Here is a 144,179-nt window from a genome sequence, read left to right on the forward strand (position 1 = left end):
TGACCTGATATCTGCTATCTGTCACCCCACTGGGATCCCACCTCTTGTGTAAGTTCTATCAGTGCTCCATTTCCTGGCAACTGGGTCTTTCCAAGTGACAGTGGGCTTGGCAGCAGGAATATCACATCCAATGTTCTCAATAGTGTTGACCAGAGTGTTGTCTGCCCTGATTAAACACATGTGCAGCTACATTGTTTTTCCCCAAGTGGAGGATTTGGCAACAGTGAAGGCTGACTTCTATGCAATGGGACATATCCCCAATTGAAATGGCTTGATTGATGGAACTCATATTGCATTTGTGCCCCACTCACAGTGAACCGGTGTACCGAAATCGTAAGAGTTTTCACTCCATGAATGTACAGATGGTGTGCTTTGCACACCATTCTCCCATGTCAATGCTAAGAGTCCTGGGTTGGTGCATGATGCCTTTATCCTAACGAATAGCAGCATCCCAAATGTGATGGCCCAACTACAGAGGCACAGGGTGTGCTAATAAGTGAGCCCTTGTTCCCACCCAGTAGGTGTTGGTGTGTGGGTATGGTGTGGGACATATGGGATAGTGTGCGGCTAAATGTTGTCCCTCGATATTTACAGGTGACTCTGGTTACCCCAACCTATCATGGCTACTGGCCTTGTGAGGAATGCCAGGACAAGGGCAGAAGAAAGTTACAATGAGGCACATGGGCAAACAAGAAGGATCATCAAAAGAACCTTTGGCCTCCTGAAGGCTAGGTTCAGGTGCCTCCATCTAACATGTGGATACCTGTGCTACACACCCAAGAAGGTCTGCCAGATAATTGTGGCATGCTGCATGTTCCACAACCTTTCCTTGAGACGCTATGTGCCTTTTCTGCAGGAGGAGGAGGCTGGAGATTGCCGTTTGGCAGCAGTGGACCCTGTGGATAGTGAGAATGAGGGGCAGAGGATGAGGATAAGGACAACAGAACAGCAGTGATACAACAATACTTCCAATGACACACAGGTAAGACAGTGTTACTTCACATTTCATAGTCGATAATTTGTATATCTTTGGCACTGGCATGCAGTTATTTGCCACTTCTATGCCCACTTACTGTACCCTTTGGCAATTCATTTTACAGATGTTGGTGCCCCACCATCTCTCCTGGTGTGATCACTGCAGCCAAATACAGGTCTTTCCTATGTGCACAATTACTGTGGAGTTGAATTGCAATGTTTGAACATGGTTAAGCGACCACATACTTTAAATTTGTAACATACTCCATACTTTTTTTTTTTTTCCAAGGGTGTTTATTGAAGTGCTAAGAAGAAAAGGGGCAAGTGTAAGGGAATGGGGTGATGATGGAGGAAAGACCAGGGTATTGTGCCAGTCTATTTGTAGCACAGGTGCATTGTCCAAGGGGACATAGCAAGGGGAGCAATGGCAGTTCGAGGTGGACAGAGTGACTGAGTGGGGCACAAAGGTGACAACCAGGAGAGTCTCATTTCCTGGCAGGGGTCTTGGCAACAGTCTCTGGCTTCTGCCTGGATCGCAGGGAACATTTGTGGGGTGGTTCTCCTTCTGCAGGGGGAGGGGTGCTGGTGGCCTGTGAGTCCTGTGGCGGGGCCTCCTGTCCACTAGCGGCAACAGAGGTAGAAGGCAGTTCAGATGTCTGGCTAGTGGCAGGGGCCCGCTGTTGGAGACTGCCTCCCTCATAATGTTGGCCATGTCTGCCAGCACCCCTGCAATGGAGACCAGGGTGGTGTTGATGGCCTGCAAGTCCTTCCTGATCCTCTGGTACTGTCCCTCCTGCAGCCGCCTTTCTCCTGAACATTGTCCAGGATTTGGCCCATCCTGTCCTGGGAATGTTGGTAGGCTCCCAGGATCTCGGTGAGTGCCTCCTGGAGAGTCGGTTCCCTTGGCCTGACCTCCCCCTGGCGCACAGCACTCCTCCCAGTTTCCCTGTTGTCCTGTGCATCTGTCCCCTGAACCGTGTGCTCACTGCCACTTACCCCAGATCCCTGATTGTCTTAGGTATGAGGTGTGCCCTGGGGTCCCTGTAGAGGTGGACACACTGCTGATTGACTTGTCCCGGGGTAGGTACACTGGGTGGGTGCTGTGGTTGTGTCTCCAGATAGGGGAGGTTCCGTGGTGGTGTGTGACTGTGCCTGGTTAACCGACTGTCCAGAGGTCCCTGATGGGCCAGGTTAGTCATCCAGATTCAGGTGACCAGACCTGCGGTCATCACTGTGGGCCTCTTCAGTTGCGGGACTGGATAGTGCTGGCACCTCTTCTCCAGTGACATTGGCTGGGACACCTGTGGGGATGTATATGAAGTGTTATTGTTTTTTGTGTGTGACATATTGTGCATCTTTGGTTGTTTTTGCCCTGGCAGCTTTCACTTGTGAAAGTTGGTATGTTGTGGGCTGGCTGATTCTCTCTAGTGTGCATGCTTTGGTGACAGGTGTTCATGCAGGGCTGAGTGATGTCCATGCATTGGTAGTGCATGCAGGGCTTGGTATTGGAAACAGTGGGATGTGATGGTGGGGTCTGTGGGAAGTGGTGGAGTGATGGGAGTGAGGGTGGGGGTATGTGATGGCATGCAGGTAGGGGGTAGTAGTAGTATAGAGTTGACTTACCAGAGTCCAGTCCTCCTCCTACTCTGGCCAGGCCCTCAGGATGCATGATTGCCAAGACTTGCTCCTCCCATGTTGTTAGTTGTGGGTGAGGAAGTGGGGGTCCACCGCCAGTCCTCTGTCCAGCGAGTTGGTGTGTCTTGCTGCAATGGAACGTACCTTCCCCCAGTAGGTCGTTCCACCTCTTCCTGATGTCATTCCTAGTTCTTGGGTGCTGTCCCACGGCGTCGACCCTGTCCACGATTCTCTGCCATAGCTCCATCTTCCTAGCTATAGATATCTGCTGCACATGTGCTCCAAATAGCTGAGGCTCGACCCTGATGATTTCCTCCACCATGAACCTTAGCTCCTCCTTTGAGAATAGGGGGTGTCTTTGTGGTGCCATGGTTGTTGTGTAATGTGTGTAGGTGAGGGTGTGTAGGGTAATGTTTTGGGTAGCGTGATGTGGGGTGCGTGAGTGGTGTATAGGTGTGAGTGGTATGTGGCTCTGGTTGTGTGAGTGGTCTTGCTGTCTCTCTCTGGATGAAATTATTTGTAGTCGTAAAGGGTGCTGTGGGTAATGTGGGTGGGTGTTTTATAGTAGTTTGGGTGTGTGGTATGTGTATGGGTGTCAGGTGTGTGTTATTTAAATTGACCAATGTAATGTTGTGTTATATGTATCTGTGTATTTTGAGTGCAGCGGTATGTACCGCCAATGGTTACCGTGGTGATTCGTGGGTCACAATGTGATGGGTGTTCTGTTGGCGTAACGGTGTGGGTTTTGATACCACCAGTTTATCACTGACCTTTGGTGTGGCAGACTTGTGTCTGTGGCTGAACAATGACGGATTGGTGTGCGTGTGTCATAATATGGTGAACGGATATCCGCCCGCCGCAGCAGTATGTTGGCGGAAGTCATCATGGTGGTAAGTAGGATTTACTGCCAATGTCAGAATGAGGGCCTATATCTTTGGCACTGTTTGACAAATCTTAGAGAAATATTCTAAAAAAAAGTGTCACAGTGATTCTTGTTGCGTGTGTAAAGTTTTAGTGTGGTCCGTCAAGCAGGAGCTGAGAAAAACAGGTCTAAAAAAAGGTTGCATTTCCCATGTTAATTTCCATAGGATATTTTAGACACAACAACAGGCCGAACCACTGGATAGAATCAAACCAAATTTGGCAGAAATAAAACTGTCAATACGCAGATCACGCTTTTGCTTATTTGGAGTAAATTTGTTCAGTAGTTTTTGAGAAATTTAGGGAAATTCAAATTAGTATATCTCTGGCCACAAAGTATATGCAAATAAAGATGAGCTCGTGCAGAGAAATGCACAACTCTGAATGGCTGCCATCACTTCAAACCAGGAAGTGTTGACAGCCATCTTGGAACTCGTCTTGAGCTGAGTCCCAGAAAAAAGTAAAAATAAAAAGGGCCAGGGTAGGGACACCCGGACCCCTTAGAACTGGTTGGGAGGGGGTCCCAGAAGGAACCCCTCAGAGCAAAAAAACATTTTTTTTAATCTTTTTTTTGCGGCAAATTCACAATATTCACAAGTTATAGTTCCCATAGGGTGCAAGTTTTAGTTACTTGAAAGAACTCTAACTATAACCGCCAATTACTATGGTTTGGTACAAATAAATTCAGAACCTAACTATAACGTCCCTATAACCTTTGTTTTCTTCAGTGAATACACACATATATATATATATATATATATAAAAATATATATATATAGACCTTCTTTAAACTCCACTCGCACCACTATAAATATTTCATCACAAATAGTTTGTTGGTAGCCTTTTGTGAAAACCCCTTTCAACTTAGACACTGTTAGAAATGGTCTCCAGGTGGCAGTGGTTTGCACCCTGTTGAAGTAGGGACCCTCACTCTAGTCAGGGTAATGGAGCCACACGGCTAAGATAACCCCTGCTTACCCCTTGGTAGCCTGCCTCAAGCAGTCAGGCTTATCTCAGAGGCAATGTGTAAAGTATTTGTACACACACACACACACACACAGTAACACAGTGAAAACACCACAAAGTACTCCACACAAGTTTAGGAAGATAGCCAATATTTAGCTGAGTAAAACAAGACCTAAATGCCAAAAATCCAACACACATAAGCAAAGATCCTAAGTTTCAAATATTAAATCTCAATATAGCGTTTAGAAATACAATAGCTCCAACTGGGACTATCACAAAGTCTTGATGGAGTCGTTCCCAACAGTCCAACGCCACTCACAAGGGAGTGTGGGCTGGTCACGGAGTGGTACGGACCCCAGGTACAGTAACTTTGGAAACAAAGAAACAAAGATGTTGCATGGAGTTGGGTAGGTGGGGTGTTGCTGGAGTGAGTGCAGCGTTGGTTCCTCACTGTCACCGGGGAGGTGAGGTGTCAGTTCCTCACTGTGAGGTAGGGGAAGTGAGGTGTTGGTTCCATACGGTTGCAGGGCAGGTGACGCAGCATCGGTGGTGAAGCGTCGGTTCCTTATGACAAGGTGGGGTGGATGGATCCAGAAGGCCAAGACACGAGGCGTTAAATTTGTGGTGTTGCAATCACACAGTGTGGCCACACGGGCTGTGGTGGAGTCCGTGACACGCCACTCAGGACTCACATTGTGGTGGTACTTCGGCAGTGCTTTGGTGGTGCTGGGTCAGCAGCATCAGTGTCCGTCATTGCATTCAGCGCGGGACCATGGCTTCAGTGCAGGCAGCGACATGGAGTTGGACAGCGGCACCGGTTACAAAGTCGCTCAGGAGTCAATGTACTTTGTTTCTTCTTGGTTGCACCAGAACTCACTCTAAAGGGCCCAGGAATTAGATTTGGCACCACTTGGCAAGTCAGGACTCCCATCAAGACAGCCAAGGTGCTGGCAGATGAAGTCTTTGATGTTCCCGAGACTTCTTAAAAGGAGGTAAGCTCAGTGCAAGCCTTGGAGAACCTTTGGAAGTAGGATGTTACAAGCAAAGTCCAGTAATTTCACTCCCAGGACCGAAGCAGCAAGCAGCAGTCCAATAAAACAATGCAGAGGTCCAGTAGTATACCCATTTCTGCCTTTGAAGCAAGCAAACTTCAAAGAAAAGTCTTTGTAGTGCACAAGACCCTGCATTTCCTGCCATAGCCCCAGACACACTCCATGGACTTGGAGACTGCTTTGAGTAAGGACAGGCACAGCCCTCTTCAGGTACAAGTGTCAGAGCCTCTCACCACTGTAGCTCAGGAAGACCCATCAGGCTATCCAGGGCACACCTCAGCTCCCTTTGTGTGACTGTCTAGAGTGAATTCACAAACAGTCCAATTGCCATCCTGATCCAGATGTGTATTGCACAGACAGGCAGAGGCACAGAATGGTTAAGCAAGAAAATGCCTACTTTCTAAAAGTGGCATTTTCAAACTAACAATTCAAAAAACAACTTCACCAAAAGATGTATTTTTAAATTGTGAGTTCAGAGACCCCAAACTCCAAATCTCTATCTGCTCCCAATAGGAAATGATATTTCAAGGCATTCCCCATGTTACCCTATGGGGACGATAGGCCTTGAAATAGTGAAAACAGAATGTAATAGTATTTCATTATAGGGACATGGGAAACACACCATCCTTTTAAATACACTGCACCCTGAGGCTGACTTGGTCCTATCTTAGGGGTGACTTACATGTAGTAAAAGGGAAGGTTTGGGCCTGGCAAGTGGGTTTAAAACTGCACACACAGGCACTGTAATGGCAGGCCTCGGACATATATGCAGGTCTGCTCGCATGGGTGGCACAATCAGTGCTGCAGGCCCACTAGTAGCATTTGATTTACAGGCCCTGGGCACACCTGGTGCACTATACAAGGGACTTACTGGTAAATTGAATATGCCAATCATGGATAAATCAATCATCAATACCATTTAGACAGCGAGCACTGGCACTTCAGAACTGGTTAGCAGTGTTAAAGTGCCCAGAATTCTAAAGTCAGCAAAAATAAATTCAGCACAGGATGAAAAACAGGAGGTCAGAAGAAAAATGTTTGTGGGGAACCCTGCAAAAAGAGCCATTTCCAACAGACAACCTAACATGATACCTTCTTTTAGAAAAGGTTTCTTTACTTTGATGGTGAACCGATTGCTGTACATGGTCCTCAAAGCCGCTAAAGAATTTTGCAGTGTTACAGCTACTGGCAGTGTTTTGATGGCTCTTTTGTAGCTGGCATTATAAACATCTATAAATGTCTGTAGAACGTCCACATAATGGTATGTGTTATAAGCCATGAAATATCTCCACATCTTAGATTTTAAAATTCTGTCAAAACGTTCTATCATCGCACCTTTGACCTCCATGAGAGTTATAAAATGATGGATCGAGTGCTATTTTAATAATTTCTGAAATGTTTTTAAAAAAATTATTTTCCTTTATCTGTCTGCAGTTTCGGAAGGGTTCTGCCTTTGCTGAATATGGCTTTAAACACTGCTGTGATGCTAGTTCCCGTCTTACCACGAAGCACTTCTGCAAAGGCGTACTTGGATATTACATCTATGACTGTTAATACGTATTGTCCTCTGTTATTGTGTCTGGATCGATCTTGAACACGGGTGATGTCTGCCTCCCATTGATAATCTATTAGTGCATTAACTAAAGTTGGCCTCTGGTTGTAACGCTTCCTAGCGGGCTTATAGAGCAAATATGCCTCTTCCCCCGACAGCCACTCCTTCAACAGCTTTCTATTTACCGGCTCTTTCACAACTAGTGGCATTCCAAACAAAGCTTCTGCACTTCCAAAACTACAGATGCTGCTTTTATCATAATAAATTTTCCTTAACACATCATCAGCCACGTTATCAGCCCCTGTAGTCCGTGAAATTAAAGACATGTGTTTCGTGACAGGTCATTTTTTAAAAAAGAAAGAATGTGCTGAGCACCAAAACACTTTCATAATTTACAGCATATTGAAGCAAGTATTGTGAATGTTGTTGCAGAAAATGAGTTTATTCATTGTATACACATATTATGACATATATTACAGACGTCACTTGAGTGAAGGGCAAAACGTTGTCGCAGAGTCACAAGTTTTGATATTTTTACAGCTGCAAAGTCAACAGTTCTAAATAGGACCTCTCCATCGGCCCTCCTATAACTTTGTAGACATACGATGTTGGTGGCATTCAGAAGATCATAAAATTCACCATCATACAGTACATAACCTTTATTATGGGAATAATAAAGGTTAGAAAATCAAAGGTGATTTTCAAGCCTGCTGTAGTATTAAGCCCCACATATGGTACTTGTACAGGTACCTATTTTCATCCACCACAGGTACCATGCTCTGACACACCAGCCGGCTATACACTTAAAACTATCACACTTTGGTGTCTCTGGTGGAACACAGACCTGCAAAGAACACAGAATTGTGGATGTATTTTGGCTATTCTTTTTTAGGCAACGTTTGTATCAATGCTACTGTGCATATGTATCTAGACCATAGAAAAGTGTCAGCCTGCAGACTGTCATTCTGTAATTTGTCCTAGAAGTATGCACATTATGATGCCCCAATAATGAAGTCTCAAACTTTTCAAAATAGCTTTTGAGAGACTAAAGAGCCTCTCGACTGCCTATTTCAAAAATATACATCACACACACATTTTTCAACAGCTGTTTTGACCATCTTTCTAAAAAATTTTGAGCACTGCCCTTGAATTTGCTCAAGGTTTGTGAGTGCCTCGCACATGCATTGAATCTCTCTCAATGTACTCGACAAGACCATGAACATATCTGGATAGACATGTTTTCCACCAGTCAAATGATACAGCAGTTTTAGCAGATTATGGGCCTCATTTTGACATTGCCGGCAAATGGCACCTAAAGCCACGGCGAGGGCCGCCAACATACCATCGCCGTGGCTACCGACCGTCCATGGAATTATGACCGTAGACAGAATTCCGCCAGAAGGCTGGTTGAATTCCGGCTACGGTCATGGCGGCGGAGGGCAGTAAGGTGGCGCTGCTTCCAGCAGCAGCGCCACGCCAGAAAAACACCGCCTACCTTATCATATTCCATGATACGGCCTGGCGGTGTTTTGCTGGCGGATGCTGCTCCTGGCAGCAGCTCCGTGTCTCGTTGCTTGCCGGAGGACCCCCTGCAAGCAGGTAAGTCGGGTACTCCGACAGGAGAGGGGGTGGAGGCTGGTGTGTGTGTGTGGGTGTGTGACTGTGTTTGAATGCGTGCATGGGTGTGTAATGCGTGTGTGCATGTACATGCATGTTGTGTTGTGTGATTGCGTGTGTGCCTGGATGTATGTTCGTGAGTGTTGCTGTGAGTGTGTATGAATGTATGCATGGGTGAATGTGTGTATGGGTGTGTATGTATGTGCGTGTATGTGTGAATATGTGGGGAAGGGGGAGGGGAGGGGAGAACTCTGGGGAGTGGAGGCCCTATCAGTGCCAGGGAAGGAATTCCCTGGCACTGATAGTGCATAACGCCATGGTTTCTGTGGCCGTACAGAAACCACGGAAACCATGGCGGTGGGTGGGATCAAAATGCCATGGGTCACCTAGTGATGGCCACCGGGCTGGAGACTGTAGTCTCCAGCCTGGCGGTCATTACCGCTGTGGCGGTCGATGTGCTAACTTGGCGGTCTGGCTTTGGCCAAACTGTCAATGTCATTATAGTGGAGGTATGTACCGCCAGTCTGTTGGCGGTAATACCTCCACTATTACACTGACCGCCGGGGCCCTAATGACCCCCTATATACTTTGTGAGGGTCTAACAAAAAACATATATGGAGGATAGTTCTTGACATGTACTTGGCATGTGGACATTCGTGAGGATCCTGATTCAGGTCATTGATTTTATGGCCATGACAAAGTGTATAAAACTCATGTTTGTGCACAGGGAGTTTCTTGTATTCCCTACAGCAAATTGAGGAGTACTCTTCTACATACCTACCTAGTCACATGGTTTTCAGGGAGCCTTGGTTTTCAACGTGCCTGGGCATGCTGCAGCACCCATAAGCAGGGGTGCAATGAGCCTGGATATGTTTATACACCAAAAGGTGCCAGGTGCCTCTTTATCACACCCTAATCACATGATCTTCAGGGATTGGGGGTCAGCTGACTAAGGAGATGTCACAACCAGGGTCACGTGCTCTTCTGACATCACTTCCCGGGTGCGACCCCAGGGGCCCAGACGTCCCACCCATAAAGTGACATGATTTCTGGGTGGGATAAAAGTCACTGTGAGTCTGATGGAAGATATCATTATATCTTACTGAAGTCCCTGTGCCTGACATTTGAAGGTCACACCATTACGTATAATTCTGCCTGAAAGAAAATAAATAGCACAAGATTTGCTATTATTATACCTGTGAGGATGGCCCAGTGACTAGAATGCCTGCACCTGACTAATGTGATGATCTGAAAGTCAAGAGTTTGAATTCTTCTGATGCTGGTAAATTGAGTTCCCTTAATTGGGTAACAATAACATTTGTTATTTATACTGCTTAGAAATGGCAGAAGTGCTACATAAAATAAAATGTCTTATAGATCAGAATGATCAAATATGATGCTGTTTTGTTTTATTTTTTGACATATAATTTCATGGCCTAATAATGTGCAAAAGAACAATAATCAGCTCATTGCATCAGGCACTGCATTTCTTGCTGCACAAATATTTGTCTTTTGCGCATCAAGTGTATCAGCACACAATTTCCTATAAGGCACAGGTAAAATTTACTGATGCATAAAAAATAACCCTTTTAGTGATCCTTCAAAAACTGAAATATTCCATAAGTTCCCCTTGAGCACACTTGTAAAATCTGATTGATAACTATTTTCTTTTAGAACTCATGTTGTAAAAAGCACAGTTTGGTCCAATTTCTATCCATATTGTCATGAATGAGAAGTAAACTTCACTCGCATCCCCTGGAAAGAGTTCGACTTTCCTATTCATTGTAACATATGGGTGGTATCTATGACTCAACTGCAAACTGAATCACTTCTAGGCACTCCCAATTCTGGCAGATAAAGAAACAAGGCACATGGAGTTTCGTTGACTTGCTTAAGATCACATACTTTGATTAATGGTGATTCAAAATGAAGTCTCCTGCACATTATAACTGCTAAGCAACCTAGGCAATACCTCGTTCAAATGTGACAGTATTCCTTTACCAGTGGCACATGTGTGCACCACACCAGGTAGAACAGTGTTCTATAAAAATGTAATGATGACAGTTGAGTGTAGATTTAGGGGCATATTTATACTTTTTGACGCAAAATTGTGCCGATGCAGTTTTGCGTCAAAAAGTTTAACGCCGGCTAACACTATTTCCTTGCGCCATCTGGGCGTCAAATTTATACTTTGACACTCGGGGGCACAAACCACTGGTTAGAGTCATTTTTTTTACTCAAACCAATGCGCCATGTCGTAAAGAAAAACAACGTTAATGTGGTGGAAAATGACTTTAATCCCGTTTACGACGTTGCAAACCGGATACGCGCCATTGTTCGCCGCAATAGCGTCAAAAAGCAGCGCAAACACAGCAAAATGTGCAAAGGAGCCTCAAAATGGATCCCAGAAGCCATGAGAGACCCCAGGAAGATGACAACCGACCAGGAACCAGACAGGAGGACCCACACAAGACCCAGGAGAGGGAGAAGAAAAGGAAGTGTTGGTTCAGTGCAGAGGAGCATGAAATACTTGTGAAAGAGGTGACGGAACACCAGCATCAACTTTTTGTCAACTCTAAATTGCCAATTGGTAGGAGAGAGGCAATTTGGCAACAAATTGTCGATAAGATCAACAGTGTGGCAGAAGTACAGAGAACAGTCACTGAGTGCAAGAAATGCTGGCATGACTGCAAGCGCAGGGCCAAGGAAAAAATGGCAAGTAACAGGAAGGCAGCATTGCAGACTGGAGGTGGGAGTCCAGCACCGCAGGAGGCCATAGACCACATAGAAGAGATGGTGGCAGCCATCATCCCAGAGCAGATCATCACAGGGATTCAAGGACAGGACAGCGCAGACTACCAGGAAACAACATGGATGCAGGGTAAGTGGCATGGGGAACAAAAATGCCTAATTGTTAACTGCAAGCGGGGGGACATACCTACTACACAATACATGTCAGCCATGATAACCAGGTAGTTGAAAGGGCAAAGGGCACGGCACGGGTGCGTGGGCTGTGCAGGGGAAACCTGGGGCACAGCAAAACACTACACCAACAACTTTTTGCATGGGGGTACTCTGCCATGCCAAGGCTGTTGGGAAGGCAAAGCCAGTCCAGGAGGGTAGGGTACAATGTAAAAGTGGCCTGCTGTCACACGACAGTTGGTATTGTCGCTACAAGAACTAGGGCTCAATTTCCAGTCTCAGGCCATATCCGCAAGTGGTATTTACCAATGACAACAGTTGCCACTACCACCTCTGCTGCGTGTGCAGGTGAAGTAGCTAATGGCAGTACATGACCATGGATCAAACACACCTAAATTAGAGGGTTCAGGATGACAACATTATCAATCCCCTGTAATTAATAAAAATGTGCAAATCCTGTCAAATGCTCATGTCTGTAGGCGCTACAAACACCAGGACATGTAACAGATTACCTTCACCCGTAAGAGTACCCGGTAGCACAAGTCCATGCCAAATGGGCACTTATATCCTAGGTCCTGTGCTTGTTAACATGCCAGTCTTGCAACAGCTGCTCACATGCACTGTTTTCCAACCCACTGTCTACCTTGACACTATGCTCTGTGATTGTCTCTCACTACCTCATTGGCAATTCATGTTCCTCTGCACTGTATGACACTTCACCCCAGCATGTACAATGACATGTCCCATTGCATCTGTGTAGTATCACAATAGAAGGCATCACACTAATGGACTCACAATCCTGCACTATATAAATATTGCACTACAGCACTTTAAAATAAATAGCACTTACACACCCACTTTGTCTCTGTGTAATGTGATACATCAACCGTGTAGGAGATTCGTGATGTATGTCACATGTCAATGGCCATAGAATGTCAATACAACTGCCTTGAAAGATTGTGGGCTGATAACTATGCACTGGGGTCTGGATTGTATCATCATCTGTGCTTCCTGAGAATTCTTTCTGAAGTAAATAGAAAAGTAACAGTATAATGCTGTGTTGGACTGAAAACATCTGCTCAAGGTATCTTTAAGCAGAAAATCAATGTGTTCAAAATTCCTTTCGAGACAATCTTTATGTATGTGACATCTGACTATAAACTTTCCTCACACACACACCAGACAGCAGGAATGAATGTGTACGAGTGTATGGACAAATATGTAACCTGGGAGTACAATGTAAGAAATGATAGGTGTGAGTTATGTATACAATACTACATAAGATTATACCATCACTCACCTTATCAGGGTTCACATGAACATCGGGCTGCAGGCAGATGTACCACAGTGGCCAAGATTCCAAATCAGGTCTCAAACGATGACAGATTGAAAACACACATCCAAACTTCACAAAACATTGGGAACCATAGTAATCTTGAGTGGTGGGTGCAATGGATGGCAGGTGCATAGAGAAGTAGCTCTGGTGTAGCTGCCATTGTGACAGCTCATTTGGAATTGGGAATAACCATGTCAATAATGGGATTTGGGTGCAGGATGGAACACAAATGCAAATACTAAATTGACACTGTTCACCCATTCCAAGACCCTGATCCCCAAGTATATGACATTTACTGTAAAGCAGTACCTAAATATTTAACAGTAAAAAAGGATGCTAAAACTAGAGGAAACACCTTAACTAACCTAACCTATCCTAACTACACATTACCCACAACTGGCCCTAACTACCCTAATGTAAACTTACTTATCACATTTAACTAAACACTCTAAACTTCAACCCCCACCACCTTATATGACAGGACAAATGTAGGACAACATATACTAACCTAAACACATAGGGCCTCATTATGACCCTGGCGGGCGGCGGAGGCCGCCCGCCAGGATGCCGCCCTCCATAATACCGCTCCGCGGTCAGAAGACCGCGGAGGGTATTATGAGTTTTTCCCTGGGCTGGCGGGCGGTCTCCAAAAGACCGCCCGCCAGCCCAGGGAAAAACTCCCTTCCCACGAGGATGCCGGCTCGTAATCGAGCCGGCGGAGTGGGAAGGTGCGACGGGTGCTACTGCACCCGTCGCGTATTTCACTGTCTGCTATGCAGACAGTGAAATACTAGCGGGGCCCTCTTACGGGGGCCCCTGCAGTGCCCATGCCATTGGCATGGGCACTGCAGGGGCCCCCAGGGGCCCCACGACAATCCTTACCGCCATCCTGTTCCTGGCGGGCGAGCCGCCAGGAACAGGATGGCGGTAAGGATTGTCAGAATCCCCTCGGCGGCGCTGCGAGCTGCGCCGCCTTGGAGGATTCTTAGGGGCAGTGGAAAACCGGCGGGAGACCGCCGGTTTTCCCGTTCTGACCACGGCCAAAGCGCCGCGGTCAGAATGCCCAAGGGAGCACCGCCGGCCTGTCGGCGGTGCTCCCGCCCCCGTTGGCCCTGGCGGTTCTCTACCGCCAGGGTCATAATGAGGCCCATACTATCTTATCCTAAACAAATATATATTTTTTTAGTATTTTTTTTATATTTCTTTTGTATTTTTTTAATTTTTTAGACACATAGGTGGTCATTCCAACCCTGGCGGTCGGCGTGAAAGCAGCGGCTAAACCGCCAACAGGCTGGCGGCAAAAATAATGGCATTCCGACCGTGGCGCTAACCGCCAACAAAGGCCGCCACTTTAACACACCGACCACCACGGCGGAACCAAAAAACAGCGCGCCGGTCACCGCCAACAGACAGGCGGGAGTCAATGTACCGCCCACAGTATCACAACCCACTAATCCGCCACCTTTTCCGGGGCGGTAGCACCGCAGATAAAAACACGGCGGAAACCGCTATACCGAAGGGAAAACACTCACCTCAATACAGTAGTATGAACGCCGGCGCAGAAGACAACAGTGAGTACTGCACCTACGACACAGGGGAGGGGGGAGGCAAAACATTATGGGGACACACATACGCGACACACCCACCCTCACCCACTACAACACACACATCAATGCATAGCAAAAAATCACAGCTACACCCCCCAAATCCCCTGGAAGAATGCAAAGACAAAAGGAATTAGTTTGAAACATTTGCATATATCAAAAAACTACCTATTTAAATATTTACACCAAAACACAATAATAAATACAGTAATGTACAAGTCTGAGCATTGTAGCAGGCATTGTCCGTTGACCACTCGGGCCAAATCACATGGGCAAAGCCCACACAGGATACCTGAATCCAACGGAGAGAACACTGTAGGGGCATCAGATGGCAAAACTACAGGCACCTCAGGGGGAAGGAAGGGGGAGCACCTCAGCCGGATGAGTGCACGACGCCAGATCCACGAGGGGCCTCCATGGCCACTGTTCAATCCTGGGGAGTGCAAAGCCACAGTCTCACAAGTCTTTACAGTGGGTGGGCTGCCCACTGCTCAATCCTGGGGAGTGCAAAGCCACAGTCTCACAAGTCTATACAGTGGGTGGTCTGCCCACTGTTCAATCCTGGGGAGTGCAAAGCCACAGTCTCTCAAGTCGATGACAGTCTCCACTGGTTCTGGAGGGGGCCTGGTGCCCAGAGTGCCTCATCCTGTGCAGGACAGAGGTAGTGGATGCCTTCTTCCACTGGTTCTGGAGGGGGCCTGCTGCCCAGAGTGCTTCATCCTGTGCAGGACAGAGGTAGTGGATGCATGTCTCCACTGCTTCTGGAGGGGGCCTGGTGCCCAGAGTGCTTCGTGCAGGCCTGCCCGACACAGATGCGGCCCAGCCCCTGCCGCTCATGGGCCAGCGGTGCTTGAGACGGCGGTGCCCGGTTCAGCGGTGCTTGAGTTGGAGGGCCCAGTTCAGCGGTGCTTGAGATGAAGGGCCCAGTTCAGAGGTGCTTGAGTTGGAGGGCCCAGTTCAGCGGTGCTTGAGTTGGAGGGCCCAGTTCAGCGGTGCTTGAGATGAAGGGCCCAGTTCAGCGGTGCTTGAGTTGGAGGGCCCAGTTCAGCAGTGCTTGAGATGGAGAGCCCAGTTCAGCGGTGCTTGAGTTGGAGGGCCCAGTTCAGCGGTGCATGAGACAGCGGTGCCCGGTTCAGCGGTGCTTGTGATGGAGAGCCCAGTTCAGCGGTGCTTGAGTTGGAGGGCCCAGTTCAGCGGTGCTTGAGTTGGAAGGCCCAGTTCAGCGGTGCTTGAGATGGAGAGCCCAGTTCAGTGGTGCTTGAGACGGCGGTGCCCGGTTCAGCGGTGCTTGAGATGGAGAGCCCAGTTCAGCGGTGCTTGAGACGGCGGTGCCCGGTTCAGCGGTGCTTGAGTTGGAGGGCCCAGTTCAGCGGTGCTTGAGACGGCGGTGCCCGGTTCAGCAGTGCTTGAGTTGGAGGGCCCGGTTCAGCGGTGCTTGAGTTGGAGGGCCCAGTTCAGCGGTGCTTGAGATGAAGGGCCCAGTTCAGCGGTGCTTGAGATGGAGAGCCCAGTTCAGCGGTGCTTGAGACGGCGGTGCCCGGTTCAGCGGTGCTTGAGATGAAGGGGCCGGTTCAACGGTGCTTGAGATGGAGAGCCCAGTTCAGCGGTGCTTGAGACGGCGGTGCCCGGTATAGCGGTGCTTGAGTTGGAGGGCCCAGTTCAGCGGTGCTTGAGTTGGAGGGCCCAGTTCAGCGGTGCTTGAGTTGGAGGGCCCAGTTCAGCGGTGCTTGAGATGGAGAGCCCAGTTCAGCGGTGCTTGAGACGGCGGTGCCCGGTTCAGCGGTGCTTGAGATGGAGAGCCCAGTTCAGCGGTGCTTGAGATGGCGGTGCCCGGTTCAGCGGTGCTTGAGTTGGAGGGCCCGGTTCAGCGGTGCTTGAGTTGGAGGGCCCAGTTCAGCGGTGCTTGAGATGAAGGGCCCAGTTCAGCGGTGCTTGAGTTGGAGGGCCCAGTTCAGCGGTGCATGAGACGGCGGTGCCCGGTTCAGCGGTGCTTGAGATGGAGAGCCCAGTTCAGCGGTGCTTGAGACGGCGGTGCCCGGTTCAGTGGTGCTTGAGAAGAAGGGGCCGGTTCAGCGGTGCTTGACATGAAGGGCCCAGTTCAGCGGTGCTTGAGATGGAAGTGGGCAGGTCAGCGGCCCCGGCCATGGCGAGGTGTTCATTTCCCACCTGACTTGTGGCTGGTGGTGTCCTCCTGGGCAGCTGGGCCGGGCCTGTTTGTGGGGTCCTGCCCACATGGGATGGGGCTGGTGGGCCACTCCTGGGCAGCTGGGCTGATGGCGGTGGTGTCGGCCGTGCTGCCCTTCCCAGCCTTCCCAGTTCGCCTGTGGCCCTTCCCCACCTTGCCCGGTGTGGCAGCTGTCTCCACACTCCCTGGCGGAGGCCTGGTCGGGGTTTTGGTGCCTGATGTCATCTGCCTCTGCCGCCGGCCACTGCCTATCTTCGGGTGTTTCTCCGGGGGTGGGCTGGCCGTGCCTTGGCTCCGGACCAAACTGGCTGCCCTGGTGGGTGGGGCACTCCACTGTCCCTGGCAGACCTTGATGGCAGGGCCCGGTTTTGTGGGGGCTGAGGTGCTCAATCGAGTCATATGACATGGACGGGGTGGGGGAGTTGGTGGGAAGAGGTTGAGTTTCGACAGGAAGAACATTTTGGGAGCAGTGGGATGGGTAGGTGTAGTGGTTATGGGAGTGGAGGAAGAGGTAGTGGTTGTAGGAGGTGTACGTTTTGTGGTTTTGGGTGCTGGTGTTTGGGCTGGAGGCTGTCGTGAGGTGGATGGCTGTTGGGTGGGTGGCTGCCTGCGTTTGTGTATGTTGGGAGGGGGCGTCACAGACACACTGGGAGAGGACACAGGGGACGTGTAAATGGCAGTGGGGGTGGTGACTGCACGTGTGCGGGGTGTTCTGGTGTCTGTGCTGCTGAGGGACGTAGTGGCTGAAGATGGTGTGCATGCAGGTGTGAATGTAGAGGTGACAGGGAGGGAGGAGGGAGACGTGGAGGAGGGGGACACAGTGGAGGCAGTGGCTGTTGCTATGTCTGCATGGGTATGATGCTTGTATGACTGCCTGTGGGATGTGTGGTGCTTATGTCTGGCTGAGCCCCCCTTGGGTGTTGAGGTGTGTGCAGGCTGGTCTGATGGTGTCCCTGGTATAGGCAGAGGTACAGGTGATAGGGAATGGGTGGAGGAAGTTGGAGGGGGGAGGCTAGACACAGGGACAATGGCTGCCATCAGTGCTGAGGCCAGAGTCTGGAAGGATCGCAGAAGGGCCGTCTGACCAGAATGAATGCCCTCCAGGTATGCATTGCTCTGGTGCACTTCCCTTTCTACACCCTGGATGGCATTCAAAATGGTAGACTGTCCAACAGTGAGCGTCCTCAGGAGGTCAATGACCTCCTCACGGAGGGCAGCAGGGGTGACTGGGGCAGGGCCTGAGGTGCCTCGGGCGAAGGAGATGCCCAACTTCCTGGGTGTGCAGGCACGGAACAAACGCTGAGGGGCTGCTGGGAGGGCGGTGCTGGTGCGAGGGGTGGCGGCTGTACCTGATGTTGGGGTGGCCACAGATGTTGCCGCCACCACAAGGGAGCTCCCTTCAGAGGATGAGTCGGTGTCACTGTTGTCGGCCCGAGTCCCCGCTGTGGAGCCCCCCTCGCCCTCCGTCCCACTGGTGAACTCAGACTCCGTGGTGTGGCCCTCCATGGCCATGTGGGATGCAGCTCCTTCGTGCTTCGGTGCCACTTCTCCTCCGCCTGATGATGCTAATGCACACATGAACAAGAAGACCACAAAAAAGGGGGGGGGGGACAAAATAAAGACATGTTGAGTGCATGCATTGGCGACACCGTTGGCGGACAGGACAGACACAGAAGCCCCCTGCACTACGCCGCGCACTTGGGGTCGACTACTCAATCCTTGGGACATGGCCTACAAGCCTATGGACGACATCTGCACACATAGATGACACAGGGCCATGATCTCCTGTACTTGGCACCCTACAGAGGTGGGGGGCGGGGGCACAGGGCCATGCCTTACGGAGGGGCCTAGCCTACAGAATTCGCCCTGGCCTAGGGAGACCCACAGCCCTCCTCACCCACCCAGACACCTCCACTGCGCGCAAAGTCAGCAGAATGAGAGTGTACTCACCCCCTTGTGTCTGCTGTGATGCCCTCACGTGCCCATCCAATTCGGGGTAGGCCACCGCCAGGATCCGAGACATCAGGGGGGTCAAAGTCTGACTGGCACCCCTCCCACGTTGGGAAGCCATCCCCAGCTGAGCCTCCGCAGTCTTCCTGCTCCAGCGGCGGATGTCCTCCCATCTCTTCCGGCAGTGGGTGCCCCGTCTGCGGTGGACCCCCAGGTTCCGGACGTCCTACATCCCAACACCAAGCCCTAAATGACACAACAAAGCATGGACACCCCTCATGCCCACTGCACATACCCATAACACCCCCCCAACCATCATCACACAAGCCCCCACACAGGAATGCTAGCACTGGGGTACACGCTCACCCACCTATTGCACACCATGACACACACAGATGCAATAATCATGCTTTTACACCCCTGCAGGACCACTACCTAACGTCACCAGACAGGAGGGTCCAGACATCTGTACCCCACCCACAGAAGAGGCCCAGGGTGATGACAGCATCTCTGGCCAACTGAATCGAGATGACCAGCCCGGACCATCGTGGGCCTTGGGACAGTCGGTTCCCCTCGCACAGGCACAGCCCAACACAGACCTTTCACTCTCTGGAAACACCAGCACAGCACCCACCCAGCGGGCCCATACCTCCGTACCCAGGACACATCAATCAGCTGTGTGTCCACCACTACAGGGAACCCAGGATAACCCACCACCCCAACAACAACAGGGACCTGGGGGCAGTGGTAGTGGGCACACGGTCCAGGGGACGGAGGTACAGGAACACAGGGGAACTGGGAGGGCTTCTGTGCGACAGGGGGCAGACAGGCCAAGGGAACCCACTCTCCACAAGGCCCTCTCCTCCATCATGGGAGCATACCACCACTCACAGGAGACGATGGCTACGGTCCTGGCCAAGTTTCAGGAGACCCAGCGGCTTCAGGAGGAACAGTATTTGGGGTTCAGGGAGGAACTCAGAACCATCAGCTCCGCCCTGGGCACCATCGTAGGGGTGCTGAAGGACATACAGAACACCATGAGGGACACTGTGGCACTCCAAGGGGCCCCTGACACTAGCATGGACGATGAACTGCCCATCACCTCCGCCGGCGCTAGTGGACAGGACACCCCGCCACAGGACCACCACACCAGCACCCCACCCCCTGCAGGCGGAGAACCACCCCGCAAGCGGTCCCTGAGATCTAGGAACAGGACAGAGCACGATGGCAAGACCCCCGCCAAGAAATGAGACCACCCTGATTCTCATCCCACTGTCCCACTTTTTAACCCTGTTCATATTGGAACTGCCCCAGCTCCACTTCCTATGCCCATATGGGCAGTGCACCTGTGAGACTAATAGACTGGACTCTGCCATGGACATTCCTCCACTATCACCCCTCACCATTTTACCACCCCCTCCAATATTCAGCACTTCAATAAACACCCTTGAAGCACAAAACAATCTGGAGTCAGTCTGTGATTTTTAAAATGTGTATTAGCTATGACAGTGACAAAATCCGTTCTCAAATGTAATGTTAACATACCTATGTCACACTTCACAAGTCCATGAAGAATGCAAGCAGATGACACACGTTGGTAACAACACCTGTGAAACCGTAATGGAAATGTACAACTCAGTTACCAAATACTGCTTGAAATTGACAGACAGGATAGAGGTAGAAGTGTGAAAGTACTTGTAGTAGGCAAGAAAGTGTTCTCACCTGTGTGTCACTGGAAATATTGCTGGATGACTGAGTCCCTGTTGTCAATGTCTTCTTCCTCTGCTTCCTCCTCATCACTGTCCACAGGCTCCACAGCTGCCACAACACCGTCATCTGGACCATCCTCCTGCAGAAAAAGCACCTGGCGTCGCAAAGCAAGATTGTGAAGCATACAGCAGGCGATGATGATCTGGCACACCTTCCTTGGTGAGTAGAATAGGGAACCACCTGTCATATGGAGGCACCTGAACCTGGCCTTCAGGAGGCCGAATGTGCGTTCGATCACCCTCCTAGTCCGCCCATGGGCCTCATTGTAGCGTTCCTCTGCCCTGGTCCTGGGATTCCTCACTGGGGTCAGTAGCCATGACAGGTTGGGGTAACCAGAGTCCCCTAATAGCCACACACGGTGCCTCTGGAGTTGACCCATCACATAAGGGATGCTGCTATTCCGCAGGATGTAGGCGTCATGCACTGAGCCAGGGAACATAGCATTTCCTTGGGAGATGTACTGGTCTGTCAAACATACCATCTGTACATTCATGGAATGATAACTCTTCCGGTTCCTGTACACCTGTTCACTCCTGTGGGGGGGGACCAAAGCCACATGGGTCCCATCAATGGCACCTATGATGTTAGGGATATGTCCAAGGGCATAGAAGTCACCTTTAACAGTAGCCAAATCCTCCACCTGAGGGAAAACGATGTAGCTCCTCATGTGTTTCAGCAGGGCAGAAAACACTCTGGACAACACGTTGGAAAACATAGGCTAGGACATCCCTGATGCCATGGCCACTGTTGTTTGAAATGACCCACTTGCTAGGAAATGGAGCACTGATAGCACCTGCACTTGAGGGGGGATCCCTGTGGGATGGCGGATAGCTGACATCAGGTCAGGCTCCAACTGGGTACACAGTTCCTGGATTGTGGCACGGTCAAACCTGTAGGTGATGATTAAATGTCGCTCCTCCATTGTCAACAGGTCCACCAGCGGTCGGTACACCGGAGGATTCCGCCATCTCCTCACATGTCCCAGCTGACGGTGCTGTATGTGTGTTGAGTCCAGGCCTAGGTATTTGTGACGCAGTTGAAAATGAAGCCATGTGGGCCCCTGAAATGGTGGCTGCCTGACCTCTAAACTGGGACAATGGGATGTGAGGTAACTGCGCTGGCATTGTACACCGTCGCGGTAGGCAGTCGAAGACCGCTGCGCAATGCTGCATTGGTTAACATTGGACCCTATGGGTCCCAGGAGCCAATGATGAAGTGCGCCGGTGGTGATGATATGCACCGCCGCGGATGTCACCGCCATTTTCTATCTGTTGAATCACTCGATACCTGATCTTCAACAGGAGAGGACCTATACTGCAAGTGCTGCTGTGACCTCGGTCTGGAAGAGACAATGGCTTGTGCGTCTGGGGAAAGGGCCCCTGCCTTCACTGCACAGGAGTTGGAGAAGCTCGTGGACGGGGTCCTCCCCCAGTACACGCTACTCTACGGTCCTCCAGACCAACAGGTGAGTACACAGGGAGCAAGTTGTATGGGCTATGCCTGGGTGGAGAGGGCTGGTTGTAAGAAAGAAGGGGGCAGAGTTCTACGAGCATGAAGGACTGTGAATGCAGGGATGTGGGCCACTCACTTTGACGGTGCCGTTGGTAATGACTTCTCTTCTCCCCCTGTACATGTTATGTAGGTCAGCGCCCACCAGAAGAAGGATATTTAGCGTGCCATCGCCAAGGACGTCCGGACCCTGGGGGTCCACCAGAGATGGAGCACCCACTGCCGTAAAAGATGGGAGGACATTCGCCGCTGGAGCAAGAAGACAGCGGAGGCTCAGCTGGGGATGGCCTCCCAACGTGGGAGGGTTGCCTGTCGCTCCATGACCCCCCTGATGTTCCGGATCCTGGCGGTGGCCTACCCTGAGTTGGATGGACGCTTGAGGGCATCACAGCAGACACAAGGGGGTGAGTAAAACATCATTCAGCGGACTTTGCGCGCAGTGAAGCTGTCTGGGTGGGGGAGGACGGCTGTGGGTTTCCCTAGGCCAGGGCGAGTTCCGTAGGCTAGGCCCCTCCGTAATGCAGGCCTTGTGGCACTCCACCCCACCTCTGTAGAGTAGCAAGTACAGGTATACATGCCCCTGTGTCATCTATGTGTGCTGATGTCCACCATAGCCATGTAGGCCATATCCCAGGAACTGCATCAGTAGAGCCCAACAGCGCGGCGTAGTGCAGGGGGCTGCTGTGTCTGTATTGTCTGCCAACGGTAGCGGTAAGCCATGCACTCAACCTGTCTTTCTTCTGTCATCCCCCCCCACTTTTTGTGCTCTCCCTGTTCTTTTGTGCATCAGCATCATCAGGCGGAGGTACAGTGGCACCGGAGCACGAGGGAGCTGCATCCCACATGGCCATGGAGGGCCACACCACGGACTCTGAATACACAAGTGGGACGGAGGGCGAGGGGAGCTCCACGGCGGGGACAGGATCAGCAACCAGCGATACGGACTCGTCCTCCGATGGGAGCTCCCTTGTGATGGCGGCAACATCTGTGCCCCTCACTTCTACAGGTACAGCCACCACCCCCCCTACCAGCACCGCTCTCCCAGCAGCCCCTCAGCCTTCGCCCCATGCCCGCTCACCCAGGAGGGTGGGCATCACCTTTGCCCCAGGCACCTCAGCCCCTGCCCCGTCACCTCTGCTGCCCTCAGTGAGGAGGCCATTGACCTCCTCAGGTCACTCACTGTTGGGCAGTCTACCATTGTGAATGCCATCCAGGGTGTAGAAAGGGAGTTTCAACACAGTAATGCATTCCTGGAGGGCATTCATTCTGGTCAGGCTGCCCTTCATCGAACCCTGCAATCTCTGGCCTCAGCACTGATGGCAGCCATTGTCCCTGTCTCTAGCCTCCCCCCTCCAACTTCCTCCACCCAGACCCAATCCCCTGTACCCCAGCCTATCCCAAGCACACCATCAGACCAGCCTGCACACACGTCAACACACAAGGGAAGCTCAGGCAAACATAAGCACCACACATCCCACGTCTCCCTCCTCCCTCCCAGTGTCGTCTACACTCTCACCTGCATGCACTACCACTACAGCCACTAGATCCCGCACCGGCACACCCACCACCACACCCCGCTAACCTGCACTCACCACCCCCACTGCCATTTACACGTCTCCTGTGTCCTCTCCCAGTGTGTCTGTGATGCCCCCTCCCAAAGTACACAAACACGGGCACTCACCCACCCAACATCCATCCACCTCACGACAGCCTCCAGCGCATGCACCTGCACCCAAATCAACAAAAGTTACACCTCCTACAACCACCTCCTCTTCCTCCACTCCCAGACTCCTTCCAGCTACCCAGTGTTCATCAGAAACTTTGCCTGAGCAACCTTGACCTCTTTCCTACCACTCCCCCCTCCAATTCATAGGTCCCGTACTAGCACCTCAGCCAAAAAATCTCCGGTACCAGTGGTGCCTGTTAGAGGTATGTGGAGTTCACCGGGCACCAGGGCAGCCAGTGTGACACGGAGCCACAGCACACCCAGTCCCCCCCCTGTGAAGCACTAGAAGTTGGACATTGCCGGACGGGATAGGGGGAAGACTCCAGCCGGCAAAGCCGCTCACAAGGGTCCCGGGGGGACTATCCACTCAGCTGTGACTCCTCCCAAGGTGGGGAAGGGGCAGAAGAAAGCGCCAAAGTCTGGGAAGAGCAGCACGGCGGAGAAGCCCGCCATCATCCTGCTGCCCAGGAGGCCACCGCCAGCCCCATCATCACTGGCCAGGAGGCCACCGCCAGAGTCAGTGCCCAGGAGGGCAGTCCCATTGTCAGTGGCCAGGAGGCCACCGCCAGAGTCAGTGCCCAGGAGGGCAGCCCCATCGTCACTGGCCAGGAGGCCACCGCCAGAGTCAGTGACCAGAAGGGCAGCCCGATAGTCACTGGCCAGGAGGCCACCGCCAGAGTCAGTGCCCAGGAGGGCAGTCCCATCGTCACTGGCCAGGAGGCCACCGCCAGAGTCAGTGTCCAGGAGGGCAGCCCGATCGTCACTGGCCAGGAGGCCACCGCCAGAGTCAGTGCCCAGGAGGGCAGTCCCATCGTCACTGGCCAGGAGGCCACTGCCAGAGTCAGTGCCCAGGAGGGCCCCGGCAACCACAGCCCCGCTGGGCAATGAGGGATCGCCATGGCAAACACCGCTGCACAGGTCAGAGACAGCAAAGTCAACCACCGCTATACAGGGCAAGCACCGCTGAACAGGGCAAAGACCGCATGGCAAGCACCGCTGAACAGGTCAGAGACAGCAAAGTCAAGCACTGCTGAACAGGGCAAAGACCGCCATGGCAAGCACCGCTGAACAGGGCACAGACTGCCATGGCAAGCACCGCTGAACTGGTCAAAGACAGCAAAGTCAAGCACCGCTGAACAGGGCAAAGACCGTCATCGAAAGCACAGCTGAACAGGTCAGAGACAGCAAAGTCAAGCACCGCTGAACAGGGCAAAGACCGTCATGGCAAGCACCGCTGAACAGGGAAAGCACCGCTGAACAGGTCAAAGACCGCCATGGCAAGCACCGCTGAACAGGGCAAGCACCGCCAACTCAAGCACCGCTAGCCAATGTGCGGCAGGGGCAGTGACGGAACTGGGACCGTCATGGAGAGAGTGATGCACTCTGGGCACCAGTCCCCCTCCAGAACCAGTGGAGAACAGCATCCACTCCGTCTGTCCTTAACAGGATGAAGCACTCTGGGCACCAGTCCCCCTCCAGAACCAGTGGAGACTGTTATCGACTTGAAAGACTGTGGCTTTGCACTCCCCAGGATTGAACAGTGGGCAACCCACCCACTGTAGAGACTTGAGAGACTGTGGCTTTGCACTCCCCAGGATTGAACAGTGGGCAAGCCACCCACTGTAGAGACTTATGAGACTGTGGCTTTGCATTCCCCAGGATACATCAATGGGCATGGAGCCCCCTCGTGGATCTGGAGTGGTGCACTCATCTGGCTGAGGTGTCCCCCATTCCCTTCCCCCTGAGGTGCCTGTTGTATTTCTATCTGATGCCCCAGCAGTGTTCTCTCCGTTTTGCTCAGGTATCGTGTGTGGGCCTCGCCAATGCATTTTGGGCCCAGTGGTCCTCGGACATTGAATGGTGCATTAAGTGCACTACTAATAGTGATGTATATTTTGCTGAATGTGTATATATATCTGTATATATTTGGTTACTGTATTTTGATATATTACAATGGTTGCACTCATTTCCTTTTGTCTTTGCATTCTTCCAGGGGTTTGGGGGTTGTTACTGTAATGTTTGGATATGCATTGGTGTGTGTGTTGTAGTGGGTGAGGGTTTGGGTGGGGGTGGGGGTGTGCGTGTGTGTGTCCCTGACTTTTGCCTCCCCCCCCATGTCATAGGTTCAGTACTCACCGTTGTCTTCGGCGGCGGCATGATGATGATCGTACAGGAGCAGGAAGACTATCGCAGGGAATATTTGGAGTTCCGGCTCCATGGCGTCCTCGTTCCTCGTGGAGTGTGTAGAGGTGAGCGTTTTCCCATTGAAATGGCTGAATCCGCCGTGTTTTTATCCACGGTGAATCCGCCCCGGAAAAGGTGGTGGATTGGTAGGTTGTGATACTGTGGGCGGTACTTTGTCTCCCGTCTGTCTGTTGGCGGTGACCGCCGTGCTGTTTAACACTCCGACTGCCACGGCGGTACAGACAAAGTGGCTGTCTTTGTTGGCAGTTTCCGCCACGGTCATCCTTTTTTTTCTGCCGGCATGTTTGCGGTCTTACCGCCGCTTTAACACCGTCCGCCAGGGTTGTAATGACCCCCTAAGCCCCCAAACTCCCTAAATATAAGAACCAGAAAAGAGGAGTGAGGGGGAGGGAATCATGGCTGAGGGTCACAAAGTCACAAGTTTGCCCTCCGCAGGATCTTCTTTATCCCACGCAATTTCCTGCTATTGCGGGCACCTCCTGCTGAAGCCTGTCCATCCTGCGCAACATCCGTTGCATGTCACGTCTTATCTGTTGGAATTCTGCATTGTCTATCACTGCAGCAGGGGTTGTCTGTGTGCCACTAGTGGATGGTTGTGCTGGTGCCGGTGCTGTGCTTGGAGGCGGAGGTGCAGGAGCTGCTGCCTGTGGGCCTGGAGCTGATGAGGTAGAGGGACCTGCAACAGTGGCTGCCATCCTTTGTGCAACTGTCATTGGAGCCGTTGTGCTGGTGGTGGTGGCTGTTGTGGGCAAGGATGGCCCCCCTTGGGCCAATGCCCTCCAGACCCCTGTGGCTTTCTAATGGCGATAACGCTGTGCCATGTTGTGGAACCCAAACTCCACATTTAGAATTTGGCGGTAACGCATCACCCGCCTCTGGAATTCCCTGATCTGATTGGCATTCATGTTGGCAGCTGTAAAAATAGAGAAAGCCAAACATAAGTGACATCATTGTGTGATACATCGACTGATGATATTTTAACAGTTCCTCAAAATTAGCTTAAACAGTCCAAATCACAGTACAGATCATAGATTGTCCCTGAGGAATTACATTCCAACGCAGCCTACACATCTCCTATCTACCAGCACAGCAACGCTCAAAAAGGTGTGTACCTACTTAAATGATCTGGGAATCATTGTTCTGTCATTAGTCACATAACAAATGCTGCAAGTACTCCACATGTGACAGCCCAACTAATGACTATCTTCTGGATGACAATCAAGCCCCACAAGATCTGTGATTTGTAAATGCAATTGCCAAGACGGTATGCAGTTGCAAATCATGAGGGGGTATCCTAGGTTGGAACAAAGGAATGTTGGAATTACATGTCTGTCTTCTACACTGGGATCCTCACACCTAGGTACACATATTTCATAATCCTAACCCTGTGCCTCAGGGGGTGATGGACATGCAACTCATACTTTCAAACATCAAGGACAGCCGGCTGGAAGCTTTGGACAGCTGTCCATGGGTTTAGTCAGTCCACCACAGGTAAGGAGGGCTGCCAACTAGGATAGACTCAAACTTTGGACAATCACATCCACATTTATGTTCCTAATTGCGGATAATTGTCAACATCATTTGATCTCACTAATACCTTTCTAAAAACAAGCACATAGATGCAAGCAGCTATCTGGGCTTGAGCTGCATGCACACCTATGACATTCTACTCAAGTGCCACATAAAAGTGGCACAACATGTGGAGCTAGATGCTGCTAGGAGGTCAAACAAACAGTCCTACATGTTCATTTGTTAACAGGGAAGCTCAAGTCTGTGGGTAATACTTCAGCACCACTGGTCTGTGTGAATCAGAGTATGACTTGCTGACTAAATCATGAACATGGCTACCTCCAAATTTTTCATTGGCATAAATGTGGCAACAAATATCACCCTGTTCACCTGCCCATGCCCACAGCGCAGCACTAGAATCCCAAAATATGACTCTCCGCCACTGATTGTCCATCTCTAAAATGGGACAAAATGTCAAACTCCATTCAAGTCACATTTCAGATCATGTGCCTACACATCATACCTTGGTATGTGTCCAACACACAGGAGTCAATCACACAACAGCTGCAAACACAACACAGAACTAACATATCAGCACTGACTGGATATGTCTGGGTCTGCAAATTGAGCCACTTCTCCAATTATGTAGGGGGCTGGTCCACCTGTAAAACATTTTATGATAGAGCAGCACCTCAGGCATGTAGACACCCCAACAGACATACCACTGCAAACATGTATTGACCCTGTCACTCCAATGAGTGATAAACACACATATACACACATGCTCTGACCCAAACAATCATGTTGTGATACACATGATTACTCAATTTTGTGCAGACTTATTTATAGAGGGTACTCCATTTCTTCATTTGTTGTTATGAGAGACATGCAAAGCCACATTCCTGGTGCACTGCAATACAGTTCACTCAGGTATTGTGGCTTGTGCATCAAGGGACAATCAGTTACTGTGTGATGCTCATGTGGGTTGAGTTTAGCTCATGAATTATTGTGCTTTCTATGGTCCATTACATGTGGGCCTGGGTTGTCTGTAGGTTACGTATGCCACATTGGCAGTGTACCCAGAGCCATATATGCCCCCATGACACCATGATGGCAGGGATCCTGAGTGTTCCTTGATGACAATGTTACGCTAAACATGTATTGGCCATTTATCTAAATCAAAACAACAAACAAATATATGCTGACAGTGTCTCATTTGATCATCCGTGACAGAATGCATGGGCACAGGTGTCGTCATTGCACCTGAAATGTGTTACTCAGGGCCCTGTGTACCTGTATCAGGTATTGTAAATCACAGTTAGCCACATTCATCATCTTACATTTGCTAAGTTGGGTGATCAGTGGTTATACAACAAACTGACACTGTCCCCTAATTGAAACATAGCAAATGTCCTACTGTGGCTATCTTGATGAGGTAGGTCTTAATTTGTATGCACCTTGGGAATGGCAGCAGTCACAGGAATGCTGGCCGGCTGATCTTAGCATACCCCCATGTCTGTGATAGCCTTCATACTGAGAAGTTAACAATTGTACATATGCTGCACTAGATCAGCCGGGGTGTACTAAACGTAAACTAGCAAACTATTTTGTCACTTTAAATGTATGATGGAAGCAGTCAGGGGTCCCTTGCACAACATCATGCAAATAAATAATTTGTGACCATGCATTCACCAAGTTCAGGGATCCCATGATGACCCATTAACTTATGAAAATTGCTTGGCTATAAAGTGACACAGATGGCAAATGCATCAGTTCTGTACCAGCAATTGTGCCCAAGACAAATTAAAACACACAGGAACAATGAACATAGGGCCAGATATTCTTTTTTTTTTAAATGTGTAGCATTTGCTTCATGTTTTTACGCTACAGCTATGGAAAGTAGCACCAAACATTTAGATAGTATCCAGTGTGCATTACTTTGGCATCCATAATTAATTTAAATGCTGCACAAAGCAAGTCAAAGTATCAGCCTAAGATATTACCAGAGGTTAGGAAGAACTTTGTACGTATGGCCATGAATACAGTTCAGACATGTATTCCAAATAATTGGGGACTACATTCATTCCTTGCTTTAGCATGTGAAATACATCTCATTCCTGGTACACTCACAGGCCATGAATAAAACATATGTTTGAGCCGCATTACCATCATCTATTGACGTCAAAGCAGCATTAATTTACAAGATCAAGTTGTGTTTTGTATGTTTGTGCAGCTTTTGCGTCAACAAATGACGGTAATGTGTAGCAAATATTGTATAAATCAGGGCAACTGTACATTTAACTTGCATTCCACCTGTCTACAATCATTGCATGCAGCATGTCAACAAATCTGCTACTGTCACAACAGAGCATTTAAATGTGCACATTAGTCTGATTTGTATTCACCAACAGGGCCACCAATCAGCACACCCAGGTGGTCCAGCAGGTCTTGCTCTCTGGCCACAAGGTCAGCCCAGCGATGTTTGAGTTGGTGGTCGCTGCGCTGGCTGTTGAATACTCTCTTCAGATGGAACAGCACCTTGGACCACCTGAGCCTCCTCGCCTCGGTGTGATACCCCTGTACCACCCTGCCACCAGCCTCTAACATCATAAGGAGGAAGTAGCACACCAGCCAAATGAAAGCACCAAGCTCCTCCTCACCCTTTCTCCCCAGAAGTGGCCTTCCCAACATGACAAAAATAATAGGGATAGGAAAGGGAAAATAGGAAAATACAGGGAAAGAAGGTAGGAAAATGAAACTTAAAGAACTCACAAACAGCCCAACCATACCCCAACTAACAATACCCACTACACACTCCCAACAGTACAAAGACAAAATTAGACACAAAAAATGACAAAAACACACTTACGCTGATTTACTGAGACAATTGGCTTTGGGCTTTGTGCTCCAAGAAGGTGTTGTAGAACAAGAAGGATGTATTGCAGAACATCGAGCGTACAAGCTATAGTACAAGCTACAGTACAGGTGGCAGAGGAAAGAGGAGGAGGAGTGGAGGAGTGGAGCTGGAGGAGGAGGATTGAAGGGTGAAAAGAAAGAAAGAAAGAGAAGAGAAGAATGAGGATTAGAAGTTCTGGAGAAGGAGGTGGCGGATTCCGGAGAGACTGGAGAAGGAGAGCAGGATACGAGTGCAGGACTCTAAATCAAGGTAAGAGGTAGAGGGGGGTGTCTCACCCTCACCCCTCGTCCCTCATCCCCCTGGGTACTTGGCTGTCTGGTTGCAGGTTTCTCCAGTCCTGGCCCCAGCCCCAGCCCGCCCCATCTGCCTGCCTGCCTGCCTCATACCTTCTCATGCCTCCTCATTTTCACCTCTTACCGACCTCCATTGACTCTCACTGCCTCGTAAGAGACCTGTAGGAGGCTTAAAGGTATTTTTCTCCTTTCTTGACTTCCATTGACTTCCTTTGACTTACAGGAGATATAAAGGATAACATAGTCATTGCGACTGTTGTTTGGCTTGGCTGCTGCTACTGCCGCTACTGTTGCTGCTGCTGCCTTGAAGCCCTGAGCCGAAAGCCTACAGCAGGGGGTGCAGTCCAGGAGTGTCGAGAGCTAGGAGGATTGGAGGTTGAGTTGTGTTGACCTCTCCACTTATGCCCTCCTTGGTCCTGTCTCCCTAATTTTCCTTGATGTCATTGTGATTTGGTGGTATTCTCCAGCTATCTTCAACACTGCTTATATAAGAGACTGTGGGGTGCCTAGGACCACTTCGCAGTGAGAGTGTGATCAAAAGAACAGGATCAACAGAATGACATCAAAGCATACAAGAAGGAGTAGGTCCTTCCTTAATTGAGCATGTAAAAAAACTGAGAAACAAGGGGGTACAACAATTAAATATAAAAAGTCTGAATTCTATTCTACCATTCCTTTCGAAGGATCCTGGTGAGAAAATAATGGTTACGGCAGGAAATACATCTGGTATTATTAACAAATCTTTTCAAGGTCCTGCTCAGAGCAGGGATCTGAATGCTCTGAGGGGTGAGGGCACTATCATCATGGAGGGGTCTGTTGGTTTTACTGTCGCCCCTCCCACAAGTGGGTCAAACCAGGTCAAAGTTACTGATTTCACACTCCCTGATATAGATCCGGATGAGGTGCTTGGTGGCATATTAGGTCCGTCGACTACACCAACAAGGCCCGTAGAAGAACATTCTAATATCGAATCCCCCATGCTAAAACTATTTAGTAGTACCTCTTCGGATCACTTTCTCTCTGACTTAACTCCATCAGATACTCCGGATCTAGTGTGTCCATCTGTCCGATTCTCTTAAATGCCTTGAAGAATTTTAACTTCTATCCTGGAACTTTTGGAGAAAACTGTAAAAAAACTCAGACCATACTCAAGACATTCTGGTCTCTATTTTAAAAGTCTTACTAGCAAATCAAAACATGAGTCATTCCTCTACAAAGCTGACTCTGGCAACTAAACAAGAAACATTTAAGAGCTTAGGCCTGATCTCAAATGGTATTAGCCTGCAGTTTCCAAGTGTTGAGGCCTGGAAGATCGCAGGTGATAAACCCTCTCACTCTGATAGAGGAACTCAAGCAGGAAAACCACAGGTGGTCGAGGGAGCCACTACTACAGTAATTCAGGCCTCTGTAGAGAATGAGATATACTCCTTGGGCAATTTTTTCACTAATACGAACTCATTTCTTAATACTTCTCCAATGGCTCATGCTGCCCAGATGAAGGAAGCTGTCCCTAGTACCAGCGCAGCACCATTTCCAATTTTTCTTCCTAAAGATCATCCACCCATAAAGCAGGCGGATCAAACGTTAACCAATATGGGTCTGGTCAGCAGAATACCAAACATAAGAGGGAAAAAGACTGGAAAGAAAAGAAACCGGAGAATCCTAAAAAAAAGAAAGGAAGGTTAAGTTTGAAGAAAGAGAAAAGGGGGAATATACGGACATCGTGGAACAGGTCCCCCTGTAGAAGAACTCTCAGAATAAGACTGAGGGTGCATGTATAGTTGTACAATCCCAAGTCCAGGTTCAGATGGATGAAACAGTGATACCAGTGATTTCACGTGCTAGATTGGATTCTACTATCATGCTCCACCCTGATCTTGTCCACCCCGTGATCAAGTAAATTCATCCTGGATTAAGTACCCTGAATGTGGGAGGAACATTCAGAGGGGATAATGTCCTTAATGGGCTGACGGACTTACCTGACTTTCTGGAGTTCTTGGCTATATTTGACCCAAATGAATGTTTAAATTGGTCGTTCCTATTATCATGTTTTTTGGAAATAGATGAGCTCAATTTAATTGAAAGTACTGATACTGTGAGGGTCTTTCTTGACCACAGTATGGGCAGGAGTAAGGCAAAGGTTTTTTTTTTTCTCCAAAACTATTGTGAAATTAATCTTGGCTAATTGTGCCCAACTACAATGCAGGGGTATAGATGTCATCCCAGTCCGGGAGAAGACAATGTATTCTGGTGGGCCATCTAAGACTCACGGATCAGATTCTACTAACTCAGTCATGAATTGGGGGGGAAAATCTTCTCTTACCTCAGGAGAAAGTGTGCAAGTTTTCTTACACCAAGGTATTAGGGTAGTGAACGTTGTGAAAGGGCCTAAACTACAGGGCTATGGTACCACTCAAGAAAATTGGAATTGGTTAGCGGGGGCGCTGAGTAGACCTAAACCTAGGGATAATTTGAAGCAGCCATGTTGCTAGCACTGGCCCTTCCTTGGTCTCCTGGAATGTTGCAGGTCTAGGGAAGGATCACTGTAAATTACAAGGCTTATGTTCAATTATGATAGATTTGATTTGCATCCAAGAAACCTTGTGCTTAAAAGAGTTCACCTGTCCGGGTTAAACGGTTTTAAGCAAAAAGGCATTCCCTTCAAAAAAAGGGCATGCTAAAGGGGGCATGCTTTTAAGTGACAGATATAATTGGGAATATGTCAGCTTCCCTGAATCTACAAATTTTTATCAAATAGTACGAGTACAAGTTAGGGGGGCGAAGGGTGGGAAAAATACCGCTAACAATTGTAAATGCATACATCCCCCTGAAAAGGAATGGGATACTATATTACAACAACTCCTTTTACAAATTCGTGCTATAAGTAATCCCATTAATCTAATTGTAATGGGGGACTTGTAAAGTTTCAAATACTATGCTTTGTTCCTTTAGCAATTTAGATAGGGAAAAAGCGCTGAATGTTTCCTCCTAGAATTAGGACAGATAAAAGAGGTATTTTGTTTTTAAAAGGTCTAAGGGCTTTTGGCTGTATAATTCTTAATGGACGTTTTAATATGGATTCACCTGCAGCCCCCACCCATAAATCATTCAAGAATAAGTCCATTATAGATTACATCTGTGCATCGTACAACTTAGCTCAAAGAGTCTAGGACATGGCTGTATTAGATACTCTATACAGTGATCATAAAATCTTAAGGCTCACTCTAAGTTTGAAGGTAGGGGCTTCCGATTCGTGGTCTATAAAAGGCGTAAACATAAGTATTAATGGAAAAACAGGAGAATGTCCTGGATAACAGCAAAAATGCTATTGGTTAAGCCTTTATTGGAGAACATCATGGGAAATTTGAAGGTGTGGGGAAAGATGTTTTAATCCAACTTTCCAACTTAATAAAGCATATTACTTCACGTAAGCAGCCCGAGCGTAATATAATAAGAGTGGAAAAAGCTCAGCTTCCTATTCTGAACTTTAATAGAGCAATAAATAAGCTAGTACGGCGATAATTAGAATACAAGTCTAAGGAATTGAATAGGGAATTAACAAAACTAAAGAGAAGAAGATCACAGTTGCAACTGACAATTCGGAAAAAAAGAAGAGGACCATAATTGGGTGGTACTGAGGGAAGTAGCTCTAAAGAGAAATCCCAGATCATTCTGGGCTATTATTTCAAAGGGGTGCGGAAACAGTAAATCCTTAGCTGCCGCTCCCAATAGCAGAGTAAGATTGGAAGTTGTATATACAAGAGCTTTATGCTGAAAATCAGGGCGTTGATCGAGGGAGAACGGAGACAGTAATAAACAGAGGTGGAGAAATGGGTAACACAGGGGCGCCAACAGTGGCAGAAATAGAAGGGATCATAACATCAATGCGATCTTCAGGTGTTATGGGCCGACGAGATTCCAATGACCCTAATTAAAAGGGAGCCTTTGCTTTGGGCAAAACTACTACAACCAGTTTTTGGCTCCAGTTATGCCCATGGTAAAATTCCAGAATCATGGAAGGGTAGTATAATCCTTCCTTTACATAAAAAGGGAGATAGATCAATACAGTTAAATTATAGACAGATCGCCCTATTAGATGCAACAGGAAAGATATTTGCGAAAAGTATCCTCTTGCAACTGAATGATTGGGTGGAGGAAAATGGTATTTTGACCAGTGGAACAGGCAGGCTTTAGAAAGGCCCATCATACTTTAGACAATATCTTGATTATGCAAACTCTAATTGATAAATATGTTCAGACTAGGGGTGGTATCTTGTATGCAGCATTTATCGACTATTCCACAGCATTTGACAGAGTGGATAGGGGTATACTGTGGAAGAAACTTCAAGATCTAGGGGTTCCTCCTGGTCCCCTACAATTGGTAATTGCCCTACACTCATCAACCTGGTGTAAGATCTTAATGGGTGGAGAACAGGGACTGTCTTCAAAGGTATTAACAAAAAATGGCCTGAAACATGGTTGCCTACTGGCCCCACTGATTTTCTCTCTTCATATTTATGACCTTCCCACAAGTCTCAGGAACTCTTCCAGCGATGCCCCTTCGGTGGGGGGCCAGCCAAATGTGTGCTTAATGTACACAAATGATATAGTAGTGTATGACCTTTCCCCAAAAGGCCTAAATCATCGCTTGGCCGCCCTAAAAATCTATTCAGATAGACACTACCTGAAAATTAATACAGCAAATTTTCAGGTGATTTTCTTCTCTGGGAAGACAATTAGAAGAAACGTTTTGTATCCGTGGGTTATGGGTCAACACAAGCTGGAACAGCAAGTTTCTTACCAGTTTCTGGGTAAGATCTTTTTGGCTTCGACAAAAGATCATGATCACATTCGCTATAAGACAAATAAAGCTCTTTCACTTGCCCAAGGCCTGTGTGCCTTCTATAAGGCAAATGGTAAACGTAATTTCTTACATTTACTATTGGCCTATCAGGTCAAGATCCCAGCAACTCTTTTATATGTGATAGAGTGTATTGATATAACCAAATGGGATTTTTTTGGACAAGACAGAAGGCTGCATTTTGAGACTCATGGTCTCTAGTAATCATGCAGTCTCAGGGGCTGCACGACGTCTTGAATTTGGCATAAGGAATATCTTTGTGCAAGGCCTTGTGGCAGTGATAAAAGGGTGCATAACCTCATGCATAGTGAGGAAACTACATTGAGAAACCTGGCCTACAGTGAGATCTTTAACAATCTGAGGGAAAAACTGTTTTTTTTAGAAACTACACAAAAGCCATAGAGCTGGACTTGGACATTTGTCCTTCAATTCCCTATGCATCGCTAAAAAATACTATGAAGGAAGCGTCATGGTTCAAATGCTTCTTGCTGGACATGGATGTGTGTTGCCAAAGAAGAGGTTTAGAGAAGTTAACTAACTCTGTAACTATGAAAATGTTGCAACGCTATTTGACCTGGAATTTAAATCATGGGATGAGGCGACTGTGTATCCTGCTTAGACTTAATTGATTGCCACTGAGAGATCTTACCTCAAGGTGAGATGGCTCATCTAGCATTTGTGATCTGTGTCGAGGTGGAGTACAATCTCTCTCACACGTTCTGTTTGTCTGTCTGGCTCTACCCGCTCCAAGGAAACTTTGGTTGAAATCCCTCTTCTTGCGGCTTAGTACTAGATCTCACAGAGAGGCGTTGGATTCATGTTACACCCCCCACAATGAAAGATTTTGTTATAGGATTGTTTAGTTTTTCCAATCTTTTTTGCAGATATTTTGAATTTCTGAGTTTTTGAAAAAATATGTACTATTTTATTATGTATTTTTAGGATTTGCCCCTTTTAAGAAATGTCTATTATCTTATGTTGAACATTTATGATGTTGTATCATCACTCATGTGGATCTCCTTGGAGTTCCGAAACATGATAATCAATAAATTGAACTACTGAGACAATTACAAAAACAACAAAAGACAATTTGAATGGCACACAGGAGACAAAAGCACAATCTGGAAAGACACAACTCTCAACACAGCCACATAGTCTAGAAGAATCACATACTGCAAAGTGAAAGTGAAAGTACACCCACTGTACCATTTCTGTAAACAGGATATCCTATTACATCACTTCCTGTCTCAAATGCGGTGCGTTTATATTATGATGCATGAAAATGTTATGACGCTTACGGGCTTTGCATCAATAAGTTTTGACGCATATGCTTAAAAATTACCCCGCATTCAAAGATCAATATATTTTTCATTGATAACCAATTTCATGGGGTGCAGTGTTGGAATTACCGCTAGGGACAAATGGATGTATAATGGCTGTGAGCGTCATTTTTCAAAGCATATGCAGCATATTTTGACGCATATGCATCTTTTTTTACTCGTTTGCGCCAAAATATCTGTCTTTATGTCATTTTTCTCATTTTTAACGTACATGAAAGCTGAAACTATACAGAGATAGGCTGTAAGGGCCTACTGTGTGTGTTCCAGTGTTTGGGCACATGTGGCAAACCATACTACTGCGGGCCATAATACTCATGTTGTTGTGCCGGATTAGCACTATTAACTGACGCAACAGCAACCCAAACATTTGGAATAAAAATTGGTATTCCCTAGTTTGAGCAGGTGGTGCATCAATAGAGGACAGCAAGGCTACGCAACTTAAAAAAATTCACTCATGGCCTGTGCATTTATGTCTGTGAATTGGCTATTTTAATTGTTGTTGTGCATCTGTGTGAACGTCACAAGACGTGTTTTGCATAATGTGCTTGTATGCATGTGTTGTAAATGTAGATAACAATCAGATGCCATTCATTGAGGTACATCAGTCAGGATATGTGTTTGTCATACCCATAGCGTCTTATGCTGTGTGAACTTCCTTGACATTTGGGACAAAACATCTCCCATGACAAACTATGCACAGGATTGATGGAGGATGGTCGATAATGTCAATGTTACAAGGGTGAGCCATCACATGTACTGGAATGTTGGATACCACTTCCTGGTCACTCGTTTGTATATTACCCATGAGTCAGGCATTTGAACACGCTAGGTAGGTACAGTGTTTGTGACACAGAGTCCCAACACCAATCAAAAAAAGTTATGGTACACCACAGTTTGAGTTATATAAATGACCTATGTTTCTCCTGTGGCAGTGGAGGACCAGCAGACCATGCTGCATGTGTTCTCATATTTCCATTGGTTCATTGCACAAAGGTGTCCAGTTCAAGTGTGTGGACATGTGTACCCTGTGTCAGTATTGGCCTCCATGTTGTCACAGTTACGTGCAGGTCTAGTCATGAGTCTGTGAAGCCACCCCTTAAATTAACAGAGTATCCTTCAAAGCAGAATTGACCTAAAGCCAAAGATAAATTGACGACACACATGGGGATAGTCCAGCTATGGCACTGCAGATCTTTTATAAGACTGAAAACAGGGTAACCTTGGTGTGCTCAAAAACTGTATGGATCAGTAATAGGAAACAGGCAGGTTTCATCACAGCATTTGTACCCATCAATAGATTGCGGCCAATGTGAATCTGTGTGTGGATCGTCAGGGCACAAACATGTTTTGACCTTTCATACACATTAGCAAACATTGTTTGTTGTGCTGGAGGCACCGTACCAAATCCATGCATACAGCCATAGTACACTGTGTCTGTTTGGCACTCATGAATACATGAATCCCAAACAAGGGATGGGGGCTGGATTAGGCAATTTGAGTACATGTCCCAGACCATAATATGTTAAGTAAACTGACTAAACTATACTATACATTTGAGGATTCATCTTAGACGTACCAGACACAATACCCCAGGAGAAAAGAGAGGGCATGGAAAGCAACTATGAGACAAATGTAGCCACAGGGAACCTCTACGGTTAACACAAAGACAGGAACCAGTTAGGCTAACAGGATGCAGGCTCTGTCAGGATCAAACATGAACAAGGCAAACACACAGTGAGCAGACTCTGACTGGGAAAAGCTGGAACAACACTGTGGGAACTAAAAACTGTATTTGTGCTGTGGGCTGCAACGTTACACAATCCCCCAAGGGCTCTGTTACACAAGTGATTTATACGCCAATGCACAACAAGGATATTCAGAAAATGGCAGCTTCTAAGCAGTTCCAGGCAGCAGCAATGGCAGTGCAGGTTCAAATGGCTGGTCTGCATGGAAGTGCTCACAGGTGTGTGCAGCTTCAGTCTCTCACAAGTCCTGTAGTTCAGAATCAAGTTTAAAGGGCCAATTGTACCTTTCACATGGGAAGCAATGGACAGCTGATTACAGGTCCAACCGACTACCAGGCAGTGCATTATTGGACCTGAAGTCTATGCAGACTGATGAACTATGACTATGGCATGCCATACTTAAGTGGGAAGCACACAGGAGTCAGAATGGTAGTCTGGGTGTGTGTAGATGAAGATTATCAGGGTACAGATAGTCCATTTACAGGGCCCACTAGAGAAGGGTGGGCAGAGACTGAAAACATGACAGTGGCAGGATTATTTCCTGGGATGGACTGCGCAGGGCATGTCTTGTGAGCAATGCTTGTCATATCTGTGGCACCTGTGCTATCCATTTTCAGCGTAGTTGGACTCCTTGTCACACATGCTCCTTGCAAAGACAGCTGATGTCACACTTACTGCTGTCAAGGGTCTGGTCATACATTCCTGTTAGCAATGCAATAGCACATCCACTGCCTCATGTATGAAACACTTTTTTACCTTATGATTGATGGTGTCTTAGTTGTGTGTCAAGTGCTGCAATGAACCATGTGCCAACATAGATGTGTGTCATAGCTGTGGTCCTCTGATTTTTCCCTTCACATGTGAAATAGGCAGGACATATGTCATTTACACTGTGTGTGATGTTGGCTGTACATTCACACCCATCAAATGTGATGTGGCTTTTTCTGTATCCTAATCTGTATTTCTGCAATGCTCCATGAGGCTAAACTCGGATTATGATTATGATTCCTAGGGATCATGTAACCCATAAATAATTACCCAGACCATGATTGAGTGATGAAGTGAGGTGTTTAATGACATATGGTAAGAGAGTGGTGATGGTGACTATAGTTAAAAGAAATTTTGTACAATCTGTTGTCTTCGATGCAATCCTGCTGCAGTGTTTGGATGGTCCCCCTCATGTTGACAAACATCATCCTCCTCTTCCTCCTCTTCAGGCATTTGTGGGTCTGGTTCATAGAGGGGAATGTTCCTCCTTACACAAATGTTGTGCAGGATGGCACAGGTCAAAATGATCTTGCAGACCATTTAAGGTGAATATAAGAGGCTGCCTCTGGTGATGTCAAGGCACATGAATCTTGACTTCTGGATGCCAAATGTCCTCTCTATTATGGTGCGTGTCCTCCAATGTGCCTCATTATAGGCACGCTCTGATGCTGTGCTTGGTTTGGCAAATGGGGTCATGATCCATGGCTGGATCCCAAAGCCGTGATCAGCTGAAAGAGAGAATGAGTGTAAATATTTGGATGTTGCTAGCACCTTGATTATCACTTTGCATTGCATGTTATTTTGTGTCTTGGGATCCTTTTGGTTTGTAATCCTTGATATTGCTATGAAAGTAATTTACCCATGGAACAATATTAGCCAAAGTGATCAATCGATCTTAAAGTGGATGTTTTAAATATTGGGAGTCATATATATCAATGGAGCACACAAAGCATAGGAATTATATGAAGCTTTCTGTCAGAATGCTTCAGGAGTCAATCATGTGAAGTCAAAATTAGCTGGGGGAATTTAAATAGGAATGCTGGAGTGGCAAATGATAGATTTTTCCAGTAGTGCAGAAATTATGTCAGGGTTACCTGTATAGTGGAGATTTTGTGAGGAAAAAGAATATGAACTAAGATGGCCATGTTGTTTTCCAGATTCATGAAGTTGTAGAAAATACTAACAATTTAGAAGATGAGACTGCATTTGTTCCTTGATGACCAAGATGTAGGGCACTGGGTCTGAAATGGAAACCGGCCCACCAAAGTCTCCCTGCCTCTTCATGGGAGCATACTTAAGTTACAAAGGCCAGGTCTATAGCATGTAGTATTGATCAGTATAGGGAAAGGTGCGGAAGACATTGTGACGCGAAGGGTTAATTAGCTTGAGCAGTGTAGATTAGTGTGATGCCTGCTGAAACCCCCCCCAAACAACGTGGAAAAGTTCATGACATTATTTTCAAGCTTGTTTGTATAGAAGACTCTGTCTCAACCTTGAGAACGAGAGTACAGGGAGAAGATGGAATGAAAACAAAGGCTGGTGAAGGGCACAGCAGCCAAGTGCTGATAACATAGCTAGAAAATGCCAGAAAGAGATAGAATCCAAGCTTCGAGTTATTTAAGCACTGAAGTGTGGGTGAGGAATTTGAAGCTCGCAGATGGAGTTGTGAAAGCTGCCATGGCCCAGCGCTGCCTCCCTGTTTTGCTGACCGTGATGCTTGAGGGGGAGAGAGGTCCAAGCAGGCGGTAGAGGGCTTCCCAGCATTTCGTGGACTAAGTTAAGTTCCACACAGGGATGAAAGGCCTTTGTTTCTCTGCTCTATTATTATGACTGATTATTTATGCTTGCACTGTGTTTATAACCTGAAGTATTCAGCTTGTTTATATTTTGCTTTCTAAACCTCGTAGCGTGAGCCTGCTGCAGTAACTGAAACATGCATTTTGGTGTGAAGTAAATCAAAGCTTATCTGAAGTATTCAGCTCATTTATATTTTGCTTCCTGAACATCGTAGTGTGATGCATTTTGGTATACAGTTAATCAAAACTTATATCTGCCAATGAACTTTTTGCTTATACATATGCATAGATGCTCATTGTAGTGTACTTATATATAAATAGATGCCTTCATTGCTATTCTTATTCTACTATTGTTAATGTGCTAAGTGCCTACATTTACCTGAAATTCTAGTAAAGCTAAATTGTATTTCTAATTGGCGTATGGTCCTCCATTGAGCGTCCTTATTGACTCATACCAAACAGGTGTCAACCAGTCACCTGGATAAGACATTTTGGTACCAGAAGTGGGGTATAAGTCAATAATGCCTCTTTGGGGACGTAAGAAAAGTGAGGCAGAGAGCGGAAGGCAGCATGGGGCAGAAGCCAGATCCATTCCCGAGTGGTTAGCAACCAACCCGTTCTCTGGTGTGGCAGGACTCCTGAACTGGTGGGCAGCGCCGGTTTTATGGGAGGCATTAGATGAGAAAGTGACTCCTCTCTTAGTGGAAGATGCGGTTGAGAGCGTGAAGCTAAGAGGGGTGAAGCTGGAGCTGAAAGCAGCAGGGCAAGTGGGATGGCTTTTCCTGTCTGCGCTCCGTACGGTTTACAGGAAAACATTAACACAAGATGCAGAGATAAGAAAACTGCGGGATGAGGTTGCAGCCTTGCAGGAAAGGCAGTTACTTATGAAAGAGACCATAGAAAGTGCAGTGACTCGGGTTGATCAAATGGAGGCAAGGTGCACCGCATTAGCAGTACGAGTAGCAAAACAGAAGAGTGGGCAGAAGCCTAAAATACCCTCAACTGTGCAAGTGAGGGCACTGGTACGCAAACAGAAGAGTAGGCAGAAGCCTAAAATACCCTCAACTGTGCAAGTGAGGGCACTGGAACGCAAACAGAAGAGTAGGCAGAAGCCTAAAATACCCTCAACTGTGCAAGTGAGGGCATTGGTACGCAAAGAAAATTGGGATCCACATACTTGGGAGGATGAGGTGGAAGTACGTGTAACAGAACTAGGTGGAGTTGAAAGTGGAGATGGACGTGTAGGTGAAATTGAAGGTGAAAAGGGAGTGAATGGTGGGCAAATACAGAATTCTCGTTTGGTAAGAGATTATACGCAGAGTGGGTTGTTGGAGAGAACCCGTATGTTTAGGCAGATGCCTGCAGAGCCTTTGTTTAAATGGTTGGTGAGATCGTGGGACACTGGAGCAAAAGATGCATTACAGAATCCTTTTACGTTAGGTCCCATCACAGAAGGAGACCCGTTTGAGCTGGGAATGATAGTACAGGATGATGTAGATGATGTAGTGATGTGGAGCCTATAACAGAGGCAGGGAAAAAAGAGGGTGCCACAAGATTGGGCCTTAGTGGAAATAGAACACATAACTCATGATCGGCCGGTCACCCTAAAAACATGGGTCCCCTTACTAGGTTGGACAAGAGAAGGAGGGGTTGGAAATAAAGTAGGCAGAGCGTAGGAGTTTGCCATCGTGAAGTGGAAATGGTATCTGTAGCAGAGGGCAAAATCGGGACCAGCAGGAGTGTCGAAGTTACAAGAAGATAAGCTAGGGGCAGTGGACTTGCAGGCAATGGCCCCTGCGCCAGAGCCCTCTGAAATGGAATCCTCACCATTTAAGACAGCACCGCCTTTTGAACGACTCACCGAAGAAGAACAGCAAAATGCATGGTGCACAGATGGTACCGCCCGGTACTATCAAGGAAAAAGACAATGGCAAACAGTAGCATTCCAGCCTGCTACAGAAACGATGTTGCTGCAAGAAGGGGATAATGGATCAAGCCAGCTTGCAGAACTGCCGGGGGTAGCAGCAGTGATCAAACAAGCCCCATCGGAGAGAAAACCTTTGTGTACACTGACAGCTGGATCACTTACCAAGGACTAGTAAGCTGGGCCCCGACTTGGCGCAAGGATGGATGGAAAATCAAAGGCACCCCCATTTGTGGAGGCCAGCAGCTATGGGAAGAGATGTGGGAGAAAGAGCAAAAATGTCAAATCTATGTGGGACATGTGGATGCCCATTGCCCATCGGATACCTCACTTGCATCTCTATTCTACAACACCGTTGATCAAATGGCCAAAACGCGAACGGTGGTCATCAAGGAGGAAGCTGGAGCTGCTTTAGCAAACAGGGCCCATGCAACATCCGGACATTTAGGAGAGAATAGCACTTATGCATGGGTACAGCAACGACAAATTCCACTTACTAAGGAACAAGTGCAACAAGCAGTAAATGAGGGCCCCATATGCAACCAGATTAGACAAATGCCCCTGCAAAAGAAGCCTAGCGGCCATATCAGAAGGGGAACTGCAGCTACTATGGTGTGGCAATTGGACTATATTGGGCCGCTACCAAATTAAGGAGGAAAAAGCTACGTATTGACCATGGTGGACACCTACTCTGGCCTTATGTTGGGTATGCCCTGTAAGTCTGCAGACCAAAAGTCCACTTTGCGAGGGCTAAACTACCTGATAAAACATTATGGGGCACCTGATGAGATCCAAACAGATAGAGGCACACCCTTTTCAGGTAAAACAGTGCCGGGTTGGGCGCAGGAACGGTGAATTCAGTGGATTTTGCACATTAGTTATTATCCACAAGCTGTAGGCATAATTGAGAGATATGACAGATTGTTAAAAGAACAGCTAAGAAAGTTATCAGCACATGACAGACTTGCACAATTGATTTGTGAGCAAGCGTACACCCCACACATTGAAGAAAGATCTGCCCCCCTGATAATACCCAGAGAGGTGAGGGAGGATTTGGAAGCACAGGAAGAAAAGTATGGGTGAACTATCCAGGGAAAAAGCCAGGGGCAGGAGAGATACTGAGTCAAGGGGTGGGGAGTTCGTATATTGTACTTTTAAAGAACTCTAATGTACCTGTATTTGTACCTGCAGTGAGACTTACCCCACGGTCGTAAATGGTGACATCTGCATCGATGACGTGGTTCATGATTATAACCGGGAAAAGTGTATGGGTCCGACCGAATATAGCAGAGAATGCCGTTACGGACCTTCATGTCACTTGTGCACCTCAAGCCGCTAATGTAACTGATGACCAGGGAAATGTTTCACTTTGCAAGTGGAGGTACCTGGAGGCAAGTAGATGGCTGCCAAAGCTGTGACCTGGAAGGTAACTGGACAGCAAATCCGACATGCCAACGGACTGAACAAGGTGCAGGGGACGCCAGCAACAGTACAGGCTTTGAGTTATATGCTAAACATGATATGTAAATATTGTGATACCAGGACACATGGTGGTTGTTACAATGAACAATAGAACCAAAGGAGTTCGATACTCCAAACCACCAGCCTTCATTGTTTTATGTAACCGAAAGACGCATGGTTAGCAACTTAAGCAACGTTTCTATAGTTCGATATAGAATAGGATGTAAGCAAGCTCTGCATGCAAGCATAATTAATCATATTGTGTTACAGATAAATATTGCCAAGGGGAATGTCTCAAAGTATGATCCATTATGTGCACCATGGACACCACAGTTATGGCCCTTGCCAAAGTTACGCATAAGAAGAGATCTAGGGTCCTTTGTAGCAGGGGCCACCGGAATCGGGGTACGGGCCCTGAATTCTTTTGATGTTGAAGCCGTTAGGAATAAGCTATCTTCTACAGGATATATTACAGGAGAGGCCATAAAAGTAATTTCTCAATGGGGGTCCACACACTCACAAGAAGTATGGAATGTCCTGCGTGGGTTGTAACGCAATTGGCAATGGCATAATTTCACTTATGAACAATTCGAAAAGAAAAAAAAGATTTTAAAACACACAAGCAGTGTCCAAGGGCATCCAGTGCATACTATGGCAAAGCATTGTTAATCTACAGTATGCAGACTTTAACGCAGAATGGGGACAGCTTCAGGGTGAATATTGGAGACAACAATTGCATTTGCCTGAAGGAATATGGGTAAAGCCCATACAGTTTCACTGTGAGGAAGAAATGTGTTTTGCTCTTTTTCATATAGTAAGAAGTGATCTTCCTCCTGACATATGGTGCCCCCTAATATTACTCCCCGTAGTGATAAGTAAAAGAATGGTGGATACCGCACACTGACAAAAAGTGGATTGATTAAACAAATCACACTGTAGATCCCACTAGCTGTGCAGATTGGTCTAAGGGGTGGGTATGTACCCACACTGGACGGGTGTTAGATCCATGTCTTCACATAATACCGGGATAATGTGAATGGTTACCTTATCCTATTAAGTGGCACAGACTTATATCAGATAGGGACAGAGAGTATATGTTATGTCATTAATCATCCCTTACTTATTAACGGATTTATACAAACCACCGGAGAGCAGGTAATGTGTATGCGCAATATTACCAGCATTATTGACATAAGCACTCACATCTTGTACCGACCGACTAAGTTCACCATAACCACATTACAGATGCAAATGCGTGCACAGTTAGAGTGGAACATCTCGCTTGTTGTTAAGCTACCCAGATTAGAGGCAATCAGGCACTATGCACAAGTTATCTTTGCTAAATTTGTTTTGGCAGCTAAATACACCAAGGATACAGCCATACTGATGACCATAAACGCTAAACAGCTTATGCACACTGCTTCATGCATCCAGAAAATAACTGAGCATCATTGGTATGACATCTTCTTGAGCTGGGCACTAGGAGCTATGAAGACGCTAAATATAGTGTCACAACAGCTAATTTGGTTATTGATTGTTTGTGTTACGCTAATGACTATACTATGTAGACTATATGTATGCACAAAACAACTTTATACTAAAGATGAAGGCACTTAGAATAACGCTGACCAGTATTAGTAGCAACCTAGCTAGCGGAATGTCAAAGTAAATGACATCCGTTTCACATGCATCACGCTCATCTAAGGGGTGGAGTGATCAGTATAGGGAAAGGTGCGGAAGACATTGTGACGCGAAGGGTTAATTAGCTTGAGCAGTGAAGATGAGTGTGATGTCTGCTGAAACCCCCCCAAACAACGTGGAAAAGTTCATGATATTATTTTCAAGCTTGTTTGTGTAGAAGACTCCGTCTCAACCTTGAGAACGAGAGTACAAGATGGAATGAAAACAAAGGCTGGAGAAGGGCAGAGCAGCCAAGTGCTGATAACATAGCTAGAAAATGCCAGAAAGAGATAGAATCCAAGCTTCGAGTTATTTAAGCACTGAAGTGTGGGTGAGGGATTTGAAGCACGCAGATGGAGTTGTGAAGGCTGCCATGGCCCAGCGCTGCCTCCCTGTTTTGCTGACCGTGATGCTTGTGGGGGAGAGAGGTCCAAGCAGGCGGTAGAGGGCTTCCTAGCATTTCATGGACTAAGTTAAGTTCCACACAGGGATGAAAGGCCTTTGTTTCTCTGCTCTATTATTATGACTGATTATTTATGCTTGCACTGTGTTTATAACCTGAAGTATTCAGCTCGTTTATATTTTGCTTTCTAAACCTCGTAGTGTGAGTCTGCTGCAGTAACTGAAACATGCATTTTGGTGTGCAGTAAATCAAAGCTTATCTGAAGTATTCAGCTCATTTATATTTTGCTTCCTGAACATCGTAGTGTGATGCATTTCGATATACAGTTAATCAAAACCTATATCTGTCAATGAACTTTTTGCTTATATGTATGCATAGATGCTCTTTGTAGTGTACTTATATGTAAATAGATGCTTTTCATTGCTATTCTTATTCTACTATTGTTAATGTGCTAAATGCCTACATTTACCTGAAATTCTAGTAAAGCTAAATTGTATTTATAATGGCGTGTGGTCCTTCATTGAGCGTCCTTATTGACTTATACTGAACAGGTGTCAACCAGTCACCTTAATAAGACAGGTATAAAGACTGAGACTTTTCAGACACAATCACCACAAGTAGTACAGCCATAGAATTCATGCTGTCAGGGGACTTGGCCTAGTCAAAGATCTCAAGCTGTGAATTTGTCCAGAGACCCAGATCTTTACTGTCTTGGTCTGCCCGAGGTATGGGTGACCTCTTCTAGTGGCCACATTTCCACAGACGCTAGGTTGCACCGAAGCTGAAAGTGTCCCCCAGAAGAAGAAGCCCGGAATAAGCCTAGGGGCAAAAAAAAACAAGGTGGCAAGCCACACACCAGATGACTCTTTATTGGACTGTAATAGGGGGTTCATGCTCTTCAGGAATGCAGGATTAGCTGGTTACTTAAGCAACTTGAAAATGTCACACACAAGGAACAGGAACTAATGGAGTCAGAAGTGATGTACACTATGACAGGATAGCTTGAAGCATTGCAATGCAATGAGTAATGGAAAAAGTAAATGCAGCAAATACAAGAGTAGCCATAGTGGATTGGGAATATTCAATTAGAATTAACTGGATTGCAACCATTTTGGAACAGGTAAAATATCTAAACCAGGGTTAAATTATGAGTATTTGTAAAACACACTATCACATGTGAGGGTATCTTGGCGCTGAGCAGGTGCATGTGCCTAGCGCTGCCTACGGTAGGTCAGTTAATTGATAAGCAGAGTCTTCAGTCTTGCAGAATTCAAGAAGTGTAGTGGAGGCTCCAATGTGGAGTGGGAGGCCATGCCACACTTTAGGAGCAATGTAAGAGAACACCTGTCTTTCTTATTTGGTTATGTGTATGTTTGGAATGTGTGAGAGTAGCGGAGAGAGGTGTCTGGGTGGTTGGCTAAAGGAGATGTAACTGTTCAGGTAGGTGAGGCCTGAGTTGTGTAGTTCCTTAAATGTGTGTGTGTTTGTGTGTAGGTGGAGTTTGAATTGAGCAAGTTTTTGTACCAGAGCCAGTGCAATTCTGTAAGGTGTGGGGTGATGTGCGTTCTGTGTAGGAGGTCGAGGAGGAGTCTGGCTGCCAATTTCTAGATTGTAGTCTTTTAGTGAGCTGCTTGGTGATCCCGGCGTAGAGGGTATTCCAATAGTCCAGCTTGCTTGTGACTAGGGAGTCAGTGACAGTTTTTCTAGTGTTGCTTGGGAGCCATTTGAAGAGCTTCCTCAGCATCTTTATGGTGTGGAAGCGGGATCCAGTGACGACATGGACTTGTGCAATCATGTCCAATTTGCTGTGGATAATTAATCCAAAGTTCCTGTAGTGGTTTCCTGGTGTGGGTCAAGGTGCAAGTTCACTGGTGAGGTGTTCTTGTCAAAGATCAATACTTCGGTCTCATTGATGCTGAGCTTGAGACAGTTGGCTTTTACCCAGTTAGTGAGTTCTTGTGTTGGTGTCTTGTCTGAGGGGGATTGTATGTTGCATGCCTTTGGCACAGAAGAGGATGTTGCTGTTGTGTGCATGAATAACGTTGGAAAGGGTAATCATGTATGCTTCTGTGGTGTGTGGGATGGATATGGTGAAACTGACAAGGTTGTGGTCTACGACATTGTGGTTGGATTCAGTAACATGCTGGGTGAGGCCAGGGTTTCTGGGGTTACTAGAAGTGCTGTACAGTTTGAGTCGTTGTGGTTTTCTAGATTAAATTTAAGGTCTCTGAGGAGGATGATGATAAGGGGTGCGAACAAGTCTATGATGTTGCTTGTGAAATTGGTGTGGGCTCCTGATGGTCTGCATACCACTGTTCCACTCAGGGAGAAGTTGACTGTGCGGTGTATCTTGGACATGAGATGTTCCATGTAGCTGATGGGTCATCAGTTTAGGTAGTGCAGCTGATGGTATCCTTGAATATGATGCCAACTTCACCACTGAGCTTGAGCTGATGGTCTTGCTTGGTGATCTTGTAAGAAGTGGAGATGGATTGAGCCATGCCGGTGCAGAGGTTTGATTTAGCCATATTTCTTTGAGAAAGAGCAGGTCAGGAGTATGATCATGAGGTAGGTGCCATGTCATGTTTGATGAGTGAGCGGGTGTTGAGGAGCATGCATGCAAGCGTGGAGTGTTATTTGAGAGGTGGTTAGCCTGCGTGGGTGTGTGCAGGTGGTTGGTTTGTGTGAATGTGAGCAAGTGAGCTGCTTTTGGTGCAGGGGTGGTGGGTGTAGGGTGTGGGAGAGTGCATGAGAATGTGCAAGAGATGCATATGAATAGTCCTTCAATGTTGTGCGGTGCTGTGTGGAAGCAGTGTAGCAGGATGGTTGCTGGGGTTAAGATCTCAGAGGAGCGCAGCAGGGTAGCAAAGGCTAGTGGGAAAATCAGGGTTCATGGCGCTAGGCGTAATACAGGTGAAGAATGGCACACACAGGCTCGCCTTTGGTAGCCACCATTAAATAGGCCCTGGGTGGAGCAGGGTATGGTAGACAGGAAACCAGTGCTGTCACTTCATGTGCAGATGGATAGAAGCATGATGGAAAATCCAGTGAGGTAATTTCCTGTGTAGATGGACAATGAGTAATGAAGTCCTCTTGCTTGGCTTCTGCTTTTAAAGACAGCTTTGGTGGGAAACCAGTGATGTTGCTTTCTGTGCAGGTGGATGATAGGAAATCCAGTGATGTCATTTCCTGTGCAGATATATGATAAAACATCTAGTGATGGCACTTCCTGTGCAGATGGATGATGGGACCCAAGTGATGTCACTGCCTGTACAGATGGATGATAAGAAATCTAGTGATGTTGATTCCTGTGTAGGTGGGCAATGGGAAATTAGGTCCTCCTACTTGACTTCTTCTTTTTTAGGATTGTTTTGTTGGGAAGCCAGTGTTGTCACTTCCTGTAAAGATTGATATGGTAAATCCACTGACGTCACTTCCTGTGCAGATGGATGATGGGACATCCAGTGATATCACTTTCTATATGGATGGACAATGGGAAATTCCCAATGAACTCTGGGAGAAAGAAGGCACACCACTATGGCAGTGAGGAGAGTGTCTTCTAACAAGCACCTCCAAGAAGAGGAACAAGAAGGGAGATGACTGCACCGGAGGGCAGGCCCCCACAAGGTAGGTGAATACGGACCACCAATGTCTCCTGCATTCCCCCTGCAAGTAATAGGCAGCAAGTCCCACCTGCCCAAGACAAACTCAGACTCTGGAATCGAGTGGGATGCTGGTGGCAGAGCAACAGTATTACCCCCTTCGAAATTCCAGGTCTGTGTGGGAACTGAATGAAAAATAAGCTGCACTAAAACAATGTCCTAAACAGATGCATCATCTTCCCAAGATGTTTCACCAGAGAATAAAGAATTGTAGCTTCTTGTAAAGATGTGGGAATCATAGATCTCTTGCACCTCAAACTCAGGTTCTTTGTTTACAAAATAGGTGGAGGTCAAGAAAAGATCGACCCAGTTGATAGTCATGAAACACTGGATGAATTTTCCAGTTCAGTGTAATTGAACCTTCAATGCCACTTCATTATAAATTTGAACAATCTTGAAAGGCCTATAAAATTGAGATTTTAATTTATTTATGGAAAGATGAGAGGGCAAAAATGTTGAAGACAGCCAGATCTGGTCCCCAATATCATTATTGGGAGAGAATTTACATGAACATTGGCAAAGAATTTCATCCTTTTTTTAGAATCTTGAAGGTTCAACAGAATCTTCTTCTGGACGGTCTGTAATTGTGTAAGAAAACTAGCGGCATCGAGGATGATCCCATAACCTTAAAAAACTGAATGAAAGGTTGTAGGATAGAGCCCATGAATACATAAAAAGGGTGATGACGGAGTAGCAATATGAATCAAATTTCAGCTACAGAAGAAGACCAGTCACTTTGAGTGGAATTTCAAAAATGTTGAAAATATTGTTCAAGGACCTGATTTAGTAGTTCAGTCAGGTCATTGGTATGGGGTGGAAACCAAAGACAAGGCTATCTCACTCTGAAAGGTCTTTCAAAAATCTTCTACAAATGAGAAATATACTGGGGACCTCGGCCCAAGATAGTTACTTGATGTAATCCACGGAAACAGAAAAATTATTGGAAAAAACTTGTCCCAGGATCACGGCAAATGGAAGTGTCTTTACAGCAGTGCCTTGAGCAGTTTTAGAAGGGGGACCAACAGTGAACATAATGACTTGATTCCCTTCAGGCACAAGCAAACCTACAATTAAATTGGTAGATATGTTTCTCCAAGGCAAAAGCCAACAGGCAATGGTTGAACAAGCCCAAAAGTCAAGAGTGGGAAGTCTTATTTTGGGCACAGCAGGACAAGAACTAACATAAAGTTCAGTGTCATCTTGAACATAAGGCCTCCAGAAGGAGTGAAGTATGAGGTCCAAGGTGGACTTCACATCCTTGTGACCAGCAACTGGTGAGTCATGACACAACTTAAACACTTCTACTCTTAATTCCTTGGAAGAAATAAACAGAGTCTTATCCTTAAACACAACTCGTTTGCAAACTAGTCCTTCCATCATCTCCTACTCTTGCCTGCTGACTTTAGCATAGCAAGTTTGTACACTTTTGTGAAGGGATTGTGCCATCCAAACAATTTATTGTAGACAGAGAGAGAATAATGTGATCAAATGGATCTGGAAACTCAGGTTATCTGCGTGACAGGGCATCTGCTAAAATGGTTTTAGAGCTTGGAATGTAAGTTATGAAAAACAAATCGTACAGGTTGCAAAAATACACACAACATGCTTAGTGACTGTTATTATAATGCATGTTTCTAGAGTATTGGAAATTACAATAATCAGTTTGAATCTCAAAGGGTTCCCAGTACCCATCATTAATTGTGTCCACTCAGCACAGGTCATCTTAATGGCCAAACGTTACCTTTCTAGGACTGAATAATTCCTTTCAGAGTCAAACAGAATGTGGAAAAAGTAGAAAATGGGATGTTCCAGTCCTTCCTCCTCTTGGAGGTGTAAAGGTGCAGCCTCAATGGCTCGATCTGAAGTGCCAATCTTGATAACAAACCTTTTAGTTGGATCCGGATGCCACAGAATTGGAGCTTGTTTAAAGGCTTGCTTCAATCTAAAACAGGCTTCCTCAACTTGACCATCCCATTTGATCTGTTTGACATTGAAGGGGTCGGCCAATCTAGAATGGCAGAAATCATTTGCTGGTCCATAAAGATTTCAAGATTTGAGTGCTTTTCAAATGGAAACCTAGATATCCCACTTCAGGTTCACAAGATATTTTATTCTGACGAAGTCTGTTTAAGAGTTTGCTGACATGTTGGTGAGGTAAAAGGGGGTCCTTATAATAGACCAAAGTGTCATTGAGGTAAAAATGACAAATCGGTTTAACATGTCATAAAAACATTATCCATAAAGTGCTGGAAGGTTGCTGGGGTTCTGCTCAGTCCCAAGGGCATCACACAGTACCCAAAGTTACCCGAAGGAATTCTAAAGGTTGCCTTCCACTCATCTTGGTCTTTGATTTGGAGGAGATGGTATGCCCCACAAAGGTCTAACTTAGTATGAAGTTTGGAGCCTTGTGCAGACTTTAAGATAGCCTTGAAAAACCCCTTGTGTGCTAAGAATGAGATGGCCTCATCCTCACCACCATTGGGACTGGCTGCACTGAGGACGAGATCATCTTGTCCTTAAGATTTAAGTGGCTAAGGGTAGAGGATACCTGTCCTTTATTGTGATCTTGTTAAGCCCTCTGAAGTCTATGCAGGGTCTTAGTTCTCTTGACTTCTTTGGGACAATGACATTGAGGCACCTGCAGTGATGCGGATTGGCAAATTAACCAATTTTAACGTTTTTCATCCAGATATTGTTCAAAAGAGGTAATAAATTGTTCCAAAAGGAACTGTTGCCCTAGGCTTAACGGGGATGGCACAATTACATTCTTGGTGAGTAGGCAACTGCACATCCTGAGGCTTATAGGCTTGAGAATGAGCAAGAATGCCTTGAAGGGGGGTTATTACAGTGGTATCCACTGTATGGTCCTTTGGAGTCTCCTTGTGAGACCAGTAATCCCCTAAGGAGTAGTAGGTCCTGTGACAAAACTGAAAGGATAAGGATATTGTTCTACTCTCTCAGTTGATATATGTGTTGTGACAAGCAAGCCAAAGAATTCATAACAGTGTGGTTGGGTAAAGTAACCACGTAAAAAGAAACAGTTTCTAGATGTTTTCCAAAAATCGGCCTTGTAGGTCCTGAAGTCAAAAGTGTGTCACCCACAGTCTATATGTGTTCAGAAAACTCCTTGAAAATTCTAGGCGTATTCTTATCTCAAGCACAGATTCACAAAACATGCACAGCCCATGCTTGCGTCAATGTTCTCTTGTGCATGATGAGTAGACATTTCATCAGATGGAATCTCAATCTTGTGAACAGGCAACCGGGCACCCCAAAGGGTGAGGAATACTGAATTAATTGTCTTTTGGATCTGCATTCAAGCGGGCATTGCTCAATTAATAAAGCCTGATCCATGAGTGCTGAGAAGGTCTCAGATCTGACAGAGTGAGCCAATTAATCTTTCATTTCTTCCCTGAGGCCCCTAGGGGCCCAAGGGTAGGTCGCTCCCCCTGCCGCTGCAGCTCCTCCAAGTTCCCGAGTTCCTGTGTTCCTGAGACCCACCTAACTGTAAGTACCCCCCTCCTCCCAGCCCCTCGCCCTGCCCCGCGCCACTCACCTTCTCTCCTGCTCCTGCTTCTTTTCCTCCTCTCTGTCTCTTCCTCCTCGCTCCCCCTCTGCAATCTTCTTCTGTGTTCTTCTGTTCTTCTCTTCTGTTCTTCTGTTCTTCCCTTCTGTTCTTCTGTGTTCTTCCGGTCTTCTGTGTTCTTCTTCTCGGTTCTTCTGTGTTCTTCTGTGTTCTTCTGTGTTCTTCTCTGTTCTTCTGTGTTCTTCTCTGTTCTTCTGCTCTTCCGATCTTCTGTGCTTCTGTCTTCTGTTCTTCTGTTCTTCTGTCTTCTGCTCTTCCGGTCTTCTGTTCTTCTGTCTTCTGTTCTCCTGTCTTCGGCTCTTCTACCTCCTCCGTCTTCTTCCCCCGAGCCTGCCCTCCTGCTCCTTCCTCATCCCCCTCCCTCACTCGCCTCCCCCTCTCTCACCCCTAGCTAACCCGTTCGCTATCTACCTCCCTCACTCCTCCTATCTTCCTATCTCTCTAGCTCCCTATCTCACTATCTAACTCCCCCACTCTCCACCTCCTCCTACCTACCTATCTGTCTATCTATCTATTTCCCTATCTATCGACTTCTCTATCTATTTTCTCTATCTATTTCTCTATCTCTCCCTCCCTCCCGCCACCCCCTCTACTACCTATCTCCCTATCCTCTCACTCTACCTCTCTCCCTCACCCACCTCTACAACCCCCCCTCCCCTATCTTCACAACCCTACTCCTATCTCTCTCCCTAATCTCCAAACCTCCTAACACTCACCCTCCTCCACCCTAAACCCCCTCCCCCAGCTCCTCTCACTCTACCTGTCCCCCCCCTCCCTCGCGCTTTCCCGCCGCGACCTCCTGCACGCCCCCGCCCCCCAGCTCCCATTCGCCCCCAGCTGACCCCTCCCCCCCCCTCCTACCTCTTATGGCGGCCGCTGCGCGACAGTGGTAGCGACCCTTGACCCAAGGGTAGGTCGCTCCCCCTGCCGCTGCAGCTCCTCCAAGTTCCCGAGTTCCTGTGTTCCTGAGACCCACCTAACTGTAAGTACCCCCCTCCTCCCAGCCCCTCGCCCTGCCCCGCGCCACTCACCTTCTCTCCTGCTCCTGCTTCTTTTCCTCCTCTCTGTCTCTTCCTCCTCGCTCCCCCTCTGCAATCTTCTTCGGTGTTCTTCTGTTCTTCTCTTCTGTTCTTCTGTTCTTCCCTTCTGTTCTTCTGTGTTCTTCCGGTCTTCTGTGTTCTTCTTCTGTGTTCTTCTGTGTTCTTCTGTGTTCTTCTCTGTTCTTCTGTGTTCTTCTCTGTTCTTCTGCTCTTCCGATCTTCTGTGCTTCTGTCTTCTGTTCTTCTGTTCTTCTGTCTTCTGCTCTTCCGGTCTTCTGTTCTTCTGTCTTCTGTTCTTCTGTCTTCTGTTCTCCTGTCTTCGGCTCTTCTACCTCCTCCGTCTTCTTCCCCCGAGCCTGCCCTCCTGCTCCTTCCTCATCCCCCTCCCTCACTCGCCTCCCCCTCTCTCACCCCTAGCTAACCCGTTCGCTATCTACCTCCCTCACTCCTCCTATCTTCCTATCTCTCTAGCTCCCTATCTCACTATCTAACTCCCCCACTCTCCACCTCCTCCTACCTACCTATCTGTCTATCTATCTATTTCCCTATCTATCGACTTCTCTATCTATTTTCTCTATCTATTTCTCTATCTCCCCCCCCCTCCCGCCACCCCCTCTACTACCTATCTCCCTATCCTCTCACTCTACCTCTCTCCCTCACCCACCTCTACAACCCCCCCTCCCCTATCTTCACAACCCTACTCCTATCTCTCTCCCTAATCTCCAAACCTCCTAACACTCACCCTCCTCCACCCTAAACCCCCTCCCCCAGCTCCTCTCACTCTACCTGTCCCCCCCCTCCCTCGCGCTTTCCCGCCGCGACCTCCTGCACGCCCCCGCCCCCCAGCTCCCATTTGCCCCCAGCTGACCCCTCCCCCCCTCCTACCTCTTATGGCGGCCGCTGCGCGCCAGAGGCAAGCCCGTCTGCGCCCGTCCGCGCCTGGCCCGCGCCCAGCGCCACGACCCCTGGTCCCCACCTCCCCCAAGCCCCGCTGATCCGCTACGACCCCACCACCCTCCACGCCCTCAACCCAGGGCGCTCCAAAACCTGCTTCCTAGCTCACCCCAAACGCACCCATGGACCCTTCGCCTGCAACTCCTGCAAACGCATCTTCCACCACGCAACTACCACGACCACAAGCCCACGCGCCATCAACCACCTCAAGTGCATCCTGGTCAACGCTCGTTCCGTCCACAAGCACGCCGTTGAACTTTGGGACCTCCTGGACTCCACAGCCCCGGACGTCGCCTTCATCACGGAGACATGGATGAACGCCTCCTCTGCTCCAGACATCGCTACCGCCATCCCCGAAGGCTACAAGATCTCCAGAAAAGACCGCACCAACCAAGTAGGAGGAGGTGTCGCCATCATCTTCAAAGACTCCATCAGCGTCACCACCTCCACCGAAGACCCCCCCCTCGCCGCTGAACACCTGCATTTTCAGATTCGCACCGACCCAAGGACCACCCTCAGAGGATCCCTCGTCTACCGTCCTCCCGGACCTCGCGCCTCTTTCCGCGACGCCATCGCCGACTTCATCTCCCCGCACGCCCTCGCCTCACCGGACTACATCCTCCTAGGCGACCTCAACTTCCATCTGGAACAAAACAACGACCCCAACACCACCACCCTGCTCGACAACCTCGCCAACCTCGGCCTCAAACAACTGGTGAACACCGCCACCCACATCGCCGGACACACGCTCGACCCTATCTTCTCCGCCAGCAAACACGTCTTCTTCAGCCACACCTCTGCCCTACACTGGACCGACCACAGCTGCGTCCACTTCACATTCCGACGCGAGACCTCCCACCTCCGCACTCAACCCATCCCTCGTCGACAGTGGAACAAGATCCCTGAAGAGCAACTCTTCTCCGCTCTCGCCGCCAACCAACCCACCCTCACCACCGACCCCAACGACGCAGCTCTCAACCTCACAAACTGGATCTCCAACTGCGCTGACAACCTTGCTCCCCTCAAACGCACGCATCGACAGACCAACACCAAAAAACCTCTCTGGTTCTCTGACACCCTCAAAGAATCAAAGAAAACTTGTCGTGCCCTTGAGAAGGCCTGGCGCAAGGACCACACCGCTGACAACATGACCGCCCTCAAGAACGCTACACGCGAACACCACCACCTGATCCGCACTGCCAAAAGGAACTTTTTCACCGACAGACTAGACAAAAACAGCCACAACAGCAGAGAACTCTTCAGCATCGTCAAAGAGTTCTCCAACCCCAGCGCCAACGCCGTCACGCCCTCACAGGATTTGTGCGAATCCCTCGCCACTTTCTTCCATCGCAAGATCAGCGACCTCCACGACAGCTTCGGACACCAGACCCAACCATACACCACTGAACCCGCTTCCCCGGACATCACCCTCAACAACTGGACCCACATCAACACGGAAGAAACCAAATCCATCATGAACTCTATCCACTCCGGCGCCCCTTCGGACCCCTGCCCGCACTTCATCTTTAACAAAGCCGACGACATCATCGCCCCGCACCTCCAGACCGTCATCAACTCTTCTTTTTCTTCTGCTACCTTCCCCGAATGCTGGAAGCACGCTGAAGTCAACGCCCTACTAAAGAAACCTACGGCTGACCCAAGCGACCTGAAAAACTTCCGCCCCATCTCTCTTCTACCTTTCCCAGCCAAGGTAATAGAAAAGACCGTCAACAAACAGCTGACCACCTTCCTGGAAGACAACAACCTGCTCGACCCTTCACAAACCGAATTCCGAACCAACCACAGCACGGAAACCGCCCTCATCTCAGTCACAGACGACATCAGAACCCTGATGGACAACGGTGAAACAGTCGCCCTCATTCTCCTCGACCTCTCGGCTGCCTTTGACACCGTCTGTCACCGCACCCTAATCACCCGCCTACGCTCCACCGGGATCCAAGGCCAGGCCCTGGACTGGATCGCCTCCTTCCTCGCTAACCGCTCCCAAAGAGTTTACCTCCCTCCGTTTCGCTCAGAACCCACCAAGATCATCTGCGGCGTACCTCAAGGCTCATCGCTCAGCCCGACACTCTTCAATGTCTACATGAGCCCCCTCGCCGACATCGTACGCAAGCACGACATCATCATCACCTCCTACGCCGACGACACCCAACTTGTACTCTCCCTCACCAAGGACCCCGCCAGCGCCAAGACCAACCTACAAGAGGGTATGAAGGACGTCGCAGATTGGATGAGGCTCAGCCGCCTAAAGCTGAACTCTGAAAAAACGGAAGTCCTCATCCTCGGCAACACCCCGTCCGCCTGGGACGACTCCTGGTGGCCCACGGCCCTCGGCACCGCACCGACCCCCGCAGACCACGCCCGCAACCTCGGCTTCATCTTGGACCCTCTTCTCACCATGACCAAGCAAGTCAACGCCGTGTCCTCCGCCTGCTTCCTCACTCTCCGCATGCTCCGCAAGATCTTCCGCTGGATCCCCGCCGACACCAGAAAAACCGTGACCCACGCCCTTGTCACGAGTCGCCTGGACTACGGCAACACCCTCTACGCCGGGACCACCGCCAAACTCCAAAACCGCCTGCAACGCATCCAAAACGCCTCGGCCCGCCTCATCCTCGACGTACCCCGCAACAGCCACATCTCCGCACACCTGAGACACCTGCATTGGCTCCCAGTCAGCAAAAGGATCACCTTCCGTCTTCTCACCCACACACACAAAGCCCTCCACAACAAGGGACCGGAATACCTCAACAGACGTCTCAGCTTCTACGTCCCCACCCGCCCCCTCCGCTCCGCTGGCCTCGCACTTGCTGCCGTCCCTCGCACCCGCCGCTCCACGGCGGGTGGGAGATCTTTCTCCTTCCTGGCGGCCAAGACCTGGAACTCCCTCCCCACCAGCCTCAGGACCACCCAGGACCACTCCGCTTTCCGGAGACTCCTAAAGACTTGGCTGTTCGAGCAGCGATAACCCCCCCTTTCCCCCCTAGCGCCTTGAGACCCGCACGGGTGAGTAGCGCGCTTTATAAATGTTAATGATTTGATTTGATTAGGGAAGAGGGTAACAAGGGTTCATTCTTCCCATATAGTCTCCACTGCCAGCTGATGAAACCAGGTAATATAGGGCAGAACATATTGGCTTCCTTGCTCAATGTTGTAGAGCCTCTTCTGCAAAGAATTGTACTTCTGGCCTCTGAAACATTCATCTGAAGTTTGTCAGAAAGGTGAAATAATTTGTTGGTAAATATTGTGTGGTCACTAGATGGGTTGGCCAGGACAATACCAGCCAAGACATGGCACTGCACAGATATTCAAATGTAGCCCAATCCTATAAAAAAAAGTCCAGGGCAAAAGGCAACAAACACAGTTAAAGAATCCAAAAATTCCTTCAAGTTACTTGGATGTCTGGAAAAATGTGGAGTTGTTGAAGAAACAGTTGAAAAGTCTGAACACTTCAACCAAAGCTTGCTCTAGAACAGGACTCTCATCACATAATTGCTGCACTTCTTGAGTCTGATGCTAAACTGTCTGAACCAAGGCAGGGGCAGGATCCATTTGTTGTTCACTGGAACAGGATCTTGTGTGTCACAACTGCCAGGATGCTGACGCCTAGTCAAAGATCTCAAGCTGCAGATTGTTCTGAAGTCCCAGTACTTTCCAGTCTTGGTCTGCCAGAGGTATGGATGACCTCTTCTAGTAGCCACGTGCGGCCAATGCTAGGTTGTCCTACTAAAAAAAATGCCCCTCTTGAAGGAGCCTCGAATGGAGGAAAAAGTCAGTGGGCAAAAAACTTCCATGATGGCAAGCAAGGCTCCAGCTGGCCATGGTTGCCAAGTTTTCAGTTTGTTTATATGTAGCATTTACATTTATTAAGTATACTACTGTGTGCTGACTCATCTGTGACCCGTTAAGTGATACAGTATCATAAGGGCAGCTTCAATCATGTAATCAGGCAGATTTCACATTGTACCCTTGTAACATAACATATCCATTATTTTAATGTTTTCAATTTTTTTTATTAATTTTAGTTTAATATGAAAAGACAGTACAGAAAAGGGTTCCGGAATAGGAACATATAGGCCCTCATTACATCTTTTGCGGTAACTGCCACCTACCACCATGGTGACTATCAGCCACACACCCGCATTATGACCTTTGATGGAATTCTGCCAGAAGGCTGGTGGATACCGTAGACGGTCATGGCAGCGGAAGGCGGTAAGGTGGCGCTGCTGTCAGCAGCAGTGCCATGCCAGCAAAACACCGCCTACCATATCATGAGCAATGATATGGCCTGGCGGTGTTTTGCTGGCGGACGCTGCTGCTGACAGCAGCGCCGCGTCCTGTCTCCTGCTGGAGGACCCCCTGCAAGCCGGTAAGTCGGGTTCTCCGACAGGAGAGGTGGTGGAGGGTGGTGTGTGTGTGTGTGTGTGTGTAAGTGTGTTGTGTGTGTGTGGGGGCTCTGTTTTTGTATACATGCATGCGGGTGTGAGTCGCGTTGAATGCGTGCTTGAATGACTGACTGTGAGTGTACGTGTATGTTGTGTGTTGTTAACAGCGTGTGTGCGGCAATGTATGTTGATGTGTGTTGCGATGTGTATGATTGCACATGTGGGTAGATGTGGGTATGCATGTGTGTATGATTGTGTATGTGTGCGTGTGTGGGTGTGTAAATGTGGGGGGGTAGGAGGGGGATGGTGGGGGAAGACTCTGGGGAGGGGGAGGGGTGGATGAGACCCCTATATGTGCCAGGGAAAGAATTCCCTGGCACTGATAGTGCCTATAACCATGATTTTCATGGCGTTACGCTTGCCACAAAAACCATGGCGGTAGGTGGGGTCATAATCCTGAGAGTGGGATTGTGATGGCCGCCAGGCTGGAGACCGAAGTCTCCAGCTCAGCGGCCGTTACCAACCTTGCGGCCGGAGTGGAACATTGGCGGTTTGGGTCCTAATTTGGGAAAAGGTACCGCCAGCCTGTTGGCAGTACCTTTCCCCAAATTACTGCCGACGGCCAGGGTCGTAATGAGGGCCATAATATTTATATTAATACTAAATCTAAATATAGAAAACTCTAAACTGCACATTTGTTACATAGTAAATATCTTTAAAGTACCTAACCTCATTAGGAATGATAATACTGTGCGAATATATTTAAAGAAATAAAAAGGGATTAAATGAAACCATCATTAAATATAAAACCAACATACCTTTACTAAAACTAATGGATTTGCAACTTATGAAATTAAATGACAATGTATCTCAAATGTTCATTATTTTAATTATAACCTTTTATACCTCTTGCCAAAATAGATGAACAATTTTACATTCATAAAGCATATGTCTTAATGATCCGCAATTCAAAGTACAATTCCAGCAAATAAAAGAGTTTAAAATTTAGGGCCTCATTACAACTTTGGCGGTCCTTTCATAGGACTGCCGAAGCCACTGCAGGGAAAAGACCACCAGTAATGGAGGTCTTTTGCCCACCCAATTAGGAGTTTTCCGTTGGGCCAGCCTGCGAAAACAGCATTTCCGCCCACTATCCCAGCAGAAAACTCACCATAACACTGACACCGGCTCGATTACGACGGCGGCAAAGTTGTGGTGTGTCGGGTGTGAGAGCACCCATCGCGCATTTCACTGCCCATAATTCGGACAGTGAATTGTGCAACAAGGCTGTCATTGGGGGCACCTGCGCTGCCCATGCCAAGCGGTGAGATGGCCAGGCAAAGGCTGGCGGAAAAGGTACTCGTAAACCCCAGGGCAGCACTGCCCTGGTAGATTGCGACTGCCGAGACCGCCAGGCTGTCAACAGGCTACTTGGAGTGCGGTGGTCCGACCGTCAAAGCGAAAGTGGTGGTCCTCCGCCCACAACACTCGTAATGAGGCCCTAAAAATTGTAATATTAATTTCGTAGATTTCAATATTATTGCAAAACAGTAGAGTTAGCCATAGTAAGCAACGCAGTTAGTGGAAATTGTGATACCAAAATTCTGGTCAATTCGAAGCCTTGAAGGTGGATTAGCGATTTCTGTATGATGAAACCATAGGAAACTTTGTTAAAAAAAAAAAACGCTTTATGATAATTAGGAAAATCTGGTAAACCAAAATCACCTTTGGCCTTAGACATTTTTTAATTTGTATTACTTAAACAAATACATTTGTCTAAATTCTTGTAAAACTTAAGAGGAAGTTGGAAAGGTATCATAGAAAGGAGGTAGAACATTTTTGGAGCAATAACATTTTTGAAAGCATCTATTTAACCCCACCATGATAGATGTATGGTGGACCATTTTTTTAACTCTATCTTTGATATGAGCAAGAATACAGTGACACCTCAATGTAATAGATTGTTTTATGGAGTGAGAAAATAATATGCCAAGATATTTTTTGACGAGGTTTGTTCTAACTTGGATTACAATGTGAAGGTATTCTGTGTGCCGTGTCAATTTAAAACATTTCTGAACATTTTAAGTGTAAAAGACTAGATAATACATTTTCCATATACAGCCTGCAATTAATCCTTTCTGCATCTTCAGGTAGATTAAAAAATTGCAAGGTCTATTGTCGATTGTGCTTTTCTAAATCAAGTAAAAAACTACTGATTGACCCAATTTTTGGTGCAACAGGCATAAGAGAATCAATTTTGGCTTTATTGCCTTGAATTATTATTGTATTGTCAGATACTTATTAGAAAGACTAGCCATGTCTTTTCATATATTTTTAATTTCAGATGCAATATTATCGTATTTGAGCGAACTGCTTGTAATTTCTCAAGTAAAGTTGACAAAGAAGGTTCATTAGAATCCACTATTTTTGACTCTACAGGTGGAGGAGTTGTTTATATCTATTATTCGTAACATAAATATTCTTTCCTTCTTTACCCATAAATAATTTATAATTGAAAAAAGTTCAGTCACAATTGAATAATAAGGCAAGTTCGAATAAAAGAGGAAACAATATAAGACTATGCAGCAGCTAAGACTAGCTGTGGGTGTGTTCTAGGCCTCAGCCATGCCCTTTCCTCTGAGAGACTCCACCCTCCTGACAGGAAACTCAGCAGTACATGTTATGTGACACAGGTGAGAGGCTGGACGTGAAAAAGATCCTCACAACCTGGAATTGGAGCCCCAGCAGTCACAAGGAACCATAGTGCTGGTCATACCATGTTACCACTTCTCAAAATTTGTGGTAAGATTAGCCTTAATTCTTCTGAATTAGTGAATTAATTGTAGCTCACTTGTGCAGTGTCACTGAACACAGGATGCCTGTTAAGTAGCAGGCACCCCAGAAATGACTCATCAGGCAGTGTGTTTCATCTCTAGGTCTTGGTGCAGTCACTCAGAGGCCCTAGTGGGGCAGAAGTTTAAGGTCTAAGCACAGCATCTCTACTGAGGTGGTAGCAGTCAGGTCAGCTTTCCCTCTAACCAAGAAGACCACTAATAGAAAGACATCAGAAAAGCTGGCCAGGCAATTGCACAGGTTGCACGAGTGTAGTCTGTGACTGGCAGCTCAGAGAGAAAGGTCACGAAAGTTTACCACAAATGAAAGCCAAACTTTCAGAGAAGGACTGAAGCTTTGCTTACTTCATCCTCATTCTGGACATACAGGTTGGCTGCTTGCATCCTGGGGACACCATACGTTTACTCTGAATTGCAAAGAATGTAAAATGATTTAAAGAGCAGTCAGTTGTCTGCTGAACTCAGCTGATTTGCAGGATTGACTCACACAGTGCAGGAATGTGAGGACTTTTTGGAATTTTGAGTTACTGTAACCTGAAATACATTACACTTACCAGACCTGTATGACTGCAGAGAAGACTGTGCTAGGAGAACAGCTGGGAATTTAGGAACCATGAAAAGGAGGCTGAAAAAGAACTGGAACTAATTGAGTCAGGAGTGATGAACAACAGGATAGCTCGAAGCCTTGGAACACAGTGATTGATGGAACTTCCTCCTTTTACACCTAAGAAAACAGGAAATACAAGAGTCACCATCTTGGAATGGGAATATTCCAGTAGAATTAACTGAATGGTGGTCTTGTTGGCACAGAAAGAAGGCACATCACTATTAAAAATGCTTAGAGCATCTTCCATCAAGCACCTCTTAAGCAGAAGAACAAGCAGGTCACCAGCTGCAAGGTAGGTGCATGTGCACAGTGCAGTGGCCCGCCAATGTCCCCCACATTTGCCTTGTGGGGAACAGACTTTGCGTCCTGCCCTCCAAAAACAAACACAGACTTTTGGAATGAGGCAGGATGCTGGTGGCGAAGTCACACATACTTGTGGTTATTACTTTGAACAAAGAATGTCCCTTTACTAACTTTAAATATTTAGGAGTAACTACTTAAAATGAATACTAAATGTCTGACACATCCGCTTTTAACATTTCTAAAGATTTGAATACAAATCATTTTTTCGTGTTAAAGATGCTTTGAGTACTAATTGCTGGTTCATCAACTGGTCCAGTTCAATTCTTGAATTTCTCACAGTAAACTAGGTACTAATGCTATGGAGGTTCTGCATTATGGATAGTTCTGTTACTGTGCAGAGCTGCAACATTTTAATTGATTTTCCTGAGTGGTTTCATCAAAACGCTGAATAAATATAGCAATGGTGGAAAACAGCCTTTACCAGGGATCATATACCATGCAGACCCTTAGCATGCAGGTAAGTATCATGCAGGTAAGTATTTGTACCTTTACCATAAAGAACTCTACCTTGCCTTTCTAAAAACATAATGCTTATGTTACTTAAAAAATTGTTTAGGTGCAGGTGAAGAAAATGGAGGGAGGGAAGGGAGTGATTTTAGGGATGGGGAGTTGTAAAGGATGATTTTAGGGTTTAGGGGTGGATGGAGTTAAAGGGAGGTAAGGATGATTTTAGTGTATATATATATATATGGCTATCTGTCCATCTGTTGAAGAAATATTTTAAACGTGGTCTCCGGTACGCGAGACGGCTGGCACGCCGGTTGAGTGCGCGTGGTTGTACTACTGGAGGAACTTGGATATTGTTTCTCACGCAGCACCGTGCCTTCGACAATCGAAGGAGAATGCAGCCGGACTGACACGGTAGGATTGTTACCTTTCCCCGGGGGGTTGGACAACGCCCGTGGGGTAATGAACGCGGTCCTCCGAGCAGTTTGACTGGCTGGATATCAGCGTTTCTTCGTTCGTATGAATAATTGGCACACGGCCCGGAAAATAAACGGAAAACGAACGGCAGGAAAGAATTTACTTTGACGTTTGACATACGGCTTTCCTGTCCTACAGAAGCAGATCAATTTAAAATCTGAAACTATCCACAAACTACACAGTATTTAGCAGTTGAAAGGTCTATATCTACACAGAGTCCTGTTTTATAGAATTTTTGTCCATATCCCTCTATTCTACATTTTTCACTTTCTCTGTTAGGAGTTAGAAATCTGACATTTAAACAATAACAAGACATTGCTAAACCCTATGCAAAATGGCTGAACGGAGAAAATTGTGGGAACAAGCAGCAGCCGAGCTGTTTGACAACTCGAAAATTAGCAGTGGACCCATGGGGGTTCAGATACAAACTACCTCCAACATTATACATCAATTAGAAAAAGCACGTATTTCTGAACTTAAAAAATGGTGGGAAATGACCTCATTAACTAAATACATCGAAAGTGGTAGAATACCTAGAGGACTACGTATTTTAATCTTACCCACCTTAGGAGATATGGACTCAGATTTATTGGAGGAATGGAGAATGCAAACAGCAGACTGCTCAACCAAACTCATGGGAACCCTAATCACTCAAGCCAAGAGACGCATGGAGGAACAAATCATTAAAATTGAACAACTTACAAAAGAATTAGAAAAGATGCCCAACCAACAAGAAATTTCCAATCAGTTAGCGAAAATGGAAGAACGGATCAAATACAAGGAAGAAGAAATTAAATCACGTAAAGCACATAAATTCAACAGAGACAAGATGGATTATGAGCATGGAAGAATTTATACATTTGCTCGAAAATATGATACTGCAAGAACCAAAGATATGTCCAAGAGTGGGGCTGATTGTGCTGTACCACAGATATCTGCAGATGACAGTTCAGAAATAGAGTCCTCTGCTGACGAGTTACCACGTAATAAGCTGGATTTTCAGGGGGAAATGCGCCTCATGCAAATGGTCACGCCACCTCCTGGGCAAAATCGCAGGCGTGGCCGAGGAAGCGGAAGACGAGGCGGGGTAAGAAGAAGAAGCAACCAACAATCAAATTAGAACGTAATCCCGGACCAGTCAATAAATTGAATCACTTGAGCACTGTGGTGAACATTTCGCACAGTACCTTGACTGATAATCAGCTTTGTATACTTGATTTAGGATTAAGCTTTTGCCCGAATATTCAATGGGACTATGTTAACACCCGTATTGAACTGTATAAATTTGTTCGCAAACTACGTCTCATTAAGCATTTCTCAAACAAAGATATAAATCGAATGGTAGACAACGTCAACCAGAGGGCTGGACTCTCTGGATTCAATATTGCTGATAGCTCAGAATTGATAGCTATCAATGAGTTAGATCATGACAGCAATGAAGCTAGATGTTCCATACATGATGATACAAACAAGAGTACAGATACGCTTAATCAGATGGGATTTATAACTAACCTTCATGATAAAAGTAATCTAAAATTGTTGAGCAGATTTAATCCCCCACTACCCAGTGGCAATTTGATAGACATATTTCATGAGTTAGTGATTAATGACATCGACAAATTTCGTAGTAAGGGCTCTTTGAAGACATCGAGAAAGACAAGATCTAACTCTACGCAACGAGATTGGCAGGATCTAAATACACTGAGGTCGAACTCTTCAATTGTCATTAAGCCCTCAGACAAGGGTGGCAACATTGTTGTCATGGATACAACTGATTACACTAAAGAAGCGTATCGGCAATTGATGAACAGAGAGCATTACGAGAAATTAAAGATCAACCCCTTACCCCAATACCAAGGGACATATCATGATATGCTAAATGAATGGTATACTAAGCAATTGATGGATTATGATGAATTTATGTATTTGAAAATTGACTATCCCAAAATTCCATGTATTTACTTCCTACCTAAAATTCATAAGAACAAAACCCATCCTCCAGGTAGACCAATAGTCAGTATGAATCAATCATTACTCGAGAACACCTCACGATATTTGGACCTGTTCTTATGTACCTTTGTTACAGAACTACCTTCATACCTTCGTGACACCAATGATTTTTTGACCAAGATACATGACATCCCATGGCATAAAGACTACTTGCTGGTCACCATGGATGTAGCATCTTTATATACATCCATTAAACATGATTATGGATTACAGGCCTGTAGGTACTTTCTACAAACACGATCCATTGAATTCCTGGAACATACTAATATGCTCCTATCGATGCTACAATTCTGCCTTACACACAATCTGTTCCTTTTCGATAATGAAAGCTTTTTACAAAAACAAGGGACAGCTATGGGGGCATCCTTTGCTCCCACCTATGCCAATTTATATATGGGCTGGTGGGAGAAGGAGGTGGCATGGTCAGAAAGCAACAACATCTATATGGATAGAGTGATACTGTGGGTGCGATATATCGATGATTTGTTCATTGTTTGGGACGGCACAGAACAACTGTTGTTGGAATACATAAATGTACTAAATAACAACCAACTCAACATCTATTTAGATGCTATCTTTAGTAGAGATACTATCTCCTTTTTAGATGTCCAACTAAAAGTAGAAAAAAATCATCTTGAGACAACTATATATCGAAAGCCCACGGCCTGTAATTCCATATTACATGCTAATAGTGGGCATCCTCATGCACTTAAATGGAGCATACCATACAGCCAGCTACTGCGGGCTCGCAGAATATGCTCTGATGAGAACCAATATGACTTGGAATCCAAGGCAATGGTGGACAGGTTTCGAAGTAGAGGTTATCCTCCAAAAATTTTAAGTGATGCACTATACAGAGTAAGGAATAAAAGTAGAGATGAGTTACTTTTTAATAACACAGTGACCAGCAATGATTCCCAACACTCAGCACCTAGAGTATTCTTTCAGTATAACCAACAACATGACTCACTAAGAACTATACTCCAAAAAAATTGGCACGTTTTACAGAACGATCCTATTATCAATGATCACATAGAAACTCATCCGTCCATAACATTTCGCAAAGCACGTTCCTTGGGAGATTATCTAACTAGAAGCTACTTTTCAGCAAAAACCAACACATCTTGGTTGAGCCAAAAAAGTTTGGGATTTTGGAAATGTGGCCATTGCAAGGCCTGTAAATACGCTCAAAATACATACAAATACCAAACTTTTGATGGTCGTCAGTGCGAGATCAAGGATCGAATCACATGTGACACTGAATTTGTGATTTATGTAATTGAATGTGGATGTCATAAAAAATACATTGGAAGTACCATTCACAAGTTAAAAGTCAGGTTCTTGCAACACTTCAGAGCCATAAAAAATCATGACAAAACCTATCCTTTGGCCAAACATTTCTGGGAGGCACATAAAGGAGAATGTAGTACCTTATCCTTTTATGGCATCAAACATATCAAAAACAATCCCAGAGCTGGCAACAGAACGCTTGAGCTCAGACAAATGGAATCCAAAATGATTTTACTATTGGGTTCCGAATCCCCTTTGGGGCACAATCTTGATGCTGAGCTCTATGTCCATCTTAGATGATAATATACCATTTACTGCTTTTATTCTCATTTTAGAAAGAGACTCTCTATGTTTTCTAAATTCTAAAAATAGTAGTGCTATTTCAGCAGTACTTTATTTATATTCTCTTTTTAAGGATGGGTGAGAAGATCATAATTAACTCATATGAACATGCCATGATAGAATTTGTAAAGTAAATATGACTGAGTAACTTTCTTTATTCTGAGTTCACACTATAGTTTGATGAAATTTAGGTGTCATTAGGTCCTATGAATGATTATATAGATCTGTACTGTGCTATTGATGATGATTCTTTAATTTCACTTCCCTGTAACTTGGCAAATGCAGAATAGGTAATATCACATTTAGAGATACATATATATATATGGAATATGATATGGGACCAAGAAATCAATAGAATTGGCTGTTTTAATTGGAGTTTTGTAACACTTTGATGCACTTTATATGCTTTTTTGCACTTATTATTAGTATAGATTTTTAGCACTTTGCACTTTATGCTGAGGCCTCACTTGAATACAACCTATCTACATGTGTCTACAGAATTACCTGCTATACAGATAAGGATAGAGATAAATCAGATTTGATCATACAGGCATTAGATATATACTCAAGCACTATAATATAGTCAAATAGAATTTTAATACAGGATATTAATTAGTTAGTAATAATTATATTTATATATAACGAATGACAATCGAAATATTTAAAAATATGATACTACAGTTCCTTCGTTTATATTTATATTTATATTGTTACTTTTCCTGTCATTTGAGTAATGTCTTTATATGACCGAACATTATGAATTATTGGAAGCTATTGCCTTTTCTCTATTATATTTGATATTTATGACTTTTTAATTCAAATTTTTTCTGAAAGTATCAGCATTAATGTAGGTTCATTCTCTTATCAAGTGTTGTATTTAAATAATGATCATTACATGCTTCAAAATGGCCGCCGCTTTTTCAGTACACTAAAGTGTTATGGAAATAAATGAAGGACTTTAAATTTGTATGTAAATGATGTTGGCTGAGCAGCCAAACTGTCCAGTAGAAGGCGTTTTGCCGAAACGCGTCGACAGACATCACACTCAGGACTCTGTGTTACCTGTATAACAAAATAAATTCATGAACTAAATACGAGCGCATTGGATTTAATCGATTTCAAGATTTGGGAGATACTTGATGGGATCGGTGCAGCCGTCAGATGGCTATCTGTCCATCTGTTGAAGAAATATATATATAGATATATATATATATATATATATAAAACCTAATGGTGGTTGCCACTAGGTAGTTATTAGTTAGGACTTTTTTTTGTTTACCGTAGATGAAGCGTTTATTGTTTTACCAATACTTTTAGCATCACTTGACGAATCTTCAGGAAATTTTCAAAACTTATACTTTGGTCAATTCAGCTGCTTTCTATTTAGTTTTGGAGTGATCTGTCAAGCAGGGGCAGAGAAAAATGAGAGATCCCAAAACACTTTTCCCCTATTCTATGTCACTGGGATTTTTCAAAGGTTTGAACACGATTACTGTCTGAACTGCTGGATGGAATTACACCAAATTTAGCAGAAAGCTAGATATTGGTCCAGAAAGCATGCTTTTTGTGATTTGGTGTAAATCTGTTCAGTAATTTCTGAGATATTAGAGTTTAGAAAATATAGATATATAGGGCCGCAGATTTGGATTCATATTTGTGGATCTGGATCTGTGGATCCAGGGACAAAACAAAGCCCTGTTTGGCTGGTTGCAACCTGACAGAAAAGTTGTGGCCACCATTTTCTTTTGTCACACCGGCTCAGGGTGTGGGGGGGGGGGTGAATGATCAGTGGAAAAACACATAAAGGATCAGGATACAGGTATCCTGACCTGATAGGACACATAGAGGGGTCCTTTGTTGCTAAAAAATTCTCTTTTTTTTCACACTATCCATGGATCAACAGCTGGAACCATGGATCTTTGAATCCACAGGTTGATCCCCAGATAAAAAATAAAAAAAAAACACCCATTGCATCCAAATCTATGCTGCGCATGGCCAAAGGCGATGCACAACTTGGGTTTGGGTGCATACAGGAGGGTTGGCCATCAGGACTGGCCATAGGCCTAGCTGGGTGGTCAACCCCCGCTGCACACAGCCAAAGGACGTGTGCAGCACTGGGTTGGGTGGTTATAAGGGTTGGCCGAAGGCCATGTGCAGTGTGCGGTCGGGTTGTTATTGGGGTTGGCTGCAGGGCCTGGCTGCAGGCATGGCCCTGCGGGTGGTTGGATTAATGTATAGTAATGACAATTACTTTATGCGGAAAAAAAACCACATTTTATACATACGGTTATCCCAATTAGCTATAATTTGTGCCCTAAAGTAACTATAACTCGCGCCCTCGCCATGCACAGTTATATGATCAATAATTTTAAAACAACACCCTTTCAGGGTTAGAGTGATCCATAAATTATGCAAAACAGAGTGTCAGTGGTGTTGCAGGGTGCTCCTTACTGGAGTTGCTCTCCACCTAAACTTGAGAACTACCCAGAGGTCTCTCTTCTGTTTTATATATACACACAACATTCTTGCCTCCCTTGAATCTCTCTCTCTCTTTCTCTCTCTCTCTCTATATATATATATTTACATAATTGATGATCAGTTTCAACAACACGGTCACATGACCGGGCCACCATTTGGTGAACATTAAATAGATGCGTCACAGCACCTAACATCATGAAAAGTGAAAACATACCCTCGTGCCTACAAATATCAACAATGTAACATAGTCACAAATAAAAGTAAAATAACTTTTTCATAATTCAATTTAAACAGTGCGTGAAAGTGTAAGTCAAGCAAAGCACAATATAATAAATAAACAATCTCATCAATCAGTAAACTAGACGGTTCTACGCCTGGGCCATTTTTTTCCTTTACATTCTGCTCTTTAGGTTTAGCTGCATTGGTTTTACACAATTTCAACTTCTGCAGAAACTTGAAAATATCTATACGTAATTGAGCATGACTGTCTGTAACATCTGAGCAGAAGTAAAGTCCTATCTTCAAAATGTCTTCTTCTGTGCCAGTCAGTTTATGCTGGGAGGAAATATTTATAGGGGTCTCCGATCTCGCAGTGGTATACTTGAAGCACTATCAGTAAAAAATGCAGCCCATAAGTTACTGAGCATTAAACTCTTCTTTTATGAGACAGGTGAAAAACTGACAAACTGTTAGCATATAAATTGCCCCAAAAATCAACTACAACCCACCTTCATGCTATAAAAGCTCAAGTTGGGGTGCATAGAACCTCCGACGAAGGCAAACATGGAAAGCATTGCCCATTTCTGTTTACCTCTGTAGAAAGGGAATCATTGTGACCAGGATTTCTAAGATCAATACCTTGAGGGAGTTCATTTTCTTGTGATTCCTCTAAAACTATTCGTTAGTTCGGATGAACCCTTTTCCAAAGATGTAGTAAGAAGTGCCATCAAATCTCGCCTAAATGGCCAGGTTCTCGGCCTGATGATTTCTCAAACTTTTTTTGCAAGACCTTTGTAGATATATTAGCTCCGGCCAAACAGTTTGCAAGATTTGCAAGATTTACAAATAATGTCAGCTTCTCTTACTATGATGGCGTTAGCTCTTAACACATTAAGGCCTAATAAAGACCGGCCCGCTGTGGTTTATGCAGAGTCATAGTCCTATTAAACAGTGACGTTTACATTTTTTCTAGAATATGCACTACTATGATCTGAGACATTTGGTCATTAACAGTTTCACCCTACCAAACAGGTTTTAAAAGGGACGGAAGAGGGCTATTATATGACTAGCTGTGACCCTAACAGATAAAGCATCCTGAGAAAACGTATGGTTAGTCCTTTTCTCGCTAGATGTGGAGCAGTCATTTGACAGGGTGCTTTTGTCTTTGGGACCCTGTCTAAAGCTGTTGTAAGACCCTTGATACTAGCAAACTTTCAAGAGCCCTATGTCAGTGAGATATCGACTGCCTTTCAACAATGAGAATGAGACAAGTACGTCCATTGCTACTGTTTGTACTGATGGAACCCTTGGTCTAATACATTAACTCCAGCTCCTAAATCACACGAATGTGGGTTGCAGAGAAACAGATTGAAGTAGAGCTCTTCTCACCAATCCCTCAGTCTCTCTCTCCACATTGCTTGATGAACTTGAGGTATTCCAAATGCAGCGGCTCGAAGTGCTTAGAAGGGGAGGGGATAGTGTGGCTTGACGGGGAGGGAATGGGGGAACGGGGTAGGGGGGACAGGTGATTGGGGGGGTACAATCATTTTTTTTTTTTTTTAATGAAAAACCTACCTGATCCACCGACCTGTGCCGCTCTCCTTTTCAATGTCACTGCAGGCACAGGCTCCAGCCTGCCCTGCACCCAATCCTGATGCTGCTTAAAGGGTGTTCCCAGGCAGACTCCACCGACTAGTTTATCAGGATGTGATAGAAGTGATAGCAAGAAGAATGCATAATGTAATTGTAATAATGGTTGCAATTGCATCTAAAGTTCATGTACACCATTTAAAGATAAGTGACTTGCATGATGCTTGATGTTGTATGCCTTGAACCTGTTGATTCCACAGGACATCTCACCTGGGATTGTGGTCTCCTGGAGATAGAGGACAAATGATGTAGACAAATAGTATGGTCCATATTTACGAGGACCCAGCACCACACTGTGCCACCGGAGCATCATTTGGTTGAGGTTCCTGGTGACACAGTCTGCCAACCCATATTTACAAGGCCACACAAAGCCACCTCGTGTGGCTTTCATGACCTTGTAAATATGGACCCCTTTCACGCATAACACTGCATGAAAGTGGCATCCAATGGGTGTTGCCAGGGGTGTTCCCATGCAACACCCATGGAACCTGAAGGAATCTGACACATTCCCATATTTACAAGTCTGGGAATGCATCAGATTCCTATGCCATTTCAGGGGTGGTATAAGAATGACACGAGAGGAAGAAATATCTTTATCTCTCCTTGTTTCTTTCTCTTCCTATGTGCAGCACAAATAGAAAGAGGAAAACTCCTCCTGTGATTGCTTTTGTGCAGGAAGGTGTCCCTAACTGCACAAAACTAATCATTCCCACAACGCAGGCATCCTTGCACCATGGTGCAAGGGTGCCTGTGTTGGCACTACACAGCAATTTGTATGCCAGCATAGGGGGAGAAGACTGATATGTGCTTGTAAATACAGTGCATTACTGCCCTTTCCCGAACACGCAGGGCAGCACAGCAAGGCACTTGCTGCGCGGCCCTGCACCACAGGCCTCATAAAAGAGTCCCTAAGTGTTTCCAAGCATTGTTCAGGGACTGGCACAAGGCTATCTTACTACTGATAAATGTATGTTCTTTTGCTCACCTGATATGCTGTACATGTAATCTTTGACTTTGGCTGGTGCCAATTTAATAATGCAGACATTCATCCCCAGTCACAGATCTAGGTTTAATCCATTGTTTTTTTGCTCACCATGCCGCCGTCCCCAAGTTTGGACCCACCCATATGTATATGTTGCCCTAGGTGGGAAGGGTATGCCAAGATGTGGGTCCCATGCTTGCTATGCCACCAGATTAAAGCTAGACTGACAGATGAGGGGTGATACCCTGAAACCGGTCCCAGGATGCTTGTTTCTGATCCAGGGAGGTCCTGGCCTGGCTGTAAAGTCTGGACTGTTCCCATGGGGAACAGAGTTAAGAATGATAGGCATATGGCTGGGTCCAAACTGGAATGGCATGGCTAGCAAAAAAACTGGTGGATTAAACCCAGATCTTTAACTAGGGGTGAATGTTTGATATGTACCACATGTGACCCATCATCTTTTCTTTTAGCTAATTGTGCTTGCCAAATAGTGAATTGCTATTTTGATGTACAAAGCATTCACAGTTAGGAAATTCTTTATAACGCAGCATTTTGCACCTACAAAATACCATCAGTCAGAGGTGGTAATCAAGTGCAATTATGAAATGAGGCCCAAAATGCATTGCAGTCTGGGCTGTAGTAAACCAGATGCCAATTCTTGGAGCTGAACAGAGGGAGAAGACGAAAAAAGAAAGCAGTTTCGGCCAGAGGGTGACTCTGAAGAACCAGATGAGGAGGTTTGTGCCAGGTGGCAAAGATTTAATTCTTACTTTTCTTAATGATTTGGACCCTGTAGTAAACATACCTACACAGCACAGTGGTGCTATTCTTACCTACATTTAGGTTTTGTGTAGCCTACACCTTTTAGTTTCTAGTAACTACCAAAGCACTGTTGCAGACAAAGGAAGTATATTCCAGAGTCCCTTATGCATACATGTACTTCATGAAGTGTTGGGAAGAACTAATTCACACACTGCATTTCCAAGTACCTCTAATGAGTTGCAATCTACAAAAATTTAATTCTATGCAATTGCGCATTTCCCCAAATTGCTGGACGTGTACATGGTCAAATTATTTCACCCTTTGAAACACAGTATTGTAAGAAAATGAGTCAACATTCATAAAAAATCCACGTAGTGTGTAATTCCCAATGTCTGATCACAGACCTACTTGCTCAATACACTGGGAGCCTTCATGATTCCTACATCTGACATTTTGCACTATATGAGCGACTACCGAGTAAAAAGCTTGGAGACAGATGGTTCCTAGGTAATAGGTATTATGCATTATGGAAAGTAGCTCTGGATCACTTACTCACTCTTTATTCGGTCTCAGTTTAGACCATTAAAGTGCAATAAAAACATCAATGCATAAGGAATAAAGCTCATGACAAATAGTAAAAGCAGATACAGTCATTGCTTTCCTTATAATCTAGAGGAAATGATAAAAAAATAAAAAAACGAAAAAAAAATGTCTTCCTACCATGTTGCTTCCATGCCAGCTTGGATATCATTCATCATCACATTTTTGGCTAGCTCGGATTGAAAACTGTTAAATTTCCACTCTTGTCTATATAAAGTGCAAAATGCTTATAAACAGTAATACATATATAAGTACATAATAAAAACCAAGTCCTATCATATAAAAACAGTAATAGTACTAATAAACTAAAATACAGTGTGTAATTATCCTAAAGATTACAAAAAATAAAAAAATACACATTTTATGGCCAAGTCTGTTCATAAAAGGGCTAATTCTAATACTAACAATCAAAAGTACAATGTGCTATAAAAAAAAACAAAAAACAACAAAGGTCTATTTTAGAGCGCTGTCCATGTAATTCTTTGCCCAGGCCAGTCTCAAAAGCCTAACGCTGTGGTAATCATATGGCGAATAGACCAAGCTGCTGACAAATATTTAGTGACCGCGCTTACGAATCATATTTACATGTTCTATAGGCGTTGGCTCGGTCATATAATAGCAGAACTTTACAAAGTGGTATGATCCATTTATCCTTTGGACTTCTATATAGGGGACAGAAAAACAACACATGCTCGACTGATTCCTCACATGAGTTACAGTTTATACACTTGTTGGCCGTGGAACTATTCTTCGACCATCGGGCAGTAAAACTGTTAACTGGTAAAGTGCCATATCTAAACTGGATGAATAAAGCACGGGCACGTGCAGGTATTGGGAGGTCAAGAAATTGCTCAGGCCATGGTTCTCATTTAACGAGCAAAAACTCTGATGTCAAACGACCCACCCCATTACTGTGGAGGATCTCATCATTGGTCTTCTCCCAATATCCCAATATCTCCATTTTACCAGTGTGGTAGCATTGGCAGGAATCGACTCGGGTCTCTCCCAGTAATGGGGGAAACCCAATTTGTACCAAGCCAATTTCATCTCCCTCAACCAACGGACCTTTTTCCAGCAGTGTTGGGGTTTTGTAAGATCTTTGATTGCCTCCGTAAAGTGTTCCAGTTCTTCAGTTTTCCATAGGCGTATCCAATATAAGAGAGGCCTCAGACCCGCTACATCTTTGATGCTATTTATTCCAAGATCGAGTCTGAGAGGGATCACCGGTGTACCCTTCCCCAGCCTAGTTATACATTTAATAAAATGATTTTCTTTAATTTTTAAGGCATCCAGCGGTCTATGGGAACCCCATAGCTCTGCTCATTACCGGGCAGCAGCTCAAATTGTGACTATATATCTTTCAGAAATGGGGTTCAATGGGGGGCTGACAACAGCTCTCGCTTTTCGTCCCAAGGCCCCACCTCTTTGACAAATGGTGTGAGCCCCTTTTCTGATGGCTGCATCCCAACTCCCCGAGTCCAGTAACCTAATCGCCAGGTAATTATACTCACTGACCCTTTCCAGAGGAGTAGAATTCATTAGTATATTTACTTTAGTTCTCTTTTTCTGTACACTATATATCATAAGCTTAGTTTTCTTGACATTTACTTCCAAACCGTAATCTCTTCAGAACATGAAGATTTGATCGACCGAATTTTATATACCCATTGGTGTTTTAGCTAGCAGGATAGTATCATCTGCATAAAGCAGTCCTGGAATTTTCTTGCCTGCCATCTTAGGTGAATCATTGTTACAATCAGTTAAATATTTAATACAGTTATTTATATATAAAAGAAAAAGGGTGGGGGCTAGGACACAACCTTGCCTAACTCCTCTTTCGATAGCAACTGGATATGTTAGTTCGCCATCCTTGCCACTCCTAATTTGGGAAAAAGTGCTCTCATGAAGTCGAATAATAAGATTCAAAAGACCTTTAGGAACACCCATGTTCATTAATGTCAACCATAGTTTGTTCCTGGGTACGAAGTCAAAGGCCGCTCTAAGATCAACAAAGACCACATATAAATTCTCACCTCCAACATCCACAGTTTTCCATTTCATTGCTAAAAACCTCAGGACCTGGTCTATTGTACTGACCGCAGGTCTAAACTCCGCCTGTAAGTCAGAGATAACCCCATTCTCTGAAATTCACTCTTCTGAATGAAACAGAATCTGCTTTGAAAAAAGTTTTTGAAGGTTGTCAAGTAGGCATATTGAACGATAATTGGTTGGATCACAGGGACTGCCTTTTTTTAAAAGAGGGACTATCTCAGCTCCCCTCCACGAGCAAGGGACGAGGGCTCCTGTGGCAACTGTATTGCAGACCAAATTTAGGTAAAGGGCCCAGATATCGTGGTCTTGATTTCTAAAGGTCACCAGGTATTTTATCAAGGCCCGGGGCATTTCCCCACTTCAAAGAGGCTATTGCTGCCTTAGTTTCTGCTAAAGTGAATTTGATTGGAGGTACACCAGGATTCCTGATATCAACCCATTCCCTAGAGTTTATTTAATCTATCCCTCAATATAGTGACCCAAAATGTTTAACCCAAGCTACAGGGAGGATCAAAGTACCAGGCAGGAGCTGAGAGTCCCCACTATCATTTGAGATCAACTTCCAAAACTTGGACGTATCATTGGCTCTTGCAGACTCCAAGAGAGCAGCCCACCGTGTTTCCTCCCAACTCCTACGAGCCTTGGTGAGTTCCTGTCCCTCTTTAATCCCCCTTCTCAGGTCTCTCAATAACTTGTACTTTGCTTCCCTGCATGAGTGGTTAAACCACCTCTCACTACACTTATTTCCTGATTTGACAATGGTTTCTTTAGTAAAATATTTTTTTAAGGAGTTAAATAATTCTATATGTGCTGCCAAAAGCCCATCACCATCCCCAGAAAAATGATCTACTAATAGGCTATATATTGATGTAAGAGAACCTAACGAAGAATTAACGACCTCCCACTTGACATTACGTTTGTTGTTTGTCGTAACAAGCTGTTGCATCTAATCCTTAGAATAATGGGCTTCTAATGCAGGCAACAGACCCCTGGTAAATTAAATTAGCGGCTCATGGTCGCTTTCTTCATGTTCTAATACCACCATATCGACTGTGTGTCCCCACAAACAAATGTCCAGTAGGAAATAATCAATGTGGCTCCTATAAGCACCACGCCTGAAGGTGGGACGGGGTTTGGCATCTGAGCGAGAACGGCCATTACAGGCCCGGAGACCATAGGCAAGTGTAGTATCAACAATTTGGTAGGCTGTTCTGCTTATTCTATTTTTTTTTCAATATAATTTATTGCATTTTTTAAACATGTCAGTTATATGCACACAATTGACATTTCTAACATCCCTCTGCTAACTTCCTCACTCCCCCGATCATGCTCTTATGACATCGAGTTATATTTCACAGCCAATAATTCCCAGATTGATAAAACAACCCAACCCTAGCGCGCTCAATTCTGTGTTGTTGTTCTGAGGGCGGACTCAGGTTTGGATTCTGAAGTAGATGAGGTGTCTTCAGGAGCAGGGGTATCAATGGATCTTAGGCTCTCTAGTATTGTGTCCCATTGATTAGTGCTATCCCTGGGTCTCCACCTTTGCAATGCTTCCTGCAATAGTACAGTTCCCTCAGTTTCCGCCCATTTTTCTAATGCGTTTTGCCATCTATTTACTTGAGGGCCTGCTGGGTCTTTCCAATGAGATGTGATTTCCCTTTTGGCGAGGACGAGAGCCAGATCGATGAATTTGTTACGTGTTTTATAGGCTGAGGGATGAGGGAAGTCCCCGAATAGTGCCACTAAAGGAGATAGAGTCAGCGCTCTTTCGGTGCTAGCGGAGATTTTCCTAAATATCTCTTCCCAATATGGGCTAATTTGAGGGCAACTTCACAGCATGGCTGGTTCGGCACATCTGGGGCAACCTGTGCCGCTCGTATTGTAAATTTTTGTTATCATTTTCGGGGTTAAGTAGGCTCTGTGGTAATTATGTAAGTTTATTCATTTAAATCTGGCATTTCTAGACACTGAGTAAATATGGGATGTGATCCTTGTCCACTGTGGTTCCTCTGTGGTGATTTCTAATTCTGTCTGCCACTTGATTTTAAGTTTGTTAAGAGGAGTGCATGTGCTGTTTTGTAAGGATTTATATATTGCTGATATCACTCCTTTCTGCTCCCCCAGTGAGCAGATAAGGCTGCAACCCCCTTGAGTCAGAGGTTCCAGTGTTCCCACTCCCCAGGTCTTTTGTATGATTCTGGAGACTGCATTGTAAGTGCTGAAAATTCCGGACGGGAGATTGAACTGATTTTGTAGTTCAGGGTATTTGTGCAGTTTCCCGTTACAGTACAGATCTCCCAGCTTTGTGATGTTATGTGCCACTAGTTTATTAAGGCCTATAGGCGCTAGGTTCCCTGTGATGTATTTCAAGCAGAACAGAGGGGCATCCAGTGCGTATGGTGTTATTGTGTGGGTGCCCTTTAGGTATTGTTCCCAGCAATATCTTGTTGATTCCCACTCCAGTGGCAATTGTCATTTTGTTTTCCTGGGGTTCAATAGTATACCCAGTATCTTTTCTAGTGGGCAGTTTAAGGGAATACGGAGTTCTTTCGCAACTGGGGGTTCGCTAATAAGCTTTGCTAACCATTGTAGTTGTCTTGCCCAGTAATATATCTCTAGATCTGGGGCGGCCAGTCCCCCCTCTGCAGTAGGTCTCTGAAGGGAGCGTAGTGGGATTCTGTGCCTACCTGTTCCCCAAATAAAGCTTGTGGTGAAGGGTTCAATTTCTCTGAACACTGCTTTCGGGATTATGAGTGGGATAGTGGAGAAATAATATAACATTTTGGGTAGTACTATCATTTTAAGTAAAGCAACCCTTCCTGACACCGTCAGGGGCAGTGTTTCCCAGAAGCGCATGCAAGCACGGGTCCTTCTGAGTGCTCCTTGTATGTTTCTTTCTAACAAATATTTAAATGTGTTAGGGGACCATGGCAGACCTCTTGTGTCATTGGGCTTAACAGAGTTCTCGATCATGGGAAAGATAGTGGATTTCCTCCAATTGATTTGGAGCCCGGAGGCTACTCCGTAGCTGTCCAACATAGCAATTGCTCCTGGTAGTTCAGTCTCCAGGTTCTGAAGGAAGAGCGGCATGTCATCTGCGTAGAGGGCAATATTATGAGTCCAATGGTTAATAGAAATGCCCCGGAAGTTCTGTCCTGTTCTGGCCATTTGGGCTAAGGGTTCCACTGCTACTACAAAGTGGAGGGGAGATAATGGGCAACCCTGTCTGGTACCCCTACCAACCTGTAAAGGGTCTGACATAGTACTGCCTGTCCTCACTCTTGCTTTAGGATTAGTGTACAGCAATTTTGTCCAACGTACAAATCCGTCTCCCAGTCCCAATTTTAGCATAACCTGTTCTAGATAGTCCCACCTCAGGCTATCAAAGGCCTTCTCAATGCCCACTGATATAATCGCTGCTTGTGCCATTGTGGGGGGAATGGAGTGTAGTACCGAAACCAGGCGCCTAATATTCTGAGCTGTGCTACGTTGCGGGATGAAGCCCGATTAGTCTTGATTGATTAGTGAGGGCATGTGAGATAGAAGTATCCGGCTTAAGATTTCATAATCTATGTTAAGCATGGATAGTGGTCGGTATGAGCGGACATCTGTAGGTGGTCTGTCCGGTTTCAGGAGAGTTACCATAGTGGCCTCGTTAGTGGACGGAGGTAGGCTCTTGTTGTTCCATGCCTCTGCGTATAATGTGCAGAGATGTGGGGCTAGTAGATCCTGGTGTAGGTTATAGAACTCTAGAGGGAGTCCATCGGCTCCCGGGACCTTGCCCTTTGCCATACTTTGAATCGAGGCCTTGATCTCTGTGATCGATATTGGTACGCCCAGGGTCGAACCCTCCTCAGGTCTCAGATTAGAGAGGCCAAGGTCCTCCAGGTCCTGCAACTGGAAGTTGGTTAGGGTTTCAGAGGGAGGCGCATATAATGTAGAATAGTATCTAGCAAAACAAGTGTTTATCTCTTTCTGACTATAGATGCCATTACCTGGGGTTTCTTCAATTTCGACTGTTTGTTGTTTCGGTGTGCTGTTTGAATAAGTACTGGTTGTAATCGAAGCAAGTTAGTCTTGTGTGTGTTTCAGTAATTTTAGCTTTGGTTTCAGACAACCTGTTCTGTTCATTCTAGGGCACTTGTTTGATGCAAGAATCGGGATACCCCAATAGGTATCCTCTTTTTCATAAAGCTCTTGGGCCACAGCGTAAGGCTCAAAAGTGGCATTAAAATTCCCTGCAATAATAATAAAGTGGGTTGAGGATTTACTAGATAAAATGTTGTCCAGGGCAGTCAAAGCATCAGACTCACAGTTATTGCCCATACTCCTACTATAAATATTTACTAAAAATAGAGGAGTGGAGCACTTCTTCAGTCACTGAGACAAAGAGATTGCTGATTAGCCCATGCTCATGCTAACCTGGAAAAAACTTAGTGGCTGCAAGTAATGATGGATCAAAGATCAGTTGAAAAATTCAAAAAAGAAATTGGTACTGTTAAGTGTTCTTGCCAGGTAATTTCTCCTAGTATAGTTGTCTTTGTTTTGTATGGCTGCTAGCTTTCATCTACAGGGGGCAAAGGCTCCAGTTTTTGATAGATTGATGGAACTAGGCTTTCTCAGGTCAATGGGCTTTTCACAGAGCAAGAGGCAGAAACAGGACAGGGTCAAGGTTTTTGCCAGAGCAGCAGGTGTGGCCTCAACCTAGGGAAGATGGGCAAAATAAAGCTCCAAGATATCCAGAAAGGTCCTGGTTGGCCAGTGTAGGTCTACTTATAATGACATTCTTCAGGGAGCTCTAGATCAGCTTCATGTTTTATTTACAGAGGAAACTGAGCATGCGTCTAAGGACATCTATGAGTTACTGTCAGCAATCAGGTTAGGTGCCAGACAGGGGGGCTGGAAGTGCTGAAGAACAAGACTGTGGAAGATTAGATGGCTGACTAGATTACAAACTTCCTGGGAATACACAAATACTCAATGGGTTGTGGTGAGGTCATATCCAGTCTAAAAAGGGTAGAGCCCTGTAATGTGGCAGACCGTGAAGCCTGACGTTGGTTGCGCTCGAGGTCATGTGATCAGAACTAAGGGTGTGTGTGCCCCCTTGTTGTTACCAGGCCGAATGCAGCCTGTGCACCCCCTGACCAGCAGCTGGGTCCGGAACACAATGAGTGTCATTGAGAATAAGGTGTGCCGCCTCCGCACAGCACTCAGCTGCATCTGGGTTACTACTCTTGCCAGCATCCCCAGCGCCAAGAGTCAGCTAGCATCTCTCTAGTGTGACCCCACCCCAGGCCACACCCGATTCCAGTAAGTTGCATAGACTGTGGTTTCACAGCTTGTAACCCGCCACCCACACTGCCTCATTCTGCATCTCCCTCACGTGTTCGGTATGCACAATATTTGGACATTCTGTGGCCTAAGGAGTGGCTCAGGCTCATGCCACCATCCTACCGTAGCCCAAGGAAAAATAACCTAAGATCATCAGGCAGCCGACTGTCACCACCTAAAGATGGGGGAACAAATAATAGGCCCCCCAGCACCTTGTACAACAGTGGAAAAAGCTCTGCCCATGCCCCATCAAAATCCCCAACACATAGCAAACACACCTCCAATGAAAAGGAGCTGATGAGGCCACGACTAGTTCTCCCCACTTGTCCGTGCTATAACTAGGTGCAGCTAAGGACTGCAACAGGAAGCTGGTAGGAGACCACCACCACTCCCCATCTCTCTTCTGTCCACCTTTTAATACCGACTGCACTGCAACAAGCATTAAACGCTGGCTCGCATGGCATCCACACCCACCACTGAACCTTTCATTGTCTCCGGGGCACCGTCCTGCCAAGCCGCCAAGTGGGCAATGTGGGTAGACCATCTAGAAACATATTTTGCAGCAGTCGAACTCGAGGCAGTGGCCCATGCTCCTTCATCTTGGTGCCACCACCATCCCCAAATTATCCAAGAAGGTGCGTGAAGCCGGTTCTCCACACACCTATGCCATCATCAAGACGGCCCTCACAGCTTATTTTGCACCTCTAGCCAACCCTGACTATTAGCGGTTCCTGCTCAGACAGGCACGGCAGGTGCTTGAAGAGTCAGTAGACACATTTTATGGCAGGCTTTGTGAGCTAGCAATCACATGCACTCTCCCTGATGAGCAGAACAAAATCTACACTCAATTCATCTGAGGCTGTCCGTCAGCAAGACTACAAAAACACTTATTGAAAATGCCCCACATATCAATGGACAACATCCTCACAATTGGCAGGTAGAAGGAGCTGTCGAAAGTGGAAGCTTCCCATCAGCGAGCTGTCAAAGCTGAACCCGTCAATCAAGTGGGTACCACCGCCTCGCCTCTAAACAAGAAAGACCGCCAAAGGCACTGCAAACTGCCAGACCTTGCTGGTGTTGTGAAGACCACACCCCACAGGTGGGAGATTGCCCAGAAAATTCAGCCGATCAATGCCAGTAATGATAGGGCCTAGGAAGAAAGCAGCTAACCACATAGACACAGTCAGAGCTAGAGAACGACTATGATATGGATGATGACGAGTCAGAAGGTACAGTCCACGTCATTCATATAGTGGAGCTGAGCCTAGGCCACATCCACCATGCTTTCTGGTGCCAAGTCCAGGTCAATGGACAACCATTAGTGGCACTTATCAATATGAGTCCTCAATCAACATCATACCCTTCCCACTGCACAAAGGGATAACATCACCATCAGCACGGAGCTCGACCATTACTAAGGTATATGCCTATGGCTCTCTATGTGCCTCTCACTGGCAGGCATGTTCATCACCACCATCAGCCAGCAGGGCCAAGCCACCAAGACAAAAATCTACGTCACAGAAGGTGGGGCGGAAATGTTGCTCAGCTGCGACACTGCAGAACGGCTCCAACTCGTCCAGTTTGCATTTGGGGTTCATGTGAGTGCCTTTGACTCCCTCCTGGATAAGCTTGAACAACTATTCCAAGACATTGGATGCCTTTAGGACCGGTGAGTCCACCTCCACATCAACCAGTGGTTGCAACCAATTACATTGCAACATAAGTGAGTGGATTTCCACTTACAACCCAAAGTGGAGGCCGATCTGCTGAAGTTGGAAGAAGCTGACATCATAGAAAAAGTGGAAGGACCAATACCATGGTTGTTGCCTATTGTTTTCACCCGCAAGCTAAAACAGTGCGAGAGGTACGCATATGCGTTGACATGAGGGTCCTGAGCCCCACTATAAAGAGAGAGCGCCACATAACACCTACCGTGGATGACATGATGGTGAAGTTGTCAGGCTCACAGTGGTTCTCGAAAATGGATCTACTGTCAGTGTACCACCAGATCCTCCTAATGCCTGAATCCCGGCATGTGACAACTTTCTCCTCTCACCTTGGTTTGCGATGATATACATGCCTTAACTTCGGCATCTACAGTGCAGCAGAGATATTTCAGGACATTATCAGAGGAGTGCTGGCGGGCCTCAGTGGCGTCATGGATGTCGGTTATGACATCCTGGTCCTCGTTCCCTCCCTGGAAGAACATCTCTACAGACAAAGGGCAGTGTTCCATTGACTGCAAAAATTGCAGCCTCATGTTGCACATGAAGTGCGAGTTCCTGTAATAAGATAAACGTATTTTTAGATACCGCTATCCTGCAAAAGGAATCACTCTTGACCCTGCCAAGGTCTGTGACATCCAGAACGTGCCTGCACACTCCAATGTAACCAGAGCAAGAGGTTTTTTAGGTATGGGCACGTACGTCAGTCATTTTATGCAAAACCTGACCCAACTTTCAGGGCCACTATCTGACCTCACAAAGTCATTAACCCTCTAGCAGTGGGGACCCGAACAAGAGAGGTTTTTCCAGGATACAAAGCAGCCTTTGTTCTCCAACACCACATCTGCCTATTTCAACTCCAGCAAGCATACTGAGCTGTCAGTGGACAAGAGCCCCACCGGTCTAGGAGCCGTCCTGTCCCAGAAACAGCAGTGCCGAGAATGGGCACCCATTGCCCATGCCAGCTGGGCTCTGACCCCACCGAGCAGCGAAATTCTCACATTGAGAAAGAGGCAATTGCAATCCACTGAGGCTGTGGGCATTTCCACATGTACCTGTGTGGACATTCGTTTGTTGTCTGTACCAACCACAAACCTTTCCTGCAGCTCTTTAAAGACTCACCGTACAAACCTCCACTGTGGATAGAAAAATGGATACTCCAATTACAGGAATATAATTTCTCTGGGGAATACTGACCTGGAGCTCACAACTCATCGAATTATCCATGTGGACATGCCCGAGCCACCACCCCCAAGAACACTCAGAGGCCGAGGAGTAGGTGAGGATCATCTTGGAAAGGTCACACCCTCTTCGCATCTTACTGGCTGTCATAATTGATGCCACAGAGACTGATGACTCTCTCCAGCAAACCATGGCAGCCACAAGATCAGGAAGCTGGAACACTGTCATGTCAACCCTGCCCCAAAGCACACTCCGGTCAATCAATCACATGAGAGGGGAACTCCCCATCTCTGCAAATGAGTGTCTGCTCAGAGGACCCCCAGCTTGTGATGCCAGCCAGTCTGTCCCAATGGATGATAGACCTTGCACACAGATCTCACCAAGGAGTGGTCAAAATGAAAAAAATGACTGAGGAGCAAGGTGTGGTTCCCTAATCTCTAAGAGAAGGTTGAGCGGCCTGTCCATCAGTACTACCTCTGCCAGGCCACCAGTGGAGGAGACCCACCTCCCCCCATCACCACAGAACAATCAGCTGAAGCCCCCTGGCTCCATGTCAGCGTGAATTTTACTAGCCTACCTGATGGCAGATACAAGTTGCTATGGCTACACACGGCATTATGAGGGATCTCTGCACAGACAATGGCCTACCATTTAACAGTCTGGACCTAGTGAATTGCCTGGTATCCTGAGGAACCAAGCACTGCCGGATCACCCCCCCCATTCACATCAAGGGCTCAGTGAGGTAGAACGTTTCATTTGGACAATCAAGAAAAACATCAGCAGTGCCCAGGCCAAGCCGCAGTGCATCAGTGCATCTACACACTTCTGAAAGACAACCAACTGACTCTCCACTCCACCACTGGAATAGCACTGAGTATATCCTTTGTTTTGGCCAGAAGGTCATGGATGTCATCCCACCACCACTCCATGTGGGAAAAAGCCCTCATGCCACACAACTGTGATCCAGCTTGCCAAGAGGACCAACATTTCCAAGCATTTCAATGCAGGCAAGCACAAACTCTGAAACTCTGCGTAGGAGACTGGGTGCTTATCAAGGACTGGCACCTCAAAAATAAATTCAGGCTCCCTTCATGTTAAAGCCTTTGAACATTTCCAAGACCCACAGGACCTTGGTAACAGCCTTCATGGGCATAGAGACTATGGGGGTTATTACAACTTTGGAGGAGGTGTTAATCCGTCCCAAAAGTGACGGTAAAGTGACAGATATACCACCAGCCATATTACGAGTCCATTATATCCTATGGAACTCATAATACGGCTGGTGGTATATGCGTCACTTTACCGTCACTTTTGGGACGGATTAACACCTCCTCCAAAGTTGTAATAACCCCCTATGACATGAAATGTGTCACTTTTCAAGTAGTTTAAGGGAAACCCTGGAAATTTACCAAAGCCTCCAAACCTACACCTGGAAAGACCACTGGATGACCAGCACATGCTGATTCGCCATGTCCCCTTCCAGAGAATCATCTATCTCCACAGCCCTCCCGGGCAGACAAGGAGCAGAGACTGAAGGACCTGGTGCCGCATGAACTGAACATGACGAGGCCTCCCGAGGTACAACCTACAGCAGAATCTTACTCCATCTCTACAATTCCAGGACAAGGTAATGGATTAGTCAGATAAGATCAACCAGCAGCTGTGATCAGAGTGATCAACCGTCACTATCTTTTTGTTAGTAACATGTTTGTCTATCAGATAATAGCCCCTCCTAGTGAAATGTTTGTGTGACTGAGTATTCATGTTCCGATTGCACAATTTGTAGTTGAAGGAATGTTTGCTGTTCACACCCCAGACTGAAATGAACAGTTTGGTTGTGCCCGCAGACATTTGACCACTGGCATAAATAAACAGGTGTGACTGTGGGGAGGCAGCCCTTCACAAGATCAGAACTACGTTTGCGTGCCTCCTGGTTGTCACCACATCACATGCCGCCATGTTGCCTGCACCAGACCCCAACCAGCAGCTGGGCCCAAAACACAAAAGAGCCCTAATTAGACTCCTTGGGACCCTAGCTTTGTATTAGGCAGTAAGTTGTGTGTTTGCATTGGCTTTTTCAATGCTCGGTATAGATTGCTCCTTTTGTGCATAACTCACTGTTGTTGTTTCCTCTCTTTTGGTTTCTGCATTAGTCCCCTCCCCATCTTCTACTCTTGGGTGGTTGTCTTGTCTTGTCTCCTGTGCTACGTTTTGTAGAGTGTTACCCTTAATTCTTCAGCAGCGTCCTGGGGCCTTCACCAGATTTCTGGTTGGCTCTGGGCTTGTCACAGCATCATCTGTTGCTGTAACCAGTACATCTTGTTTCACTTGTTACCTGTATTTTACAAACAGCTGCTATCTATACTGACCTTCTGCCCTGTGTCTTCCAGATGGTCAGATCTACCCAAGATCTACACCATCAAGGCAAAGTGGTGCCATCCTAGAAACAGAGTCTCAGAGAGTGAGCTCCAGACTGCCCTCTTCACAGAACTATGCATAGCTATATTTATTAGAAAGGAGACTCGGGGAAGCTTACAGCAGTTATATAACATCGAACCCTGACAGTTTCACATGGTGCATATGGACCTGTCTGAAAGCCCAATTTAAATTATGGCCCAAACTATTAATAAGATTCAAGAAGAACTTGAGACCTCTTGAGAAGAGTGAGCCATTTTACTGAACTGCCTCAGTCAATTATTGTCTAGTTCAGATAATGATAACGGCATGGCAGAATGCCACTGATATTTTGGGTAGTAGTCTTGAAAGAAACTGAAATGCAGTTGCTGCCCCTAATTTTGCTTTAGCCCCACCCAGAGAAATTTGGAGGAGTTCCTCAGACCTTTCAAAACTATATGGTTCAATGTCAATTTCACTTCTTAGTGAAGCTCCAAATCTTTGACAAACACACCTCCAAAGTTAAGTTTGTAGTCTCATTGCTTACAATAGACACTTCAGACACTTTAGTATGAGATGTATCATTCATATTAAATCAGAGCCCTTTAGTGACAACTGTACTTAATTCCTGACACCTTTTTCTGCTTTATTTGATCAGACACAAATAACTCATTAACTCAGACTGACCTGTTAACCACCAGACGGGGAAATCAGGATTTAGTGAATTATTTCACCTATTTCCAACATTTGGCAACCAAACTACCTGGACATATGAGCTGCAGCTTTTTAGCAGGGCCTAAAGAATGTCTTGTCATTAGTGGTAAACCAACCAGTCACATCTGCAGCTTTAATCAACCTATTGGTACAGATCGTTGTCCAACAGCGACTTCGGAAGTCTCAGTACCAAACTTAAAATCAAAGGTCCTGGTCTAACAAGGCCTTGGGTGGGAGTGAAAGAATGACTCTGGTTGAAAACCCTATGCAGAATGTGGAATAACAAAGAATATATCTATCTAAGAAAGGGAGGATCGTAGGAAGACAAGACTGTGCATTTAGAGCGGAAAGACTGGACATTTCATCAGTGCCTGCCCTAATTACATCGTTTGTCCATGAGCAATGTTCCCAGGATTGCCTTAAGAGCTACAGAAGTGTCTCTTATTGATCAAGCACTTTACTTCCTTCAAGTTATGATTGAGATCTCTTGTGGACCGTTGATGGTCTTTACCTTGGAGGATTCTGGAGCACTTGGATGCTTTTTGGGCAATCTTTTTCAGGCAGCACATCAGATTACTTTGAAGAAGAAACCATTAAAGGAAGAAATACAAGGGGTTGACCAAACTGTTCTCACCTCCAGAGCTCTATATTTTGAGACTTTTCCATTAATAATGGCTAAGCCGATGAGATACATGGAAGACATTCCCTTTTTTTCATTGCCACCCCTACCTTTTCCATCATACTTGGCATTACATGGCTTTGGAAACATAACCCTCAAATAGATTGGCACATGCAAGAGATTGCCATTAACTAATTCTTCCGTGATATACTTTGCTTTCCAAAGACAGCCACTGACAAAACCTAGTTTGTTACATGTTTTGCACTGCTGCCTAAGTCTTCAGAGATCACTCTGCAACCTAAGCACAATGAGGTTGTTCCTCTTAAGTATCAAGAATTCATAGATGTGTTCAGCAAAGAGGGAGCTAACATTATTTCACCACATCAAGAGTACAATTGCCTAAATGACCTATTGCCTTGAGAATCTATTTTTCATGTAAAGATTTAACCACTGACTGTGAAAGGGAGTAACGTTTTACAACAATAACTCCCTGAAAACTTAAAGGCCTCATATGACACTCCACTGCCCAGGCGGGGACACCAATCTTCTTTGTGATAAAAGCAAATATAAAATACAAACAACGCATTGACTATTGAGAACTGAATACCATTACAGAAAGAAACCCCATAGTATTCTCTTTCCCTCTCAATTCATACTTTTTGACCAAGTGAAATCCACCAAAATATTCTCTAAATTAAATCTCAGACGAATGCATACCATAGTTTGGATTTGTGAGGGAGATGAATAGAAGATGACATATAATACAAGTTATGGGCATTTTAAATATCTTATCATATGTTTTGGCCTCAGTAATGCCCCTGCCGGCTTTCAGCATTTTGTGAATGATATATTCAGAGACATCATGGATGTGTACATGGTGGTATATTTTGATGGCATTATAATTTACTCATCTTCCCTAGAAGAACCTCGATGCCAAGCACTAGAAGTGCTACTGAAGTTAAGAAGCATTTTCTTAACACCAAAGCAAGGAAGTGTCTCTTTGAAGTTTCTACTAACTCTTTTCTCTCCTTTGAGATTGTTGTGCAAGGACTAGAAATGGACTCTGCTAAAATGAAAGCAGTATTAGAATGGCTCTGTCATAGAAATGTAAAGGAAATTCAGAGGTTTACTGGCATTGCTATCTTTTATCAACAATTTATGTAGAATTTCTCAACAATCATCCATTCAGTTGTTCAAGAAGGGTGGTGAAGTTCAAATGAGGAGAAGAACAGGTATATGCCTTTAACCAACTGAAAATAACCTATACCTGTGTTTTGATATTAGTTGTCCCAGTGGCTAAGGGGCATATTTATACTTTTTGACGCAAAACTGCGCTAATGCAGTTTTGTGTCAAAAATTGTAGCGCCTGCTAACACCATTCCTGAGCGCAAGCCGAATGCCATATTAATGGAATGGCACAGGCCAGTGCTAAGGAATGGTGAGCATACAAAAAATGGCATTAACAGCCATGTTTAGCCCTCATTAACACCAACTTTACACGCACAAGCAGGAAAGAGTGCAATTGCAATTGAAAATGGAAGCATCAGGCCAGGAAATACCCCAGGGAGACCCCAAGCACCAGCCAGGAGGATCCACAGAAGTCCTTGGAGAAGGAGAAGAAAAAGCACAAGTGTCGCTTTGGTGAGGAGGAGCACAACATCCTTGTCAGAGAGGTGACACATAACCAACACCAGCTCTTTGTCACCTCCAAATTGCCAATTGGTAAGAGAGAGGCAATGTGGCAGCAAATAGTGGACAAAATCAACTGCATGGCAAAGGTGAAGAGAACTATCACTGAGTGCAAGTAGCGCTGACATGATTGCAAGCGCAGAACTAAGGAGAAATTGGCCAAGAACATAAAGGTAGCACTGCAGAATGGAGGTGGAATTCCTGCACCACAGGAGGACCTGGATGAGCTGTAGGCGATGGTTGCAGCGGTCATCCCAGAAAAGCTGGTCACAGGAATCCAAGGACAGGACAGCGCAGACTACCAACCACCACCACAAATACAGGGTAAGTTGCATGGAGAAATCAACATGAATCTTACAAATGCCAGATGGGGAAAGTAGATAGGACACACCCAATGCATGCTAAGTGAGTGCATGGGGACACATGCACCCTGAATCCAGATGCCCCCTCCCCATAGAAGCAGCACATGTATACATGCCTTGGTTGTGCTATGCCCCTCAACATATACACAACGTGGATATATGCCAATCACAAGGGCTATACTCCACCAATTAAATATGCAGCACATTGGCTGGAAGGGATGTGTAAATACTGTGCCTGTGGCTGTGCCATCACACCACCGCTTGCATAATGTCAAAATCCCTGTACCAACACAACTGAGACATCTGAGACTAGGACAGAATTCAATACCATTGAGTGGGCTCAGGGGGGTGTATCTTGCAAAAATGTTCCCCTACCTCCTTGTTGCATTGCCTTTACACATGTGTGTTTCATCTTGCAGCACACATTGAAATACCACCTTAGCTAACATGACTTGGACATATGCAGGAAGGGACACCACCCTGCACATAAACAATTTAACTCCTCAAGGCAGCCACTCCTTAACATTATGCTACAACAATGCCTGTCTCAGTGCAGGGAGAACAAATCAGTGCATCTGCAGGGGGAATTTAAGGGCTGTCCCGTATTCCAGTAAAATTGGCACTTTCCTGCGTAACTAACCTGATGCAGTGTTGAGCTACATTGCTACTGATTTGAACTGTGCCACAAGAGAAAAAAAACTGCACTAAAGATTGCAACCTATGGAACACAAAACATACAGGGTGAACCCACAACAACTCAGACACAACCATGTTACCCACATGGGAATGGGCAAACAATAGAACAAATACAACACATGGTGCATGTCTATGAACATTATGGTGCCCCTTATGACATTGGCCACTGGCGGAGGCTGCCTTCCAAAGTCCTGTTTTGTAAAAAAAGAACGCTAGTGCGGTCTTCTCTCCGCGGTAGGAATTACGAGATTCCGGCTGGGACAGTGGGTTGAAACTGAGCCTCGAGCTGCCAGCTCTGTGGGAAACTCACCACAACATTGACGCTGGCTTGAAATAAAGTGAGTGCCAATGTTGTGGTGTGCTTATCACTGCCTGTAAATTGGGAAGTGGAAAGAGCAAAGGGGCTGACCATGGGGGCCCCTGCACTGCCCATGCCAAGTGGATGGGCAGTGCAGGGGCACCCAGGCGCACTCCATTACCAACAGCCTTTGCATGGTAGACAGACTGCCATGCAAAGGCTAGTGGGAGAGTGGGATAATACTCTGGAGGGCAGCGCTGATTGTAGTGCTGGCCTGGAAGACCAAGACCGGTGGCACCGTCAGCCCGTAGGCTGGCGGCAACCTGGCAGTGCCAGGCCATTGGACAGTGGCACTTACACCATGGTTCCAATGTCCCTGTTGGACTACTGCAGTTGGCGGTCTTGGTCAGAAATGTCATGGGGGCCTATGTGTGCAGTAGTACAAGTAGCTGCAATCTCAGCATCAAACAAAATAGAGGCCCTCATCGAGCTAAAAACGAAGGTGGGTGCCTGTGTACCAAATTAGGCTGGATCACGCACTGACATTTAATAAATGCAGTCTTGACCAAAAATAAAAAGCATCCCTGTGTACACCCCTGTGCCAATGGTAAATTAGCTGTCCAGCCCCAACACCGCATCACTTGCACCATAGTGCAAGGAAGGCTCTGTTGAGGGGGAGAATATTGTTGTGTAGGAAGGAGCACCTTCCTGTGCAACAAGAAACTGATATGACATTTGCTTGGCCCATGTGTGCAGTGTAATACAGCACACATCGACAAAGGAAAATATGATGAGGAATTAAAGTATGTGTCGACATTGTGCCCTGCTAATGTCACCCCTGGGGTGGTGTTAGATATTGGTGCAGCGTCAGGTCTACAAAAACACGTAAATCTGGGACTGCATCAAAATGCAATGGGTGTTGGAGTGGGCCGCTGTAGTGAAAATAATTATGTTTGACCACTGACTTTGTGTTTCACCACTGTGCATATTAGTTGTTCAATGTTCACCAGTAGCACATTACATTTTGTATTCGGTTTAGCTGCCTATTGCCTTTAACGTGGCATTAGACCTTACATTCTGTATTCAGTTTAGCTGCCTATTGGCTTTAACGTGGCATTAGACATTTTGTATTCAGTTTAGCTGCCTATTGGCTTTATCGTGGAGTTAGACATTGCAGTTGAGACATTGCAGATGAGCTGTGTTTTTCCACATGGTAAACCAAGCTGTGTTTTTCGTACATTCTCTCACCGAACACTAATCATGATAAGGAAGCGAATATTTTGTGTTTTTCTCTAGTCAGCCTTGGGAAGAACAGGTCTTGAAGACCTGGCCAACCTTCGACACTTGTTTCTTCCAACTCTGACCTACAGTAGATAGCATGTTTTGACTATTAGGGGGAAGGGATAAAAGGTGTCCCTGGGCAGCAGCGAGGGGAATTTTCCGAGACTTCAGTCAGGAGTGGACGTCAGCTGCCTGACCCGTCCCGTACGGGTGGAAAATCTCTTTCTCACAGTTGAACCGGAGTCATAAACTTGCAGGCATGAGAAAGATGAAGAGCAGTGATAGGCCCTACGGTGATGAATTTTGACTTTTATTCTTTGCTTTGAAGTTATGCTATAATATAATCACATATATTTGCTGTGTACATTGCAATTGAGAATCACTTTGATATATTTTCCTTTCATTGCTGTGAATATTTTTAAACGTGTGCCTCCAACCTACTAGTCTCCTCTCTCAGGAACCTCGTGGTGAAGTAATAATAAATGTCTTCTTTAAACTAAGAAGTGCATTCCAGAGATTGTTTTCAGCTGAGTCATTAGTGAAAGCAAAACAGCCGCCCACAGCAACAGCCATTGTATGCCCTTTCCACGCAAAGTGCTGCTTGGGAAGGGGCCTATTTTTACAAGGTGGCATCAAGGCACAATAAGTGGTTTAATGCCACCTATTAAATATGAGGAAGCCCATAGCGCCACTGGAGCGTCCCTTTACGTGACATTTCAGTGGCACTATGGGCTAAAAATATATGCCACTTTGGCCCTCATTACAACCCTGGCGGTCGGTATTAAAACGGCGGTAGGACTGCCAACAGGCCGGCGGAAAAAAATGGAATCACGACCATGGCGTAAACCGCCAACATAGACAGCCACTTTAACACTCCGACCGCCACAGCGGAACAAACAAACAGCGCAGCGGTCACCGCCAACAGACAGGCGGAAGACAATGTACCGCCCACCCTATCACAACATGGCAATCCGCCACCTTTTCCGGGGCGGAACCAACGCGATCAAAAACACGGCGGAAACAGGACTTGGAAGGGAAAACACTCACCTCACCACACCCCACGAGGAACCAGGATGCCATGGAGCCATAACTCCATATACTCCCTGCGATAGTCTTCCTGCTCCTCTATCAGGAGCACCAAAGACGGCGGTGACGACCACGGTGAGTACTGCACCTACAACACAGTGGAGGGGGGAGAGAAAAGGTGTGACACACACATGCAACATGCAACACCCCCACCCCCACCCTCACCCACAACACCATACCCACAAATACATGCTGCAACATTACATATACACCCCTCCACCCCCCGGAAGAAAGCAATGACAAAAGGAAATGATTTGAAAGATTGTAATCAATAAAAATCCAGTACTCAAAATCTAAATACAGTATATACAATTATGTACAACAAATACACAAGTCCGGGTAGTGCACTAATTATTGTCCGTGGACCACTGGGCCCAAAATTCATGGGCAAGGCCCACAATTGACACAGACTTCAAACGGAGAGAACACTGCATGGGCATCAGATCGAAATGAAACAGGCACCTCAGGGGGAGGAGGGGCACCTCATCCAGATGAATGCACAACGCCACTGCACCACAAGGGGGCTCCATGCCCATTGATGTATCCTGGGAAGTGCAAAGCCACAGTCTCTCAAGTCTCTCCAGTGGGTGGTTTGCCCACTGCTTTATCCTGGGGAGTGCAAAGCCACAGTCTCTCAAGTCTCTCCAGTGGGTGGGTTGCCCACTGCTTTATCCTGGGGAGTGCAAAGCCACAGTCTCTTAAGTCTCTCCAGTGGGTGGTTTGCCCACTGCTTTATTCTGTGGAGTGAAAAGCCACAGTCTCTCAAGTCTCTCCAGTGGGTGGTTTGCCCACTGCTTTATCCTGGGGAGTGCAAAGCCACAGTCTCTCAAGTCTCTCCAGTGGGTGGTTTGCCCACTGCTTTATCCTGGGGAGTGCAAAGCCACAGTCTCTCAAGTGGATGCCTTTCTCCACTGGTTCTGTAGGGGGTATGGTGCCCAGAGTGCTTCATCCTGCCAAGGACAAAGGTGGTGGATGTGATACTCCACTGGTTCTGGAGGGGGCTTTGTGCCCAGAGTGCTTCATCCTGCCAAGGACTAAGGTACTGGATGTATCTCTCCACTGGTTCTGGAGGGGGCTTTGTGCCCAGAGTGCTTCATCCTGCCAAGGACAGAGGTCATGGATGCCTTTCTCCACAGCAAGTTGTGCATCATGGAAGCTGCCCAGGCTCCTGGAACTGACCACCAGCCTCAGACGACTGACCACTGGGGATAGCAGCCATGTGTGCGGTGGTGCCACTGGCTCAGGATGTTGCGGGGCCGCTGGCGGTGCTTGCGGCGTGGTCATTCGCGGTGGTGCTGGCGGCGGCCTCTGTGGCATCGGTGCTGGCGGCGGGCTCTGTGGCGGCGGGCTGGCGGTGGCCTCTGTGGCATCGTGCTTGTGGCGGCCTCTGTGGCGGTGGTGCTTGCAGCGGCCTCTGTGGAGGAGTGTACTGTATTCAATTAAATTAGGCGGATCTTTGCGTTGTGTAAATGAGGGTCTGCGGCGTGGCCTATTTTAGCACAGCATTGCACTCTGTCAATCACCTTTATTTATGGGCCATAGTAACCCTTTGTGGCGGATGATGATTGTGTCAGCCATGAACTGTTCAGGAATGTGTATCCCACAATGTTAGGATGACATAATTTGTTGCAGAAGTGTCTCCTGCCTCCTATTGCATGATTTCTGACAGACACTTATAACACATGCACAGTGCAGGCTTTTGGAGAGGCCACAGTTATTTTTCACATGGGACCCTTAGTATGGTGCAATTAAGGTCAGATATCTCCACTATATAAGTACCACATCTGACTATGTCATCTATGAATGTTAGTGTTTTTTCACAGACAGAACACCATGGTGGACCATTTCTGGTAGTTGAAACAGACATGGTGTTCTTAGTGGACACTAGGGGCGCATGTGAGGTGGCACTGGAGTAGGTGCTGCCCCATTTCTCATGATTCAACTCCATGGTCTTCAATGGCAAATAGTTTTTAATACTTATGTGAGGGACAGAATGCAGCAGACAGGTGTATGTGAACACTACAGGTATGTGTAGCTGATGTATACTTGGTTATGGCACCACTTGGGTGGCATTGGATTTTGGTTATGCCCGAGGCTTACACACCATGGTTTACGTGGTACTGTGCCTATGTGTGACTTCCTCCACATAACCATGGCCTATGCCATTGACATGCCTGTGCACTTCTTTGTTTGGTGTAATGTGTGTGATCTGTATTTAATTGTCAACCTGTGGGCACTTGAAGTGGTTTGTGAGTAGCTTCTGCATGCAAAGGAGACTTGGCTCCACCTGTCCACATGTGGTTTGCCAGTCAATGTGTTGCTGTGTTATATAGATTTGAGTGTATGTGTTTGTGACACGCAATGTGTGCAATGTAGTGTGGCGTGTGGCTTATGTGTTGTTGCCTAAACATCTCTGTGGACCTGACCATGTGTATTTATTGTTGTGTTTGTCTTATTTTTCTTGATGGTTGGAGTGTTGTGTATTATGAGTGGTATGGTGACTTACCTATGAGTAGCCCATTGACATATTCACCATCCTGGAACCGCTGGTTTATTGTGCAATGGTGAAAGATGTATGCGTCATGGACTCTACCGGGATATTTCACCAGGATGTTTGTGAAGAGCCCACGGTGGTCCATGATGACCTACACATTGATGGAATGTGTGTGCTTGCGGTTCCTGTAGAGGTGTTCTGTTGCTGCAGGTGGCACCAGTGAGACATGGGTACAGTCCATTGCACCCAGCACATGTGGAAACCCAGCTATCTGATAGAAACCTTGCTTGGTCTTGTGCTGCGGCTGCTCCATGTTTGGAAAGCAGATGTATTGTGGCGTGAGGCTTAGGACTGTGTCCAGGACCTTTGGCAGGCAGACAGAGAATGATAACCGGGAGATACCACCCGCTAGAGCACCCATTGTCTGGAATGATCCTGACGCCATCATGTGAAGGACAGTGAGGAGTTTTGTAAAGGGTGGAATGTTATGGGGAGTTTGCAGCCTTGCCATGATGTGTGGGCTATCAGGTGCAGTAGGCGTACGATGGACTCCCGGTTGAGTCTGTACATCCAGACCACATTTTGTTCCCTCATTCCTACGATGGTGATTTGCTGTCTAAAAATTCTCTCCCTCCTTCTGCGCTGCCTCTATGGCTGTTGTGGTGATGTTTAAATTTGCTGCGGTGATTGGATCTGCTGTCTTCGCAGACGTCTGCGACGTGTGCCAAGCTAGAGCAGTAGCACTTCCTTGTTGTCCTGCCAGTTTCCAAGGCTCCTTCTGGGTTTTTTCAATTAATGGTAGTCTGTGAGCCTCTTTTTAACTCCTGGGTCTGACCAGACATTAATATTTGGCCCTAAAGAGACTTTGCACCATTTTTTAAGTCTGCTTCCTTCACTAGCGTTGTTTTTGCGTCTGGGATAAATAAGGCGCTAGGGAGTTAGCGTTGTGTTTAGGACGGGAATGTCTACCTTGCATCTCATTGACGCAAGGTGGTTTTGCGCATCCTAAACATGCCACTAACTCCAATATTTTAACACTAGATGGATCTAGCATCAAAATATAAATATGGAGTTAGCTATGCGCTGTTTTAGCACCCAATTTTTGGGATGCCAAAACCACGCAAGCCAAGCATAAATATGCACCTAAGCGCCATTGGTAGTAGAAACACATGCCTTCTCTATCACCATCAAAGCTGTACTGTCACAAAAGGATCAAAAACAACGAACATCATTCTGTAGCATTTTACTCACGAACCTTAACATAAATGGAAAAGAGCTATACTCTTTACAATCAAGAGCTACTTACAGTCAAAGAAGTATTTTTCCATCGGAGGCACCATCTGGAAGAGGCCAGATCACAAGAATTAATTTTATCCCTTCACAATGAAATCTGCAAACTCTTATCATACTTGATAGACTCTTTTCTTTTCTCATATTGATTATAATATGATGTATCGACTTGGCAAACAACATGAAAAGTTGATACATTTTCTTGTCAGAGGTACACCCTATAGTCTAGCCCTCTCCCACTCCAGACTTTCATGACTCTTTAAGCAAATTCAGAAGGACATTCCAGCACCTGACTGAATTGAAAAAAGGACTACCAAGATGATCAGCTCACAAAAGTCTACTGTATTGAGATGGAGCTCTACCATTCCGGCAAAGAAGTTCAAGTGTCGTAAATTGTACCACCACGGCCCTGCAGCATGTCACCCTGGTCAGAAAAAGATGACAGAACTCATCACAAAAGCTAAAGCCTCCCACAGCACTGCAGCAAGAATATAGCAAACTTTGCCATCACCTAGTACATGATCTCCATGGACTTCACTGTTGACCTGAGTCCATCCTAAAACTACACACTAGTGTTTGTAGTCTTAGAATATTTCAGTAACATGGGATATTTAATTCCTTTGAAAAAATGGCCCTGAGCTTTAGATTTAGCCAGAATATTAATTGTGCACATATTTTGCCTACATGGTCTACTTGGGATTATTACAGATAGAGGAATACAGTTTACATCCTTTTTCTAAACAGAGTTGATTAAAATGATTGGCATAAAGCATGTTAAATCTTGTTGCCATCCACAGGCTGATGGTCAAATCCAACGTTTAAATCAGTTACTGGGAAGATCACTCTGGAAAGATCACCTTTTCCTGATCATAGATTCCATTAACAAATGATTTCCCAGAGAGTGTCCCTGTTCGCATTCCTTCAGGATCTAGCTATTATGGAACATCCATGTTATAAGAAAGCATCCCATCGGCACTTAGTAAAAGCAAAAACGGATTACAAGTGTCTCACTGATAGGCACTGAAAAAAACACCTGATTATGAGGCTAGGAGCAATGTTTAGTTAACCACCAAATTGCCTAAAGTTCCCTGAACCCACTCAAGGCTTACCCCTGGATTTATGGGAGCATTCATTGTCATTAGGAAGATTTGAAAGTCATCTTTTACAGTTAGCTCTCCTTTGTCATTGGCACGGTCACTCTGTGTTTCATATAACCTCAGTTAAACTCCCAGCTGAAGATGTACCATACAAGTCTCCTCCAATGATAGAAGGTAGGTCACGACAGTACAAAGTTGAGGAAATTACACATTCCTGTGTCTTCCGATGCCAGTTACAGTACTATGTAACCTGAAAGGGGTATGATAATCCAGAAAGATCATGGGAACTGCAGATTTCATGCATATCCACAGATTGTTAAAGACATTTTATAGACAGCACTCTTTTAAAGCAGGACCACATAATATTCCCTGTGGTGAGTATCAGTGCTGGGGAAGGGATGCACTGCAGAAATCAAGTTAGCCAACAGGAACAGGGGCTAGAAGCACTAGAGAGTGGGATTGTGGACGCTTAGATGGGTGGGAACACTAGTCTGTCTGGGAATACACATATGTTCATTTCCTGGGTTGGAACTACTTCTAGATCAAGAGGGGTAGAGCACTAATTATACTGCCTCAGACTTTAGCTCTGTGCATGGCAGTAAGTTGTGTAGTTGCATTGGCTTTTCTGATCATTGCTATAGTTTGCATTGTTTGTTATTTCTCCTTCCTATTTCCCTCATTAGTCCCCTGCTTACTTGTCTCTTATAGTCCTTCTAGTACACTTTTTCTTATGTGTGTCCAGCAGCATCCTGGGGCCTTTGCCAGATTCCTAGTTGGCTTGTCATCGCAACATTCTCTGCTAGAACTGGTAAGCATTGTTTAATTTGTTACCTGTACTTCATATCCAGCTGATATTCGCACTGACCTTCTGCGCTGTGTTTTCTAGCTGGTCAGATTCACCCAAAATCCATGCTATCAAGGTAGAGTGGTGTCATCCCTAGAAATTGACAAAGTTTTGGTGAGTGAATGCCAGGACTGGATTTCTCCTTTACTCTCTTTCCCTGTTTCCCCCCAGTTCCTATTTCTGGTTATACCTATTTATGACTGGGGAACTAACCCCATAAATCATGCTTGCTAACATCAGCGGCTATAACCTAGTGACAGTTTGGGTGCCTACAGGTCCCAACATCTTTAACAAGCAATATCCCTAGAAAGGCCAATTGGAATACATATGTGACTTTCTGCTGCAAACACAGTGAAGCCTGTAATATTGGTTAGAACATTCACAAGGTAATAGAGGGGTATACTGATTTTGGCACGAAGATTTCAATATTTTAACACAAACCTAGAGGCTTGTAGTATTCAATATGGTGACTAGGTTTTGGCGAGCACACTGTTTTCTGGTAATCCAGCACAATGTGTTCTTCAGTTCAAGAAAACAGAGAATGTACCATAATTCTAAAGATTACATTGTGCTTTGTGAGAGTGCCCACAGACATATTTGAAACAACTTGGATTGTGTCCTACTTGAGAAGAAACTAAGTGGCTGATCCTGCCTGTTTTGCTGAGTACCCACCCGTGCAATATAAGAACAATGGACACTGGCTCAGAAAAGAGTGTGCCCACAAAAAACTAGCCAGTATATTGCATACAACATTAAGAATAGAGGCTGGCAGCACATGTTCTTCTATTAGGGACTCTTAATATGACTATCTCAAATGTTGATAGAGAACAAATGGCTGAAGTGTTCATATGGATCTTAAATGTAGGTTTACCACTCGATAAGGTGAGGAAAGAAAAGTAATAAAAAGAAACATCTTAAAGATATTATAAAAACAGTTCTTACTGGCTCCAGAAACAAGAGTGACACCTCTTCCAACATCCATTCCAAAGCGAGGAACCGTCAGATACAGGAGGCTTGGCATTTATTCAGGGAGCCTTTAACACTATTTTGCAGGATCCCAATAGAGAACAGAGAGACAACACAAAGCAAAATACCAAAACCAAAGAAAACTAGGAGAGATAAGATAATAAGAAGTATCTTGCAAAAGAAAGGATAGGAATGCAAACAGGATCTTGGAGCAGGATCAAATGATTGAACATATTAATGATTTGTCCAATATCAGGGAAAAGTACCTAACACCTTAAAGAAACATTGGGTATGATGCTATGGTCATGAATTTATCTGATAAAGTCTTGATTAAATGTATAGTTTTAGTTCTTCAAAGGGTATGGGGTTCTGTCCAGCGGTAAAATTTGACATATACCAACTGAAAATAGATGTGTTCAAATTTGTACACAAATTAAAACTTTAAAGATATTTCTGTGTGGACAGCCACCAGAATATGGGAATCTCTGTACTCCAACACTGTAGTGATATCACAATAAAATATACTCCCAATAGCATGATATTGCTTTCAATCACAGAACATGATAATGGCCACAGTTTGCTGAACTCATTATTATCAGATTTAGAGATAATATACAAATTTAACTATGCATATTGGACTTATACAGAAATCGAGATATAGACCGTAATTGTCTATTGATAACAACTTGGACATATTCTTTAAAGCACAGTGCTTTGACTTAGAAAGTGCATTGAACCATGGGGAAACAACCACCCACATTAAAACAAGGATAATCTAACTAAGTCTGAGTGATTAGGCCTAATAAAACTTAGTTTGGAGCTGACCTTGTGGCTGCTAAAGGTGGCAACCTTATGGTGATAAACAAATTGGATCCTAATTATGAAGTTTTATCACTACTCAATGATCTAATTATCTCACATGTTATCACAGATGGAGTAGCAATCATAATTTTGTTAGAGGGTCTAACAACAAACTCTAAAAATGGTTGGACAAGAACCTTGCAAATGATGAGGAATATATTTACCTGAAAGTGGACAAGCCAAGATACCCATGTCTGCACATGTTAATTAAGATACATAATCACATGCCCTTTCTACCAGGCTGGCTCATCATTTTGGTTACTGACTCACCAACAGAGAAACTTTCTCAGTATGTAGACATATTTCTGAGCATATTTGTGATTAATCTACACTCACATATATGTGACATCCTATGAATTAGGATTAGATGCACATACTCAGTTTCTGGATAGGAGACCAGGAGATGACATTGAAAAGATTAATATGCTTTTGGAGTTGACCAACAGAATTTTGGAGAATGGTAGAGCTCCATCTCAATACAGTAGACTTTTGTGAGCTGACCTGATATCTGTCTTTGTTCTCCTGGAGATCGTAAATGTTACCACTGAGCTATCCAGAGCTCTGATATCTGTTACTCTTTTGCAGGATATCAGGCACAAAAGATTGGCCAGTTTCACTGAAAGCTCTTTCCTGGAGAGATATTAGGTATCCTGCCAGCTTGTGAGAAGCTGCAGGACCAGAGTGACAACCCACAGTCTGGAGAATCTTGATTCTGGCAGTTTACTAATCCTAATCCTTGTCATAAATTTACATACCCATGGGTGCTCTTCAACCTGTCTGTTATCGATGGTGTCATTTCCGTACGAGATGGCAGACCTGAAGGACATTGTGTTATGCAAGTCCCAGTTGTGCTAATTCTGCCAAGAAGTTTAATACATGAGTAACTTCTGCCCATAATGGATCCAGGTGTCTCTCCAGGCACCAATGATGCCATCATCCCCAAGCCGAATGATATCTCTTGGTGGTGCATGTAGCCCATGCTTTCTCGATGAATTCAGTAGCCTCTTTTGAAAGGTGATCGTCCTTCCAGTGTTGCTGGAAATCCTCTATGCCATGAGGGTTAAATGACCTAGAAGGACCAAAGGGTGTAGTTCCCCTCAAGGGTCCTGGAGGAAGGGAAGAATGGCAGTGCTATTGGAAGGTCCCAGGTTAGTTCCATCAGAGTTGAACAAACGGCCTGGGACCACCATATCGGCATCGCTAGGACCAGCAATGCATTTGGTCTCCTTACCTGAGCAGCTACACTGGAAATTTTTAAGAACGGTGAAAAGGCATAAGGCAGAGTCTTTGACCAGTCTTGGAGGAAGGCATTGACCGCCTATGGATCTGGGCGTGAGCTCACATATCATGGTAATTGATGATTCAGTCTGGATGCAAAGAGATCCAAATTGAGCGGACACCATCTGTCCATGAGGGCCAGGAAGATCTTGCAGTCCAGTTGCCATTCGTTACTGTCTGTAAAATTCTTGGAGTTCCAGTCTACTATCGTGTTTCGCATGCCTGGTAGATACCCTGCCATAACTGAAATCTGGTTCTGCAGGCAGTAATGCCAGAAACCTTCACAAGATCCCAAAGGATCTTCAAACGTGTACCGCCCAGTCCATTGACAGACAGAAGTGAAGAGACATTGTCAATCTGCAGCAGTACACAGCAGCACACCTTGACTTGCTGATTGACTTGATTGTTAATTATCCTGCCAGGAACTCAACTCTTTCAAGTTAATGACCAGTATGAAACCTTTGTCTTTCTTTTGCACAAGAAACAAATTGCTCGAGAATCTGTGTGGATGTATCTCTGACATGCAAATCGCCCCTTTCACCAGAAGGTCAGTTACTTCTGAATCTTTCAGATTTGTTTCCTCGACCGTAAAGTCCAGAGGTTGTAGGCATACCGCCTGAACAGGTGATCCGTAAACTCTATGTGATATCCTCGGACCGTCTGAAGGACCCACAGGTCTGTGGTGATCTTCTACCAATTATGACCACACAACTGTCTCCCCCCTATATTTTGAGGGGAAGAAAGGGCAATACTGACCGGAGTTTCCTCTGCACCTCCTCTGCACCTCCTCTGCTAACACTGGAAACCTTTCCTCGACCTGAACCCCGGTTGGGGAGAAGGGCCCTTGCCGACCATCATTCCAGATGTCATTTTTCATGAACTGGCCTCTGGGGGGACCTTGATGGTACGGTCAGCCGGAGGAGCAGTCCCTGTCTCTTCCAGCCCTTGCGGGGAAGATCTTTTTGATGGAAGATTGAGCCTTGTCAAGAGCTGAAAAGGTCAGGATGCATGTCCGTAGCTCGTTGACGAAGGGCTCGCCAAAAAGGTTTCCTTGTGCTATGGCTCCTTCTTCTGAAGTTGCAAGCCTCCCCAGTTTGTGGTTGATATTGATGAGGAGAGACCTCCTTCTCTCTGTTGCCAATGCACAGTTTGTGTTCCCAAGGAGACAGATGGCTCTCTGTACCCATCCACCTACTATATCTGTGGACATAGGGACTCCCATTTGTCTGGATTGTTCTGCCATTTCAATAATATTCATGAGGGGCCCAAGCATGTCCAGAAGTTCATCTTGGCATGCTCTCCTGGAACGGTCAATGCCCTTCTTAGTGTCCTCATATATTTGCTAAAGAAGGTACACATTTTGGCATCGAACTCTGGTGTGGCTGCCACCTTTCCATTTGGTGATAGTCTAGGGCATTTGGTGATGGTCTAGGGCACTCTGCTCTGAGGCACCCTCTAACCTCTTTCTCTAAGGGCTGGTGGATCTTGCTTGCCACTTATTTTGCCACTTTAAGGTCTGGGGTCCATTCTGAGGACCGGTTTGATATATCCCCTCCAGATCAAACATGTCTGAGTGCCTTACGCCTCTGTCCAGGTCAGAGGCTGTGGAGTCCAGTCCACCTCAGAGCCACCCTCCCCTCTATAAGGAGCCCTGGGCTCAGGGTCTGAGTTTAGAGCAACAAGGTTGCAGTTTTCTCTTGGCTCGTCTTCCTCCTGGGAGGGTGCATGTTTTAGCATGCCCAAACTCCTATGAAGGTTTCCCAAAGTTTGTTGAAACCTCATAGGTTCCTCCCAAAAGAGAGTCTGCTAGGTCCTGCACCTAAAGTGGTAGAATCGCTAAAAACCCCTGGAATGCTCTTGGCTAATTTATCTACCTTGTCCTGGAGAGGGGCTAGTGCTCCAGATTTTGCCTGGGATAGTGCTTTGTACACCTCAGCAGGCAGGCATTGGGGAGGCCATTCTTCTACTGCCTCCTGCAAGGAGGAATATTCATGATCCCTAAGGGATTCCATTTATGGTGAGGGTGAAAGCACAAAGCAAAATGAATATATACCACAAAATAATTTTGGGCAGCCCCCTCGCTAGTGCCTTAACAGGATGTAATTGTGGGAAGTGCCACCAGGTGGCTATACCTGTCCTTATCATACAGAAGACCAGACCGTGTTGCGGTGTCAACAGCGAGGGATGGCAGGGAAACCCTGAGGGAATCCCAGAGGAGAGGAGAGAACTTCAGCAGGGCTTTCCTTTAACATGCACGGGCCTGTGAAAACTGTTTTAAGCTGCTCTGGCAGGCTGCGATGTGCGTAACAGATTGCCGCGAAAGGGCCCCCACATAGGGGACCCACGTGGTACTGTGAACACGCTTGGGCCTAAACCTACCACGCAGCTTAGCAGTATGTAACACTGCACAATAAAATCACAGCGCAATTGAAGCACAGAGCAAATGAGAATGGCAGCAAATGAGCAGAGCAACAAATACTGGCACAGAATATGTAGCGCAATAAATGGGAAAAATAGAGACGGCAGTGACAACTGATGAGGAGTGAAGAAAGAGGAACAGGAAGGGACAACACACACTAACATACATGGGACTGTTACTTGATTGGACAATGGTTGTTATGGCGACTCATCCCCTTATGTTTCATGGGATATGTAGTCTTAATGTTTCTTTTTACTTATACATTCTTTGAAGGCTGCTGTGATAAAGAAGTGGAGAAAGAAATGCATAATCCTTGCCTCCGGTCCTGACATTTAATTCATATTGACTCTAAACAAGAATAACAAGGTGAATCTAGTAAGCTCGACTGACTACTGTATTACATATTAGTCTGCTCTCTCTGTCGATTAACAATGGTTTAATTTCACAACTATGACAGTCACTTTGACTTAATTAGGCTATAATGCTTAACAGCACCCTAGCGTTTTACTATTCAGTAACAGACAGTAAGGCCCATATTTATACTCCCTTTGCACCGGATTAGCGTCATTTTTTTACGCTAATCTGACAGAAACTTATCACCATATTTATATTTGAAGCTAGACTTGTCTAGCATAAAAATTTCAGAGTTTGCGTCATTTTCGGGATGCGTGAAACTGCCTTGCGTCAATGAGATGCCAGGTAGGCGTTCCTGTCCAAAAAATGACTCAAACACCTGTGCGCCATATTTATTCAACCGGGCAAAAAGGACGCACGGCAGGTAAGGGGACCCGGAAAATGACACAAATCACGATTTGGGTCAAATTTTAATGCCTGGGTCAGGGCAGGCGTTAAAATGGGGCAAACACACCACTACTTACGGAAAACTCACACAAGCAACATCATTGCTCAAGAAAGACGACATGGAGGTGCTACTCATTCAGCATACCAGAAGACGCAGAGCACAGGACCAACAGTAGCAGCTACCACCATACCAACGTGGACCCCAAAGGCAACGCATAAGGCAGGAGAGGCTATACAGGACCGGAACAACCCTCCTGGGCGTCAGGGAACATGATATCATCCAGAGGTACAGACTCAACTGGAAAGCCATACAGCTGTGCCAAATTGATTCAGAGTTAACAGCCAGCCTGCAGACACCCCATATTGTTCCACCAAGGACCAAGCTGCTAGCTGTCCTGCACATGTTGCCAAGTGGCTCATTTCAAACTGCTGATGCCCTGGTTGCTGGGGACTCACAGCCCTCATTCATCGCCTTCCTTCCCAAGGTACTTGATGCCATCATCTCCCTCACACCCTGCCACATCAGCTTCCCCAACACACAGCAGAAGCAGCAGGAGACCAAACAGGGGTTTTACCAAATTAATGTCTTCCCTCACGTGCTTGGTGCCATTGACTGCACACATGTCCGGATTGCACCACCTGCTGCAACCGAGCACCTATACCGCAACAGAAAGCACACCCACTCCATCAATGCGCAGGCCATTGTTGATCACCAGGGATTGTTCACTGACATCATGGCAAAGTATCCTGGGAGTGTACATGATTCCTTCATCTTCCGCCACAGCTCCTTCAATCGGCACTTCCAGGATGGACGATATGGCCTTCTTGTTGGTAAGTCCAGAAACCTAGTAATAAACACACAGCACAGCAACCCTATAGGACACACAAGACAGACACCACTACATTGCCCCGTGGGCAGGAAGACACTGAGGTGCGACACTGATAGTTATGTTTGATATCCTGACCCAATGGGATTCACACCTATGGACAAATGACGGCTGCCAATAACAACAGATGCCAATCTAGAGCCACAAGGACCAATTTAAAACCACACAGTGACAATGACATGACCTTAACTGGCAGTTCAACTTGGAAGATTAACCATTCAATATCACATAAGGCCACATAGTCAATCCCACCCCCTTCCAAGCAATATGTCCTGTGTAAGGGGTCTGCAGTGTGTGTTGCTGCAGGTCAAACACCATGAGACACATGGCATGATGACACTGACTCAAATGAAGGTGACATGGAATTATTGAGGCAGTACCAACATCCCACATCGCTCCTGGGGTGACATTGCCAGCTAGCAATAAGGAAGTGGATTCTGCAATGAAAACATGTAGATGTGACACTGATGTAAAGTGCACACTGCTGCACATACTGAAAGAGACAATTCCCCATCTACATAACAGATGTACAGGGAGATGGACCTTCCTACACAAAAACATCCACCCCCATAACCAAGTTAGCCAGCTCACCTGGAGCAAGTTTAGTAGTGTAGGTGCACGGTTGCACATCAATCAATCAATCACTCAGATATTTTGTTAAGCACACTACTCACCCAGAGGGTCTCAAGGTGCTGGGGAGGGAGGGGGTGCAGTGCTACTGTTCGAAGAGCCAGGCCTTGAGGCACTTCCTGAAGGCAGGGAGGTCCTGGGTCGTACGTAGGTTGACGGGGAGGGAGTTCCAGGTTTTGGCAACAAGGTGGGAGAAGGATCTGCAGTTGGCTGTGGTACGACGAATGCGGGGGATGGATACAAGGGCGAGGTTGGCAGATCGGAGCTGGCGTTTCGGGACGTGTAAGTGGAGGCGCTCGTTGAGGTATGCTGGTCCATCATCATGGAGAGCTTTGTGGGCGTGGATTAGGAGTTTTAAGAAGATCCTTTTGTTGACGGGTAGCCAGTGGAGGTCTTTGAGGTGGGGTGAGATGTGATTGTGGCAAGGGAGGTTGAGGATGAGTCGTGTTGAGGCGTTCGGGATGCGCCGGAGTTTCTTCTGGAGCTTGGCCATTGTTCCTGCGTATAGGGCGTTGCCGTAGTCCTGTCTGCTGCTGACGAGGGCGTGGGTGACCGTTCTTCTGGTTTCCATGGGAATCCATCTGAAGTTCTTGCGGAGCATTTGAAGGGTATTGTAGCATGAGGATGAGATGGCGTTGACTTGCTGGGTCATAGAGAGCGCGGAGTCCAGTATGAAGCTGAGGTTGCCTGAAGAGGAGGAGGAGGAGGATGCTGTCCAGGAAAATGAGGGAGAATATCCTAACACAGCTGCAGGATTGCGTCGCAGACAACATATAGTACAAAACAATTTCCAACAATAGTCACTATCACCACTCTTTAACAATATAGAATAAAACAGCTCACTTTATCACTCAATCATGCTCTGTGTAATTATTTATGCATCACATGCTCTCTAGGAATCATAATCAGAGTATTAGAGCATTGCAGAAAGACAAATTTGCGTACTTCAGATGCCACATCACATTTGATGGGTATGAATGTACAGCAAACATCACACACAGTTTTTATGAAATACATCCTGTCTATTTCACAGTTGAAGGGAAGTTTCATAGGACCACAGCTATGAGACACATCCATGTTGCCAGCATGGTCCATTGTAGCATATGACACCCAACTATGGCATCATCAATCATAAGTTAAAAAAGTGCATCATACATGAGGCAGTGGGTGTGAAATTGCATTGGTAACAGGAATGTATGACCAGACCCTTGATAGCAATAAGTGTGACATCAGCTATCTCCGGAAGAAGCATGTGTGACAAGAAGTGCATCAAACCTGAAAATGGATACCACAAGTGCCCCAGGTATGACAAGCAATGCTCACAAGACATGCCCTGCACAGTCCACCCCAGGTAATAAGTCCTGCCACTGCCATGTTTTAAGTCTCGACCCATCCTTCTCTAGGGGGCGCTGTAAATGGGCTATCTGTACCCTGGGAATCATCATCTACACTCACCCAGACTCCCACTCTGACTCCTGTATGCTTCCCTTTTCAGTATGGCATGCCATAGTTCTACTTCATCAGCCTGCATGGACTTTAGGTCCCATAATGCACTGCCTGGTAGTCGGTAAGACCTGTAATCTGCTGTCCATTGCTTCCCATGTGAAAGGTCTAGTTGGCCCCTTATACTGGATTATCAACTCCAGGATTTGTGAGAGACTGAAGCTGCACACACCTGTGAGCACTCTCATGCAGCCCATGCAGGATTTGTGAGAGACTGAAGCTGCACACACCTGTGAGCACTCTCATGCAGCCCAGCCATTTTACTCTGCCCTGCCCTTGCTGCTGCCTGGAACTGCTTAGAAGCTGCCATTTCCTGACACTCCTTGTTGTGCATTGGAGTACAATTCATTTGTGTACCAGAGCCCTTGTTGTATTGTGTTATAGTGCTGAGTACACCTGAAACTGCTCTTTGTTTCCACAGTGTTGTTCCTGCTTGTTCCAGTGAGACTCTGCTCACTGTTTTCCTGCCTTGTTCATGTTTGTTCCTGACAGAGCCTGCATCCTGTTAGCCAGACTGGTTCCAGTCTTTGTGTTAACCAGAGACATTCCCTGTGGCTACATTTGCCTCATAGTTGGGTTCCATGCCCTTCGTTTCCTCTTGGGGTATGGTGTCTGGTAAGTCTATGATCAGTCCTCAACTGTATAGAATAGTTTAATTTGTTTTCTTTTTTTTGTTTGTTCCGGGACATGTTTTCCAGGGGGCGAATCCAGACCCTATCTTTTGTCTGGTTTTGCATGTATTCATTTGTGCCAAACAGTGCCAGTGTGCTATGGCTGTATGCCTGGATTTGGTACTGTGCCTCCAGACCAACAAACAAGGGCTGCTAATGTGTATGTAAGGACAATACATGTTTGTGCCCTGACGGTTCAGACACAGATTCACTTCTGCCGCCACCTTTTGATGGGGCTTGCCTGGTGACTAGCTGTGAGATTAATCTGCACAGAGGCACTGATGTTCCCTGTTGCTGTGGGAAGTTCAGAGCCCTACCCTGTGTACAAATGTAGTGATGAAACCTGCCTGTTTGTCTATTATTGATCCACAACGTATTTGACCACAAGTTTGCTCTGTCATCACCCTTTTGTAATTTCTGCTGTACCATAGCTGCCCTATCGCCTTGTATGCCGTTAGCTGATCTTTGGCTTTAGGTAAAATCTGCTTTGAAGAATACTCTATTAATTCAAGGGTTGGCTCCACAGACTCCTGACTAGACCTGCACTTAACCGTTACACCATGGAGGTCAATACTGACACAGGGTACACATGGGCACACACTTGAACTGGACACTTTTGTGCAATGAACCACTGGGCTGCTGGTCCACCACAGCCACAGGAGGAACATAGGTCATTTACATTAGTCAAACTGTGGTTTATATTACAATGTTATGATTGGATTTGAGGCTCTGTGTCACAAACACTGTACCTACCTAACATGTTCAAATGCCTGACTCATGGGTAGTATACACACAAGTGACCATGAAGTGGTAGCCAACATTTCATGACATGTGAGGGGTAACATGTCTGACATAGCTCTCATCAGCCGTCCTCGATCTTTCCTGTGTATTGTTTGTCATGGGAAATGTATTGTCCCCAAAGTCAAGCAGCTACACACAGCAAAAGAGGCAACAGATATTACAAACACATATCATGACTGATGTACCTCATTAATTGGCATCTGATGGTGATACCCATTTGTAACACATTCATACATGAACATCACACCAAATGTATTGCATGCCTTTCCCACAGAGGCACACAAATAGTTTTACCAGTCAACTCACACACAAAACACACAGGCCATGAATCATTTTTTTGTAGTGTAGCCTTCCTGTCCTCTATTGATACAACACCTGAGCAAACTTTAAAAATCCATTTTAATTTCCAAAGTTTGTGCTGCTGTTGCGTCAGTTAAAAGAGCTAATCCTGCACAACGATATGAGTATTATTGGCCGCAGTAGTATGGTCTGCACATGTGCACAAACACTAGAACACACACTGCAGGTCATACTATCCTATCTTTGTCTAGTTATAGGCTGCATGCATGTTAAAATTTGAAAAATGACGCAAGCACAGTTTGAGTCCGAAATATTGACGCAAGAGTGTCAAAAAATGACACAAACGCACTATATACATCAATGGGTCCCTAGCGTTAATTCCACCAGTGCACCCAAGGCACGCGGATATCCATTGAAAATTTATTGATCCATTAATGCGTGGGATTTTGACGCGCATGCGTCAAAAAATGTTGATGCAAACTACGTAAGCATCAAAAATGTACACGCAAGACAAAAAACAGGCCGCAAATGAGACAGGACGTGATGTAATAGGATATTCTGTTTCCAGAAATGGTACAGTGGATGTACTTTCACTTTCACTTTGCAGTCTGTGATTTTTCTAGACTGTGTGGCTGTGTTTTGGATTGTCTCTCTGTGGATTTTGTGATTTTGTCTCCTGTGTGGTCTATTTTTGTCTTTTGGTGTTTAGTAAGTGTATTTTGTATCCTGTGTAAGCGTTTTTGTGTCTTTAATTGTAGTTAGATTTGCATTTGTACTGTTGGAAGTCTGTTTGTGGGTAGGGTTAGTTGGGGTAGTTTTGGGCTGTCATTGGGATAGATAAGTTTCCTTTTTCTACCTCCTTTTCCTGTTTTTCCCTCTTTACTTTTGAAATACTGTTTTGTGTGATGATGGGAATGCCATGGCTGGGGCACATGGGTGAGGAGGAGCTTGGGGCATTTGTGTGGCTGGTGTGCCACTTCCTCCCCATGATGTTGGAGGCTGGAGGCCGTGTGATACAGGGATATCACACGGAGGCAAGACGGCTGAGGTGGGCAAAGGTGCTGTTCCACCTGAGGTGGATTTTCAACACACAATGGAATGAGCACCAGCTGAAGCATCGCTGGGCTGACCTGGTGGCCCGAGAGCAAGACCTGCTGGACCACCTGGGGGTGGTGATTGGTTGCCTTGTTGGTGAGTACCAAATTGACTAATGTGTACAGTACAATGCTATGGAGTGACAGTAGCAGATGTTGTGACATGCTGCATGCAATGTTTGTGGACATGTGGAATGCAAGTTGAACAAACTGTAAGTGTCCCAGGAAAGGGATGTATTTCACATGGTAATACATGGTAACAATGCAGTCCACAGTTTTGTTGAACCAAGTCCAAACAGTATTCAGGGTCATACGTACCAAGCTCTTCGCAACCTTCACTATTATCTTAGGCCCACATTTCTACTTTGTTTGCACTGCATTCGCGTAATTTCTGGATGCAAAAGTAGCGCACAAGTGCAACATACAAATTTCTTTTGTTAATTTGAGCAGCTGTTGCGTCAACAAATGAAGCAAATGCGACACAAAATAAAATAGACATCTGGGCTTAAGTTCACTGTATCTGTGTTTAGGTCAGGACAAATAATCATTCACATGGCCAAACCCAAATGGGTCATTATGCTACCAGACTGCACTATCACAAAACAGGGTCATCTAGTGGCATTTCGGATTAGCAGTTGAAATCCTATCATCGAGAAGCAGGGCCCTATGACATTTTTTGCTTGGGCACAATTGCCGGGACTGAACTATTGCAGTTACCATCCTTGTCACATTGGTGCCAACATTTTCAAAAGTGAAAGTGTCAGCATGGGATCCCTGCTCTTTGTGAATGCATGGTAACAAAATATTTTTGAGCATGATGTTGTGCAACAGACCACTGACTGCTTCCATAATACTATTTTAGTGAAGAAATAGGTTGTTAAATTACTTTCTGTACACCCCTGCTGAAATATTGCAGCATTTCTAAAAATGTAAACATCTCAGTATGTAGGCAGTCACAGACATGATGGTCTGCTGAGCTCAGTAGGCCAGCATTACTATGAGTGCCGCCATTCCCAAGGTGTTTTCAAATAGAGACCTACCTCATCATGATTGAAAAAGTAGGACATTTGCTACCCCATTTTTCTTTTTCAAACAGTGTCATTTCAGGTGTACTACCTCTGATCACCCAACATACTAATTGCTGCAATGCGTGATTCACAATACCTGATATAGGTACACATGGCCCTGAGTGACACATTGCAGGTGTAATGACTACACCTGTGCCCATGCATTCTGTCAACGATGATCAACTAAGACACTGTCAGCATACATTATTTTGCAGTTTTGGAACAGAAAAGTGGCCAATACATGTTTAGTGTTACATTGTCATCATTTCACACACAGGATCCATGCCATCATGTTGTCATGGGGGCAGAAACGGCTTAGGGGAAACTGCCAATGTGGCATATGAAACTTACGTACAACACAGGCACACTTATTATGGACCACTGAAAGCACAATCATTCCTGAAAGCAAATCAACCCACATGTCCATCTCACAGTTACTCATTGTCCCTTGATGCACAAGCCACAATACCTGAGTCACTGGTATTACAGTGCACCAGGAATGTCGCATTGCATGTGTCTCCCAATTACAAATGATGAAATGGAGTACCAACTAGAATGTATTATCCACAAAATAGTGTAGTCATGTTTGGCACTACATGATTGTTAGGGCCAGTGCATGTGTGCATATGTGTGTCTATCACTCACTGCAGTGACAGTGTCAATGCATGTTTGCAGTGGTAAGTCTGTTGGGGTGTCTACATGCCTGATGTGCAGTTCTATCATATAAAATGTCACACACAGTGATTTATTGTTCCCACGTTTGTACAGTGATCAGACATTGAGCATACATCACCCTTCCATGTTTTACAGGTGGACCAGCCCCCTACACCATAGGTGAAGTGGCTCGATTTGAGGACCCAGACATATCCAGTAAGTGTGAAAATGTTTGTCCTGTGTTGTGTTTGCAGCTGTTGTGTGATTGACTCCTGTGTGTTGGACTCATTGCAAGATATGATGAGCTGGCACATGATCTGATATGTGACTTGACAGGAGGTTGAAATAGTGTTCCATGGAAGAGTTAGACATTCACTGGCAGAGAGACATATATTGGGAGTCTACTGCTGCGCAATAGGCATGGACAGGTGAACAAGGTGATTTGTAGCCACATGTATGCCCATAATTGATTTGGAGGTGGCCAGTGTCATAATTTAGTCAGCAAGTCATACCCTAATTCACACAAAACAGTGATGCATTAGTTTTACACACAAACTTGTGCATCCCTGTAATGTAATGAACATGTAGGACTGTATGGGTGACTGCCCCCCAGCATCTAGCCCCACATGTTGTACTCTATTTACGTGGCACTTAATAGTGATATCTTATAGGCGTGCATGCAGGTCAAGGTCAGATGTCTGCTTGCATCAATGTGGTTGATTTAGGAAATGTGTTGAGCCAGAAGATAGGGATTAGTTGGCCTGGCACATGTTGAGTACTTGCAGCATTTTATATGTGACCAATAGCACTACATATATGCACAGATCAGTTAATTAACTACACACCTTGTTGTGCTTTGCTGTGCTGTTAAATAGTTGATGGGTAGGCTGCGTTGGTATGTCATTCTTCAGGGACATTCTATCATATGTACTGTGATTTAGACTGCATGTGGTATTTGTGAGGAAGTGTTAGATTATCATCTGTACATGTCTCACACAATGATGACACTAATGTTTGCCTGTCTCTTTTTTACAGCTGCCCACATGAATTCCTAGGAAATTCATGAGTTTCAGAGGTGGGCAGTGCGGTACAGGCACATCCTTGATGTGGAGGCTGGGTACCGCATGATGGGAAGGCGGTATTGTCACGAAAGAGCCACAGGTGCATGGAGGGCTTTTAGAAACCAAGTGCAGCCACAGTGAACGCTGGGATAACAGCCACTCCAGCTGGACCCTCAACCTCAGCAGCACAAGGCCCAATTGCAGCACCATCTGTACCACCACCTCCAACCACGGCACCAGCACCTGCAACATCGAGTGCAACACAGACCACCACAGCAGTTGTTATGGAATGACAGCATTGCGCCACTTCCAACGGGACATGCAACGGATGATGAGGCGCATGGACAGTCTCCCACAAGAAGAGGCCCGCAACAGCAGGAGAAAGAGGTCGATCAAAAAAATTCTGAGGAGGGCAAACCTTTGAGTTCATTGTTCCTCACCCCTAATTCCGTCCCCTCCCTCCTCTTTCCTCATACTGTTTTTAGTGGGTTTAGGGGGTTTAGTGATAGGTTAGAGTAGGTTATTAGTTTAGTTAGGATAAGTGGGTTCGGGTGCGGGTGAGTTATATTATTACATGTTGGTTTTGTGGGTGGGTGGGGGTTGATGTTGGGGTTTATATGTATTTAAACAAAAAAATAGTAAAATACAAAAAAATACATATTTGTTTAGGATTAGTTAGTATGTGTTTAGGTTAGTCTATGTTGTCCTACACGTGTTCCGCCATATAAGGGATGTGGGGGTTGATGTTTAGAGTGTTTAGTTACATGTGGTAAGTAAGTTTAGTTTAGGGTAGTTAGGGCCAGTTGTGGGTAATGTATAGTTAGGATAGATTAGGTTAGTAAAGGTGTTTGACATAGTTTACGTTTCCTTTCATACATATATAATAAGGTTTTATGTACTCCTTTACAGTATGTGTCATATGCTTGGGGATCAGGGCCTTTGCATGAGTGGACAGTGTCAAATTTGTGTTTGCCTGTGTGTTCCATCCTGCATCCACATCCCATTCTTGACATGGTTATTCCCACTTCCAAATAATCTGTCACATTGGCAGCTACAAAAAAGCTACTTCTCTATGCATCTGCCATCCAGGTGATCATGTGTCCCCTGTATTGTAAAGGTAGGTGTGATTTTAAAGCTGTCATCATTCCATTCCTGTGTTGGAATCTTGGGCACTATGGGACATCTGCTTGCAGCCTGATGTTCATGTCAGAGTCACCAGATCCTCGGGGTCTGTGCATGTTCTCAGTTCTCAACACGTCCACCACTGAACAGCTCCAAGACTCTGATAGATAAATCACAGAGACTGAGAGAGTTCAAGAGGGGAAGAGGGGATTAGGAAGGGAACAGCTGGGAAGGAGACCTGTAGTAAGAAAAAGGTTAGAACACACAATAAGAAAATTATATCTCCTGAAATCAATACTAGACTATGATTCTAAGCCTAGTCACTCTGAAAACATGAACAATATAAGAGTTAAGTTTAAAATGACTAAGTTTCAAGATGTCCGGATACCTGTAGGGGAATCAAGATGAATTAAATGAAAACTTTCTTATTCAAGTACTTTCCTTTACATGAGAATCAGAAAAACATTCTGACTAAATTTTAAACCAGTCATATAAATCCTGTTTTGAGAATGTATACTAGGACCATACAATATTGCATCTAGAAACTCTGGCCTTCTGTGTACTCTTAAAATGTTTCAACACAAATTGCGCATATTGCAGATATATATATATATATATATATAAATATATATATATATATATATAGTAAACACCATAAAAGGATTGTGCACCATGAATAACAATATGGATTCAGGAAACAAACACATAACTTGTCAACTCGAATATTACATAATAAATATCTTAGAATAGTGGCATACAAATAAACAACATGAACTAAACTCGAAGAGAGAATCGTGCGTCTTGCCGATTCGAGTGTCACCATGTAAAATACCAAGAAATGGTAGCACGCAATGAATATCAAAGTCAAATCATCATTAATCGAATCGCGCATCTTGCCGATTCGTAAAACACGATGTAAATGTCAAGAAATAACAGCTCACAATAAATAACAAGATCAAAGTACAATGAAACGAATCGCGCTTCTTTTGCCGATTCTTAAGCCACCATGAAAATGTCAAGAAATGGTAGCGTGCAATAAACAACAAAGTTAAATCCTCATGAAACGAGTTGCGCGTCTTGCCACTTTGTAAAACATCATGTAAATGTCAAGAAATAGTAGCGCTCAATGGACAACAATGTTTAAACACCATAAAACGAATTGCGCGTCTTGCCGATTCTTAAGCCACCATGCCAATCTCAAGAAATGGTAGCGCGCAATAAACAACAAAGTCAAACCTTTATGAAACAAATTCCGCGTCTTGCCTATTTGTAAACTACCATATAAATGTCAAGAAATGGTAGCGCTCAAGAAATCTGTTACTCATTTAAGAATTAAACCAAGAATATGAAAATTCTCAATAACGGTGTCGGGATAATCCAACCACCGTCTTACCACCTGGAACAGTGAGCACCAATGAAGGATGAAGGGCAGAAGACTGGAAGATCCAAATAGGCCGCCGGGACAGGAGCTCAGGAAGAAGCTGCTGCTCTGCACCGGGACCTCTGAATAGTGAGCACTGGGAGTTGGGTTGGCTCTCTTTTATAGAGTCTTGGCCCAGCCCAGAACCACGCCAGGCATGTTGCAGGGAAAGTCTCTGGAAGGCCCGGGAAGGGGACCACACCCTAACACACTCTGAAAACCTGCAGCAATACATTGCAAAGGAACAGTATTTGTAAGCATATTAAAAATAAGTTTTCAGGATTGAACTCTGCAATGCAAAAGGTTAAACCACAACATATCAGCACAATGCATAAATTACGTTGTTTTGAGAGTGCTGGTTTTTTGCATTTTTGTCGCCAATAAAGCGCGTACTGCTCTGGTGTTGACAGTTCATGTGAACTCTGATAAACTGAGTGGTGTCATAATCTTATGAAGTTCAGTATACATAAATCATACCTGAGTTTCCTCATTGTACTCCCATGTGACGTTATTGTCCAAACACTTGTACACATCCATTCCTGCTGTATGGTGTGGGTGTGGGTGTGGGATGTAGGTTTAAAGTCATATGTCACATACACAATGATTGTCTTGTAGGAGATGTGTGCAGCATTGATTTTCATCTTGTAGATACTTTGGGCCTGATAGCTAAATTTTCTACACAGCATTATACAGTTTGTGATGCTTTAACTTCAGAAATAAGCCAAAAGCAGCACAGATGATAATAAAATGCAGACCCTTGTGCATAGATATCAGCCCACATTCTTTCTACACTATTGTATTTACATTCTGTGGCCATTGACATGTTACATGCATCACAAAACTCCTGCACGGTTGATGTGTCACATTACATAGAGACAAAGTGGTTGTGTAGGTGCTGTTTATTTCAAAGTGCTGTAGTGCAATATTTACATAGTCCAGGATTGTAAGTCCATTCGTGTGGCGCATTCTATTGTGATGCAACACAAGTGCAATGGTGAGGGACATGTCATTGGAAATGCTGTGATGGAGTGTCATTCAGTGCAGAGGAACATGAATTGCCAATTAGGTAGTGAGAGACAATTAAAGTCCATAGTGGTAAGGTAAACAGTGTGTTGGAGAACAGTGCATGTTACCAACTGTAGCAAGACTGGCATGTCAAGCACAGGACATAGGAAAATCACTGCCCATGTGGCATGGAATGGTGTGTGTAGTCTCCTCTGCCCTTGGTGGTGGTGGTTTTGAGGGGGCAACACACACTTCAGTGTTTGGAGAAGTGGACTTAGAATTCCCGGTAGCTGCCAACTGTGGAACTATTAAGGGCATAACTGCAGCAAGGAGAAGATGCTGGTTATTGAGTATAGCAGCAACATCCCTGTGGTAGGCAGCCAGGTCAGCCCTGAGGGGCTCATAATTTGTAGTCATGCATGCAGTGAAATGTTTGGGATGCCAGGTGTTGTGGCAACTCCCTAACTGCAGTGATGAAGTCCGTCACACACTGTTGTAGTCCTTGCAGTAGGCATTGTTGGACTTGCATGGCTGCTGAGTGTTCTGCGGATGTCATCATGCATATACACATCCCCTCAGCGCTGGCTGCCTTATTTTGCATCCCCACCTGCACCTCCTTGGCCAGCTCCTGCTGGACTCCCACAACTGTCCTCTCAAAGGTGGTCCCAGTGTCATCAGAGTCCTCAGCTGTGTTTGAGCTGGCAGGTCGTACTATTGGGGTGGGTGGATCCTCTGTGATGGCTGCTACATCTGTGCTCCTCCTTGCGACTAAAGGTGGGGTCTGGAGGGTTCCCAGGACATCTTGGAGGGTTTCCTGGCCAATGGTTGTCAGCTTATCATCCATGTCATCAAGGTAGTCCAGGACAGGCATATCCACAGGAGAGCCATCGTCCTCTGCAATGAGATATTGTAAAATTAGTGTGTCTGTGTTGTGGCAGTTGTAAGGTGATGTCACTGACTTCCTATTAGTGGAACATTGTAATCTTGGTTCCTGTTCATTGTTCCTGTCATTAATATTAGCATTCTCACAGGCCTATGCCCCACCTGCATGTGTGGGCAGTTTGGGGAATTGTCTGTGTCACATCCTCTAGGTGTAGGTTCAGTGCAAATTGTGTCTTGCCACCTTCTTGTCCTACTCAACCCTCCCTCTACTTCCATTAGCATGTGAGGCCTTGCAATGCCTGTTGGTGTTATTGCACCACACATAACAATATGGGATTGACCCAGTCTATGATATTTCACATACACCTAAACGTTGCTGAGACCTAGCACATACCATGTATTGCATTGGCATGACATGATACAGGTGTCAGCATTGGTACTGTGTCATGTTGCTGTTTGCCAATGCATGCTTCATTGGATTGCCCTAATGGGCCTGGAAGTGTTCCATTTCCTCTTATGACTGTGCAGGTGTGTTTCACTAGCTAGACACCTATGTCCTCCCCCTCAATGCTGTTATCTTAGCAGTATGACAGTTGAGATGTTCCAAGGTGGCATTGCAGCTATTGTAACACAGGCACGGGGTAGACCCTGGAGGGGCAGCATGGGTATGATTTTACTGCTGTGTACTTCATAATGTAAGTAACAATACATGATGTTAATTGAGCCTATCAACATGAGCATTTGACAGGATTTACACTTGGTTAGGAATTTAAGAGGATTGATCACGTCGTCATTCTGAACCCTCATTTTGTGTGTGTTTGTTCTATGGACACCTAACTGCCATTTCCTGATTGACCAGCACACACAGCACAGGTGGTAGTGGCAACTGTTATCAATGGTAAATGCCGCTTGAGAAAATGGCCTGAGACTGGGCATTGTCCCGTAGTTCATGTTCTGACAATACCAGCTGACCTGTGACAGCTGCCCAGTTCTACGTTGTACCCTACCCTCCTGGTCTGTTACAGCATTTCCAGCAGCCTTGGCATGGCGGAGTACCCCCATGCAAAGGTTGTTGGTGTTGTGTTGTGCTGTGCCCCCGGATGCCCCTGAACAGTTCATCCCCTTTCCACTGCCTGATTTCCATGGCTGACATGCATTGTGTAGTAGGTATGTACCGCCCCCTGCTTGCAATTGACATTTAGGCATTTTGGTCCCCCATGCAACATACCCTGCATATGTGTTGTTTCCTGGTAGTCTGCGCTGTCCTGTCCTGCGATTCCTGTGTCAATCTCCTCTGGGATGACGGTGGCTGCCACCATCTCCTCCATCTCTTCCAGGGCCTCCTGCGGCGCTGGACTTCCACCTCCAGTCTGCAGTGCTGCCTTCCTGTTTCTTGCCATTTTTCCCTTTGTCCTGTGCTTGCAGTCATGCCAGCGTTTCTTGCACTCCGTGACAGTTCTCATGACCTCTGCCACACAGTTTGTCTTGTCATCAATTTGTTGCCAAATTGCCCCCCTCCTCCCAATTTGCTCCTCTGCATTGAAAATACACTTCCTCTTCTTCTTGTCTCTCCCCTGGGTCTTGTCTGTGTCCTCCTGGCTGGTTCCTGGTAGACTGGGGTCTCCCTGGGGTCTCTCCTGGCTTCTGGGATCCATTTTGGGGCTCCTTAGCACTGTTTGCTGCGTTTGTGCTGCTTTTTGACGCTAATGCAGTGGAAAATGGTGCAAATCTGGTTTGCAACGTCGCAAACCGGATTTGAGTCAGTTTCCCTGCGTTAACGTCGTTCTGCTTTACGACGCGGTGCACTAATTAGCTTAAAAAAAAAAACTTTAACCTGTGCTTAGCACCACTGGGCGCCAAAGTGTAAATTTGACGCACAAGTGGTGCTCAGAAATGGCATTAGCCCGCGTAAAAAATTTTTACGCAAAACTGCATTAGCGCAGTTTTGTGTCAAAAAGTATAAATATGGCCTTAAATTTTCAGATATGACACTGCAGTACATGTAGTATAATTTCCTCATGGCTTTTGACTAGACTTACATGGCGGATCCAACAAGCTTTATTAAGCGACTGCCTGACACTTTTCTGTCAGTTAAGAACACTTTAATCTTGCCAATATAGGGCAACGAAAACACCAAGATGCATAATTCTTCAGGAACCGCATGCACATTGGACCAGCAACTATAATGACAATCAGTACTATTCCAACAATTTATTATAGGAAACTCATGTTATAAAATAATTCCTCTCCTTATTTAAACTTTTTTATTTATTTTGCAGATATACTTCATTTACGACTTAATACAACATAGAAAACACATAGGCCCTCATTACAACCCTGGCAGTAAATGCTGCTTACTGCCGTGCTGAAGGCAGCCAAGGGCAGTAATCTGCCACGGGTATCATGACCAACACATAGAATACCGCCACAATACAGACACCCACACAAGTCCGCCAGACCAAAGGTCAGTGATAAACTGGCGATAGCAAAACCCACACCGTTACGCCAACAGGAATACGCCCACAGTATCACGACCCATGAATCAACACAGCGGTTTTCAACCGCAGTAAACCATTGGCGGTACACACCGCTGCGCTCAAAATACACACACACTTACAAAACTACACCACATTGGACCATTTAAAATACACACACCTGACACACATACACACACCACACCCACACACCCAATCCAATATAAAACACACACCCACATTACCCACAACCCTTCACAATGAAAAAAAAGATAGCAGAGAGATAGAAACAAGCCAGGAGCACCCACTCAATCAGAGGCACAGAACACCATCACCCATACACCATTCACGCAAATCACAGCATAAACAACACATCACCCCACACATCACCCCACACATCCTCACACATATCACTCACACCACATCCATGGCACCCCAAGGACACCCCAGGTTTTCAGAGGAGGAGCTAAGGGTCGTGGTGGAGGAAATCATCCGGGTAGAGCCATAACTATTTGGATCACAGGTGCAGCAGACCTCCATTGCAAGGATGATGGAGCTATGGCGGAGAATCGTGGACAGGGTCAACGCCGTGGGACAGCACCCAAGAACCAGGGATGACATCAGGAAGAGGTAGAATGACCTACGGGGGAAGGTGTGTTCTCTGGTATCAAGACACCAGATTGCTGTACAGAGAACTGGCGGTGGACCCCACCTCCTCCCCCACAACTAACAACATGGGAGGATCAAGTCTTGGCGATCATGCATCCTAAGGGCCTCGCAGGAGTAGCAGGAGGACTGGATTCTGGTAAGGCAAATCTTAACTACTTAATCGCCCCACCCTACCTGCATGCCATCACAAACTCCTACCCCTACTCTCACCCCATCACTCCACCAACTCACATATGCCCCACTAGCACAACCCACCGATCCCAATACCAAGACCTGCATGCACCCCCAATGCATGGACACCCATCACAGACCTACATGGACACCCATCCCCCCAGCATGCCCAATAGAGAGACTCACCCAGCCCACAAAATCACCAGCCAAACAAGGCCAAGCCAACAGGGATATCACAATCATAGGTTGAAACACACCCATGCACAAGATGGCACACGCAGATACATTAACAATGCATTTGCATCCCAACAGGACCCCTATCCAACATCACCGGAGAGGAGGTGCCAGCTATATCCAGCCCCCCCCAGAAGAGGCCCACAGTGATGACAGCAGCTCTGCACGCCTGGATCACGATGCCCAACAGGCCCATCAGGAACCTCTGGACAGTTGGTTACCCTGCCACAGTCCCAAACCATCACAGAGCCTCCCCCTCAGGAAACACCAGCACAGCACCCACCCAGCGGTCCCATGCCACTGTCCATCACCCATCAATCAGCAGTGTGCCCACCACTACAGGGATCCCAGGCAACCCCACAAACACAGGACGATCAGGCACCTGGGGTCAGTGGCAGTGGGCACACGGTTCAGGGGACAGAGGCGCAGGACAACAGGGAAGCTGGGAGGACTGCTGTGCGACAGGGGGAGGACAGGCCAAGGGAACCGACCCTCCACGAGGCACTCTCCAACATCATGGGAGCATAACTCCATTCCCAGGAGACCATGGTCCAGGTACTGGCCAAGTTACAGGAGACCCAGCAGCTGCAGGAGGGACAGTACCCGGGGATCAGGGATGACCTGACAAAAATCTACACGATCCTGGTCACCATTGCAGGGGTGCTGGCTGACATGGGCAAGACCATGAGGGAGGCAGTAGCACAACAAAGGGCGCCTGACACTAACCAAACCGAGGAACAGCCTTCCACCTCCACCGGCTCTAGTGGACAGGAGGCCCCGCCACAGGACCAACTGGCCACCAGCACCCCCCCCCTGCAGAAGGAGAACCACCCTGCAAACGGTCCTTGCGATCCAGGCAGAAGACCGAGAACATTGCCAAGACCCCCACCAGGAAATAGGACTCTCCTGATTGTCACCCTTATGTCCCACTCTGTTACCCTGTCCACCTTGAACTGCCATTGCTCCCCTTCCTATGCCACATTGGACAATGCACCTGTGATACCAAGAGACTGGACTCTAACTGGACATTCCTCCACCTTCATCCCAGCCCCTTGCAAATACCCCCATACTTATTGGCACAAAAATAAACACCCCTGAAACAAATACCATACTACAATCAGTGTAATGAGTCTCAAATGTATTAGTACAACATTATCAAAGCATTGCAACGTATATATTCAGTGAAATATACTACAGGATGACCTTTGGTTGGCAGCAGTACATACAGCAGGAGCCAGAATAGGGTACACAGATCTGAAAATAGAGAATCCAAAGGGAACAGTCAATGTCCAAAAGATTACTGAAATGTTAAGTTGAGTTACAGTCCCTTACCTGTGTGTCACTGGAAGTACTGTTGTATAATATTTGTCCTGTTGTCAACATCTTCTCCCTCTGCCTCCTCTTCGTCACTGTCCACAGGCTCCACTGCTGCCACAAGACCATCTCCAGGCTCATCCTCCAGCAGAAAAGGCACCTGACGTCTCAAGGCCAGGTTGTGCAACATACAGCATGCCACGATGATCTGGCACACATTCTTGGGTGAGTAGTACAGGGATCCACCTGTCAGATGAGGCACCTGAACCTGGCCTTCAGGAGGCCGAAGGTTCTCTCAATAATCCTCCTTGTACGCCCATGTGCCTCACTGTAACATTCCTCTGCCCTTGTCCTGGCATTCCTCACTGGGATCAGTAGCCATGAGAGGTTGGGGTAACCAGAGTCACCTGTAAATATTGAGGAACAACTGTTAGACACACACTAATCCTTAGAGACAACCCCATTCCCAGACACCTACTTATACTGTGTGGGGACCTCGGGCTCACCTATTAGCCACACCCAGTGCCTCTGGAGTTGGCCCATCACATATGGGATGCTGACATTCCTCAAGATATAGGCATCATGCACAGAGCCAAGATACTTTGCATTCACATGGGAGATGTACTGGTCCGCTAAACACACCATCTGCACGTTCATCGAATGCTAGCTTTTTCTATTCCTGAAAACCTGTTCATTTCTCCGGGGGGGCACAAATGCCACATGTGTACCATCAATGGCACCAATGATGTTGGGGATATGTCCCAGGGCAATAAAGTCAGTTTTCACTGTGGCCAATTCATCCACCTGGGGGAACACGATGTAGCTGTGCATGTGTTTCATCAGGGCTGACAACACTCTGGACAGCACGTTGGAGAACATTGGCTGAGACATCCCTGATGCCATGGCCACTGTAGTTTGAAAGGAACCACTTGCCAGGAAATGGAGCCCTGACAAGACCTGTACTAGAGGGTAGATTCCTGTGGGCTGGCGGATAGCTGACATTAGGTCTGGCTCCAATTGGGCACACAGTTCTTGGATTGTGGCACGATCAAGTCTGTATATGATGACAATGTGTCTGTCCTCCATTGTCGACAGGTCCACCAGGGGTCTGTACACCAGAGGATGCCGCCATCTCATCTGCCTCAGCGGTTGTGGCATATGGAGGAGAGCGGTGAGCAGAAGGTCATATTTCCACATAGATTGCACTACTGTTGCTAAATTTACGTCACAGAAGCAGTATGTGAAGTTGAGAGTCAGTTGATGTGCCAATGTCTGCTGTGACGCAGTTAGGTGCCATGCCATGTGCCCCCCTGAAATGGCGGCTGCCTGACCTGTGAGGAGCGACAAGTGGAAATGAGGTAAGTGCGCTGGCGTTGTGCGCCGTCGCAGTAGGCGGTCGATGACCGCCGTGCAACTTTGCATTGGTTATCATTGGGCCCTATGGGTTCCAGGAGCCAATGACAATGTACGCCGGTGGTGACGGTACTCACTGCCGCAGAAGTCACCGCCATTTTCTAACTATTCACTCACTTGCTACCTGACCCTCAACAGGAACGGACTTACACTGCAAGCGCTGCTGTGACCTGAGTCTGGAAGTGACAATGGCTAGAGTGTCTGGGGAATGGGCCCCTGCCTTCACTGCGGAGGAGTTGGAGAAACTGGTGGATGGGGTCCTACCCCAGTACACAGTACTCTACGGTCGTCCAGACAAACGAGTGAGTTTACTGTGAGCATGATGTGTGGGCAATGCATGTTTGGAGTGGTGTGGATGTAAGCCACATGTTGGGGGGTGCTGAGGCGTCCTGGCCTGAGTGCTGCATGACAGATGGTCAGTGTATGTGCGTCAGGGCATGGGTGGGAACTGGTGGGCAATGAGTATGCCGGTCCGGATGGGAGAGTAATTTCCTTTTCTGCTGTCTTTTCCCTCCAAGTCAGCGCCCACCAGAAAAAGGGTATTTGGCGTGCCATCGCCAAGGAGGTGCGGACCCTGGGGGTCTATCACAGGCGGAGCACCCACTGCCGCAAGAGATGGGAGGACCTGCGCTGCTGGACCAAGTAAATGGCGGAGGCCCAGCTGGGACTGGCCTCCCAACGTGGAAGAGGTGCCCGTCGCACCATGACCCCCCTGATGTTCTGCATCCTGGTGGTGGCCTATCCGGAGTTGGATGGGCGCTTGAGGGCATCACAGCAGCCACAAGGGGCTGAGTACAGATTCAGAGAGCTGACTTTGCGCGCTTTAGGAGCTAGCTGGGTGGGGGATGTGGGCTGTGAGTGCCCTTAGTCCAGGGTGATCTTGGCAGGGCAGGTCACTTGTGTGCAGGCTCCGAAGCATTCTTACCCCAATGGTACAAGTGGCCATCTACTACTGGGCAGGGTCTTGTGGATGTCAGGTGTGCAGATGCTGGCATTAGGCATTGTACGCCATGGGCTGGTGACTACCTTAGTGACTGGTTGGGCATGGCCTAGTGCATGGGCAGCTCACTGTGTGTTGTGTCCTCCAACGGTAGTGGTGTTGCTGGCATTGACCAAGTGTATCCTCTGTCTCTCCCCCCCTTTTTGTTTTGTCACCCTGTCCTTGTGTGCATTAGCATCATCTGGCGAAGGAGCAAAGGCACCGGCGATGGAGGGAGCTGCATCCCACAAGGGCCTGGAGGCTGAATCCACCGAGGGTGAAGGCACCAGTGGGATGGAGGGCAAGGGGAGCTCCAGAACAGGGACAGGAGGGGAAACCACTGACAGCGACTCCTCCTTGGAAGGAAGCTCTCTGGTGGTGGCAGACACCTATGTGCCCACCCCAACAACAGGTACAGCCTCCACCCCCCCTACCAGCACCACCCTCCCAGCAGCCCCTCAGCGTGTTTCCTGTGCCCGCTCACCCAGGAGGGTGGGCATCTCCTTCACCCCAGGCACCTCAGGCCCTGCCCCAGTCAGCCCTGCTACCCTCAGTGAGGAGGCTATTGACCTCCTGAGATCCCTCTCTGTTGGGCAGTCAACCAGGCTGCAGGAGACTGCCTGGAGTCTCCCTCCACCACTACCTGCACCACGGCCAGCACCAGCAGCATCCCGCCGCAGACACCGCCACAAGCACCGCCACCTGCACCGCCATCTGCACCACCATATGCCCAGCCAGTGCCACTCCAACTGTCAGCAGCAGCATCTCTAGTGGGCAGCCGCCCGGGGCTGCAGGAGGTGGCCAGGACCCTCCCCCCACCACTTGAGCATCCCCCACCAGCACCGGTACTACCAGCAGTTTTCAGCCCTAGTCGCCACAGGATGGAATCTGCCTCTGCCTCCATGGCGTATTATGCTACCTGTTCCCTGCACATCTCGTGCCTCAGACCCCCAGGTGAGGGAATGGAAACTACCACACACCAGGTGCGGCATCACTGGGCACAAGGCCCCCTCCAGAACCAGTGGAGAAATGCATCGACTATCACTTTTCTTGGCAGGATGAAGCAGACTGTGCACAACCCCCCCTCCAGAACCAGTGGAGAAATGCATCCACTATCACTTTACTTGGCAGGATGAAGCAGACTGGGCACAAGGCCTCATCCAGAACCAGTTTAGAAATGCATCCACTATCACTTTCCTTGGCAGGATGAAGCAGACTGGGCACAAGACCCCCTCCAGAACCAGTGTAAGAAGCCACCCACTTGAGAGACTGTGGCTTTGCACTCCCCAGGACCAAGCAGTGGGCAACCCACCCACTTGAGAGACTTGAGAGACTGTGGCTTTGCTCTCCGCAGGACCAAGCAGTGGGCAAACCAACCACTAGAGAGACTGTGGCCTTGCACTCCCAAGGACCAAGCAGTGGGCAAACCACCCACTTGAGAGACTGTGGCTTTGCACTCCCCAGGACCAAGCAGTGTCAAACCACCCACTTGAGAGACTGTGGCTTTTCAGTCCCAAGGACATCGCTGTGGGCATGGTGCCCCCTCCAGGAGCAGTGGTGTAGTACCATCTACCGGCTGACCTGCCCCCCCTTTCCCTTCCCCCTGAGGTGTCTGTGTGTTTTTGACCTGATGCCCCTACAGTGTTCCCTCCGTTTTGAGGCAGGAGTCAAGTGTGGCCTTCTGTACATATTGTAAATATTTGTATATACTGTTTTTTCTAATCGTTACCTTTATCTGCATATTTCTAATATATCACTGATTTGACTTGATTCCTTTTGTCCTTGCATTCTTCCAGGGGGTTAGGGGGGTTATGGGGTGTAATGTAATGTTGCTGCATGTGTTTGTGTGTATGGTATTGTGGGAGAGGGTGGGGGTTGGGGTGTTGCATGTGTGTGTCACTCTCTTTTTCCTCCCCCCTCCCCTGTGTGCTAGGTGCAGTACTCACCGTGGTCATCGCCGCCGCCGTCTTTGGTGTTCCTGGTGTATTAGCAGATACACCAGCATCGGCAGGACCTGCAATTCGGGCTCCATGGCATCCTGGTTCTTCGTTGAGTGTCTAGAGGTGAGTGGTTTCCCTTCAAAGTCCTGTTTCCGCCGAGCTTTTGATGTCGTTGGTACCGCCCCGGAAAAGCTGGCTGATTGGCGGGTTGTGATAGGGTGGGCGGTACATCGACTTACGCCTGTCTGTTGGTGGTGACTGCTGTGGTGTTTGTTGCTACCGCTGTGGCGGTCGGAGTGTTAAAGCGGTTGTCTATGTCGGCGGTTTCTGCCGTGGTCGTGATCCCATTTTTTTTACCGCCGGCCTGTTGGCGGTATTACCGCCGCTTTAACACCGTCCGCCAGGGTTGTAATAAGGGCCATAGTTCGCTTCACACCAACTGTAAATGTAAAAAAAAATTGTAAATTAGCACTTGTATAGCGCACTACTCACCCGTTAGGGTCTCAAGGCGCTGTACTCATACCGCTATGGAACCCCTCCTTGCTTTTCCCTGTGAGGAACAGCACCCCCAGGTGAAGCCAGGCATCCAAGCGCTGTTGGGGCCGTTGTGGAGATTAAGCAAGCTATTGCCCAGAGTTGCAGAGTGGGACCCATGAATTAGATTAGGCACCGAGGCGAGAATTATCTGGTCAAGGGGAATTGAGCCCAAGACCTGCCGAAGCGGGACTTGAACCCTGGTCTTGAGCCAGATCTCTGCTTCAGGGTAAGTGATGAACTGCACCATATTGATAGCTTCTATTTCTATACCATTAATTATATCGCTTATACTTTCTGTAAGAGTTCCTAACATCATATAATTATTGGAAATACAAGCATCCGTGCATGTAGCTCTGTGTACTCCTGCAATGTTTGGATACATGACGGATGGGTCATGCATCTAATTCAAATCATAACAAGACATAGATGCCTTGTGATAATAGGGCAGACCATAAGCCAATACTGCACTAGATGTTCAGTGACCAATATTATTAAAGTTTGATTCTATTTGCGTGCACAAATTTGCAATGGGTATAGGATGAAAGCACCACATGGTGCAAACGGTTAGAGACCGTATTTATGTGAGGCATAATGTGAAGATTATATAAACAGCTGTCTACACAATTGATGTAGATACATTAATACATAGCCAAGGTCTGCAATGTGCAGCACTCGTTTTACTTATGCAATACAATCTATATTACTACTGGTTAGAAAATATATAACATTGCATATAAATACTATAGAATTTATTGTACTCTTTTGACGGAAACACGAACTAAGATACTGGGACACACCACTGATGCATCTAATATTGTACATCAAATAGGTGAGAATCTGACAACATTTTAGCATTTATACTTTATATGACTGACTATTACGTTAACTTTGGTTCTATTTCTTCCTTTACCATCTTGCACACAGTGTGCACTTCTGCTTTACATTTAATTCTGTATATAGACTTGGAATTACAGTTGATGGAACTTATTGTCATGGCACATGAGATGTACAAATGATGACAACACTTACTGTCATATAACAAGATGTAAATTTGACTATGGTTTTGGGCCACATACACAATTTTAATGGTGATATACACTTGGCTTGATATCACATGTCCCTATGAGTAAAATTGATCACATGTTTGAGGAACATCATAACACAAATGGATTGTCCTATGGTGAAAGTTAATCCACATGGTATAGCCCTTTGGACTGATTATGAATTATGTAATTTCTAGTCTACAGGCTTTGTCATTACCATCAGCTTCCTATCAAGAAATGCCAACTGGACTTTTGAGTAGACTTAACACAGTGTTAAGGTTTTAGTAAAGATTTCTAATCCCGAAAAACAACAAAATTGTACCTCGACTTAAGAAACCTTGTTACAGAAGCCACAAACCTTCTGCGGCTCCCGCTTTGTAAACAAGTTAGCTATTAGAAAATGGAAATAACATGCCAGAAGAAGCTAAGTTAAAACAGCTTTATTCAGTACTGCAAGAAAAAGGTTGTCATCTGAGAAACTGACATAAAAGACAGTGGTCTGTTCATTAAACAAAACTTTCCTAGATGGAATCCTGAAATTTGGAAGGAAATGTATCCTATCAGCAACAGCCTCATAACTACTGTCCACAGAATTTGTAAGATCAACATCAGGTAAAGCCTCACTATCACTATTATGCTGATCTTGGCTTCAAGAATGACCAGCAGGTAAGTCAATGGGTGCATCAGACATGTTCTCAATATCATCCTCATTGCTGTCAATGCATTTTTTCTCAATAATATTGTTATGGAGTGATGGAAAATAGATGACTCTTACATTTAGACAATATCTTTTGACTTCAACATTTACCATCGTGAGTGATGACATTCCCTTTGTTAGTCTGGACTATTCTTACAGACTTGGAATATTGCTTTTACCCTTTTCCAATTGCCTAGGCAATCAAATTTTAACATAATCACCAATAGCAATTTTTTAACAAGCAACATCATGCTGTCGCGTAGGCTCTCATTATCCTAATGAGACTACTGGATTTTTGGGCGGCAAAATCATTCACAGTGTGGGGGACTAAGTCTAACCCATGCCGAAGAACCCTTGTCACCCTAAACCCGGGTTGAGCTCCGGCTAACTAGCAGTGCCTCATCTCTCCCGAAGGGAACAGACAATTGGGCAGCCGAGCGCATGACATCTTAGTGCTTCCCAGGGAAGTCGCAGTCACTCAGATCCCACCAGTTCTCTCATACACAATGTGGTCTCATATATAAATGACAAAGGCAGTTTGAGTTTTAAAGATTGGTTTAATGAAACAACTGAATTTTAGATAACAAGGCGTGAGCCGCAATAACCAGAACCATACAACACAGTAGGATTGACATAGTAACGAGAAGAGTGAAACAAAAGAATAACGCTATCATAGTGCAACTAGATTACGTTCTCTCTTCTAAGTTCTATTTTGAGCACAGCATGTTACGCTCTGAGCCTGCCTTTCAGGTTCCCCCGGGAGGACATCGACCCTCATACCTGAGCAAAGGTCTGTGATCGGGATCAGTATCTGCAACAGGGCAGTCAGCGTCTAGTTGTGGGTTCCTGGTCGGAATCTCCCTCTTACGTGTACCAGGATTAGGAAGTGTTTTTATAACTAACACGCCGGTGTTCTAAGAAATGTCCCTACGTAAGAATACTAACTTTCTACGAACCCTAAAGACTAAACTTCTACCACGTCTATCGGCAATGTACCAGACCGTATCCTTGACTGAAGCACAGAGCGAGCAAGAATGTATTGTTTGAGAACTTCAGTGCTGAAGTAAGCTAAACAGTGTGATAGAAGAAAATAAAACAAGACAGTGAAACTGGTTATTGTAAAATAACAGTGCGAGGCTAAATAAAATGCATCTAGGGCAAAGTGCACAGAGGCCTAATACTTTGAGCAAACGTGCAAAAAGCTACTTCAAAAATGGCTACACTACAATGCAATGAATCATATCTTACTATAGAGGTGCTGTATTTCCTTGTGACATTTATTAAAATTTTCCCCAATGTCAGTATTAACAACTGTGAGACCATTAACATCAAATTTAGTTTTAAGCCACCAAAGACAAACCTGTGAGGTGGGTTGTCTTCCTTTCAACATCATTAATGGTGCTACACCAGTAACAGTATTATGAGTGATTGTATACATCCATAATCTCTCAGGCAAACGCAAAATGAAAGGAATATCATCAACACTGGCCAAATGTATACTCTTCTTCAGATATCTGTTAAAACATTACACTTGGCCATTGCATTGAGGATCATATAGAGTGGTCCTAACATATTTAGTGCTGTGTGAGCAAAACCCTTGACACTATGGATGATGTATTTTGAACACCATTATCTGTGACAAGGATTTTGGGTAATCCTTCTTTGCTGAAAACTTCCATCAGAGTTTCCAGCACTACTGATGTGGTTAATTTCTCTGAAAGCATAACCTCTAGCAACTTGGAATGGTAATCAGCCAGAAGAATCACAGCTTATGTATTGCTCAGATGATTCTTAAAGGGAACAGATATGTCTAATCTGAACTTTTGTCACACAAACCTAGGCAGTTGTACATTTTGCATAGGCATGGCTTGTGTCAGCTGCAAAACAAATACAACATTATCTAATTAAAGGATCACTTCAGCATCCATTTCTGGCCACTGATAGTGAGTACACAGCAAATTCTTCAAAGCAGACCTACTGATATGACCAGTGTGACATACCATTAGCATGTGATCACAAATTCCAGCATGAAAAATAAATTTATCATTAATGCTCAATTCGGAAGCAACCTTGGAAAATGAATGATCCTTCAAGCTCTTACTGTGCAGCCATCCTCTTACTGTGCAGCCATCTTCGCAATTATATCTTGACCAAACTGAGCTGAGCATCTTTGAAATGTTTTAAAAGCCACAATTCTCCACCCAGTTTCTCATCTTGCACCATGCAAACATTCACTGAGGCCACAACATCATCATCATCAATCTCAAAAACATATTTTTCTTGCTCTACACACAACAACCTTGACAAGCAGTCAATAGCTGTTTTTTATTTCCTGGAACAAAAACAATCTCAATGTTGTACCCTAGTAGCTTAGAACTTAAATGTGCAATGTAGGCAATAGAGTTCTTCCGCCCTCAGAAGACAAGATGGGAACCAAGGTTTTATGGTCTGTGTGTAGAGAAAATTTTCTTTCCCATGTAAAAAGACTGATATGTTAGTCACCCAAATATAGATGAGGAACTCAGGATCAGTGACTGGGAACCTTCAGTCAGCTTCTCTTGAGGTCTGATAAGCAGGTTTTAGAAGCAGGTCTTATAAGAATCCGCCACAGATTTGGAACTTTCTGATCTTTGCGACAGAACGACGCCTAAACCGTATACACATGCATCCACTTTAATGATACATTGTTTCCCATATGAAAATGGTAGCAAAGCTGGAGAACTAACTGTGACTTAATGTAATCAAAAGCATATTACTTTTCCTGACTCCACCTAAAATCAGCATCCTTGTGTAGCAGTTTTCTAACAGTTCCATCAATGATGCAAAATTTCACACACATTTCCCATAATATTCACAATTACATAAGTGACAAGCTATTCCCTGTTATTGGGTGCCTGGGTGTTCCTTATAGCATTCGTCAGTGCATCCTTGGGTACCATGCCTTTAGCCAATATGGTGTGCTCTCAATAGTTCACTTGTAGTGCAAATAGTCTGCATTTCTCTGCACACAGAACCGAACCCTTTATTTATAATCTCCTGTCTGCTTCTGACAATATTTTAAAATGTGAATTCCTTTCCTTAGTAAAGTGTACGATATCATCCTACAAACATCTAGCATGATCTTCCATGTCCTAAGCATGTGGAGCATTATCCCTTGGAACACAGAGGATGCCAAAGCCAGATCAAGGGGCATTCTCTTAACTTGGTAGACTGAAAGGGGTAATGAATGCTATTAGTGGTCCTGAAGATGTAGACAATGCCATTGGATTATATACACTTTGCATATCAGGAGCTGAAAAATAGTGGGCCCTTTTAGCATTGATAATAGGTTGTTGATCTTAAGTAATGGATGTCTGTCCACAAGGAGTTTGTCATTTTGGGCTCTCAGAATTACACAAAGCATTGTCTTTGCCAGAACCTCTGTAAAGATTCAATCTGAGGATTCTGTTTCCGCAATGATGCCATTTGCTTGCTGCTGATCAAGGTGTAGACATAAATCCTACCTGATACTGAATGGAACTCCCCTAAGTTTGTGTCTAACAGATTCAGCATTGTTCTTTAGTTTTATTTTGGATTTTATTTTGTGCACAATCCCTGAGCTTTTCCCATTTTATCATAGAAGACTTATGGATATGCAAAAATTATTTTCTCCCTCAAGTTCACTTCTTTTATGACTAGAACAGAATCATCAGCACCCAGGATTAAGTTGATTTTAAGTCTTTTCTGGTCAATCCATCCCATCACATTGGTTACCTTATGTTCGACATATTTTTGAATTGTTGGAGGGTCTTCGCTTGAACATTGTGTTGTCAACAATGTGTCAGGAAATGTATTTTCCAACCATCAAATGGTACAGCTAGGATATTCTAGAATTTTTGTGATTCTTAACATTATAGTATAGTTTTTACAAATTCCCCTTCTTATTGCACACTCTGCATTTCTTGTCTTGCTGCTGGGCATTTTTTGAGATGCTAAATTTGAAGGATTTCCACATCTGTAACAGGATATTTTATAACACACTTTTTTAGTTTGTTTTCCACTTAGGTAACATACTTAATTTTCCTTCTTACTAGGGGGATTCTCATTGACTGTTCTATTGTCTTGGCTGACGTAGCGGCTACTGCCAGAATAGAATCTCTCATAACCCACAGTATTTCCTTTATTATTTTATTGTTAGTGTTCATCATGATTTGGTCTCAAATCATTTCAATAGTGTTATTAACAAAATTGGACGCATTGGTGAGGCTTTCTAAGGCCCCTGGAAACTCATCAAATGTTTCACCATCTCACCATATCTCTGCCTTCCAGTGTAAAAAATGATACCTCTCTAAACTTGTGCTAATAGTGGGGTTTAACCCCACTTCCAAACTTAACATCGCCTCCTGGAATTTTCCATATTCATCTCTACCTTCTGGGGTCTCAACTTTTGGAAGTGATCTGAAAATATCTTGACCCTCCAACCCAGGGAATGCAGTACAATCAATGTTCTATTTTCCATGGGCATTCTAATCCTTTCAATTACTTTTCCTAGAGTATTGCAGGCTCCTCCTTTATAAACGAGTTTTTTAAGTGAATCTAGTTGCATGTTATTATTAATATGTCGAAGGATGAACAAAGAAACTGCTTATGTTGGCAATCTACCAAGTATTCACATGTTGAACATGCAATCATTTTTTTTCTTTTTTTTCTTTTTTTAATTTAAACTCTTATGATGCACAATTGTTATTAATTTGAAGGTGTGGCTGAAGGATGGAGGTATAACATTTCACATTATTTTCCTTCAGTGATGTCATTAGAGAAAATATGTGCTAAAGCCATCCATTTCACCAATTACTTCAAAATGACTCATTCAGTCTTTGACATGCATCATTTACACTGGACATAATAAAGAGAAAAATGGTGGCCAGTTTCCAAATCAAACATTAGAAAGCCCTGTTGTAATTGTGGGAGGTGCCAGCTGAGGAAAACTAAATTTCACAGGATCCTGAAAGTGAGGGTTGTACCTTTTGGATTGACGCTGTGTCGTTGCAGAGCATGGAGGGGCCCCCTCCATGCAGACAAAATGAGAAATTTCCACCCATGATGTTCTGAGCAGGCTCCTATGATGTGAAATCAATCAATCAATCAATCAATAACATTTATAAAGTGTGCTACTCACCCGTGAGGGTCTCAGGGCGCTAGGGGAGGGGGTTACTGCTGCTCGAAGAGCCAGGTCTTGAGTTGCCTCCGGAATGCAAGGTGGTCCTGGGTGGTCCTGAGGTTGGCGGGGAGGGAGTTCCATGTCTTGGCCGGCAGGTAGGAGAAGGATTTCCCACCTGCCGTTGTGCGGCGGATGCGAGGGACGGCGGGGAGTGCGAGGTTGGCGTAGCAAAGTTGACGGGTGGGCGTGTAGAAACTGAGGCGATGGTTGAGGTATTCGGGTCCCTTGTTGTGGAGGGCTTTGTGTGCATGGGTGAGGAGCCTGAAGGTGATCCTTTTGTTGATGGGCCGTGGGCCACCAGGAATTGTCCCAGGCGGACGGGGAGTTTCCGAGGATGAGGACTTCCGTCTTGTCTGAGTTCAGCTTCAGGCGGCTGAGTTTCATCCATTCTGCGACGTTGTTCATTCCATCCTGCAGGTTGGTTTTGGCGGTGGATGGGTCTTTGGTGAGGGAGAGTATCAACTGGGTGTCGTCGGCGTAGGAGATGATGTTGATGTTGTGTTTGCGTGCGATGTCGGCGAGGGGGCTCATGTAGATATTGAAGAGAGTAGGGCTGAGCGAAGAGCCCTGAGGGATGCCGCAGATGATCTCAGTGGGATCCGAGCGGAAAGGCGGGAGGTAGACTCTTTGGGAGCAGTCAGAGAGAAAAGAGGTGATCCAGTCCAGGGCCTGGCCTTGGATACTGGTGGAGCGGAGGCGGGTTGTTAGGGTGCGGTGGCAAACGGTGTCGAAGGCAGCCGAGAGTTCGAGGAGGATGAGGGCGACTGTTTCTCCGTTGTCCATCAGAGTTCTGATGTCATCGGTGACTGCGATGAGGGCGGTTTCTGTGCTGTGGTTGGCTCGGAATCCGGACTGGGAGGGGTCGAGAAGGTTGTTGTCTTCAAGGAATTTGGTCAGTTGCTTGTTGACGGTCTTCTCGATGACTTTGGCAGGGAAGGGGAGGAGCGAGATGGGGCGGAAGTTCTTCAGGTCGTTGGGGTCTGCCGTAGGTTTCTTCAGGAGAGCGTTGACTTCCGCGTGTTTCCAGCTCTCGGGGAAGGTGGCCGATGCAAACGAGCTGTTGATGATGGTCTGGAGGTGGGGGGCAATGATGTCGTCGGCTTTGTTGAAGATGAAGTGGGGGCAGGGGTCCGAGGGGGCACCGGAGTGGATGGAGTTCATGGTAGTTTTGGTCTCTTCCCCGCTGATGTGGGTCCAGGCGTTGAGGGTGATGGCGGAGGCCGTGGGTTCTGTGGTGGTTGGCTGGGTCTGAGGCCCGAAGCTGTCGTGAAGGTCGGTGATCTTTCGATGGAAGAAGGTAGCGAGGGAGTTGCAGAGATCTTGAGAGGGCGTGATGGAGTTGGAGATGGCGTTGGGATTGGAGAGATCTTTGACGATGTTGAAGAGTTCTTTGCTGTTGTGAGTGTTCTTGTCCAGTCTGTCTTTGAAGGATGTTCTCTTGGTGGCGCGGATCAGCTGATGGTGTTCGCGGGTGGCGTTTTTGAGGGCAGACATGTTTTCTACGGTGTGGTCTTTGAAACAGGTCAGAGGGAAATAATTTAATTTAGGAGCACTCACCCACCCAATCAGATGGTATGCTTCAGCATCAGGCAGCTCCTCGTAAGGCCGGCACTGCAATGTCTAATGGGCACCCACAAGGGGGCTCTTTGCCAGAGATCTTTTATGAAAAGTACTGTATCAAGAGTCAGGTGAAACTGTCTAATGTGTAGATTGGAAAAAGTGAAAGTTAAAAATGGCTAAGGTACACCTAAACTGTTTCTCCATACGGAGAGTACCTCTACTAAGGGCGGTATTGCTGCATACACAATGACTAAAAGATGGGCCACATAAATTTAAAGCTAAGAATGTATTGAGGAGTGGTCATAAATTGGTCCCAAGAAATCTATAGCTGGTTTCAAATCATGACAAATGGAATTAATCTCGTTCTTGGGAACCCCTAGGAACCAGTTGCATCTGTCAGTTTTGCTATAGTACTTACTGGACATGGACTGGTCCCCACAACTTGAACCCATGGCTTACTGTCCAAAAAGGATTTCCTGAAAGGATGTTAGTCTTTAATTTGAGACAGTGATTGCTGGTGGCGGCCACCAGCACTCCTTTTTGGTGACCACACTTATTTTCCTTTCCGAGAGCAAAGGAGAGGAAAACACACAAGGAGAAAACGGGAATCTGTATGAGTGAGAGAAAGGAGAAGGTGGTCTGTGGTAGTGGATTAAAGAGGCTTGACGGAGATTGAAGAATGCGTAGCCTTGGTATTCGCGCTTGCATTTAACAGCACCAGCCAGAAACTTCTGGGCAGGGCTTTTTATGCACCAGCAGTTATTAGTTTACAAATTGAGTACTAGTTTACTACATCACTGTTCAGCTGCAAGCGATGCCTAGGTCCCAGTCCAGTAACTTGTTTCCCATCAGGCTCCAATGCTGGTCGACCTTGAAAGGTGCCTAGGTCCCAGTCAACCGCATTAAATTGACCTATGTTGATTATGAGCTCCCACTTTCTCGTATTGGAAGATTTATGTGTTTTTTTATTAGCTCCTCATCCTTAAATCAGATTTTTACATTTTTGTGTAATTTTTTTCAAGCTAATTTGGAAATGTTATCTTAATTATTTATTATCTATAATGCTGTTTAGAAGTCATTGCACACCCACCACCTCACTCAAAAATATTTCCCTTTACTTCCATTATTCCTGAAAGTCGATCACTGGCGAGATAATCAGTAGGCAAAACACAATATCGTAACTTGCCCGCTACCACAATTGAAGGCGCATACAAGCAATGTTGAAGGCATTGCTTCACTGTGTCTTTTTTTTCTGCCAAACTATACGCATTTCAAACATCTACATAACGCCTGCTTACTTTAATCTCAGTAAGGCTTGAGACAAGGTTAAAACACGGCAGCATTTTCTTGGTAACGTTTTCAGTAAAAAAATGAATGGATTTCACTGAATGTTTACTAATAAAAATACATTATGTTATACGTGCTTTTGCTCCAAGTTATAAGGAAATATTGTTTCAAAAAATTATAAGCTCCCCCCCCCTGGTTTTGCAACATTGTGTATGGTGACTTGCTAATTGAGGCGCACAGGTCCCACACTTTTATAAATGTTATTCTGAATGCTAAAGTGACTTATGGCACAGCTTGGCGCCGCTGGATATGAAATTTCATCAATGCGTCGTTTCAGCAAATGATGTGGCCAGTCTTTCTCACCATGTTTTCGAATGTGCTATATTTAGGCCCAGAATTTCAACTTTAAAAATACAGCTCCTAATGCGCATGTGAAGTACTCGTTTTATGTGAAAGCTGTATGCACTTAATCCACGTATATAGAGTTGATGCATGGTGCACTGCATATACTGTTTGAAAGAGACCCCTACGATCCGATGGCCGGAAGCTCGGATACTCATTTTTTTTATGCTCATTACTGGCACAACTCATCAACCCTAACAACAATATTGGTTCCATCATTGTTGCCAAGGAAATCACTTTTAGTATTGCCCCGCCCCCTTCATCTTGATATTTTAGAATCAGTACATGCGGAAATATTTACTTTGGGGACAGATGATGATGAGATGAATTTCAAGAAGGGAACCCAAAACAGCGGGCTCGCCGGACACTGAGCGAGTTGTGAAGGTATGACCCTATTTATTTTTTAGCGTTGTGTGAGCTGCTGTTGTAAAGTCCTCGGTGGTCTCCTGTGTTCCAGCTGTGTGTATGTTTATAAATCTTGTGAGTCGTCATCTTTCCTTCCTGCCCAACTGAGTCTGACCAGTCAGGGATGACGAAAATTTGAGTAGATGATGAGAAAATGATGGGCACAACAGAGGGCAGTGTACTTATTGTACAGAAAGTGCTCCCTGTCGGGACTATAGTGAACATACATGGCACTGGGCCCATGCGTGTGAGGGGCCACTGCGACCCCATTAATAGCTGTTTTAATAGGAAATTGTGGAAGGCAGGAACTGCAAGCCCGCCGTCTTAACCTTTTCTCCGGCCTATTTATTGGCAGGCCTTATCTACACATATCAGTAGAGACATATAGGGGCATATTTATACTCCGTTTGCGCCGAATTTGCGTCGTTTTTTTCGACGCAAATTCGACGCAAAACTAACTCCATATTTATACTTTGCCGTTAGACGCGTCTAGCGCCAAAGTTCATGGAGTTAGCGTCATTTTTTTGTGTGAACACCTTCCTTGCGTTAATGATATGCAAGGTAGGCGTTCCCGTCTTAAAAAATGACTGCAATGCATATGCGTCGTATTTATACTCCCGGGCAAAAATGACGCCCGGGAGTGGGCGGGTCTAAAAAACCCACATTTGCGCCGGAATTTAGCGCCTGGGTCAGGGCAGGCGTTAAGGGACCTGTGGGCTCAGAATGAGCCCAGAGGTGCCCTCCCCTGCCCCCAGGGACACCCCCTGCCACCCTTGCCCACCCCAGGAGGACACCCAAGGATGGAGGGACCCACCCCAGGGACATTGAGGTAAGTCCAGGTAAGTATATTTTTTTATTTTTTTTTGTGGCATAGGGGGGCCTGATTTGTGCCCCCCTACATGCCACTATGCCCAATGACCATGCCCAGGGGACAGAAGTCCCCTGGGCATGGCCATTGGGCAAGGGGGCATGACTCCTGTCTTTGCTAAGACAGGAGTCATTTCAATGGGGGATGGGCGTCGTAAAAAAATGGCGCAAATCGGGCTGTGGCGATTTTTTTGCCTCAGCCTGACTTGCACCATTTCTGGACGCCCATACGCCATTTTCCCCCTACGCCGGCGCTGCCTGGTGTACGTCGTTTTTTTTAACGCACACCAGACAGCGCCGGCGGCTAACGCCGGCTAACGTCATTGAATAAATATGGCGCCCGCATGGCGCTTCAGAATGGCGTTAGCCGGCGCTAATTTTTTTGACGCAAAACTGCGATGGCGCAGTTTTGCGTCAAAAAGTATAAATATGGGCCATAGAGTTACAGCATGTTTAAAATGACACAACAAAGGAACAGCGCGCGAAGAAGTACAGCAAAATGATTATGCACTTATCTAATATAACAGTTCTGCCAGCGCAAACACAATTTCATGTTTTCAGCTGGTTCTGTCCTATGGTGGAGCGTGTAGCCGTTTTGAAGAGCACATCAGGCACGGACCTGCAAAGTGCCCCATTCAGTCTGTGCGTAGTGTGAGAGCTATAGTATCCTAAGTCGTTCCAACTCCTCCAGAACTGTAATGCAACACTCTTTTGGAGCTCTGTCTCCTCCTCCGGAGGGTTGGATGCGCATACAAGGAAAGGGTATCTGCGGATCTAACCTCTGCAGCCTGGTACACGGGCTCAGCACAAATTAAAATCGAGAATATGCCCTGGTGAAAAGGGGTGTCTCGTATTTTTCTAAGAAAAGGTCTCTGGGGTAACTCAGATAATGAACATGAACATACAAGCTAATTTCCACAGACCAGAGGTTACAATGGATGTCATGTGCAATCAATTAACAAGTTGCCTGAGTGTCTGGCACTGGTGATCAAACAATGTCACATTTAGATCAAGAGTTTTCTGCCCAGGAGAATACGAAAATGAAATCATCACATTACCTGCTCTCCATCCAATCCAGACAATCTGTTTGGTATACTATAGAAATTCAGAAGGGATGCTATGCTCTGACAAACATTATAGCTCTCAGTGTTGGGTAGAATGCTGTATTAAAAATGGTAATCTTATTCAAATTCTTATTCCTATTAAAAAACATACCTTATTTCAGACAGTTTTGTCCCGAAGTGTGGGAACTGTTGCACCCCGCAGATTGCTTTGACTAAGCTCCCCAGGGAGCTTTATGAGGGTAAAATAGCTTTCCCGGACCTCAGACGCTACTATTGGGCTACAAAAGTGGTCGTAGTCAATGACAGTGTCTTTGCCAACCTATATGAACCATCTGTGAGAGGTGATAGGGCGCTCATGGGGGCGGGAGGCTACATAGCAGCCCCTTATGGGCAAAAATGTAGATCGCACTGGCCAATATATATTAGAGTGGTGCTTCAGGTGTTGGATAAGACTCTCCATCATAGGGGGTGGTTTGGGATCATAACAGGAAATACCCGGTTATGGAATTTCTGGAAGCTACCGACGAACAGGGCCTATTGGGCTTTCAGTATTGTGACTGAAAAGGGATCAGTACTCTGCACGATGTCTGGGCAAGCACAGCCATGAAGGAGTTTTGAGCACCTAAAGAGGAATACCTGATGCCTGAGGAGGAGGTCTTCAGCTATTTGCATCTCTGACATGCTCCATTTAAAGATATTCCAGTAGGCATTCAGCTACCGCACATCAGTCTGCAGAAAGATAGAACAGTCGATGATCCCCTAAGATGTAAGGTGATATCTCTAAGCTACAGAAAGCTCATCAATAACCAAGCGAATGCCCTAAAGGCCCAACAAGGACTTCAGGAATGACATTTTAGAGAATTCTTAGATAAGACGTGAAGTCAGGTGCTCTTAGGGGCTAGGGAGGAGGCAATTAAAACGACGGTCCAGCTTGTTCAGCTAAATGTACATAGTAGTGCTTTAAATGGGAAAAGTAAGTGCAGGTACTCATCAAATTGAGCTGGGGTGTAGCTAGTAGGAAGAGCTATGGGCAGGGCTAGGGACAGGACATGATACAAAGGCACTTCTGTCATCTGAGTATTCATTTTGCACTTCTATGTCCTTGTTAGTAGTTTCTAACTTCCCATGTATGCAGATTCCCTCTGCACATGTGGCATAACACATAAATAGTAATTATTAGACAGTTTGCTGCTATTGCCCACTAATGTATGTGTCTGAACTTGTCTCTGACATTTGAGATCTTTGCTAGCTGCGTCCTTTGTCAGGACATGGACAAAGGACTCAGACTACAAAAGGACAAAGGACACATATTACAAAAAGATCAGGATGAGATCAGGTAGAATAGCACTTAGTTCTTAATGGCATGCATGCAAAAGCGTGAGAAGCAGGAGGGCAGACCTTTAAGTTAAAATTATTTGAAGGACTCATCTTCATTTTCTTTTAATTGAATTTGAAAAATTAAAATTAAAAACCATGCACATTGGTGACCACTGTGGGTGATGTTATGCCTGCATAGTGTTGTAGGCCAGAATTATGTGATCTCTGCACTGTGAGATATTGGGTGTTGGTAGTCTAGTAGGTTAATTTGGGCCACTGCTATGTCATGGACAAGTATTGTGTCATAATGGGTCTGCAACAGGTGAGTGGAGCACAGGAGAAGCAGTAATGGGCGTGACCTATGTTAGTTCATGGTTTTTAAGAGTGAGGCAAACCAGTCAACGCCCAACTGTCACTTCCTAGAGGAAAACAACGCACTTGATGCCTCCCAGTCTGGATTTCGCAAGAACCACAGCACTGAGTCCGCCCTCATCGCCTGCACCAACGACATCAGAACCAGAGTCGATAAGGGCGAGACCATGGCTCTCATCCTCTTGGACCTCTCCGCAGCCTTCGACACTGTTTGCCACCAAATCCTCCGCGCACGCCTTTCCGACGCAGGAATCTGGCACAAGGCCCTAGACTGACCTGGGTTCCTTCCTCGCCGAAAGAACCCAGA

The sequence above is a fragment of the Pleurodeles waltl genome, chromosome 3_1 (assembly GCF_031143425.1).
Source record: "Pleurodeles waltl isolate 20211129_DDA chromosome 3_1, aPleWal1.hap1.20221129, whole genome shotgun sequence".
Classification (NCBI taxonomy): domain Eukaryota; kingdom Metazoa; phylum Chordata; class Amphibia; order Caudata; family Salamandridae; genus Pleurodeles; species Pleurodeles waltl.